A 121,896-nucleotide genomic window follows, 5' to 3' on the forward strand; every position below is an offset into this window, starting at 1 on the left:
AACTGTGGAGTTAAATCTAATGACGGGTTGGGTGAGGTGGGTGGGGAGGGACACGAGGCAGGTATATCACCACTTTTTTCTTTTTTTCTCTTTTTGCCTCTTTTTATTTTTCTTATTTTTTCTATTCCTTGCTTCTTTCTTTTATTTACTCACTCTTTGTCTACACCACTTTGGTAGTCTAGGGGTTCTATCTTTGCACATTTCACTTTTTCTCTTTTTTGCTTTTTCTCCTTTCTTTCCTTCCAACTATAGCTAAAAGTTAAAATTGAAGCTGTACAATAACTGTATTCTTTCATATGCCGTTGGTTATATATTCGTACATTTGCTTCTAATAAATAAAAGTTTTAAAAAAAGAAAATATGTTGTGGGAACCTGAGGGGCAACCTTTTTACACAAAGGGTGGTAGGAGCATGGAACAAGCTATTGGAGGCGTTAGTTTTTTTTTTGTTTCTTTTTTCTTTTTTTAAAATATTTTTCATAGTCTCCCTTCCATTGACTCCATCTACACATCACGCTGTCTCAGCAAGGCCAGCAGCATAATCAAGGACCAGTCTAACACGGGTCACTCTCTTTCTCCCCTCTCCCATCAGGCAAGAGGTACAGAAGTTTGAAAACACATACCTCCAGATTTAGGAACTGTTTCTTTCCAGCTGTTATCAGGCAACTGAATGGTCCTCTCATCAGCTTGAATGCAGTTTCACCTTCCATCTACCTCAATGGACACCTTTGAACTCTCTTTAATTGTACTTTATCGTACTTCAATGTTGTATCTTGAACTCAATGTTGTACCCATTGTTCTTTATCTGCCTACTGTGGACGGTTTGATTGTATTCATGTATAGTCTTTTATCTGACTGGAGAGCAGGCAAACAAAACCACCTTTGGGACACATGACAATAATAAACTAAAGAATTAGGCCATTCAGCCCATCAAGTCTACTCTGCCATTCAATCCTGACTGACCTCCTAACCTCATTCTCATGCCTTCTCCCCATAACCCTGCTGCCATTGAACTATTTCATTCAAAATTAATTTTCCATTCACAATGCCTCATTTGTATGCAAATATAAGAACTTGCAAATATGAGGGCTTGACATTATGGTCTGTGATATTGATTTGTGCCATTGATCACACAAAGACTCAACTATTTAGACTCAACTACAGGTGCACAACCTTTTATCCGAAGATCCAAATAATGAAAACCTCCGAATAGCGGACATTTTTTCGGTCCTTGAAGAAAGGTCCTTGAAAACGTTCACCGAGGGCGGCCCGCAGAGGTGACAGCGGAACCTCCAGTCGGTCCTCGAAGAAAGGGGAACTAAATCCCCATTCATAAAAGAGAAGGTGAGGGTATATTGCGCGGGAGGGTTAATAATTGACAATATGCTGCTGCCTGCCCGCTGAGTTAAAAAGTTCCCACGGTAGACTCACGATACACAGTGTATCGTGAGTCTTGCGTGGGAACTTTTTAACTCAGCGGGCAGGCAGCAGCAGATTGTCGCTCCCTTCAGTTTCACCCCACCTACACCCCTCTGCTTCCCGGCCATGTGTGTGACCCCTTCCCTCCCCTCTCCAGCTCCCCGCTCATTGCACCGGCGCGGGGGCTTTGCACTGTCTTCACGTCGGCGATACCAGCAGGTCAGTGCCAGTCACCGGAGACGTCAGGACCAACGGGACACCGACCCCCAAGCCCACTGCAAGCACAGAGATCCCAGAGACCCACAGCCAGCAGCAGCCCAGCCCCGTTCCAACTCCAGAGGAAAACTGCAAACTGGCCGGAGACGTCAGAACCACCAGAAGCCGTTCCCCGAGCTGCGCCCCCTCATCGGGACACCGACCCCCAGGCCCACTGCAAGCACGGAGATCCCAGAGACCCACAGCCAACAGCAGCCCAGCCCCGCTCCAACTACAGAGGAACCTGGGTTGCGGATGACGGGGCGCAGCTCGAGGCGTCGTAGGGGCCCATCGGGGAGCGGGTTCCTGTTGGTCCTGACGTCTCCGGCCACCTGCCATCCTCCGGGAACTGTACCGCCCTTGCAGGAGAGTGGGGTTGTTTGTAGTTGCAGAGGGAGGGGGCAAGGGCGGTACAGTTCCCAGTCTCAGCTCCAGTCCAGGGGGGTGGCCGGAGACGTCAGGACCAACGGGACACCGACCCCCAGGCCCACTGCAAGTACGGAGATACCAGAGACCCACAGCCAGCAGCAACTCCAGCCCAGCCCCGCTCCAACTCCAGAGGAACACGTAGGGGCAGAAGCTGATGGTGAGCAAGGTACGTCTTGTTCTTGGGGTGCCGGATGAGGGGGCGCAGCTCGGGCTGTGGGCAAACTGCCACTTGTTGCCGTAGCGGCCCATCGGGGAGCAGATTCCTCTGGAGTTGGAGGGGGAGGGGGGTATTGTGCTGTTTGATCGCCCCCTGCTATCCCAGGGACAGGGAGACACAGCGGCTTTTTAGACTGGTGGGCAATCACTTCCAAAGTTCTGCCCACACAGTCAGTACACCTCTCCTACACTGCATTTCATACAAACATTTATTCTGCAAGAAAAAACTACATTGAAGACTCAAACACGCGACCGAGTAACTGCCAGGATCGAGGCGCAAACTCGCGACCGAGCTCGGGGATTCAAGAATCCCCGAGCTAGGCCGCCTAAGGGCATGTAGCTAGGGTGACATGAGTGCGAGAGGTGATTCAATGCTGCGGGCACATTTACAAATTCAGGAATTCATTCAACACACTGCATTTCATAAAGACATTTATTCTGCAAGAAAAAACGACATTGAAGACTCAAACTCGCGACCGAGTAACTGCCGGGATCAAGGCGCAAACTCGCGACCTTGCGGATATGAGCCGAGCACTCTACCACTGAGCTAGCCATTAAAATCTACGCTAAAAAATTTCCATTCCGAAGGCCGACAAATTCTGAATTACGAAAAGTGTCTGGTCCCAAGGCTTTAGGATAAAAGGTTGTGCACCTATATTTAGATAATTAACCTACAACATTCAAGTTGATCCAATCGGTATCTGGATCTGAGACAAAATATGCGACTGAGTCACATCTTATAAAGATTAAGTAACTTTGAATCCACCCACTGCATATCTTTCAACATGACTAGGCTGCACCCCACCTTTCTCTTTGTATTGTGCTTACCCAATGGAAAAGTAAACACAAGGATGCAGATGCTGGAATCTTGAGCAAAATACTAAGTGCTGGATTATCTCAGTGGGCCAGGGAGTATCTGTGGAGGAAATAGATAGACACCATTTCATCGTAATAGAAGGGAGAAATCTGGACAAGAGAGTGGGGCAGGCCAAAGCCTGACAAATGTTAGGTGTATACAGGTGGGGGATTGGCTGTCTGATGGATACAGTATGTGGCAAAGACTAGAGGTGAGACAAAAGGGTGTCAGATAAGGAGAGAAGAGGAGGTAAGATAAAGGGGCAGCTATGGATGGAAGGGAACAGATGGAAAGGTGTTAAGAAGTACAAGATAGTGGGAATAATGGCTGTATATCTGCCCAGGCAATAAAACCAGGCAGTAGCTATTCCTTGTTGTAGATGATGGTTCTCGCCTTCTTACTTTTTGGCACTTCTTCCAAACAGTCCAGTGAGTTCATGTGCCATTTGCATAAAATATAATAAGAGCCGGCAGCCACTCTTATCCAGAGGTCCCTACTTCTTGCATTCAGAAGTACATAAGGTCCACCCTGTGCTACTGTACAGGATTTACACCATAGGAAATTTTTCCTCTGCATAATTGCTATTATAAACACAGGAACTAAAACAGTTCTGATATGAGAACATTGACCTGGACCATAGACTCCGTTTCTCTCTCTACATACGGTCGCCTAAATTGCTTCTTATCTCCAGCATTTGTGTGGTTTATTTGAGATCAGTTTCCTGCACTGATTTGCCTGACTCGCCATCAGCTGTGCACACCTGATTTTGGTGCCCTGGCATGCACTCTAATTTTTCCCACTATCTCATCCTTCTTTCATCCATCCCACCTCTCTCCCCCATATCTCATTTCAATGATTGGGCCCTATGCTTGCAATGATTGATTCAGCTCTGTGCCTGGGTATTCTCAGACAGGGAGGCCAAAGCACGGCATGCAGTAGGGGTGGAGAGGTCAGAAGGTCTGCAACAAGGCGGTTTGGTATGTAAAGAGGTCAAGCCTGTGGTTGGAAGGGCGATGCGGCAAGGATGAATATCTGGATTGTTAAGGATGGGAAGGAAGGTGAGATGTTCATACTCAGTATGGCGGATTAAGAAGGCTGAGAATGGGGTAAGTTGATGAGAAGCTTGGCTAGGAGACCACGAGTCGGGTTTGCAGATCAGTAGATAGGAGAGGTGAGCGTTGTGAGCTTGCCGCCTCAGAAATCTCTCCCAGGTATGGTGAGGAATCCTAAGGAAGATTAGGGGAAGGTCATTACTTAATGAGACCTTCCTGACGAGCAGGGTCCATGGTTCCCTTTAAATGACAATGAAATGGGCTTCACTAATTATTCTTTCCATTAAAAATATTGAAGAGTTAGAAAGAATTTCACAGATATTGTGGAACTTGTCATAAATCCATAACTTCCCACCAAATTTATATTTAATTGAAATTGATGTGAGGAGCACTAGGCTAGAGGGCAAGGACTATGCGTCAATACAAACTCTCCAGACAACTTTCCAAAACCTTCACTGCTAATTGAAAGTTTTTCACCATTGGCTTAAAAGAGGTGCAACTCAGCATAAAACACAAATATTCATCAAAATGTGACAAGAATCAACACACAAACATTTCAGAATGCATCGTATTGCAAAACCATGTTGAAGTAGCGCTTAGGTCAAACATGTGTCAAGCAGCAGACTATGAACTACATACTGCCCAGACCTGCCAAAATCAAATCTTGAATAACAATAGAAAGGGAAATGGCACATGTTAACAATTCCCTGTTATATTGAGGGACATGCCTAGGGATCACAAGAGCTATGAGGACAGGGCAAGAGTGATAACTTGTGATGAAGGATCAGTCATGACCACAGTAGGTCAGGCTACAGAAATGTGTCTCGGACATGGTAGTGAGCAACACACCACCATGTCAGTGCTCTATCCATTCCTGTTCCCATCTACACCTCGGACTTCTGTTATAACTTGAACTCCTGACACCTGCAGGTTTTCGGATGACTGGAATTGTGGGCTGCATCAGTGAGGGGAGGGAAGCTGAATGCAGAAGTGTAGTCAATTACTTTGTTGAGTGGGATGGGCTGATTCACCTGCAGCTCAACACTGACAAGACTCAGGAGTTAGTAGTGGACTTTAGGAGGAGAGGAACACACCTGTCCCCTATCTCTATCAATGGTGTGGATGTGCAGTTTACCAAGGAGTACAAATACTCTGGAGTGTACCTGGTCAGTAAACTGGACTGGTCTAGAAATGCTGAGGCCCTGTACAAGAAGGGACAGAGCAGGCTGTACTTTTTGAGAAGCCTCCACTTCTTCAACATCTGCAGTAAGATGCTGCAGATGTTCTACCAATCGGTGGTGGTCAGTCCCATCTTCTTCACTGTCGTGTGCTGGGGCAGCAAGGCAAAGGCCGTTGTTGCCAACAGGATTAATAAGCTCACCAGGAAGTGCTGGCTACATCCTGGGGGCGGAGTTGGATTCATGGGAGGTGGTCTTAGAGCGGAGGATGCTCCTTAAACTGCAGAGCATCTTGGATAATACAGCTCACCTCCTCCATGACACACAGGTTGACCTGAGGAGTACCTTCAATAGACTGGCCCCACCAAGATGCAGTACAGAACACACCTTTTTCCCTGTAGCTATCAAACTATACAACTCCTCCCCTTCTGTCGTGGGGTAGACTGAGACTCTGGTTTCTGGAACCTAGTTCACCATCAATTCGTGAAACCAGGGAGAATTATGTAACCAGGTAGGTCACCATGACCCCAGTTTCTGAGAATCAGATTCTTTCCATTATCCCTGAAGAAAGAAGGACCTCGACCTGAAATGCCATCTGTTCATTTGTCTCCACAGTTGCTGCTTGTTCAGCTTAGTTCCTCCAACAGGTTGTTTCTGTATTGCTCAAGTTTTCAAGGTTCCAGCATCTTGAGTCTCTTGTGTCTCTACTACAGTAGTAACATTGCTCCACCATTGACAAAGTCACTTCACTAGACATTGCAAATTAGATTTGAAAAGCAACCATAATTTCCTTGTTTAACAGCTTTTCATACATTCGACAGCAAATGCAACAATTCCCATACTGTAGTTGCACACGACTTTGCGTTTTCTCAATTTGCAGGGATATTACATTGAAGCAATGAAAAGATTAGAAATGTGAGCATGTATAATTTCCAAGTAGGCATCCTCTACAACCATAACTGATATGTTTCTATATCACCCTGCAGGCCAGCAAAAGAGAGATACGTCATGCAAACAGGACACTGTAGGCACATGGATATATGTGTTGTATGTTTCTTTCAGGGTAAAATGGCAATAGGCTACAACTAACATTAGGCCGCTGAATAATTTCATTAGGGCCCTGAAGCCACAATGGACCCAGTGTGACAAATTAATTCACAATGAGTAAGTATCTCTCTCATTTGTTTAAGTGGGGCCCTTGAATCTGATGAGCTGAGGCTCAGAAATGGAACCAGGTTGAATTTTAACCTAGGTCTTTCATGTGTTCAATAGCACTTGGATTGGAAAATCATTAAAAGGATTTTAAGAGAATTGCCCTGTCAGTTTGCTAAATGTTGTAATATTTGAAGAACAACTCACTGTATTACTTTGATCTTTAGGGTATTATAATCTTTTCCAACAATAAATTGTGCGGTTGGCAATAAAAGTTAGTCACAAGTCACATCCTATATCAACACAGAATAGATCAGCTATCAGAAAAAGGTTCCTTTCATTTGGAAAGAGGTTGGAATCCAAAGTGGATTGATTAGTCTAGAGTCAAGAGTGTTTAATTATCCTTTGTACCGAATGGAACAATTACATTTTACTTGCAGCAGCATAATAGGTCAGTAAACACAGTACTCAATAGAACTTTGATAGTTCTATTGATAAAACAAACAAAAAAAGTTCAATAAATTTAAAAAAAAGGTCCCAATATTAGTGCAAAACAAAACAAAAGCCCGAAGTCGCTAGTGCGACAAAGACAGTTCGAAGTCCGAAATTTAGTTGGTGTTTGTAATGTTCAATAGCCTGATGGTTGTCTGCCCACAAATAGAAAATTGGTTGGCAGACAGGAAGCAAAGAGTAGGAGTGAATGGGTCCTTTTCAGAATGGCAGGCAGTGGCGAGTGGAGTGCCGCAAGGCTCGGTGTTGGGGCCGTAACTGTTTACCATATATATTAATGATTTAGAAGAGGGAATTTGGAGCAACACTAGCAAGTTTGCGGATGACAAAAAGCTGGGTGGCAGTGTGAACTGTGAAGAAGATGTTAGGAGGTTGCAGGGTGACCTGGACAGGTTGAGTGAGTGGGCAGATGCATGGCAGATGCAGTATAATATAGATAAATGTGAGGTTATCCACTTTGGTGGCAAAAACAAGGGGGCAGCTTATTATCTCAATGGGGTTAGGTTAGGTAAGTGGGAGGTACAGCGAGACCTGGGTGTCCTTGTACACCAGTCACTGAAAGTTGGCTTACAGGTACAGCAGTCAGTGAAGAAAGCTAATGGAATGTTGGCCTTCATAACAAGAGGATTTCAGTATAGGAGTAGAGAGGTTCTTCTGCAGTTGTATAGGGCTCTGGTAAGACCACATCTGGAGTATTGCGTACAGTTTTGGTCTCCTAATTTGAGGAAGGACATCCTGTGATTGAGGCAGTAGGTTCACGAGATTGATCCCTGGGATGGCGGGACTGTCATATGAGGAAAGATTCAAAAGACTGGGCTTGTATTCACTGGAGTTTAGAAGGATGAGGGGGAATCTTATAGAAACATATAAAATTATAAAAGGACTGGTCAAGCTAGATGCAGGAAAAATGCTCCCAATGTTGGGCGAGTCCAGAACCAGGGGCCACAGTCTTAGAATAAAGGGGAGGCCATTTAAGACTGAGGTGAGAAAAATAGTTCAATAAATTAAAAAAAAGTCCCAATATTAGTGCAAAACAAAACAAAAGCCCGAAGTCGCTAGTGCGACAAAGACAGTTCATAGTCCGAAATTTAGTTGCTGTTTGTAATGTTCAATAGCCTGATGGTTGTCTGCCCACAAATAGAAAATTGGTTGGCAGACAGGAAGCAAACCCAGAAAGTTGTGAATTTGTGGAATTCCCTGCCACAGAGGGCAGTGGAGTCCAAATCACTGGATGGATTTAAGAGAGAGTTAGATAGAGCTCTAGGGGCTAATGGAATCAAGGGATATGGGGATAAGGCAGGCACGGGTTATTGATTGGGCACCATGATCGCAATGAATGGTGGCACTGGCTCGAAGGGCCGAATGGCCACCTCCTGCACCTATTTTCTATGTTTCTATGTTTCTATGGTTATAGAGTCATAGAGTGATACAGTGTGGAAACAGGCACTTCAGCCCAACTTGCCCATAACGGTCATCATGTCCCAGCCATACTAATCCCACCTGCCTGCATTTGTTCCATATCCCTCCATAAACCTATCCTATACATGTACCTGCCTAACTGTTTCTTAAAATGTTTTTTAAACTGTTTCTTGATGGTTGTTGGAAAAAAGCTGTTCCTGAACCTGGAAATCACAGCTTTCAAATTCCTGTACATTCTTCCCAATGGGGGAGTGAGATGAGAGTATGACCAGAGTGGGGTGGATCCTTTGATGATGCTAGCTGCATTTTTGGGGCAGCCTTTTATCGATCCATTTGTTGGTGGGGAGGTTAGTACCGGGCAATGTCCATCACGTTTTGTAATCTCCTTTGTTCCTGGGTGTTCAAGTTACCAAACAGGCCATGATGCAACCAGTCAATATGTTCTTGACCATACCTAGAAGTTCAAGGGAGTATTCATCGACCACCGAATCTCCACAATCTTCTAAGGCAGTAGAGGCGTTGATGGGCTTTCGTTATGTGCTGGACCCAGGACAGCTCTTCAGAGATATGTATGTCCAGGAACCTAAAGTTGTTGACTCTTCCCACCACTACCCTGACAATGAAGACAGGTTTGTGGATCCTCGGCCTTCCTCTTCTAAAGTCGACATTCAGCTCTTTGGTCTTACCGATGTTGAATGCATGGTTGGTGTTTTGGCACCAATCAATCAGAGGATTGGCCTTTCTTCTATACTCGGACTCATCAGTACACATAATCCGTCCAATAACAGCGGAGTCATTGGCAAATTTAAAGATGGAGTTGAATTTGTTTCCGGCTACACAGCCACGTGTATAGAGTGAGTAGAACAGGAACAGTGCGAATTGCCTTGAGGTGCCTCTGTGCTGATGGTTATTGAGGAGGAAGTGCTGTTGCCAAATCATACCGATTGTGGTCTGTTGATGAGGAAGACGAGGATCAAGTTGTATGGAGATGCGCAGAGACCCAGTTCCCTGAGCAGGGTAACACATTTGGAGGGGATGATGATGTTGACTGTCGAGCTATGGTCGATATACAACAGCCTGACATATATATTTTTGCCGTCCATGTGATCCAGTACAGAATGGCCTGCAAGATCACATCCCCCCCTTTGATCTATTGTGGCATCTAACAAATTGCAGTGGGACCAGGTTCTTGCTAAGGGAGTTGATATGTACTATAACCCTCTCAAAACACTTCAACATCTTGGATGTTAGTGCAATGGCCAGTAGTCATTGAGGCACATCACCTTACTCTTCTTGGGCACTGGTATTATTGATACCCTTTTAATGCAGGTGGGAAACTTAGACCAGTAATGAGAGGTTGAAGACGTCTCCAAAATCTCCAGCCGGTTGGTCTGCGCAGATTTTGAGAGTGGGACCAGATACCATCAGGTCCAGACGCATTCCTTGGGTTCACCCTCATGTCGGATAGTTGTGTTAGGTGATCATCCAAATATTGGAAAGGGGAAGATAAAAAGTATGGCTGGACAGTAGCCTTGAAGCCAACTCAAAGTGTAAAATTATTAGATTGATAATGGAATCATTGTAAGCAACCACTTAAAAACAAATTGAAGAAATACATGAAACACTGATCTAAGTAGCTGATTTTTTGACATTTTTTCCATTGTCATACATTCGTATATCTGTAAAAGATATGGTATTTTAATTCAACTACTGTGCATCACTGTGATTGAAGGGAAGCCTCACCTATTTATATGGTGTTTTCAGACATAAATTCATTGTTGACTCAAAATCACATAGCAACCATTGCAAAATACATCAGCAAGTATTGCATTGTTATATTTTATACTATTCCATATCCTTGAAATATTTCCAATTGAGTTCTGTTGCCAATATTTATCATGGCCTTGTGTTTATTATGTGTTAGTTATAGAAACTTGCTCATGCATACAGGTGAAGAAAGCATTCCTGATATAATGCAAAGACAAGAAAATATGCTTTAGAGCTGGTAGATATTGACTCAGCGTAAAGGTATTCATTGATCTGACCAGGTTTAGAAAGTTTGGCAGCTGTGCTAAAATACGCCTTGTTTGTTTCTTTATATAATGCACAATCACATATTGTTTAACTTGCTGACCAATTAAAAATTAAAGAGAAATAATCTTGAACAGAAAAAAAAAAAAATCATCATTAACGTTTCATGTTGAAGACCCTCCATGAGAACTGGAAACATGAGAAAACAAGTTAGTTTGAACGTTTTTGACGCAGTGAGTGAGAGGTAGATATTACAAAGGAGGGGTGGGAGATTGCAACCTTCACGTGGTCCACCCTGTTTCGACTAATGCAATCAACCTGACGTGCTCAAACAAATAGATCAAATAGAACAAGTTGAACTACAAGTTTCGGCTGTGCACACCATATGCAAGAAGAAGATGACAAAGGAAATATCTCTGCTAGCGTGAGGTCAGGGTTGCCCAGATGATCCCAATACTTGCGGAGTTGTGTGGTTAATACATCAAAAGGAAAATTACAGAGAAAGCAAACAATCAAAAGACATGTTAAAGCTATGAAATGCAGCTTGCTCAAACCTGAATTCATATAGAGGATTCAGGAGTTGCCCGCTTTGATACAAACAGGAAAAGAGAATTATCTGTAATTGTTGTATTCAGTAGAGAGTCCTGAAGCCTGAAGTGTGGCGATGGAACGCAAGTGAATAGGAGCTGGAGTAGGTCACCCGGTACCTCGAGCCTTCATCGTCAGTCAATAAGATCATGGCTTATCTGCCTTCAACTTCATGGCTTATCAACTTCACTTTTTGCCAGTTCCCCCTTTCCCTCCATTCCCTCCAAACTCAACAGTTTATCCCCCTTCTCTTCCCAGGATACAGAAATCACCAAGATGAGGTGTTGTTTCTCAAGTTTTTTTTTGATCTTTGTTGGATCAATATAGCAGGCCACACTCAGGCCAGTGTCGGCCTGGGATGGTGCATTAAACTCACAGACAACTGGAGAGGGTTCCTCTCACGGCCCTAACTTGGAGGAGAGTACACAGTGAAGACTGAAAGCGTTGATTGTAATGAATTGCTGCACCCGATAGAAATGTCTGGTCCCTGGAGGGTGGAAGGGGTGAAGTAAAGGCATAAATGTTGATCTCCTGTGGTTGCCGAGCAAATTGCTGTCCTATTACATTTGCTCTGATGCTAAAAAAATTCTGAACTCTGAGATTTCTTATTTTCTCCTTAACAGTGACATTCCACTTAACTGTGTTTACAAAGAGTCCTGGACTGTTTCCCATCTATTTCCCACACTCAGCTGCAATCCATTATCCTTGCAGCCACTACATGGTTAAGGTTACTTTGGTTCTCATCTTCACCCCTACTCACCAGCCAACAAATTAATTCAATCATCTTTCACAAGTTCTGCATCCTTCAATGAGATGCCACCACTCGACATGTTTGTCACATAAGATCATAATATTAGGAGCAGAATTAGGCGATTTGGCCCATCAAGTCTACTCTGCCATTCCACCACGGCTGACCTATCTCGCCCTCTTATCCCCATTCTCCTGCCTTCTCCCCATAACCTCTGAAATCCGTACTAATCAAGAATCTATCTATCTCTGCCTTCAATATATCCACTGACTTCGCCTCCACAGCCTTCAGTGGCAAAGTATTCTACAGATTCACCACCCTCTGACTAAAGAAATTCCTCCTCATCTCCTTCCTAAAAGAACGTCCTTTAATTCTGAGGCTATGACCTCTAGTTCTAGACTTTCCCACTGGTGGAAACATCCTCTCCACATCCACTATCCATTCACTATTCTGTACGTTTCAATGAGGTCCCCCCTCATTTTTCTAAACTCCAGCGAAGAGAAAGTGAAAGGGGAGGGAGAGAGGAAGGGGGGAGAGAGAGAAGGGGGGAGAGAGAGAAGGGGCAGTGGAGGAAAGGCACGGGGGTGGAAGGGGGGAGGGGGAGATATCTCCCACCCCTATCCCATTGTGATATCATATGTAAATGAGATCCATTGTGATTGTACATCTGTGAGATGGCATTGTGACATGCAGTAGTTTGATTTTAGTGGGACCACATGAAGGTTCCAATCTCCCACCCCTGTCCCATTGTGATGTCATATATGTAAATGAGATCTATTGTGATTGGACATCTGTGAGGTGGCATTGTGACATGCAGCAGTTGATGTTTTGTGAACAATTTTAATCAAAATCTGGGGAAATAATTGACCAAATCTAGAGAATTTAATAACCAATTGTCTGTCATTTTATTTATTCATGTGTGTATATATTTATATTATAATATATGGACACAATGATCTGTTTTGTAGTAAATGCCTACTATGTTCTGTGTGCTGAAGCAAAGCAAGAATTTCATTGTCCTATCAGGGACATATGACAATGAACTTGAATTTGACATCAGCAGCTGGGCAGTGGTCAGATTTTTAAAAAAGGCCAGATAGGTCATCAATTGTAATCAAAATGTCAGGAAAATAATGTGCCCACAGAGGAGTGGATTTGCGCGCACACGCACACGCACGCACACGCACACGCACACGCACACGCACACACACACACACACACACACACACACACACACACACACACACACACACACACACACACACACACACACACAGTTTTAATAGATACTAGACCAAGTGAAGACCCATTGGGTCTGTTTCCCCAACGCGCGTCTGCGGGGGGGGGGGCTGCGGCATCACACTCACACTAACCACCTTCAAAGGGGAAGAGTGGGGAAAGAGGGGGAGAGGGGTGGGGGGGGTGGTGAAAGAGGGACAGGGGTAGGGGGGGAGATGGAGGGGGGTGGGGGAGAGAGGGAAGTGGGGTGGGAGAGAGGGATGGGGAGGAGAGGGAGGAGTGAGGAGAGGGAGAGGGGTGAGGAGGGAGATGAAGAGGGAGGAGAGAGGGGTAGGGAGGGGAGGAGAGAGGGGAAGGGGAGAGAGTTGTGGTGGAGGGAGGAGGGAGGGGTGGAGGGAGATGGGATGGGGGGAGAGGGGGAAGAGTGTGGAGAGGAGGGAAGAGTGGGGAGGGAGAAAGGGGGTGGGGAAGATAGGGTGGGGGTGAGAGGAGGAGGGAAGGAGAGGGAGAGGGTGAGGAGAGGGAGATGGAGAGGGGGAGGAGAGAGGGGTGGGGGACGGGAGGAGAGGGGGATGGGGAGGGTGACAGAGGTGTGGGGGAGGGGGGAGGGAGATGGGGTAGGGGAGGGAGGGGAGGAGGGAGATGTGGTAGGGGAGGGAGGCGGAAGAGTGTGGAGGGAGGGGAGAGGGGTGGGGGGAGAGAGGGGAAAGAGTGGGGAGAGTGGGAGGGGGAGGGGGGGGAGAGAAGTGGGGGGGGAGGGGGAGAGGGGTAGGGGGAGTGGTGGAAGAGGGTCAGAGGGGTAGGGGGGAGGGGTGGGGGGAGAGAGGGGAGGGAAGGGGAAGGGAGGGGGTGAGGGAGGGGTGGGGAGGGAGAGGGGTGGGGTAAGGGGGAGAGAAGTGGAAGAGTAGGGAAGGGAAGTAGCGGAAGAGGGACAGAGGGGTAGGGGGAACGGGGCGGGGGGAAAGAGGGAAGGGAGTGGGGTAGAGAGGGAAGGGGGGTGGGGGTGGGAGGGGTGGGGGAGGGGAGGAGAGAGGGGAGGGGAGAGAGGTGTGGGGGAGAGGGGAGGGAGGAGAGGAGGGAGATGGGGTAGGGGTAGAGGGGGAAGAGTGTGGATGGAGGGGCAAGAGTGGGGAGGGGGAAGGGGGTGGGGGAGAGAGGGAAGTGGGTGGGGGACTGAAGGGGGTGGGGGAGGGGTGGGGGAGAGAGGGAAGCGGTGGGGGAGGGAAGGGGGGGAGAGGGATGGGGGAGGGGGAGAGAGGTGGGGGGAGGAGGGGGAGGGAAAGAGTGTGGGGGGAGGGGGGAGGAGGGAGGGGAAGGAGGAGGGAGAGGGGGAAGAGTGTTGAGGGAGGGGGAGAGTGGTAGGGGGCGGGAGGAGAGTGGGATGGGAGGGGGAGAGGGGTAGGGGGAGAGAGGGGAATAGTGGTGAGGGAGGGGGGAGGGAGAAGAGTGTGGAGGGAGGGGGAGAGGGGTGGGGGGAGAGGGGAAATAGTGGGGAGGGAGAGTGGAAGGGGGAGGGGTAGGGACAGTCCATCTGTTCCCCATTCCCTATCACCCCCAATCCTCTTTCTCTATTCCCATACACGTGATGACACGCTTCGACACAGGCTGTGGGGGTGGGGGGGTGGGGCTGGGACTGGGGCTGGTGCAAAGGCATATGTAAATGGATCCATTCCGATTGGACATCTGTGAGCATTGAGCATTGTGACATCACACGATGGAACGTTCACCAACATTCTATGCGTGAGAAGCTGTTTTCTTTTGAAATTTGGGGGGGGGGAAGGATTTTATTAAAAATGTGTACATAAACACGACAAAATTTAATCAGGAGTGGATACTTAGAATGAAAAGTGAAATCTCTACCGAAATGGAAAAAATCTCGGCGATTCTGCGTCTGGTGTTGGCGTAGCAACGAATCAAAGGCTGGCAGCCACAAGTCAGGCAGACACACACACACACTTTTATATTATAGATAGTTATATGATATGATATGAAATGATATGATGATATGTTTTACTGGAATATTTATTCAATGTTTTAATCCTTTGAACAATGACTTTATGATAATTGATAGTGAGGATTATTGTCATCCGTGCTGGATAGTTACGGGAATAAGTGTATGATTTAATGAAAATAACTTGAATTTCATGACTATATTCTTTTAATACAATATTTTGAATGAGTCATGGATCAGGTAGATAGAAAGAAAGAAGCATTGTTTAATTGTAAGCGATGCCACAGAAGGGAAGAAATCCAGTTCCCTTGGTCATAGGTGCCAACACCGTGATTTAAAACAAACAGGAGACAAGACATTTGAAGGTTGACAAAAATGCTGGATGAGGCAATCAGCGGGTGAGGCAGCATCTATGGAGCGAAGGAATAGGTGACGTTTCGGGTCGAGACCCTTCTTCAGACTGATGTGGGGGTGGGGTGGGGTGGGAAGAAAAAAGGAAGATGCGGAGACAGTGGGCTGTGGGAGAGCTCGGAAGGGGAGGGGAAGGAGGAGGAAAGCAAGGACTTCCTGAAATTGGAGAAGTTAATGTTCATACCCCTGGGGTGTAAACTACCCAAGCAAAATATGAGGTGCTGCTCCTCCAATTTGTGGTGGGACTCACTCAGGAATTCAGGGTCGATTGAGAGATGGCCCAGGTTAGAGTTCTTGCTGATAGGACCCTGACATTAGTAACTGGGAGGACCTTTGCAAAATTGTCCACTCGCCATTATCTCTCTATCACCCCCTGTCCAAGCTGAAAAACAAAACTATCTATTAAAGCATAAGCTTACTAAAATAAATGTCATAATTTGTAACCTGAGCATTGTATTATCTCTTTGCCAACTGTGGTTACACTAATTAAGTTTTCATTTGCAGATCTTAGGTTGACCTGCCCTTACTTTAATCACTAACCTGTACATAAATCTATGCCCTGTACACTTCTATTGATAGAAGAAACAACCTGTGGGTATCAAAATGCATGTTACCATGTTTTGTGATTTGTGATCGACAAAACATTCTTGTGGCTTAAATTCTTCTGTAATCCTGAGACACAGTTACACCATACGGAAGTAACCCAGAAACGCACCGGGGGATATTCAATTCCATGCAGATAAACAATGCACAAAACCTCCATTATAATTCACCATTTGTAGCATCATTAGGCATAATGTTACTTGATCATTATCCCCACCCTTACCTCATATGGTCCATGTTTGCATAGAAACATGGAAACATAGAAAATTAAGCCATTCGGTTCTTCAAGCCAGCACCGCCATTCAATATGATCATGGCTGATTATCTAAATCAGTACCCCATTCCTGCTTTTTCCCACATGTCCCTTGATTCCATTAGCCTAAGAGCTAAATCTAACCCTTGAAAACATCCAACGAATTGGCCTCCACTGCCTTCTGTGGCAGAGAATTCCACTGATTCACAAATCTCTGGGTGAAGACATTTTTCCTCATCTCAGTCCTAAATGGCCTACCCCTTATTCTGAAACTGTTACTCCTGGTTCTGGATTCCCCCAACATCGGGAACATTTTTCCTGTATCTAGCCTGTCCAATCTTTTAAGAATTATAGGCAATAGACAATAGACAATTATATATGTTTCTATGAGATATCCTCTCATCCTTCTAAATTCCAGTGAATACAAGCCTAGTCAAACCATTCTTTCATCATTTGTCAGGCCCGCCATCCCGGGAATTAACCTGGTGACCCTACGCTGCACTAATGGCAATAATGTCATTCCTCAAATTAGGAGACCAAAATTTCACACAATACTCCAGGTGCGGTCTCATCATGTAAAACTGCAGAGACCTCCTTGCTCCTAAACTCAAATCCTCTCGCAATGAAGGCCAACATGCCATTAGCTTTCTTCACTGCCTGCTGCACCTGCAAAACAATTTGCAGCTGCTATTACTGAGGGTGCTTGGGAAGTTGAAAGGTCTGATGGTGGATAAGTAACTTGGACCAGATGGACTACAGCCCAGGGTTTTGAAATAGGTAGCTTTAGAAAAGGCCTTTCAGAAGGCCTTTGATTAGGTGAAGCTGCAAAACAAGATAGGAGCACAAGGTATAAGATTGGCTGAATGGCAGAAGGCAAATGTGGGCCTTTTGTGGTTGGCTGCCGGTGGTGTTCCACAGGGGCCAGTGATGGGTCTGGTTCTTTTCATGTTATTTGTTAATCATCTAGATCAGGGGTCGGCAACCTACGGCCCCCGGGCCGAATGCGGCCCATAGCCAGATATCATCCGGCCCGAAGGTGGATTTATTTTCCCGTAATCATCCGGTCCGCCGAGCACCCCGAGCAGTGGCCAAGCATGGCCCAGCTCTGGTTATATCGCATCCTGCGCAAAGCCACCGGCACGGCCGTGCACCTTCTGCGAACATGTTTAAGAAAGAACTGCAGATGCTAGAAAAATTGAAGGTAGACAAAAATGCTGGAGAAACTCAGCGGGTGAGAACTGCAAGGATTGCATGGGGCTGTCACACCCATTGAGTTTCTCCAGCATTTTCGTCCAAAGATCATAGAACTCTATGTCGATCTTTGTTTTTGTCCACCTTCTGTGAACACGTGATTTGATGCCTGCCATCCGGGGCAGGATGGGGGGGGGGAGGGCATCCATGTGTACACGTGATAGATGTGGCCCGCCATCCGCTCACAGACGCGTGTCCCGGCCCCTATGCAGAACAAGGTTGCCGACCCCTGAGCTAGATGATGCAATTGATGGTTTTGTAGTCAGGTTTGCAGATGATATGAAGATAGGTGGAGGGAGTGGTTGTGTTGAGGAAGCAGGAAGATTGTAGGAGGACATGTGGAGAAAAGGAACAGATGATGTTTCAGTGTCGAGACCCTCCTTCAGTTCAGTTCAGTTTATTGTCATGTGTATCAAGGTACAGTGAAAAGCTTTTGTTGCGTGCTTTCTTCAGACTGAGAGTCAGTTTGACCCCCCGACACTCAGTCTGAAGAAGGGTCTTAACCTGAAACATCACCTATTCCTTTTATCTAGAGATGTTTCCTGATCCGTTGTGTTACTCTATTTTAGAAGAATGGTTCCTGTGGATGATTGATTTAACTTGTGAAGATTATTTGATGGCTCTGCACTTGCTAGACTTTAGAAGGATGAGGGTGGACCTCATTGAAATCTACTGGATAATGAAAGGCCTAGATAAATTGGATTTGAAAAGAATATTTAAATTAATGGGAGATTCCAGAACCAAATGGCACAACCTCAGAATATAATGAATATAGCTTCAGAATAGAGGTAAGGAAGAATTTATTTAGCTAGATGGGTGGCGAATCTGTGGAATTCATTGCCACAAATGGCTGTGGAGGCCAAGACATTGAATATTTTTAAATCAGAGATTGCTCGGTATTTCATTAGTAAGGGTGTCAAAGGTTACAGGGAGAAGGCAGGAGAATGGGTTTGAGTGTGAAAAGTAGTTCAGCCATGATTGAATGGCAGGGTAGACTGTGTACTTGTCACATGTGCTGAGATACAGCGAAAACCTTTAGTTTGCGTGCTATCCAGCCAAATAAATGACTATACATATTTACAATCAAGCTGTCGACAGTGCACAGATGATGGCTAAAGGTACAACATTTAGTACCGGATAGAGTCCGATTAAAGATAGTTCAAAGATCCCCTATGAGGTAAATGGTCAGGACTGCTCTCAAGCTGAAGGTGAGCGATCTATTCAGTTGCCAGATAACAGCTGGAAAGAAACTGTCCCTGAGTCTGGAGGTATGTGTATTCAAACTTTTGTAACTCTTGCCTGATGGGAGAGGGAAGAAGTGGGAGTGTCTGGTCCTTGATTATGCTGGTGGCCGAGGTAGTGTGAAATATAGATGCAGTTTAGAGGAAGAGAGGCTAGTTTGGGGGAAAGGGAGAATTGGGTATGCATCCGGTTGGGCACAGGAAAATGAAGGCAAAAAAAGTGGGGGGGGCGGGAGGGGGGTGTTGTTTGCAGGTTAGTTGCCTAAAATTGGGGAATTCAATATACATTGCAGAGCAGAGGTCTTACCTTTGTCCCCCTCCGTCCCCATCTCAATGAGTTCCACGCCCACCATGACTTGGAGCGCTTCTACCGTCGCCTCCGCCTCACAGCGCACTTCCATGGGAAGGAGTCCTCGCCCCCCAATGTTGACCCTTTTTCCCGTCTCCAACGCACCCCCTCCTCGTGGAACCCCTCTCGTAAAGTCCCGGCTCTGGAACTCTTTATCCAGAACTGCCGCCGCGACGTCAACCGCCTCAACTTCTCCACTCCCCTGTCTCACTCCAATCTCTCCCCCCCTGAACGCACTGCCGTTGAATCACTCCGCAAAAACCCAGATTGGGTTATCAAACCAGCCGACAAGGGAGGTGCCGTGGTAGTCTGGCGCGTCGATCTCTACAAAGCTGAGGCCACGCGCCAACTCTCGGACACCTCCTCCTACTTACCCTTGGACCATGACCCCACTGACGAGCACCAGGCCACCATATCTAGCACCATCACCGACTTCATCAATTCCCACGCCCTGCCCGACCAAGCTTCCAACCTCATCGTTCCCCAGCCCCGCACGGCCCGTTTTTACCTTCTCCCCAAAATCCACAAACCCGGCTCTCCCGGCAGACCCATTGTCTCTGCTTGTTCGTGCCCCACCGAACTCATCTCCACATACCTTGACTCCATACTATCCCCCTTGGTCAAATCCCTTCCCACCTATGTTCTAGACACCTCAGACACTCTCCGCCGCCTCCGCGCATTCCACTCTCTAGGCCCTCACCCCCTCATCTTCACCATGGATGTCCAGTCACTCTCCACCTCCATCCCCCACCAGGATGGCCTCAAAGCCCTCCGGTTCTTCCTCGACCAGAGGAGCAACCTATACCCAGCCACTGACACCCTCCTCCGCCTAGCGGAGTTGGTCCTCACCCTCAACAACTTTACGTTTGACTCCTCCCATTTCCTCCAAACACAAGGCGTAGCTATGGGCACACGCATGGGCCCCAGCTACGCCTGCCTCTTTGTCAGGTACGTTGAACAATCCTTGTTCAATACGTACCAGGGCCCCATCCCCGACCTCTACCTCCGTTACATTGACGACTGCTTTGGGGCCACCTCCTGCACCCACACACAACTGACTGACTTCATCCACTTCACCACCAACTTCCATCCGGCACTCCAATACACCTGGATCATTTCCGACACTTCCCTACCATTCCTTGACCTCACCATCTACATCGCAGGGGACAGACTTCTGACCGACATACACTACAAACCAACTGACTCACATGGCTATCTGGACTACACGTCTTCCCACCCTGCCCCCTGTAAAGACTCCATCCCCTACTCCCAATTCCTCCGCCTACGCCGCATCTGCTCCCAGGATTAGACGTTCCACACCAGGGCATCGGAAATGTCCTTGTTCTTCAGGGAACGGGGATTCCCCTCCGCCACCATAGATGAGGCTCACACCAGGGTCTCATCCATACCCCGCAACACTGCTCTCTCTCCCCATCCCCGCACTCGCAACAAGGGCAGAGTCCCCCTAGTCCTCACCTTTCACCCCACCAGCCGGCAAATACAACAAATAATCCTCCGCCATTTCCGCCACCTCCAACGTGACCCCACCACTCGCCACATCTTCCCATCTCACCCTATGTCTGCCTTCCGCAAAGACCGCTCCCTCCGCAACTCCCTTGTCAATTCTTCCCTTCCCTCCCGTACCACCCCCTCCCCGGGCACTTTCCGTTGCAACCGCAAGAAATGCAACACCTGTCCCTTCACCTCCCCCCTCGACTCCATTCAAGGATCCAAGCAGTCGTTCCAGGTGCGACAAAGGTTCACCTGTATCTCCTCCAACCTCATCTACTGCATCCGCTGCTCTAGATGTCAGCTGATTTACATCGGGGAGACTAAGCGGAGGTTGGGCGATCGTTTCGCCGAACACCTCCGCTCAGTCCGCAATAACCTACCTGAACTCCCGGTGGCTCAGCACTTCAACTCCCCCTCCCATTCCCAATCCGACCTCTCTGTCCTGGGTCTCCTCCATTGCCAGAGTGAGCAACACCGGAAATTGGAGGAACAGCACCTCATATTCCGCCTGGGTTGCTTGCGTACGGATGGCATGAACGTTGAATTCTCCTAGTTTTGCTAGCCCTTGCTGTCTCCTCCCCTTCCTTAACCCTTGAGCTGTCTCCTCCCATCCCCCCGCCCTCGGGCTCCTCCTCCTCCCTTTTTCCTTCCTTCTCCCCCCCCCCACCCCCCCATCAGTCTGAAGAAGGGTTTCGGCCCGAAACGTCGCCTATTTCCTTCGCTCCATAGATGCTGCTGCACCCGCTGAGTTTCTCCAGCATTTTTGTGTACCTTCAATATACATACCATTGGGTTATAAGAAACCCAACCCAACTTTCTACCTTTTTCCTTTCCCTTTGACCTCTTCCACCTATATGCCTTCCTCTGGTTTCATAATACACACATCTTGTTTCCTTGTCTCACACTTTATTTTTTTTCATCTCTGGCCTTTGTCCAAACCCTTCCTCAACCCCTGTCCACCTTTCATTTGCCAGGCTTTGTCCCGCTCCTCCTCTTTCCTCCAGTTTTCTCTCCCTCCTACTGCAATCAGTCTGAGGAGGGGTCCTGATCTGAAACATCACCTATCCACATTCTCCAGAGATCCTGCTAACTTACTCCGGTACTTTGTGCCTTTTATATATCAAGGAGCTGAAACATTAACATTTTTAAAGGAGTGAATTCTTGTGTCTTTAATTCAAAATCCAGAAGCTCTTACCCCAGTAACACAGTTGAAGTGGAGAGAGCTGCAGGACGGTAAAAGACAGCACCTGGAAGCTGTCCTCCAAGTGATGTAGCATCCTTACTTGGAAATATATCACCATTCTTTCACCGTCACTGGATCAAAGAAGCCCACATCCTTTGAATGATTGAAAAAGACCTGTTGTAATCTTCTCTGCTTCTTTAACCTTGTGAGAATTTTGTATTTTTCTGATTCTAGCCTCCTTAATTGTCCCAGCACTGGGTTTTCAGAGAATACACTGAATACACTGTTTTCACAGATCAAATACTTAAACCATGAAATTCACTCCCTCAGTCTCTCCGCCCCTCTTCAGGATGATCTTAAAATTTAGCTATTGCACAAACCTTTTGGTCATCTCCACTAATAAGGGGGGACCTCATTGAAACTTACAGAAACATGAAAGCCATAGATAGAGTGGATGTGAAAAGGATGTTTCCGCTGGTGGGTAAGTCTAGAACCAGTGGATATTTTTATGGCAGAGAGACAAATTCTTGATTAGAACGGGTATCAAGGGTTATGGGGAGAAGGCAGGAAAATAGGATTAGGAGGCAGAAATTATCCATGATTGAATGGCGGAGTAGACTCGATTGGCCAAATGGCCTAATTCTACTCCTATAACTTCTGAACGTGAATATCTCCTTGTTCTCAAATTTTATTAACTAACACTCCTGCAGTGTGTCTTGGAAAATATCTCTACATAAAGCACAAGTTTTTGTTTTTTGTTGTTGTAGGCAGATTATTATCTCAATGGGGTTAGGTTAGGTAAGGGGGGGGGGGGGTACAGCGAGACCTGGATGTCCTTGTACACCGGTCACTGAAAGTTGGCGTGCAGGTACAATAGGCAGTGATGAAAGCTAATGGAATGTTGGTCTTCATAACAAGAGGATTTCAGTATAGGAGTAGAGAGGTTTTTCTGCAGTTGTACAGGGCTCTGGTAAGACCACAGCTGGGTTATTGCATTCAGTTTTGGTCTCCTAATTTGAGGAAGGATATCCTTGTGATTGAGGCAGTGCAGCGTAGGTTCACAAGATTGATCCCTGGGATGGCGGGAATGTCATATGAGGAAAGATTGAAAAGACTAGGCTTGTATTCACTGGAGTTTATAAGGATAAGGGGGAATCTTCTAGAAACATATAAAATTATAAAAGGACTGGACAAACTAGATGCAGGAAAAATTTTCCCAATGTTGGGCGAGTCCAGAACCAGGGGCCACAGCCTTAGAATAAATGGGAAGCCATTTAAGACTGAGGGGAAAAAAAACTTTTTCACCCAGAGTTGTGAATTTGTAGAATTCCCTGCCACAGAGGGCAATGGAGGCCAAATCACTGGATGGATTTAAGAGAGAGTTAGATAGAGCTCTAGGGGCGAGTGGAATCAAGGGATATGGGAAGAAGGCAGGCACGGGTTATTGATTGGGGACGATCAGTCATGAAAGCAATGAATGGGGGTGCTGGCTCGAAGGGCCGATTGGCCTCCTCCTGCACCTATTTTCTATGTTCTATGTCTATGTCTATGTAAGGCGCGTCTTAGGCCATTGCACTGATTTGACACCAGAGCACATTGCAGCTCTTAATCTCACTCAGATAAATACAAATTCAACAACTGAAACACACCTATCCTCCCACACCTGAATAGTTCTGGTTGAAAAGATCATGGTGCCTTCAGATTAGTTCATGGGTAATTTATTCTAAAATATGCAGTAATTATGACAAAATTGGCTGTGACCTTCAAACCTGTTTAGTTTCACTCGCCTAGTGGGAGTGCTATGACTGGAGGTGGTAAACTACTTTTAATGGCTGCAAGCTTTCTGCTCAAAGCAGATGCTCCCAGGCATTTGTAGCCTTGCTGCTGGTGATGCTTTCTCATGATGACATTAAGTATGATCAGGAGGATGAGGGCAACAGTGACAGCAACTTATTAGAAGAAAGCAGAAACATTTCGGAGTACAATTTGGTGAGCTGAAGCCTAGCCTACCTTCTCCCTCGATCCCAGCTCCCTTATTTTCTTATTCCCACCTCTCAATATGTGTACATTTTAGCTCTAACTGTGATTTCTAAGTCAGGTGCAGTGTCAGTCCCTATAACTGCGAAATCTAGTGGCACTAGATCACCTTCACTTCCTATCACACATTTTTTCGGTGTCAAGACACGTTCCAGTTGTTGAATACGTGATATGCAAAATGAACGAAGATTGCACAAAATCCATGCTTGCAGCTTGCAGATCAGGAGAGATTGAAGAGCAGTGGATGTGAGGAAGGATGGCATCAGGGATCAATGAACATAAACCCCGAGATCTCACCGTACATCAAAGAATCTTCCCATTAATTGGATATACTACTTACATGTGACCTCCCAAGTGCAACACTTCACATTTGCTCAGATTAAACTCTATATGACATTTCTACTTCGGTTTCTGCAGCTGATCTATATCCTGCAGTATACTACAGCATAGCTGGTGTCAGTTGCAAACTCACTCACCAACATTAACTTACAAAAAACGTCCAAGTCATTTATATATCTATAAATGAATGCTGTCCATTTTTAGATCAAAAAGAATGCCTAAATACACATTCCCATTGTGTTCCTTTCTGACCAGTCCACCCAGGTTCTCTCTCACAGGCATTCAACCTACAAAAGTTTCAAGCCAGGAAAGAAACAAGATTTAAACAGAAAACACAGAATAAACAGAAACACATAAAGCGTCAACAATCTTGAACAGCCAGAGAAGTTTTCTTTGTTCAAAGGAAGCAGTGTCTTTTCTTGCACTTACACTTGCATTACCATTGCACTTTTCTTGTGCCTATTCAAGGTTTTCAGAATTTCATGTTTCCCCCTCTATATCAATGATAATTTCTAGAAATAGTTGGGTGTCCAAATGTATTTATTTTTTGATTGCTGTAATTGTCCATCCAATTTACTGATGCTCATATCAGTTTTCTGATTTAATAACCTACAATTTCCACTTGAGACTTTAGAAGTCAATGTGTTTGTTCGTGGATGTGAGAGTGGGTGTGCGTTGTCTCTTTCCTTCCTCTTCTTTCACTCCCATCTTTTTTAGATGTTTTTCTATAATCCATGTTATGATCTAATTAAACACCAGAAAGTGGTCCCTGGAAGCAGTTGTGTACTATACACAATGGCCATCCCGAGCTTCCAGTTGCTTATCATTTCAACTTCACCTTCCAGTCCCACACTAGCTTGCCTGTCCTCTGCCTTCTCCAGGGTGAGGCCAAGTACAAGGTAGAAATGCAACATCTCACATTCTGTATTGGCAACCTACAGCCCAAAGGCATGAACATTGAATTTTCCAATTTCAGATAACCCATTCCTTTGTGTTCCTTTCACACCAGTCCACCCAGGTTCTCTTTTCCTTTGTTCACCTTTTGAATGCCCCCCCCCCCCTATGTTACGCAGACTCATTCCTCTCCCTCACCGGATTTAATCTTCCCATCACCAACATAACTACCTATCTGGGTTTTCTTTTCCCTTTGTTCACTTTTCTTATCCCTCACCCACCTGCTCCATCTGCATTTCGCACTCCCTCATATGGTTCCACATATTGCCTACACACCTCCCTCTCACTTCTATAAACTAATTTCTCTCTACACTCAGTCCTGATCCAGGGTCTCCACCTGAAATGTACAGCATCCCTTTGCCTCCACGAATGCTGCTCGACCCACTGAGTTCTTCCAGCAGTCTATATTTTCCAGCACCTTTCCAGTCCTTTCTTGATTTTCGTGTTTCCATTCATCACGAACACTTTAAAGCATCACAAAACATTTTTTAAAGATAACTTGGCTACACCCTCTTCATTATGTGGACATTTTTTCCATTGCAACATGCCTAGTAAAATGAAAGGTGAATACATATTGCCTTGTGATAGAGGAAATTCTGGAAACTGTGAGAAATTGGGCAAGTACGTAAAATATTTAACTCAAGAGTTTACAAACTGGAGTAGCACGGAGGAGGCCAAAATAGCTCAAGTTAGGCGAGGCAATAACTAGATTTATGAAGTATTTTGTTTTCAAGGCGTGGAACTAAACACAGCGGGTTTTAAACGAGTCAGGCTGAGGGCAATATAACTAATCATGAGATAAGATAACTCACTTTTTGACACCCATTTGCAAGACAAATGGGTCAATGGTTTTCTAATGAAGAGAGAACAGAAAGGTTAATCACTGCTGAATTACTTCAAAAATATAAAATCCGCAGTAACTATGGTGTTGCCAGATATTAAAAGGCTGTGGGTGCTGTGAGGCACTTTGGGTTCTCTCAGAGTGCTTCCATGATACTGTTAAGGCCTTGAATAAACCGACTTGTTTGAGAAATTCACTGCTGCTCTACAAGATTTTCTTTGTGGGCGCACCCGATCTAAGCTGTAATAAAGAGGCTGAGTGGGCCCCAAGTGAAAGGGTACAGGTCAAACACATAATACCCTCCAACAAATGGCACAGCGAGCAGGGCGGCTGTCAATTTTGTGGCTCCTTATCGGGTGATTATGTTTAATTTTACCACCTATAGTTGGAGTAGATCCCATACTGTTGTCAGACAACTGAAAATTGTGGTACTTTTGGAGAACAATTTGGAGGAAAAAGAAAAAGAAAAAGAAAAAGAAATCATGGATGATTTTGCTGGGCAAGATGGGTAGAGTATTAAAACATGGTGATGTAAGACGTTCGATACTGTCAAGATGAAAAGTATAAGTTGAAAAGCGATGAAAAGTTATAAGATGAAAAGTATTGATCCAATTAAATATATAAGACATTAGGTGCTATTATAAGATGGAAACATGTTAAAATTTATGCAGAAGAGGAGGCAGAAAAACAGAGTGACTCTCACACAAATAATATGATGGATTAGTCATCCAATATGATGGATTTATCACTCAAGGCCTTTTGGGGCGTTTGAATTGAACTGTGTGAGTGGTATCAATTTTCTGTCAACTCCTACATAGCAGTTTTGGAATACTGAGAGAGGCAAAGGGTAAACATATGAATTAAGACTATTTAAAAGCCTAAACTGATGGTATTGAATCTGACTCGGAACCGTCTTTATCACAATGATATATATATATATATATATAAGACTACAAGTACTGGTCCAGTGAAATAAGACACAAAGGCAGCTTGTGCTGGGGAGAAACCTGAAGGTGGTTTAAAATAATATAAAGTATCAGTAGGGTATTCGACGTATTGATGATGGCTACTGATAAGAAAACTCAATTGATCCATAGTACAAAAAATTGTGGATCATAATAAAAAATTAACTCAAAGAATTAAGAGAAAAATACCAGAGTTACCCCTTGCTGACTACAAATCATGGTGGTGGAGATAAGGAAAGGGTAAAAATTAAACTGGGGTAAATTTACTCGCAGCCATGGTTGAGAACCAACAAGATAGGGTAAAATAGTAAGATTAAACGAGAACTTACCAGTTTGAAGTTTGATCTGTATTTTATGAGGAGTTACGATGAGGGATTACGTGAAGAACCCGCTCAGTGCGCAGGCGCGGCATACTTCCAAGCAGCGGTGTGGAATCACAGATAGACACAGTTATTTGAAGTAAACATAGTAAAGATAAGGAGACATCAATTTATTAGTTTGATCCATATAATGAGGGTGGGAGCGGAGGGCACGTAATCCCTCATCGTAACTCCTCATAAAATACAGATCAAACTTCAAACTGGTAAGTTCTCGTTTAATCTTACTATTTTACTTCGGAGTCACGTGAGTGACTACGTGAAGATTTCAAAGCTCTGTGATTTCAAACCGTGTAACAGTTTCATTTCACTCACTGCCGAAGTTCTTGAGGGAGGAAGTGTTATCGTAATCAACCAATGAGTCTATTTGTAGAAAAACACAATGGTATTTTTTAAACAATAACAACAAAGAATTAAGTTGCTCCCCTGGGCTTAAATTAAATATTTGCAGTTCGTAAATCTTTACTGCAAATAAACCAGGTTTTGCCAACGGCTTATTATAAAATTTCTGAACGGTCTTTCCCCCCCCCACCATCCTGCTGTAGCCAGGATGTGGTCTATAGGCATGTCCATTCTTTAGCCGTCGACATGGATGCTGTCCTGGTGGAATAAAATTTGTACATGTTAGTGTTTATCCCAGCAGTTTCTAGCACCTGCTTGAGCCATCTCGCAATGGTTTGGCTCGTCACCCGACCATAAGGTTTTTGTGACTGACCCACAAGGCTTTTCATCTCCCTCGAATATTTTGGTTGTGTCTATGTAGGATAGTAGGTGGGTCATGGCACATAACCGTGGTTCTGGTGGGTAAGCCACGACTGGATTAGGTGTTCCTGGACTGCTCTGTTTGATCAGTCGCTGGATAACGACAGATCTGGTCTGGAGCTGTGATCATGTTGTCCAGTCGCAATAGGTGTAGTGACTGGACCCTCTGAGCGGATACAAGTGCCATCAACATGAGCGTCTTTAGTGTAGCTTGCTCGAGGCCGGGGGATCTGGCTGGTGGCCATTCCCTGAGATATGTCAGGACCACACTGATATCCCAAATATGGGTATACCTGGGCTTAGGGCTTGATATTGTAAATGCCCTTCATCAGTTTTACCACCAGTGGATGGAATCCCATCGTCTGTTGTCCTGGCGCTGGTTTGAGATAAGCAGAAAGAGCACTCTGCGCTGTGTTGATGGCACTGTAGCTGATCCCTACATCGTGGTGTAGATAGGCCAGGAACTCCAGTATGTTGGTGGCTGTAGCTGTTGCGTATGTTGTCCCTGTTTCCTGGCAGTACTTCTCCCTTTTTTGATGCTGGTTAAGTACTGCCTCTTGGTGGATGTTCGAAGGGATGCCGACATGGTGATGGTTTGTTTGGACAATCCCAGTTCCAGGTAAGGTCTGTTCAAACTTGCAACCCAGGCGTTTAATTTTCTCATGGCATGGGTGTTTAGCTTACCTGGTAGGTAAGTAGCTGATAGCCAAATATGTCTTTCGACACACCATTGCCAAATCATGTTGACCAATTTGTCGCATGATAATGATTTTATGCCACCCATATGGTTAATATAAGCCATCACCGTAGTATTTATCAATTTGTAACCGAACATGCAAGTGCTGCATATTAGATACATATGCTTTTAAACCATAAAAGGCGCCCAACATCTCTAGATAGTTAATGCCCAGTGTAAGTAGTAATGATGACTCTAGGTTAGTCCATCTACCACCTGTGCTGGATATGGAGTTAGTCGCTCCCCAGCCTTGAGCACTGGCATCTGTTTGAGTAACTAAAGTAGGGTTAGTGATAAAGATAGGGCTGAAACTATGCCAAACGTTTTCTGCCCACCACTGTAGCTCTGATATTGCTTCAGTGGGTAAGTTCATGACACGATCATAGTGACCTGTATGTCGTTTTATTGACTGTACCTTTGCTCACTGTAAATATTTTGATAGTGCAAAGGTCCGAATTGTGTAGCCGGAAATGTTGCTACCATTTCCCCAATTACTCTTGCTACTTGTCGAATAGTTGATCGCTCGTTGACCATTAAATTGTTGCATGATTGTGCTAATTCAACCATTTTTGCCTTTGGCAAGGTAACAGTCATCTGGACTGAGTTAATTGTGAAACCCAGGTAGTCCATGATAGTGGATGGCTTCAACTTAGATTTATCTGGATGTAGGACGAACCCCAGAGTTTCGAGGAGCTGTTTTGTAGCTGATACTGCTGCCATAGCCAATTCCATCATGTTCCCTACTATCAGAATATCATCCAGATATGCCATGACAATATGTTTTTGTTTTCTTAGTATTGCCATGGCTGGGTTCAATATTTTGGTGAATAATCTTGGGGCTGAAGTTAGCCCATAGGGCAATGCTTTGTACCATCCAGATAAATTTTAGGTATCGGCGATGATCCTTGTATGTGGGTACTAGATAGTAAGCATCTTTAAGATAAATGCTTGCCATGAAGTGTCCTTTGGAATTCAGTTGTTTGGCAGTAACATATGTCTCCATTTTGAAATGTATATACTTAACAAATTTGTTTAGTGATGTTAAGTCAATGATGATGCGACAGCCACCATCTTTTTTGGTTTCAGTGAATATATTCGATACAAATTCCAAAGGTTCCTGTTTGGTCTTTTCGATGACCCCTTTGTGATAAGTCTCACCAGTTCAGCTTGTCCCTCACGTTTCTCTTTGACGGAGGGAGAAATACCCTTTGGGGCCATTGTTGAACTGGCGGCGATTTTTCTGACATGAATTGTATTTTATATCCACTACGCTTCAAACCGGTGCAATCTACCTCCTGTTAGTATTAAGCTTCCACCTCCCAAAAGTTGATAGGAACCAGACCCACCTACCTCCATGGCTACGGGTATTTCCTCTGATTCCCTTTGGTCGGACGAGGCTTGCGAGGTGTCTGATGTGGCGTGTTTGTTGGGGGTTGGCGCATTTTCCATGGGGTCCGCTCTGGGCCCTGGTCTAAAAAAGACTTACGGTGAAAGTAAGCGGACCCCGAGCTTTCACCAGTGTTGAATGTCGGATGTTTACTGGTGGATGCGGCGGGGTGCTGCCACTTGGTGGTGTGTGTTTTCAGTTTGCTCGTTTTATACCCTGCCTTCATGAGGCCTTGAGTTCTTGAGGCCTCAGTCATGTCCTTCATGCGTTTAGGTAGGTCTTTCCCGAAGAGCAGCCTGTCTGGCTCATCGGCTGGTGTTTTACACAGCCCGGCAAATCGAGGATTGATGGCAGGTTTGATGATTTCTTTCCGCAGATTATTAATTTCAAACTGCGTGTTACACAACAACGCGAGTGTATCCTGTTGATTGGTGGTCATCTCGGTGTTGTTTATAGAACGAGCAAACGAAGTGATGCCTGCTGTCAATAGTCGGAGTATCCGCTGCAGCTTTAGCTCGTGGTGCCGGATGGTTGCCCCAATGTGTCCCCAGATTTGGCTGTTCACCGCTGGTACTTTTAGAGATTCACAGTTCTCCGGCGCCGTATAGGTATCTAAAGCTTCATTAATCACCTGCTCCTGCAGAGCTCTGTTGGAAAGGTGATTGATACTTGCCAGCTAGTTTGGCCTCTAGCGGTTCCCCTGCACGGGGTTTTGACACGTAGCGGCCCACTACACCAAGCAGCTGTTCCTGCTCCTGCACCCCCTGCATACTCCCTAAATCTTCAGCCATAACCCCTTGTTCTGGACCAGCCCAGTCCTGGTCCCCAAAGCTATCCTCTGGAAAGGAGGATGCAATGGACAGTGCAGGAGGCACTGTAGAGGGAGTGCCTGACCTCCCTCTGCAAGAGCTCCCCTCCCAGGGTGCACCTTGCTGGAGCACCTGCTCCAAGAGCCGCTCCATGCGGCTCAGGCGGCTGTCCCTCCCCCTCCTGGGTGGAGAGACGTCCCCGTCCGACGAGTCGGATGCCACCGGCCGGTTGCTCTTCCGTTTGGTTTTGCCTCCAGCCCGCTGTTCAGGCGTTAGCGGAGCTGGACTCGGCTCGGTGTCGGGGATAGCGGAGCGCCCGGCTAGCGCTCCTACCGCCTGTTGCTGCCCCCCCTTCTCCTCTTGCGGAGTTGGACGGGGGGCAGATTTCTTCGAAAGTCTTGTCTTGAGTGTGGACATTCTGCAAGAGTAGACAGCCGGCTCTTCTTCGGTAGTTACCGAAGGAAAGCCGACTTCTGTTCACTCACCTGACGGTCCGTCTTTGAAATTGCAGCGGAGCGTTTGACTTCCGCTGCTGCCGCTGTTGCACTGCTGGCGTAATGCCGCGCCTGCGCACTGAGCGCGTTCTTCACGTAGTCACTCACGTGACTCCGAAGTAAAATTAGCAGCAGTGGAGCGCACATAGGATGAGTAACATGAGAAACCATGAGGGAGAATGGTGGTGGCTGCCAGTGGGTGGAGATGACATTGACTGGGGAAGTTTAGACAATGAGCCATGTAGATATGGGTATGATGAGAACTATGAGCTAACCCAAATCTATAAAAAGGACTTGAAGAAGTTATCTGCGGTCCCAATAGCTCCCATTTGTACAGTGGCTGAACAGTATGGGCGGGACAGTGACACAGCTAGTAGAACTGCTGCCTCACAGTGGCAGGAACCCAGGTTCAATCCTGACCTTGGATGCTGTCTGTGTAGAGTTTGCACGTTCTCCATAGGTTTCCTCCCACGTCCCAAAGATGTGCGTTTTTGTCGGATAATTGGTCTCAGTAAAATTGTGGGGTCAAGGAAAGAGCGTTCACGTCGCGGCCCTGTTTCAACTAATCTTTCCACCACCACGCACAAGACGCACAAGAAGTGCAAGACAGACACCATTGTGCAGATGCCGAGAAGTGTGTTCAGCTCTGGCTGAACAACTTCTAATCTTGTGTGTGGACTCGATAAGAAGAAGAAGAAGTAAAATTGTGCCTAGTCTGCAGGGAATTGAGAAAGTGGGATAAGATTAGATTAGATTAGATTAGATTAGATTCCTTTATTTGTCATTCAAACCTTTCGGTCTGAACGAAATTTCGTTGCCTGCAGTCATACATATAATAATAAATAACAAAACACACAATAAACACAAATTAACATCCACCACAGTGAGTTCACCAGGCACCTCCTCACAGTGATGGAGGCAAAAGTCTTAAAGTCACTGTCTCTTCCCTCATTATTCTCCCTCTACGCTGAGGCGATATGTTGTTACCTCACCGGGCGATGGTAGTCAGTCCCGCGGCTCAACCGAGCTCCGCGAACGGGCCGATTCAAGCTCCGCGGCCCGGGGTGGTCGAAGCTGCCGCCCTCCAGTCCAGTGGACGCAGCTGTTGCCGCGGGAGCTCTGTAAAAACAGGTCACCAGCCTGTGACCTGCGAGCTCCCGACGATCGTCCACTGGCCCGCGGCCGAGCCCCGGATTCAGGTCGCCGCCGCCGGAACGCCGCCTCAGCCACCGGAGCACTGCCTCAGCCCCGAGTCGTGCCGCCGCCATGGGACCACCGCCTCAGCCACGAGTCGTGCCGCAGCCACCGGAGCACCGTCTCAACCTCGAGTCAGGTCGCCGCCACCGGAACGCCAGAACGCCGCCACAGCTCCGAATTCGGCCAGCCTCGCGTTGGTGAGTCCTGGCTGGCTCTGCTTCCGGAGCCTTGAGGTCGGTCGCAGTTGGAGGCCTCCAGCTCAGCCATTAGGCCTCAGCGCAGATGGAGGCAGAGAAGGGGGATACGACAAAAAGAGTCGCATTCCCCCGAAGGAAGAGACAAGAAAACATGTTTCACCCCCCCACACATAACACAACCTAATAAACTAAAATTTAACTAAAACAAGACAAAAAAGAACAACAAAAAAAGTAAAAACAGACGGACTGCAGGCGAGCCGCAGCTGTTCAACAGCGCCGCCACTTCCGGAGTTAATATCGAATTAACGTGAATAGGTGGTCAGTGGTCGGTGTGGACACGGTGGGCCAACGAGTCAGTTTTCATGCTGTACCTCTAAACTAAATTAAAAGTAGTCAGGGCGACAGGAGATCACCGACGCAGACAGACTATGAGGAACCTTTTACAGTCTCAGAGAGATGATTTAAATGAAGTGCCTATCTTAAAGAGGAATGATGGGAATCAGGTATTTTGGGATAAGTTAGCAGAGGTAAAGGAGGCTCGGGGATCAGCAATAGTCTGGAGCAATGAGGAAACAACTCTACAGTGAAGAAGGGTTTCGGCCCGAAACGTTGCCTACTTCCTTCGCTCCATAGATGCTGCTGCACCGGCTGAGTTTCTCCAGCATTTTTGTGTACCTTCTAAATTGATGATGTTTTGTCATCGATACATTTCAGTGAATAAAGCCTGATATGTGTGTGGAACAGCAAGCTGTTCACCTTTCTTCAGACTCAACATTAATTGCATTTCTACAAACAAAACACTTAAGTGCTCTGGGTATAAGCAATCATGTAGCGCCCTCTGGCGAAAAAGGGCAGAAATAGCAAAACAACTGAAAAATAGTTGTCCGCTGCCCTGTAAATCACATTAGGACTTAGCTTACAGAGAAAACAAAACATGTTGTAAATATTCAGTCAGTCAGGTAGCATCTGTGGAGGAAGAAGTGGGGTAAATGTTTTATGTTCATCAGGATCATGCAATAGGAACATACTGGACAATATGGCTTGAACGTTACTGGCTGCTCCTTGGCCAGTGACAGGAACTTCAGACTACATCACCAGAACAGAATATCAGGTGTCATGATGAGCTATCTCCTTACCCTTGTCTTCAATCATAGTGGCTAGAGGAGAATATTCCTTGAACGATATAATAATCTGCCACTACATCTAGTCGAAAGTTACCTTACAGAAAGGAGGTAGAAGAATTAGTCCCAAAGAAGAGGGTCAGAAGATTGGGCTGGATCTCTGGAGAGAGATTACTACCAGAAGAATTAGTTCCAAAGAGGAACTGAAGACAGGTTCCGAGGAAGAGGAATTGAAGAAAATAGATCTCAGCCAGGGATTGGCTTTGAGATTTATTGACAGCCATACGACTTATCTAAGGGAGGAAAACTTCACCACAAAATTGTGAGTAGAACAGCTATTGTATTACGCTGTGAATTTGAAAGCTGGAGCGCTTTAATTCAGAACAGCTTCTTAATAAGAGGCTGTGAAAGTAAAGATCGACGTTGTGTTTTCTAAAGCTACAGGCTCTAAAAGTCTGGAAAAAGTATTAGAAGCATGTTCTGCTAAGTTTGGAAGGCAGCCAAGGGCGAGAAGGTGACTGAAGATCCAGGTGCATGGCCTTGGTTTGTTTTGAAGTTGAGAGAAGACACATTCTTTCTGAAATGAAGTCACTTCTATACTTCAAAAATATTTGGATGTTTTCTGAAAGTCAAGTTTGTTTTAGTTTCTTATCTGGTGTTTTGGAACATTCAGCATCGATGTTTATCAATAGTGACTGAAGAAAACTGAAGTGGTCCCGTTTGTCCAATTGGCAGATTTGGCAATCTGCCAAGACCTGTTTAAATCCATGGAGCAAGATGGAGCAGGTGAGTCAGAGGAGCCACAAGGTGGCGGAAAGAGGCCAAGGTATGCCAGAAGAAGGACAAGCAGCTTACCTGGAAGCCAAGGACAAGCAGCTTACCTGGAAAGATACCAGAATGAGGGGGAAACTCGATATGGGATCAAGTTAACAAGTCAATTTCTTTTTAATAGAAATTTATTCTACACCACTGACTCTGATAAATATTTATGCACCAAATTTTCATAACCCCCAATTTTTAAAGAAAATTACGTATATAATAGATGAGTATAATTACCAAAATGTAATATTAGGGGGGGATTTTAATTGTGTTATAGATACATATTTAGATAAATCAATAAAAGTAAGGAAGAGTAAGGTTAAATCTAAAACTAGTGAATTTTTAAACATATATATAAAAAACACTAATATAACAGACGTATGGAGAATAGTCAACCCTACGGGACGGGAATACTCATTTTACTCAGCGGTACATAAAACTTATTCAAGAATTGATTATTTCTTAGTGGACACAAAATTAATTCCTTATACGATTAACCCTAAATATCACAATAGTATTATTTCTGATCACTCACCATTGACCTTTACTTTAAAACTAGAGGGAACGCCAGGTATAAAATCGTTTTGGCGTTTTAATACACAGTTAATTAATAATCCACAAGGTTATGAGTATTTAAAACACAAATGAAATTCTTTTTTGATACAAATGAGACACCAGGCATTTCACCATCTTTATTATGGGAATTTTTTAAGGCATTTATACGTGGAGTTATAATCTCATATCAAAGTTACCAAAATAAAAAGAACTCCATAGATCAAGAGACTTTAGAAAAGGAAATTAAAATATTAGAATTAGATATCGCAAAAGACCCAACTATAGATAAACATAATAAGATCACATTATTGAAATTTAAACTTAATTGAATATTATCGGCAAGAGTAATAAGATTATTTCAGATCACAAAACAGGCACATAAACTTGAAGAAACAGGAGAAGGAAAAGACGATTACTAAAATCAAATCAGAGAATGGGGAACTATTAACGTTACCCCAGGATATTAATAAAAGGTTTGCCCAATTTTATCAAAACATATATACGTCTAAAATTAAAATAGAAGACAATAAAATTGCAGTTTTTTTAGATAATTGTAATCTACCAAAATTGGATATTTTGGAACAAGAGGAATTAGGAGCACAGATCACAAGGGAAGAAATAAGTGAAACAATAAAAGAGCTGAAAAATAGGAAAACACCAGGACCAGATGGTTTTAATAATGAATTCTATAAAGGTTTTCAGGAGTTAATGGTACCACGGTTACTTAAATCATATATGTATGCCTTTACCGAAAATAAATTACCAGAAACATTAGCCGAATCCACAATTACGTTAATACCTAAAAAAGATAAGGACTTAGAAGAACCGGGCTCATATAGAGCCATATCACTCCTAAATACAGATCAGAAAATTTTAGCAAGAACTTTAGCAAGAAGATTGAGTAAATATATTAATAAATTGATAAATCCGGACCAAACGGGGTTTATACCTAAAAGACAATCATCTAACAATTTGAGACGCCTTTTTAATATAATGTATTCATACAAAACGGAAAAGGAAGACTTATCAGTTATATCTCTGGATGCAGAGAAAGCATTTGATCAGGTAGAATGGCAGTATTTATACAAAGTACTCCAAAAATTTAATATGGGAGAGAATTTTATCAGATGGGTTAAATTACTATATGATAAACCAATGGCAAGAATACTAACAAATAATATATTATCTTCAAAATTTCAATTATCGAGGGGCAATAGGCAGGGTTGTGTTTTATCACCCCTGCTATTTGCACTTATGATAGAGCCGCTTGCTGAAAAGATAAGAAGGCATCCGGATATTCAGGGATATAATACTAATGACTCCAGTAATAAAATTTCACTATATGCAGATGATATACTTTTATATATTACAAACTCCCAAACAAGCATCCCGAATCAATTAAATCTAATAGAGGAATTTGGCTCTTTCTCCAGTTATAGAATAAATTGGAATATAAGTTAAATTATGTCATTAAAACCCCAGAAAGCAAATCACCTATTAAAATTTCCATTTAAAATTGCAACGGAAAAAATTAAGTATCTGGGTATTCAAGTTACTAGAAGATATAAATCATTACTTAATGCTAATTTTATACCATTATTAAATAAATTTGATTCCCTGATTAAATTTTGGAGAACGCTCCCACTATCACTAATTGGCAGAATAAACGCTATAAAAATGATAGCGCTACCACAAATAATATATTTATTCCAATCTATACCGATATATATACCAAAACAATTTTTTTTTTAAATTAGACTCGAATATTTTTAATTTTATTTGGGATTATAAAGTACATAAAATTAAAATAAATCACTTGTGCAAACCCAAAGAGGTGGGGGGGTTTGCATTACCTAATTTTCTATACTATTATTGGGCAGTACATATTAAGAATATAATTTATTGGTTGGACAGTTCTGCTCAACAGTTGGAATGGATAAGAATGGAGAAAGAGGATTGCGCCCCCTACGATCTAGGAGCGATCATCTTTTCCCCAATAAAGCTGAATAATATGTTAAATAAGAAGAATCCAATTATACAAAATACAATACAAATCTGGAAACAAATAAAATTAACTTTAAAATTAAGAAATTTATCAGTGCTAACACCAATAGTGAATAACCCAGTATTTAAACCATCTGGTATGGATAAAACATATAAACAATGGGAAAAAGTGGGAATTAAAAAGGTAGGTGATTTGTATGAATTGGGAAATGTATTTTCATTTCAACAACTAAAATTAAAATCTAAATTGAATAACAATCAATATTTTAAATACCTACAGGTATGTGACTTTATGAAGAAATATATACCAAGATTCCAAAGTATAATTTTAGACCCACTGGATGAAGTAATGAATATCAAGGCGGAGTCAAAAAAATTAATATTATACTTGTATAACAGTATTTTAAACATAGAATTACAATCAACAGAGGCAATGAGAGAAGACTGGGAAAAAGAATTAATGATAAAAATCTCAAAAGAAACATGGGAAAAATATTTGATACATATACATAAATGTTCGATCAACGCTAGACATAATTTAATTCAATTTAAAATATTACATAGTTTATATTATTCCAAAACTAGGTTGAATAAATTTTATCCAAATATTTCTCCCATTTGTGATAAATGTCTTTCTCAAAATGCCAATATTACGCACTCATTTGTCTCTTGTACAAAACTTTATAAATTTTGGTGTGACATATTTGATATATTCTCAAAGCTATTTAAGACAAAAATGGAACCTAATACTGAAATGATTATATTTGGTGTAAGTGGAGATGGGAACAAATTAAATACACACCAAAACTAATTTTTTCAATTATGGGTTAATAACAGCAAAAAAACGTATACTTAAATTTTGGAAAAATGCTAATATACCAACATTTAAAAGGTGGATCAGTAATATGCTGGACACAGCACATTTGGAAGAAATGAGACTCCTCCTAATAGACAAACAAGACCAATTCTTGAGGAGTTGGTCCGCATTTATTGATTTCTTGGATTCATGTGGTGACATAGTATCATGAAAACTAAGTTTCGGGTATGGGTGAAAGATGATTTAGAATATTTAAAAAATCATCTCATTGTGACGATTGAATAATCTCCCTCCTGCTTTCCTTCTTCACTTATTCCTTCTCTTTCACTTTTTCTTTATCTGTTTTTCACTCACGCTCACTAGTCTATTCTTCACTTTTCACAACCTCTTTTTCTTCTCTCTTTTCTCACTTCTCTCTTAAAAAAAAAAAAGGGAAGTTGTACAGAGAATGTAATATGTTAACATAATTTTTGTACCAATGCATTGTACTCACTTCTAATAAAATAAATAAAATAAAAAGTTAACAAGTCAATTAAAAGCTACAGAGAACTCATTTATCGAGAAGAAGCAGGTAAGGCCCGAGTTGCCTACCTGAAAGAAACCCAGAAGGAGAGAAACAACTTATGGAAACAGTTTACCAAATCAATTGAAAACCAGAAGAAACTAATGGAATAAGATGAGAACATGAAGAAAGTACAATCTAATCTGTTTTAATTAATCAACCTCTACCATGAGGCCGGGAAAAGCCACGCGTCATTGGTGGGTTTCAAGAGAAAACGGAGTCTTTAGATGGATTCATCGAAGTGGTGGAGGAGTGGTTATCTGAAATTGTACCACAACGTATGCACTCTACAGTTGAAAGAGCTATGCAACAAGGTGCTGAAATGGAAGAGGAGATGACACCACAAGAAAGTATCCCGAATGTATCTACACGAAGATTAGGACATAAATCTGGTTCTATAGCCAATTCAGCATCAAGGGCCTCTGCTCGAATGGAAGTTGAAGCTGATCTAATCGCTCTCTCAATAGAAGCGGATGCCTTAGAGACGAAACATGGGAAGAACTCTTGTTTGAGAGGAAGAACTGCTCAAATGGTGATCAATTTCACAACCGAGGATCACCAGATTTCATGGCTTTGAACACCCATTGGAACAGTGGCGGGCAGATAAAACTTCATCTCAGCAGCTGGGTGCTAGACCGAAGCACAGTACTCTGTCGAGGCTCGGGACAAACCAACAACTCAGTACGCTTTTCCAAGGCCTGATACAAAGGCTCGAGCAAGCCAGTATAATTATCAGAGGCCTGTCTATCATTTGTTTGTGCCAAGCCAAGGATCTCAAGATGGATTCCTTGAATTGGCGAAGAATCAAGCTGAATTCAGCAGGCTCATAACTAAAATAAATCTCTCTTTCACCCTAACATCAAAATAAATTCCTAGATATGATGGTGATCCTTTGCGGTTTGAAGCTTTCATAATGGCATTTTACAAAGTAGTAGAAATGAAAATTATTGATAAAAAAGAGCACTTACGATTTCTGCTGTATTAGACAAGCAGAAATGCTAAAGTACTTGTAGAAAGTTGAATAAATAGGCCTGAAAGCCAAGGCTATCAAGAGGCAAGAAAGTTACTTAAAGAACATTATGGTAACGAACAGAGGATTGCTAACGCATACATGGAGAAGGCGTATGCTTGGAAAGATATCAAGTCAGAAGATGTGTAGGCATTAAATGAGTTTGCGATATTTCTTAGAGGTTGTTGTAACTCGATGAAAAATTTCAACCACATGGAGGTGATGAATCTTGTTAGTAATACTAGAACCATCATTCTAAAACTGCCCGTTCGACTTCGAGAAAAGTGGAGAGATAAAGCAGGTCGAATAATGGAAACGATGAATCGAGTAGTCATGTTACCAGACCTGGTGGATTTCTTGCAAAGGGAAGTATGGTTCATGTTTGATCCACACCACGGGAGTATTCAAGATCATAAACCAATTGCAACTGTCAAAGCTTCTACCTTTACTAAAACTAAAGGAAGATCAGGACCTAAGGGACGCAGTTTTGCTACCGCTATAATACCTGTGGAAAGGACAGGTGGAATGAAAGGAGATGTATCTACCAACAAGCAAAAAGGATTTTGTTTGTTATGTGATGCAGTTGGTCACACCATAAGGTGGTGTCGAAGATTCAAGAAGAAGGAATAGAACAGAAGGAGAAGCCAGCTACTAGTGATGCTGTCACCTCACCTCAGGTAACTGCTCATATTGGGGCCAGGGTAGAAACCTGTATCTTCTCTATCTTACCAGTACAGGTAAGGAATAGCAAGATGAATATAGTGTTGCAAACATATGCATTTTTGGATCATGGAAGTTCAGCTCCCTTTTGCACAGAAAGCTTGATGAGAAGGCTGAACATTACAGGAGAAGAGGTTAAGATTCTATTGCGTACCCTGAATGAAGAGGAGAGCGTTAGTCATTACATTACAAGTATGAAAATATCTAGTCTGGATGAAGATAATTTTATACCAATATCTAAAGTGTTTAAACATGAGACCATGCCTGTTGGTCATCAAAATATACCCAAGACTTGAGACAATGGTCTTACTTGAAGGATGTCAAAATATCTAAAATAAATCCTGGTATTGACATACTTATCGGAATGATTGCTTTGAAGGCATTGGAACCGATACAGATTGTGAGGAGCCAAAGTGATGGACCGTTTGCTGTGAAAACCCGACTAGGATGGGTTATCTATGGTTCCTTGAGAAGGAACAACAAAAGCGCGAACCAGTAGAACTACCCAGCCGTTGCTGTTAATCAAGTATTGACTGGTAAATTAGAAATCCTATTGATCAAGCAATACAATCATGACTTCAATGATCTTTAAATGTACTTAAACAAGAAGAAGTTTGGATGAATATCTCACTGTTTTTACTACGACAATAAAGAAACTATTAATTAAGAGGCTGTGTTTTGAAGATTTATCTTTGGACGGCTTTGAATGTCTCGTGGAGAGCTTGCATGCGTAACAAAGCTATCTCCTTACCCCTGTCTTCAATCATAGTGCGTAGAGAAAAGAATTCCTTGAACGATATAATAATCTACACAGTGTCCGCCACTTTCTGCAGTCTCCTTTGTTGTTGTGTGTTTGAGTTACTGAAACAGGCCGTGATGCAACAAATCAGTCCATGGCTGCAATGAAGATCCAGTTTTATTGACATCATCCTGACAGAAATGTAGATAGCTCAACTGCTCTTCTGTGTTGAGTCTATATTGGAATGACACCCTGAAAACCCTGGTGGATATAATCTCCACCTACATACTCCATCTTGTTCCACATTTGATTATGGGGGAGTCTGTTATCCATTAAAATGCATCTGGTGGTGGTGAGTGGTGCGCTCTTTCCTACTGCTGAATGTCTTGTCCTTCATGTGTGGTTAATGTGTGGCGCAAGCTGCAACATTCAGTCCAAACTGGCAGCACTAACGTCGCACGAGGTTACATGTAAATTGAAGCCCAAGCATTATAATTGGGTGTTATAAATGGATGCACTAATGCCCTTCTCAATGTAGTGACTGTCACAGTTTGCACTACAAAGTACATAGTGCAGCGGCATTCTCTGGCCAAGTCTTGATGCCCAATCCATTAAATCAACAGCTCTGATCATGCTTTACTTGTATTAAAATCATTGAGTGGACTGTAATCCAACCTTAGAATTGTGTTTGTGCTTGTTACCATGAGATTATGTTGTTAAAGTACATTATGATGTGAGCTATGGAATGTTCTGAAATACTTTGGATAAAATCTTTTGTTCATGTGCAGTTGACAGTCTTTTTCAATAGTCAATAGACAATAGGTGCAGGAGTAGGCCATTCAGCACTTTGAGCCAGCACCGCCATTCAATGTGATCATGGCTGATCATCCCCAATCAGTATCCTGTTCCTGCCTTCTCCCCATATTCCCTGACTCCACTATCTTTAAGAGCCCTACCTAGCTCTCTCTTGAAAGTATCCAGAGATACTTTGGCTGTAACAAATGTTAGACAAGTGTTCAATTTAGGCTGTAACAAGTGTTGGATTTCTAAACAGGCATACATGAATGTGTAAGCCCTGAACCTGTTGCCAACGGTCAGTGGAGATGTTGACCAGTACAATTTTACACTGAGACAAAGGTGAAGGGGTGGTGACTGGCCATCTGTCACTCTATCAGCCCATCAGGCAGAGAAGTCTCCTTCAATGATCTCAATGTGCTGGAACAAATGCAAAGAATTCAGATGTTAATATTTATCTGTATATACTTATTAAAGTTCTAGACTTGTATGTATATATACATGTGTGTGTGTGTGTGTGCGTGTGTGCGTGTATGCCTATGTGTCTTTCTACCTTCGTCAAAACACCACGCGCTAGCGCAGAAATTTCCACAGATTATTAATCACATTAACTCAGTCGACAAAATAAACTGCTTCACTTCAAATTTCAAGCTAAATTTCAAGAGTATTCATCATTAAAATTTTAAAAATATGGCCTTTCATACAACTCATAGATTCTTCAAGCAGCTTCGAATGACATCACAATGCCCCCGCAAGGGGAGGGGTTGCCGCCCTCTCCACCTCCACAACGGCTTTAACTTCATAAATCACTGATTCTTCGCAAGGTGGGGGGAGGGGGGGCTGGAATGTTCTGGAAGGCTGCCCCCTCCCCCCCCCTTTGCCTGGCCCCCCTGGCCCAGTCGCACTGAAGTCCCACAGCTTGCTGCCTCGCTCGGGTCCTCGGGTACACGCCCGCCCACGGCCTCCCATCCCCCCACAGTTCCTTCCTCACCGCCCCTCCCTCCCTGCCACACACTTCCCATCGCAGACCAAATATGATTTGAAAGTAACACAGCCAACTCTCAACACCGTGGTAAAGGAATTCAATCTCACTTACAGACCAGCTTCTAAAGTTATTCAAGGTCATTCTCCAACTTCACATTCCTGGCAACAGCTCAGAAACCATAAAGACTTCAATGTACATAGTTCTGAAATTTGCTCTGAGCAAGGGAAGGACCAAAATTGCAAAGACATAAAGTTATCCCCCCCCCCCCCCACCCCACCCGCCCAACACCCACCTCCCCCCCCCACACCCTACCCCCCCCGTCCACACACCCCCCTCCACCCCACACCTCCCTCACACGCCCACACACCCGCCTGCCCCCCCACACACCCCTGAGTTGCGTTGTGGGAACGGGTTGTGTTGGGGGAACGGGAGAGTGCTGGAATATTGCGATGGGGGAGCAGACCCTGCACTTGGTCTAGTATATTTTTAAGACTTGAAACATTTTAATGATATTAATTGTTTTTATAAAACCTCTAAAAAAAGACAAAATGCTGGAATTACTCAGTGGGTCAGGTAGAATCTAACATTGATAGGTGTTATTTGGCATTGGGATCCTTCTTCAGATTTATTGTACTGGGGATGGGGGGGGGGGGTGGGGGGAACAGCTGGAAGAGAGGTGGGGGCGGGGCAAAGCCTGGCAGGTGATTCGATTCTGAAGAACTCGCAGGCTTTATTCCACCCCCACCTCTTCCAGCTTTCCCCTCCCTGTAGTGGCAAATTATTATATCGTTCAAGGAATTTTCTCCTCTAGCCACTATGTTGAAGATAAAGGGGTAAGGAGATAATCTTGTTTACACATGGGAGCTCTCCACGAAACATTCAAAGCCGTCCAAAGATAAATCTTCAAAACACAGTCTCTTGATTAATAGTTTCTACATTGTCGTAGTAAAAATAGTAAGATATTCATCCAAACTTCTTCTTGTTTAAATATATTTTAATCTTACTCGTAATCAACTCGAGCATGGTCAAACTCAGGCATGATAGAGCACCGGCATGATAGAAAGCTCCGACATGGTCGAAAGCTATGCCTTCCCCCAGGCTTCTTCGACAAAATTAAAAACTACTAGCCTCTGCGCAAGAATCCCAGCAGCAAACACGCCTTCGACTACGTAATGAATCCCACCCACATAATTACAGGCAGACAATTTCTAAAGTCAAATGGCCATAATTTATAACAAACTGAGTAAAGTCAAATGGCCACTACATGCAGGCGTCTAATTGTTCTGAGTATATAACAAGGCAATTACTAATAGACATCAAAAAAGTAGCTATGAAGGCTTAAAATATGTGACAAACAAAAAATAGCATGCATTACATATCCGCATTCAGACTTCTTCAGCAATTCTTGCATCTTCACGTTTGCCTTCTAGAAGCAAGCATAATTTGGTTAATGGTTTTATTAAAACATTGTTCTTAGTCTGAAGCACCAAAACCTTAACGTCAAGCATGTTACCCAGTATATACCTGTAGCCCAAAGTTTTGACAGCATGAAACTTCTTCCTCCATGTCCGATCAACTCATGGATATGTTGTAACAATAATGTTGAAGTGTGCAAATCCTTCGAGAAAATAATAGGATTTTTAACAATAACGTTTACTGTAAGGTTTTGTTTAATTTCTGGATCATTAGATTCTGTTTGCTACAAATGTCAAGAAACGTTTGTTCTCATTGTTCAAGTATTTAAGCACCGTAGTACTATAGGTCCAGAAGATAGATTCTTCCAGTTGAAGCTGTAGTTCTTTAACAGCTAAGACTGCGGCAGTAAGTTCCATTCTTGGAATTGTCATTTGTCTCAATGGTGCACTCTGGCCTTTCCCATTAAGAATGCAACATGTACTTCTTTGTTATAATTTTCCAGTCTCAGATATGAAATAGTACCCTAGCCATTTTCACTGGCATCTGAGAAATAATGCAGCTGTGCACCTCTGATCTTACCAAAGCTTGTAGGCTTCATCCACCGGTCCACTTTGAATTCTGAGATCTTGTTCAGATCTGCTAACCATTCTGTCCATCGGTGAGAAGAGGTTTGTGTTATACTCTCATCCCATCCAAGTTTTTCCTTACAAAAACCCTGCAAAATCAACTTGTCTGGCAGTGTAAATGGTGCAAGAAATCCCAAAGGGTCGTAAACGGAATGAATCACGGATAGAATACCCTTTCTAGTACATGGTCGCTCTTGAATCGAGATTCTGAACTTGAACACATCTGTTTCAATGCACAAGTGCAGTCCCAATGCTCTTTCCATTGGCAAATTGTCTTTGTCCAAATCCAACTCCCTGGTCTCCTTAGCTCTATCATCTGGTGGAATGCTTTCCAATACAACATGACTGTTGCTGATCCACTTGGAAAGCTTTAATCCTCCCTTATTGCAGAGGGAAGTCAGATGTTTTACCATTTGAATTGCTTCCTGCTCAGTAGACATGGATTTTAAGCACTCATCCACATAGAAATTATTCTTCACAGTGGTTATCACTTCTTCTGGAAAGTGAGCTTTATTGTCCTCTGCGGTCTTATTTAATGCAAAGTTTGCAAAACTTGGTGATGACATTGCTCCAAAGAGATGTACCTTCATCCAGGTATTCAACAAGATCTTGTTGTGCATTCCTGTCAGGCCACCATAAGAATCGGAAGAAGTCAATGTGTTTTACCGATAGTTTGACGATGAAGCATCGCTCTGATATCAGCCATCAAAGCAATTGATTCTTGTCTGAATTTAATGAGAACTCCAATGAATGAGTTGGTAAGGTCTGGACCTTGCAGTAGTTGACAGTGAAGTGATGTTCCTTTGAAGACTGCAGCACAGTCAAAGACCACCCTCAAGGTCCCTTTCTTCGAGTGACACACCCCATGGTGCGGAATGTACCAAAGCTCTCCATCATTTTGATTCAGTTGGTTTGTTGGTAACATTTCCGCATAATCATTGTCAATCATATCCTTTAGGAAAGACGTATATTCTTCATGAGATTTTGTATTCTTGCCAAACTTGCGTTTCAGATTCTGGGTGCGTTGCTCTGCAATACAACGATTATTCGGCAGACTAACACTTTCTTGTTTGAAAGGTAAGTCCAGACTATAGTGTCCATCTATCATCTTTACTGAGTAGTTCATAATATCCAAGAACTTTAATTCTTCCCTGGACATTTCTTCAGATTTGTTACTGGTACTTTAATTGAAGTCATGATTGTATTGATTGATCTATAGCTTTACCTATTTACCAGAAGATATTTGATTAACAGCAGCGGCAGGGTAGTTCTTCTGGTCCCTGCTTTCATTGTTCCTTCTCAAGGAGCCATAGATAACCCATCCTAGTAGGGTTTTCACAGCAAACGGTCCATCCCCTTGGGTCCTCGCCGTCTGTACAGGTTGCAATGCCTTCAAAGCATTCGTTCTGATAAGTAGGTCAATACCAGAATTTATTTTAGGTATCTTGACATCCTTCAAGTAAGGCCATTGTCTTAAGTCCTCATGTCTGGGTATATTTTGATGACAAACAGGCATCGTCTCATGTGTAAACACTTCAGATATTGATATAAAACTGTCTTCATCCAGACTAGATATTTCCATACTTATAATGTAATGACTAATGCACTCCTTCTCTTCATTCAGGGTACGCAATAGAATTTTAACCTCTCCTCCTGTGATGTCCAGCCTTCTCATCAAGCTTTCTGTACAAAAGGTAGCCGAACTTCCATGATCCAAAATGCATATGTTTGCAACACTGTATTCGTCTTGCTATTCCTTACCTGTACTGGTAATCCAATCCAACAAATAACAACTTTATTTACTACAACAGCAGCATCTATGGAGCGAAGGAAATAGGTAATGTTTCGGGCTGAAACCCTTCTTCAGACTGATAGGGGGTGGCAGGGAGAAGGAAGGAAAAAGGAGGCGGAGGAGCCCGAGGGCTGGGGGATGGGAGAAGACAGCCCGGGGGCTGAGGAAGGGGAGGAGACAGCAAGGGCTAACAAAATTGGGAGAATTCGATGTTCATGCCCGCAAGGGATGCAGACTCCCCAAGCGAAATATGAGGTGCTGTTCCTCCAATTTCCGGTGTTGCTCACTCTGGCAATGGAGGAGACCCAGGACAGAGAGGTCGGATTGGGAATGGGAGGGGGAGTTGAAGTGCTGAGCCACCGGGAGGTCAGGTAGGTTCTTGCGGACCGAGCGGAGGTGTTCGGCGAAGCGATCGCCCAACCTCCGCTTAGTCTCACCGATGTAGATCAGCTGACATCTAGAGCAGCGGATGCAGTAGATGAGGTTGGAGGAGATACAGGTGAACCTCTGTCGCACCTGGAACGACTGCTTGGGTCCTTGAATGGAGTCGAGGGGGGGAGGTAAAGGGACAGGTGTTGCATTTCTTGCGGTTGCAACGGAAAGTGCCCGGGGAGGGGGTGGTATGGGAGGGAAGGGAAGAATTGACAAGGGAGTTGCGGAGGGAGCGGTCTTTGCGGATGGCAGACATGGGGGGAGATGGGAAGATGTGGCGAGTGGTGGGGTCACGTTGGAGGTGGCGAAAATGACGGAGGATTATTTGTTGTATGTGACGGCTGGTAGGGTGAAAGGTGAGGACTAGGGGGACTCTGCCCTTGTTGCGAGTGCGGGGATGGGGAGAGAGAGCAGTGTTGCGGGGTATGGAAGAGACCCTGGTGCGAGCCTCGTCTATGGTGGAGGAGGGGAACCCCTGAAGAATGAGGACATTTCAGATGCCCTGGTGTGGAACGCCTCATCCTGGGAGCAGATGCGACGTAGGCGGAGGAATTGGGAGTAGGGGATGGAGTCCTTTCAGGAAGCAGGGTGGGAAGAAGTGTAGTCCAGATAGCCATGTGAGCCAGTGGGTTTATAGTGCATGTCGGTCAGAAATCTATCACCTGCGATGGAGATAGTGAGGTCAAGGAATGGTAGGGAAGTGTCGGAAATAGTCCAGATGTATTTGAGTGCCAGATGGAAGTTGGTGGTGAAGTGGATGAAGTCAGTCAGTTGTGTGTGGGTGCAGGAGGTGGCCCCAAAGCAGTCGTCGATGTAACGGTGGTAGAGGTCGGGGATGGGGCCCTGGTACGTATTGAACAAGGATTGTTCGACATACCCGACAAAGAGTCAGGCGTAGCTGGGGCCCATACGTGTGCCCATAGCTACGCCTTGTGTTTGGAGGAAATGGGAGGAGTCAAACCTGAAGTTATTGAGGGGATATAATTTATAACATACTGAGTTAAGCTAAATGGCTACTACACACAGGTCAGTTCGTTTTTCAGCAGCCAATGTAGTTCATTCTCCACTAAATCCTAAATCGATCTTCCAAGAATATGTTGAAAGCAGTTCTCTTATCGTTGAAGCTGGTCTTCCTGCCGATTAGTCCTGAGTCCTAGCTAATTAGATTTGTGAGGAGTCCACTTGAATAAGCATTGGACCAAGTCATAGAGTCACACAGCACAGAAATAGACCTTTTTTCCAACGAGGCCCATAGAAACTATCGAGGACTAATCCCATTTATAAGCATTTAGTTCAGTGCCTTCTATCTTGGCAGTTAATCATCTAATTACTGCTTCAATGTTGCCTTCCCACTCAACTGCTTCTTGATTCCAACCACCTCTGGGTAAAAATACATATGTCCCTTTTAAACCTCTTACACCTTAAGATTAAGCCCTGATTATTAAGTTCTAGTTTTAGATGACTCCACTTTGAGGCAAAATTTCATACTACAGGTACTTACCCTTTTTATAAGGTCAACATCTGACATTCAGCAGGTGTCAACATCATCGTATGACAAACAAACTATTCTAATCCAACACCAATTGATAGACTACCGGAAGAACCTAAAATCTTGGAAAGGGAACTGCACATAAAGACAAGATAGCCAAGTGCAGTGTGTTACTATGCATGGACATCCAGGATATGACTAGATGGAAACAAGTTTACATTTATGCAGAAAAGGAGGCAGAAAAACAGAGTGTCTTTTACAAGTATAATATAATGGATTAGTCACCCAAACATTTTTCGCTCATGATCTTTTGGGGCAAGTTTGAATTGAACTGTGTCAGTGTTATCCATTCTCTGTCAACTCCTACATGGGAGTTTGGGGATACTGAGAGAAGCAAAGGGTAAACATATGAATTAAGACTATTCAAAAGCCAAAACTGAAGGTATTGAATCTGACTCCAGCATTGATACCAGTCTTCAGCAGCCAATGTCCTATGCTCTGGGATTCCCTCATGAACCTCTCCTTCTGTTTATTAGTCCCCCTGCCTTGCTTTATGACAACTCTTAAAACCTATCACTTTCAACAAGTTTTAGCTCATCTGCTTTAATATTGCATTATCAAGGCTCTTATCAAATTCTGTTTGCTGACCCTCCCACAAAATGCAACACAAAATTATTGTTTTTGATACAGAAACCAAAAGAAATTCATGGTGAATTCATTGCTTTAGTTTTATGAATAAATAGCTGATCTAAAATGTATAATTAAAAGTTCCTATGCGTTGCTGGCAACTACCACCACAAGAGACAGCATGCAGCAGAATTCTTCACGTCCACATTCTGATATCAAATACCTTTACCTCCCCACCCAGTTGCCCGAGGGCAGCATTTTATGTTTTAATTGAATGCATCTCAGGTGTGCTTTTACTTGTTGTACATCATTCTCCTGGTTAAGCCATATGCTTTACAAGAGCTCAGAAAAAGCAAGGTAGGCAAAAAAAATATGTATTTTTTAGCCTCTTTAAATTAAATGGATGTTTCTGAACATTTTTGTGAATATTTTGTTTCGTGCTCTTTCTCAAACTGTACTTGCATATTTCTATTTATTTCATACAAGGTACATTTAATAACTCAAATCAAAATAATCACTTAAATTTGCTAGCATTTCTCTATATAATGGAATAATGGCAAATCAAATATTTTTGTGCTATAAATTCGTAGTTGTTATGAAACTTTGTAAAATTGCATAGGTGGTCTGAATTGCTGCCATAATCACTGTTTGGATGTTGAACAGCTGGCTGGCTACTTACTCATGGAGCTCAAGTTACATAAAAATCCTGTTGCTCTTCGTAGATAGCAGCAACGCAGAGCAAAAGATGCATTTGTTCGAAAAATAAGATTCAAAATTAAAACGCAAGAACAGCATGCTGAAATATTTATTCCTTTATTGAAATTGACTCCACCAAACATTCACTACGAAAACGTTGCAATAGCAGTTTTAGCTTTAAAATGTCCGTGCTTCTTCGTGCAAACTGTATAGATTAGTATTTACAGTATAAAACATATCCAACCCTTAATTTTGAGTTTAGATTGCAATATAAATTAAAGATATATTTTCTCCTATATAGAGAGAAGGCTGATTAGCTATGTCATGTTGGTAAAAAAATATACGTATTTAGCATTATTTAGGGGAGTTCCTACACCCCGGAATGAATTTTACAATACTTGCAAAATTTGACAGACTGATTTTCACCATGTTCCTCCTGCAAAAATCACAAAACTGGGAAGTTAAAACTGCTTATCGACTAATCTAGTTCAATTCCCTCAGATTGCATTTTTGATCTTACTTTGGCCAATATATTGAGTAATGCAAGTAATCAATCCCACCCTTATCTTAATAATTGTACGAGATGTTGACCTTGCTGAAATCACAGTAATTTGCGCTTGAGAAGATCATAGTTAGCATTTGTCTTCTCCCTGCTAGTCTTTCTGATGTAAGTGTTTTAAACAATATGAATTTGAGGATTGGACACAAACAAATCAATCCTTTAATAATTGTGGTGGAAAACAGGGAATTCCAACATTGCAATACAGTAGAGAAAAGTAATAATTGAGTGATTCTTCTATATTTGAATTTAGTATATTTAAACTCAATATTTACAAATAAGCAAAGCATAAGGGGACTTTCTTGGCAAAAATAGAGAGGGGGTTTATTGTGCCAAAAATGAAATCTTTCCACATTTTCAAATGACAATCTACATTCAATCCATCAAGCATGTGCCAGTTATTGTGGTAATCCCATTACTTATTGTCCCCACTCTCCTACAAGATTCCACCACTCAGTTATGTACCAGGGGCAATTTACAGTGGTCAATTGTACAACCAGCCCACACATATTTGGGATGTGGGACGAAACCGGAGATCCCGGAGAAAACCCACACAGGCCATGGGGAGAACGTACAAACTCCGTACAGACAGCGCCCGTAGTCAGAATCAAACTTGGGTCTCTGGCGCTGTAAGACAGCAACTCTATCACCGCGCCACTGTGCCGTCCAGAGTTGTTGGCTCTGTTAGGCAGTGTCACCACAACTCAACATTGTACATCCTCCTTTGCATTTAACCATCTTCAAAGCTCTTTCTGGCAAAGGAAATCTTTTGACAGTGATGCGGCAATAATATATAATAAGATGCTGCAGGGAATTCACCAGCTAACAGCAACAATGCATACAAACAGCATAATGATAATCATCAGAAAACCCTTTTTTTTTTAATTAGTTGCTGGATAAACATTGGCTTGAATACCAAAATAATGTTTCTGCTCTCCATTGGAAATTGCCAAAAACGGCAACTCTGAAGGTGCTCAATAAAAGGCTGGAATGTCAGGATAGATTTTACACTGAAATCTCTGGACTGAGATGATTTAAAGGCAGGAATGCCACCTTCAGAGAAGACAGGATGTGAAGCAAGGAAAGGAGGGAGAAAGGATAGGGAAGAGAAATAAAGAGGAGGTGATATTGTCATAACTTCCAAATAATATGCTGAGATTTATTTGGGTTTTATTTCAAAAAGCTGGTTTACTGCATTTGCTTTCATCTAATTCCCTCAACTGGCAGCAAGTATTTGCCCAGAATTTCATCTGTAAATAGTTGACTGCCAGTACTTCCCACTTGCCCACCCACTGAAGCAGACCTTACCTAGGAAACTCTAGGCAATTCTCATTCCACTAATTAACAACATGAGAAGTCCAGCTTTAGAGTGCAGTGACATTGACAGCAGCGAACAGTGCACCACACTGTCAGGATAGGCTTTTATCAAAGCTTGCAGGTAATTTCAGTTCCCATTACAGTTATGGAGGTAACCACTGTGTTTTCTGCACCAAACCATCAGTTCAATTCCACCACATTTAGGATTCTCCATCACGCACAACTAAACTGTGTATTTCGTACATGCCTGAACACAGGTATAATTTGCATATTCAAGTATTTCTCGCCTATGAAATATGGCATGACTCTTTTTGAAAAATGCTGTTCAGTTTCATAACTTTCTTTCAGAAGTAATAGCAGTGTTGCTGATTACATTCTACAGGATGAGGCTGGAGGCTGTGGCTCTGCTTGGTGAGTACAGTTGAAAAGACTAAAGGGCCTGTCCCACTTACGTGTCCTTGGCACGCAAATTACGCGACCTCGTCGTCGTGTTGAGGTGCACGGGCATCGTATGGCCGTGCGGGGCCGGTCCCAATGAGAAGCATGGAGGGGTATGTAGTTGTGCGCGACATCGCGCGGGGCTCCGAAATTTTTGTAGCGAACGAAAACTTTGCGCGCCAACTTCCTGTCGCGGAACTGACGGCCATAGTGGGACAGGCCCAAGACCCTGGCGCGACGCAACGTCCCACCTTCAACAGCAGCAGAAGCAGGCAAACGATCGCTGAACTCGGCCTGGGGCTCACGGCCGTTGCGGTCCGGAGCTGTCCCCACTTCTACTCCCAGAACGGGGCCAAGAAAATTGAAGATAGACACAAAATGCAGGAGTAACTCAGCGGGACCAGCAGCATCTCTGGAGAGAAGCAATGGGTGACGTTTTGGGTCAAGATCCTTCTTTCAAACTGAAGAAGGGTCTCGACACGAAACATCATCCATTCTTTCTTTCCGGAGACACTGCCGGTCCCGCTGAGTTACTCCTGCATTTTGTGTCCATCTTCAAATAACATCACGCGCTCCAGACGGCTATGCGGTCGAATGAAGTCGCGCGTGACCTTCGCGGGACCGTCGTGGCTCAACGTGACCCCAAAGTCGCGTAATTAGCGTGACAAGGACACGTAAGTGGGACAGGGGCTTAAGTGATTTTAAGTCTGAAGTCTGAAGAAGGGTATCGGCCCAAAATGTCGCCTATTCCTTCGCTCCATAGATGCTACCTCACCCGCTGAGTTTCTCCAGCTTTTTTGTCTGCCTTCGATTTTTCCAGTATCTGCAGTTCTTTATTAAACAAGTGATTTTCAATAATCAGTTTGTGATCTACAGTGAATCTGCATCTCAGAAATGTATGTTTTGCATCTCCTTTAATCCAGACTAAATTATGATAGCACACTTGAAATTGCCCGCCAGAAGACCCGCCCCCCCCCCCCCCCCCGCCCCACCCCACCCCCCCCCCCCCCCCAAAAAAAAAACACTTTGGCCACGTGAGGCGGCCGATCTCAACTTCATCGGGATTTCCGCGGTTGATCGGCGGGTCGAATATGCCCCCTACAGCCAGGGATATGGAACTTCGACCAGGCCTGAGCCGGGAGATCTGTTCACATAACCGAGTTCCAAAGCCGACTTTGCAGGTCCCCTGGTGGCCTTGGTGGACTGTTCCAGTATTGATCGACTCCACGAGGAAAACAGATAATCCAGAACGGCTGAGACCAAGTGTGCCAGAAAATCGGTGGTGCCAAACACCCTCTCATGTATTTAAAAATAACGTTTACAGACATTGAACCACATTCCTTCATAGCTCAAATATTGTTTTATTCATCTAAAACTCAACCTGAAGGACACATTAGACAAAATATTCCTCTCCTTGACGATGCAGTTTGGATGGCCTCCCTCATGTGACCATTGAGATGGAGCAGCGATCAGGCCAAGAAACTGAGAGCTACCTCAATGGACAAAGCAGTCAGGTTACACATTGGTGATTAATTTTGAGGTTGAGGGAGATCCAAGCCTGAGGAAAAGCAGTTTGCAACTTGGCTCCTTACGTATCAAGGTTTCAGGAATCAGTAAAACCTGGTTATTCTCTAAATACACAGGAACTGTTTCAAGGCTTCTAAGGTTGAAAATCTCACTGTAAACAAATCTGCATGTTACACTATTGTTGACATCATTTAAAGTTCGACACTAAAAAACTAAGTATGAGGAAGAACAAAAATCCTGCCCTAAAGTCCAAAGTGAATGCTTCTTAGTAGCTACTGAGCCATTCCGAATTCTGCACGTTGCTCCTCTGGATTAAGCCAACATTCAGCTGCAGGATCCTTTGTTTTATTGCTCGAAATAAAGTTTAGGCCCCCTCTATCCAATGGTGTCAAAGTAGGGGAAAAAAAACACTTGGGGCCATATAATGTTTTTACTACTTTTATATTGCTCCAAATAGCTTTTTAGCCAATTATGTGTTTTGTGGTGCAAACACTGTTGTAACATCATAAAAAAATTACAGACTTTAAAGTTTACATTTCTGTTGTAGGATTCAGAATGTCACCATGTAGTTTCCACAGCAGGCAGAAACAGATCACAAGCCAACTGTTGGTAATGTGTTAATTCCTGTTCCAGACTCACACGTCTAACTGGCGAGAGTCATTGTTTCATGCTAGTAAAATTATTCTAATATGATCAGTTAACTTAACATGGCACTACAGAACTCCAAACAAAGCTGATTATTTTCTGAGACAGTAATGCAGTTAAGAGAATTAAGTTAAGAGAATTTTCACAATCCTACATTAATCGTTTGGTGACTGGAAAATAGCTGTGTTCTTAACAAGCTGGGCCATGTTTTATTGTGTAGGCTGCTTGCCTAACTCTTTGCTTTGTGAAACTTGTCATTCAGATTTAATTAGTGGGTAATCCACTCTGCCCTGAATGATGTCTTAGTGTATGTAGCATTAGAAACTTTCGGCAGAAACTTTAGACATGTAATTTAACCCAAACTGTTGGTTTGGGTCAAGTTACATCAAAATATATTTAAAAATCCAATCCAGTGCCAATGTGCCTACTTACAATTTTAAACAGAACATCAAGGAGTAAGAGCAACCAATTCCTGCTCATTGTTGGTGGGATGATCATTTAGTTTTATGAGTCCACATCCTTGAGGATTGAGGATTCACAACTTTCAAAAATTGCAGGTCTGCCAAGAAGGGTGCCGACCTGAAACGTCACCTATCCATGTGCTCTGGAAATGCTGCCTGAACCACTGAGTTGCTCCTGCATTTTCTGCCATTTTAAGCAGGATTGCCAATAATGTAAGTGAGTTGCAGTAAAGACAGAGAGGGGGAAGGCTACAGAGGGGGTTGAAAACATAGATACAAATCTAAAAAGTGACTGCTAACATTGGAGGAGAACTTCTCCAGGGAAATGTAAAATCAGACTGTGGCACGAGGAATAACTTGATGTATCCATTTATTTGGACATTGATTTACAACGTGATTAGGAATCAGGCAAACAGCAAGTTTAATTTATTTTATCCATATCTCTGTTACAGTGTTGATAAGCTTTGCTTACTCTCAAGACGATTGCAATGTTGGCTCATGTTATCCACCTCTTGGAGACTTGCTTATGGGTCGCAACAGTCGGCTCTCTGCCTCCTCCACCTGTGGCCAGAATGGACCTGAAACATATTGCATCCTAAGTCACTTACAGGTTAGTTCTTGCTTAAGAGAGAAAAAAAATCCATTGTTATTCCACCTTACTCTACAATATTAATGTCGAGACTATGTGACATATCAACATTTTGGCAATGGTTGGTTAGATTTGGTCTTGGCATCATGTTTGGCACAGACATTGTGGGCTGAACGGCCCTGTATTGTTCAAAGTTCTATAATTCCATGTCCAGATATGCTGCCTGAACCTTTTAAGCAGGATTGGCGACTTTTTAGGCGAGTGCAGGAGACTCTGCGCTCGCCTCATGATCGTCACATGGTCGCCACATGGTCACTTGTGGTCTCTGTTGAGTCTCCTTCATGGTCGCAAGGAGTTCCCGCATTCTGGGAACAAGTCGCAGCCTCAGTATCGTCGCACCAAATTTTTCATCATGTTTAAAAAAATTTCAGCGACCAAACATCAGTCGCCATGGAGAAAATCGATACTCTTGTAGTCGTAGGTGCAGTGGTAGTGGGGTCGCCATGTCGTTGTAGGTAGTCGAGGTAGCCGTAGGTAGTTTTTGTTAATCTTTGCTGATCGGGCATTTTCATTGGCTCATTGGGGGGGAAAAAACGTAAACACGAGTTTTCAGAACCAAGGAAAACCGACCGGTAATGTTAAACGCCCGCTAAACTTAACAGCTGGGTATCTCTGGCTTATTAAAAGTTGTCTGGTTTCTTAAAAGTGTCTCCACTCCTTCTCCCACTCCCAACTTCTCTCCCCTTATACCCCCTCCCCCCCCCCCCCTGCTCTTTTAAAGGACTGACCGTACACTGTACTTTCCTGTTCATCGCGGTGTGTGTCTGTATCACCTTGGCTTTGCACCGTGTGAATTTCCAACAGCGCTACCCCACTTTCCCTGGCCCCCACCTTTGTGATGTGTTTGTGTGTGTGTGTATGACGGTCGCCGTTCCAGTTCGGGGTTTTTCAGGCGAGTGCTTGAAGGTCGCAGGCAGTCCGCTGAGAAGTTGCCTCAGTGGGACAGGCCCTTAAGTCAGCTGCAGTAAAGGCAGAGAGGGGGAATGCTGAATATCTTTGAATCTGGTAAAATATTGTAAATAATATGAATAATATATTTCACTCAACACAGGCACTTTTTGGATGTATAAATTGATTCAGTTGTATAGGATGAAGTGCAGAAGCAACATTTTGCATGAGACCTGAACATCTCACAATTGTCTGGAGAGGATGGGGATAAGGCTGGTTTTGGAAAAAGAGTGCTGAAAATCAAAAGCTAAAACAGAGATAGCTATGAGCTTCCCAGTTCAGGAAGCATCTATAACCCCCACCCCCACCCCCACCCCCACCCAAAACAATCAGATTGAAGTAGGATCTTGACCAAAACGTCATATATCCATTCCCTCCACAGGTACTGCTGTTTCTTCAGCACTTTATGTTTTGCTCAGGGTTCCAGAATCTGCAGTTCCTTGTATCTTCGTTATGATTGATTATTCATTGATGCAGATGATAATGGCCCAGCTCAAATTACTTGAGTATCATTTTCAGTGTTAGTTGGATGTACAAAGAGGAGGACATTCTAATGTGCCTCTGTACACTTTAATACGTTCAGCAGCAGTGGCTAAAGCTTCAGAAACATCCTACTGCTGTACAATCTTGGGGAATGAACAGAAACAGGTAGTCGGCATGGCCCTGAGCTGTGCACAACAGTGCTCTGCGGTCTATTGAAGAACCACATGGACTGACGCTTGGATGAGAATTTGTACTCTTTTCTTGTCAGGCCGCTATTGAACTTGGGCTCTTGTCATTGTTTCAAGAGTCAGGTGACCTCCAGGGTTGTTAGAATATCGACTGATACTTTAGTGGTACCTGAAGTCAGATTTTGGAAAGCAGAGTTCAGAAACTCATAAAACAGAAAGGAAATCCCCATTCTATTTATAAATAATGACATCAAAAAGCCCCCAACTCAAGGCATCGAGCCAGCTCCACTGAACATTTCCTATGACTGATGTTTCCAGGTTCTCAGGCAATTTATTTGCTTGATCTCTGTGCGTGCTTAAAAAAATATAGCACATTAAATGGAGTAATTGCCAGAACATGGCCACTTGTTTTACTTAGATCCACCTTCCATGTTTCTTTCAACGCTTACTTACATCAAATTAAATAGAATGTTAAATATCATGCAACGCAGTATCGATGAAATGTTACCTGCTGCTTATAATCATGGTGCAGCATGATCTACTGAATATAATCAAAGAGACCAAGCAGACAGGTCAAAACATGCTACATTTTTTCAGTTCCAAAATTGAAGAATATTCTGCCAACATAATTTGGTAATAATCGTGCAGGAACAGGTTGTTGAGCATTAAAGTTACAAATATTAGAATAAAGGTACCGAAGAAGAGCCTTTTTTTGTGGTTTAAAAATATTTCCAACTTTTCTGCCCATGCAAGATATTGTATGGCAGGAAGAGCAATTGACGGAGGTCTTTCGGATGTAAAACAAATATTCTATAAGCTATCATTAATAAGGCAATGTTCAATAACAAATTCCTAACTGCATGCTCAATTTAGATTTTTGTGCCTTTTTTGTTATCCCTGCACGTTAGTTCATGTCTTTATTAAGAAGTATGTTATAGTAATGGAGGCTCCTGAACAGACAGACTCCTAACAAGCCAAGATATGCAGCATACTGGCACAAGTCCACATTGAGATAAAAGGAACTCATATTTTCAAACTATAACTACTTCCTGCAAATTTGAATGGAATTTTATTTTACTCAGTAAGGGATATTTGAACATTTGACGACTTAAACTGTGATTTTGCATATCTTTCATTCATTTTTTTAATCTCTCTACATCATCGTCTATATCTCAAGTTTCCCTTATCCCTAACTAGTCTGAAGAAGAGTCTTGATCCGAAACGTCACCCATTCCTTCTCTCCAGAGATGCTGCCTGTCCTGCTGAGTTACCCCAGCTTTTTGTGTCTATCTTCAATTAAAAGGTTATGTCGATCATGAATCATTTAGTGATTATATTCAGTAGCTGCATTCCATAGCTTCAGCATTAGTGAAAATTAATACTGATTGTGTCACTAATTGTCACATCAGTGATCAGATGAATTTAATGCCCTGAGCATGTTGTAGAATCAAAAGTCTTTTGTACTTTAAGATGCATTGTAGAATCAGAATGCACCACAGTCGTTGCAGCACTGTGATGACATCAGTGGCGGACTGGCCAGGGTGTCAGCTTGCCCGATGGCAAGTGGGCCCCTGATGAAGTGATAGCAAGTGATGGCAAGTGGGCCCCTGATGAAGTGATAGCATTGTAATTGTGGGTGGGCCCCCTTTGTCTCCTGGCAACCAATATTTTTAGACCCAGTCCGCCACTGGATGCCGTGTTCAGTTTAGTTTAGTTTATTGTCACGTGTATTGTCACTGTGTACAGTGCAAAGCTTTTTGTTGTGTGCTGCGTATAAATACATGATCAGGGAATAGCGTATTGTACAAGGTTAAGTCAGCAAAGTCCGATCAAGGATAGTCCGAAGGACATCAAAGAGGTAGATAGTAGTTCTGCACTGCTCTCTGGTTGTGTTAGGATGATCCAGTTGTAACAGATAACAGCTGGGAAGAAACTGTCAATGCAGATTAGAGTTTCTTTCTGGAAGAGAAGGGCCTGTCCCACTTGGCGATTTTTTTCGGCAACTGCCGGCGTCATATCAGTGTCGCCAAAAGATTTTGAACATTTCAAAGTCCAGCGGCGACAAAAAATTTTTTGCGACACTTGAAAAAACACCGCGCATCATTACGTCATCACGCCGCGTAACGCCACGTCACCGCCACATCACGCCGCACATTTTTCGGTGACCTTATACGTCAGTCGCCGAAAAGATCGCCCTGGCCTAGAAGATGTAATAAACCATATTAATTTATTGCTGTTCCACTGAGCTATGTAAATTAACTGTCAGATCCAGCCAATCATGAACATTTTTGCAGGAAGTAACGGCTGAAAAGAAATAAAATAAAGCTGGTCACTTTATTTTCATAGGTTTGCTGTTACAGTATGTGAACAAACTCAAAATAATGATTATAATGGAAAATGGTTTGTTTTTAAATAACAGATCTGAAATCATATTTCTCAGATGCAATAATACACGCATCAACCTCTTGATGATTTATGAAGGTCACAAACCAACTAATCCAAACACATAATGTTTGGTTAGATTATTGGTGACAGGATTCTTCAATGTAAAGTCAATGGGGTCAGTTTTGTGTCACTCCCATGCTGCTCATATGTCTCTCAAAGACAGAATTAACTTCTTGGCCCAATTTGGATGATTGGAGAAAACAGCATGAAGGGTTCCAACCTGAAACATCTTCTATCCATGTCTTCCAGAGATGCTGAGTGACCTGACAAGTTACATCAGCATTTTGTGGGTTTTTTGCTAAAGATAAATTGTGTCTAATTGAACTGATTTTTTCTTCTTGTTACAGGGGGGATTGATGAAGGAAAGGCATTCGATAAGGTGCCATATAAAGGCTTGTCGTCAAGTTTGAAGCTGGAATTTGTGGCAGGACAGGGAGCAAGAGGGCACAATTTCCAAATTTCCATATGACATAGACTTTGATGCACAATAAACTATGTGGAGGATAGTATTGAACTTCAAAAGAGTCTGGTGAAGGGTTTTTGACCAAAAGATTAATTCTAGTACTTTATACACAGATGCTGTCGGAGCTTTGAGTGATTGCAGAATTTCTTGTTATTATTTCAGGTTACTGGCAACTGTAGTTTCTGGATTACTAAAGTGTTACAAGTGTACTAATGGGTGGTATGGTATCAGATCAAATTTGCCTCTGAGAAATGTGAAGTGTTGCAGTGTGGTGAGAAGATGAGGAAATCCAGCATGAAGTAGAGGCCATGATTCCAACAAAAGTCAACAAAGAAAACAACTTTATTATCTTAACAAGGTCCACCCGTTCTGATTCGAGGACATTTGTTGAGGTGGTTTACACCTGTTCTGGGAACACTGCCTTACAAATACAATGCTGCTAAGAGTCAGAAAGAAGTCTTCGTCAGTAATCTGAACCTGAACCTGTGGTGGTTATCAATTCCATAGCCACTGCCTGGATTTTTACAGATCAAGATAGTTCAGCAGATCAGATAGCAAAGCTTTAATTAAAATTGTTTATCAATGTGCACAAAATGAGACCATGCACTGGTTTAAGAGAGACTGAATAATCTCCTTTTTTCCCCCAAAATTAGGATGATAAAAAGTGTTTTACATGCGATTCAAGATTACCTTTCAATCCTGTCAGCTCCACCTTCAGCCATCGCATTGAAAATGTGATCACAGCTTTTGAACCTGATCGGAAAAAGAAATGGTGGCAGTCAAAAAATGGTATGTTTGCAGAAAGAGAAAGTACAGAGACTAAGGTTCAATGCAAAGTTCATCATTTGGCCTTCAACAATATTAAAAAAAATACTACTTTATTATTATTTTTTAAAAAGCACCACATTTTACATTTAAAACTTCAAATCAACACAACATCTAACTTTTGATCTTTATTTTCTGAGCAGTAAGGCAGGCATCTGCATTAAGCAACAATCACCAAGTCTGAAATGCTACCTGACATTGTCAAGTTGTTTATGAAGTCACCCTAGATGCAGATAGATATAACTATTGATAGCTGAAACTTGACATTCACACCAAATAAGCTTGTGGGCATTTAATTCTTGTTGGGGACGTATTCAGCAATATTTATTGGAAATAAACATTAAACCTGAAAAGTAATTAGGTGGATCTTAACTTTGTCAAATAATGTAAAGCAGAGAATAATGGGACACCAGCATGTTTTACTTAATTAAATGTAAATAAGCAAATGAAAGAAAAGATAAGAAAAATAAACTTCACAATAAAGTAATTATCTCAACAGAAACCCATGAACACGAGAACAGGAAAGAAAATGTAAAAAAAAATTGAACATATATGATTTTTTAAATCTACTTAGATTCTTTCAATTGAATGCTGGAGGATGACAGCCAGTTATTAGGCTATTAATTCATAGTGAATGAGCTCAAATCCTGAAATAATGGTGTTTGGAATCACTTTTATAAGCTTGGTTTTAAAATCTTAATCAAGCATAAATGATCTGATGGAAAGAGGTGCATAAGCTTTGTCTAGTTGCTCTTGTATGTGAGCAGTCACAAACCAATGTGTTTTACACTTTACACGTTACACTTAATTACCTGAAGTGTCTGAGCAAAGCAGGTCCATTAAATCGATACAAAATGACATTGAACTTACTGTAGCTGGAACGAGAAGGTCCCAGGTCAAAGAGATGTTGGGAAAAATCTTCAGGAAGTGTAAGGGCGAAATAATCAAAAATATGCTGAAATGAATTTGGTGAGAGGAATTGGGAAAGAATTAGGGAATATGGGAGCTATCACCGAGAGAGAAAGGAAGAACCTCTGAAAATGGTCAATTAAACAGGTTAATACTTGAAATAACAGAAAGAAGAACATAATTCAAAGCAAGATAATCATATGTTGGCTGTTACAGCTGCTTCCAGCTATTATTCTTGTCTGTACAGATTAACAATTTACAGCCTGTCATGTTTCTGAATTCCAATGATTTTCTCTGCTGTTGTAGGTGTTCACCATGTTAGTATCCAGCTGGACCTGGAGACACTTTTTCAATTCAGTCATCTGATTCTTTCCTTCAAGGTAACACTTGAAAACGTTGTTTATTCCTACTCAACTATTAAGCTATTGGAAAAGGCAGCTTTTCCTTATGTTGATAAACCTGTATTCATATGTAATCAGGCAGGATGCTTCTCCACGCTGCTTTATCTATTTATCTTTAATACATCCATTTATTAATTATTTATTTGTCAACTGTGCCAGAATGACATAAAATACCCTCTTCGTATCTGTAATATATATGGATTATGTAACATTGTGCATATTCCTCTCTAAAGATTGTGTCATGTGACAATTGCTCACATAGAGAATCTTCCAGAAAGTTTATCTCTCTCGAATCTGCTGTTTGCTTCTGAGTTTCACTGTAAGCTCTTTCATTTGACAAAGCAGATTGTTAGTGCAACATACTGGTTACAGTATTTATGAGTATCTGGAAAGTGATATTGATAAAATATCTAAACAATATACCAACACAAAGCGGTGGCTATTTCCCACATCTCTGATAATGATGGGCCAATTTAAATTACATTTTGTGGCCAATTTTGATTATTTCTGAGGTACACATAAATGCTGGGGAAACTCAGCGGGTGCAGCAGCATCTATGGAGCGAAGGAGATAGGCAACGTTTCGGGCCAAAACCCATTTCTGAAGTGGAACTTCCTACTCAAATGCACAGTTGAAGTGCCTCACTAGATGCAGCTCACCACTGCCTTTTAAAGATTATTGGGGATGGGTGATAACCGTTAGGCTGATCAATATTGCCCATATCCCATATGATAATAACAAATCATCAATTCCTTCTAATTCCTCCTCAATGCACCTACATATCTACATTAAGTAAATGTGTAATCTGCTGTCTGTATGTTATCTAGTTTTGTATATCATTTTTATTGCTGACTCAGAAATTCAAAATCCCAATATCTTTCTTTTAATGCCCTTATTCTTATTTTGGAGTCCCAGTGACCTCACTCACACTATAACTACAAACACTTTCAGCCCTACAATCCTAGATTTCTGCCCTACTTGTGTTCTGTTGCTTTAAATTGCTTGATTATTGACACCCTTGCTTTCTGCTGCTTTCACCTTCATCACTCAAATGTGCTCCTTAGGTCTGTGCACCTGACTCTCTTTCTTAAGATAATAATAATAATAATAAATTTTATTTGTGGGCGCCTTTCAAAAGTCTCAAGGACACCTTACAGAATTTAACAAGAGTAAAAAAACATATAATCGGAGTAAAATAAATAATAAAGACATCACCAATACACAAATTAAAGACAGAATTCGATCCAAAGACAAAAAAATCAAAAACACAATGTGAAGAGAGAGCAGCGGCAGCTAAACCGCGCCAGCGTCCACTCTCCCTTCCGACAGCCATCTTGGACACAAACTAAAATAATCACATACACACAAAAATCATCCCCCCACAATGGTTACCACTGTGGGGGAAGGCACAATGTCCAGTCCCCATCCCCAGTTCTCCCAAAGTCAGGCCTATTGAGGCCTCCGCTATTGCCTCTACGGAGGCCCGATGTTCCTGGCTGTTCTCGCCGGGTGCTGTTGCCCCGGCGTCGGGAGAGTCCTCTCAGCGGCTGGGCCACCCGGAACGACCTATGAGATGTACTACTTTGACCAAGTCCATGGTCACCGCTCCTGAAATCACTATTTTGACACATAATCTTTGTTTGCTGGTGCTTCTCTCAAGTGTTGTTCATTGGTAATGTTATAAAACAAGTTGTCGTTGACCTTGAAACAATGTTCTAACCTAGCCCTAACCCCGGTGTGTGGCAAAACTCTTTATTTTGAGTGTGTGGTCATGGAATTACAACATGTGTGCCCCAACATCAGTGGCCATCTTTTCTCACACTTCATTCAAGTCTCAGAACCCATTCCAAGCACCAAGCTAATTAACTCACAGGAACAAAACTTAGTTGTCCATATTCTGATATTCAATGCAGGGCAATAAGATTACTGGCTGGTAATTCTTCCATATGAAACATGATTTTGGAGGGAAAGACTTGGCTTTCTATTCTCCCTTCGCATTCCCCTATAGCAACACAAATGCCAAAATTACCTTCATGAGTCTGAGTCCCGCACTAAGTCTCAATGCACTAACTTCAATGACCCACCACTTGGTGGCCTACTGCACAGAACACCCAACATCCCTCCCACTGCCAGACCAGGAGAGATCCCAGAGGAAGATCAGTCATGGACAACATTCCCAAAGTGATTCCCTTGCAAAAACATTCGACAATTTGAAATCCCACTGTATTCATTTCAACTTCCGCAGAGATCGTGTGAAAAATGTTGATGGGGATAGTAAGTCAATTGACAGACCTGTTGCTCTATTTCAATGAAACATTCTGACCATCTACTCTTTCATCACTCAGACTTTTCGTCCGGCAGCGATGCTCGTGGAGAAATCATCAGATTACGGTCAAACATGGAAAGCCCTACGATACTTTGCATATGACTGTGTGCGCTCCTTCCCAAACATCAATACTGCCCCTGCGCAGAAAGTGGGTGACATAATATGTGATTCAAAATACTCTGACCTTGAACCCTCTACAGATGGAGAGGTAAGCTGTCAAAATTAATTTCCTCACCAAGTTTTCATCCGTTTGTATCGTCTTCTTAATTATCCAAATGGGTTATTATTAAGGGCCTGTCCCACTTTCATGACCTAATTCACGACCTCTGCCGAGTTTGCCTTTGACTCATACTCGCAGCATGGTCGTCACAAAATCGTAGGAGGTCGTAGGTAGGTCGTGATGCTAGTCGTAGGTACTCGTGGCATCAAGTAGGTTGGGGCGTTTTTCTAGCCTGATGAAAAATGGCCACGAGTAAAAAAGGTCGTGAATTAGGTCGTGAAAGTGGGACAGGCCCTTTACAGATTCATGGACAGATACAATTTTAGTACATGGATAACTTAGCTATTCCTGTCCAGTTTGCAATTATCTTTACCAGTCGCTTGTAATTTCTGGCACTTGGAATGATTTCCAAACAAAACATTCCCCATTCATGTAATACAGCCAATTCAGAATTTACTGCCCTGTTCATAAATCTTTCATACAGATATTTTAATGATTAACCTTTTATAATTGCAATGCTTTTGTACAAATTAATGCCACTGTACAAATCAGTGGAACTAAGTCTTAGTTTAAAAGAATGTTGCATTTCCAGATTGTTCTGAAAGCATTGGATCCACATTTCGAAATCCATAATCCATACAGTCCCGAGATACAAGGTAAGCGATTCTCAAGTGTTTTAACAAAACGGATATTTGCAGTGCTTGCAACATCAAAGAATGAACCTGAACTATTCTTTCTTCATGGGGGCCATCTGACTGATATATTTATTAAGATTAATTCAAGTGCCTTGAGCCGAAACAAGATGTATAAATTGTCTCCATAGACTGTTGCCCAAGACCAATAATGACAGAGTCATCGTGTCATACAGCATGAAAATAGGCCCTTCATCCCAATGCTGACCAACGTGCCCCATCTACACTAGTCCCACATGCTCGTGTTTAGCCCATATCCTTCTAAATCGTTCCTACCCATGCACCTGTCCAAATGTCTTTTAATTGTAGTTATAGTACCTGCTTCAACTCCCTCCTCTGGCAGCTCATTCCATTTACTCACCAACCTATGTGTTAAAACTTGCCACTCATGTTTCCATTAAATCCTTCCCCTCTCACGTTAAACCTATGTCCTCTGGTTGTTGATTCCAGTACTCTGGGTAAAAGACTGTGCATTTGCCCTATCCATTCCCCTCATGATCTTACACACCTTTATAAGATCACCCCTCAGCCTCCTTCGATCCAAGGAACAAAGTCCTAGCCTCCACAAACTTTCCCCATAGTTCAGGGCCTCAAGTCCTGGCAACATATGCATACATTTTCTCTGCAATCTTTGTAGTTCAGCAATATCCTTCCGATAGCAAGTTGAACAAAACTGAACGCCACTCAAAGTGTGGTCTCACCAATGTCTTGTACAACTGTAACATAACCTTCCAACTTCTATACTCAATATCTTGACTGATGAAGGCCAATTTACTAAAAGCCTTCTTGATCACCCTATGTACCCATGATAACATTTTCAGTGCACTATGTATGTGTACTATGTATGCAGAACTTTATCAAATGCCTTGCTGAAGACTTGTTTCTACTCTGGTTCTGTGGTTCCCAGGTGGCTGATGAGACCAATATGGTTTCTGAAGACTGGCAACAGGTGTGGCAGGGGGTGGATTTTGGGTGGGCAGCTTGGTCATTCAGAAAGTGGTGTGTCCTTGCTGCCGTTTTGGTTGGGCTACTGCGTGTATCTGACAAGAGAAGTCAACATTACAATAGCTAACCTGAATGCTCCTTCTCCGCAATGTGCGATCATGAGCCAGGGACTCCTATGAGTAAGATTCCCTGCTTCACATCCCTAATGGTGAGTGCTCTCATGCGGCATCTGCCCAATTCCATTGGCGGTGAACAGTAGTGTATCGGTGGGTTAGATAGATGATAGATAATCTTTATTGTCATTGTACAAGACAACGAAATTCTGTTGGAGCAGTCCTCCAGCTGCACAGGAATATAAGTATAAAAATACAATTTAAAAAAAGAACTATTAAAAAATTTAACTATAACCATAAACATACAGGAGTATTGGCGGGTGTGTGAGAGAGAGGGGGGGGATCAATGTGGGAGGGGGATAGAGTTCAGTAGTGTCACAGCTCTATGGTAGAAGCTGTTTTTCAGTCTTGTCGTGCGGGCGCTCAGTGTCCTGTATCGTCTTCCTGAGGGCAGGAGGGTGAAGAGACAGTGTCCAGGGTGTGTGCTGTCTCTAATGATGCCCTTGACCCTCCGGATGCAGCGGGTCCGGTAGATGTCCTCCAGACTGGGGAGCTGGGTGCCAGTGATCCTCTCAGCAGTCTTGATGACGCGTTGGAGAGCTTTCCTGTTCTCTGCGGTACAGCCAGAGTACCATACTGTGATGCAGTATGTAAGAACTGACTCAATGGCTGACCTGTAGAAGCTCACCAGCAGCTGTTGTGGGAGACGTGCCCTCTTCAAGCACCTCAGGAAGTGAAGCCTTTGAAGTCCTTTCTTGGCCGTCGCCGTGGTGTTGACGGTCCAGGTCAGGTCGTGGCTGATGTTGACCCCGAGGTACCTGATGTTCTGCACAGCCTCCACTGTCTCGCCGTTAATGGTGATGGGCTGATGGACGAAGGTCTTCGGTCTCCTCCTGAAGTCCAGGATCATCTCCTTTGTTTTTTTTGCGTTGAGGATCAGGTTGTTCTCACGGCTCCAGCTCACCAGGTTCTCTACCTCTGTCCTGTAGGCGGCCTCGTCGTTACTCGTGATCCTGCCTACCACGATGGTGTCATCTGCAAACTTAAATATGGTGTTGGCCTCGTGGGTGGGTTTGCAGTCGAGAGTGTAGAGGGAGAAAAGGAAGGGGCTCAACACACAGCCCTGTGGTGCACCGATGTTCAAGGTGATGCTGGAGGAGACCTGCCTCCCCATGCGCACAGTCTGTGGTCGGCCGGTGAGAAAGTCCAGGACCCAGCTGCTCAGGTGTGTGTTGAGGCCCAGGTGGTCCAGCTTAGTGACTAGTTTATGGGGGTGGATGGTGTTAAAGGCGGAGCTATAATCTATGAATAGCATCCGCACATAACTGTCCCGCTGGTCAAGGTGTGTCAGGGTGGAGTGGAGGGCCAGTGACACTGCGTCCTCCGTCGACCTGTTTGCCCTATAGGCAAATTGGTGGTGGTCTAAGGAGGGGGGGATGCTGTTCTTCAAGTGTCCCAGTACCAGACGTTCGAAGCACTTCATCACCACCGGTGTCAGCGCCACTGGCCGATAGTCATTGAGGGACCTGATGGCTGATTGTTTTGGCACAGGGATGATTGTGGCTGTCTTGAGGCATGTGGGGACGGAGGCCTGCAGCAGGGATATGTTAAACAGGTCCGTGAGCACCGCAGTCAGCTCCCCTGCGCAGTGCTTCAGAACCCGCCCTGGTACTCCGTCAGGTCCGGTGGCCTTGTTGGGGTTGATGTGCTGCAGGGTCCGTCTCACGTCGTGGGGGCTCAGAGTCAGCACCGGTGGTGAGGGTCCCTGCTGTGCCCGTGTGTTGTCACTGCTGTCGGCGCAATCAAACCTGGCAAAGAAACAGTTCAGGTCGTCAGGGAGGGATGAGCTTTGTGCGTGTGTGGAGCTGTTGTAGCCGGTGATGGTTCTGATGCCCTGCCACACGCGTCGAGAGTCTGAGCTGTTAAAATGCTCCTCGATACGATTCGTGTAGCGGTGCTTTGCTTCCCTGATGCCCTTCCTCTGAATACATAGTTAACAATGGGGTGCTAATCAAGCAGTTGCTAGCCCTCACACCCTTAATGTTTCCATCACACTTTGCCATAAGCTAAATTTCTGTCTCGTGTCTTCCTCAGCTCAAATATCATTTACCAATCTGCGGATAAATTTCACCCAACTGCACACTCTGGGTGATACACGATTGCGGCGAAGGCAAGCTAGACCGGATGAAAAGTATTATTATGCTCTGTATGAGATGGTTGTTCGAGGAAGCTGCTTCTGCTATGGACATGCCAGCCACTGTATTCCAGTTGATAATATAAGGGGTGATGTTTTCAACCAACAAGGAATGGTGAGAATCTCACTAACGTTTGTGGTCTCACTACAACTTCAAACGTCGCTTCTAATGTTTCAAAATTCATAGATTCATGACCTGTGTGGGTTTTCTCGAAGATCTTCAGTTACCTCCCTCATTCCAAAGATGTACAGGTTTGTAGGTTAATTAATTAGATTAGATTAGATTAGATTTTATTTGTTGTCATTTGAACCCAGAAGTTCTAACGAAATTTAGTTTCTGCAGTCATACAAACAAGACACAACACAATTTACACAAACATCCATCACAGCGAATCTCCTCCTCACTGTGATGGAAGGCAAAGTCTTATCTCTCCCCTGCACTCCCCATTCCCCTCCCGATGTCAAAGTCAAAGCCCCCGGCGGGCGGTGGTAAATAAGTCCCGAGGCCATTAAAGCCGCGTTGGGCGATGCAAGGCAGCGCTCCGGGTCTTGATGTTGGAGCCCCCGGTGCATGCTAGCAAGTCCCGCAGCCGTTAAAGCCGCGCTGGGCGATGTAAGGCCCCGCTCCAGGTCATCCTCAACCCCGCAACTCGGGCGGGAGAAGTTGCCGTTGCGGAAGCTCCGACAAGCGGTCTCCCACCAGGGACCCACGGGCTCCCGATGTCACCGTCCACCGGGCCGGCGGCTGGAGCCTCCGAATCTCTGGGGTCGGGCCGCAGCAGCGCGCCACCACAGCTCCTCCCGCTCCGAACTTGGCCAGTCCGCGATGGTGAGTAGGTCCGCAGGCTCCGCGACTGGAGCCCCAAGACGTTCCGGTTGGAGGCTGCTCCACGGTGCTAGGCCCCAACGACAACGGAGACCCGACAGAGAAAAGGCAGAGTCCACCGTAAAGGGAAAATATTTTAAAAGTCCCCCCCCCCCCCCCACACATACCCAGTTAAAAAAACCACTGTAAACTACACTCAAACGAGACAAGAAAATAAAAAAAGACAGACGGACTGCAGAGGCCGCTGCGACGTGGCTCGCGCCGCCCAGACACCTACTTGTTGTACTTGGCTTGCTGTAAATGTAATTTTAGCCCTAGTGTGTGTAGGATAATGCTAATGTGCGGGGATCGCTGGTCGGTGCGGACTCGGTGGGCCGAAGGGCCTGTTTCAGTACTGTATCTCTAAACTAAACTAAACTAAACCTCTGTGGATCCTTTGGCAAGGGTAAGATCTTTATTGTAATTCCCAATGGCGTATTCCATCTCCAACAGCAATTGTTGACGACACCTGTCTCTCCTGGAACTAGTAAAGTGGTACACTCTGCAAGGTTTGCAGAAGAGATATTAGGGCCCAAATAGAACAGGACAAGAACAGCCCTATCGGCCATCTCTGCAATGTTTTGTAGGGGCATTCTACATACAATAACTATAGGACTTTACATGGAAGCATAAGAGGAGGCTGCTCACATCATCATGCTCAGTGCAGCACTTTAAAGGAGTTAGGCACTCCCTGCCTTATGTAATAGCTGGCTGATGTAAACTCTCACTTACATAAGCAATTCTTTAAGGTCACTGCTTTATTTACATTACGTATCTCAGTAGTCTTGGTAGCTATTATTTCCGCAAGCAAGTCAGCTGTTCTCGTGGATGCTCCCATGTGGTCTCTGCGTCACACAGTAAATTTATGCATGCGCAGTAGCACTTCTTTTTCCAATCTATGTAACATATGATGGGCAAGTGTCGGTTGGACATAACCCTTACGTAAGTAGGGGACCGTCAGTATTCAAGTAGCCCCATTCCCATTCTTTTTCCCTGTTGCTCTGCTACTACTTTTCTTTTTAAGTGTATTTATTTTCCTTTAAAAAGATACCATCCTTTTCATTACCACCTCGCTCTGGTGGAGTATATTCAGATTGCAACAAAAGTATAAAAAGGGAAATGTATCTTCGCACCCTCACCACCCATTTCTTCTCATACTATAGGCTTGAATCTCTGTTCTTTGCCAAACCTGCTGCCACTTAAAGTAATTACTGGCCATTTGCTTGAGCAACAATTTTGAACGCTTCTATTAAATTTCCTCTTGACTGATTTACTTCAAGTAAAACTATTCCTTTGCTTAAGTAAACAGTCTCTTTGCTTAAACCACGGAACATTGTCATAAATCATCTTTGTCTTGTTATAATTGGCATCCTCTGTTCAGTGTGGATCTGTAATTTGACACATTTATCGGTCTATGATCAAACCAATAAGTTACAAACAAAATATATCAAATAACACATCACAAAATTACTGGAATGCCTCGCATAAACCTTCTTTCTTAGTTGAGTGGAGTAATACCCTATTATATGGTAAAACAAAGGAAATCATTTTGTAATTGAGATTAGTAAATGACATGCAAAATTGCAAACCAATCATGTATCATGTGCATCATATTTAATTTTGTCATATTTTTCTATGACATTCGGCCCATTGCGTCCATGTTGGAGCAATTCCATTAGTCCCTTTCCTCTACTTATTTCCATGTAACCTGTGGTCTCTCACATGCCCATCAACCCACTGTAATCTCCTACCACCCACTTGCATTAGAGGTATTTTACAGCAGCCATTGAACCCTGCCAACCAGCACGTGTTTGGGATGTGCAAAAATCCAGTGAAAAACCTACACGGTCACAGTGAGAATGAGCAATCTACACATACACAGCACAGGCAATCAGGATCAACTCAAGTCACTGGACCCATGTGACAGAAGAACTACCTGCTGCACCATTGTGCTGCTTCTAATATTAGTCTGTGGACAATAATTGTTTCTTTATTGCTGCCACTCCCTTTAAGACTAATTTCATACAACACTGCTTCTGTGATGGAATAGCATTTTTGGATAGAAGGTTCCAGAGAAAGCTTGGCAAAAACAATGCAACTGAATAGATGCCTTCTTGCTTTGAAAATAGTTCCATGAAGAAAATATATTTGTTGCTCATTTAATTTACCAACCTTTATTTTTACCTTTGAGTGCAAAGGATATACTGAGAAAAATCAGGTGATCTACTAGATGATCTAAAGTGTATCTAGTCTATCTAAAGTCTTCTACTAGTCTACCTCTAGACTGTATAAGATATAAAATATGATAGAAGGGTTTGAAGAAGGGTCTCGATCAGAAACGTCACCTATTTCTTTACTCCCGAGATGCTTCCTGACCCGCTGAGTTATTCCAGCATTCTGTGTCTATCTTTAGAATATGATATATCCTTTATGTTTCATAAGGAGAAGCTTAGTGAGGAACGAGGGGCTTGGGGAGAGGTAAAATTGGGGCAAGAATGATCAAACACAAGGCGGCAGAAGATTGTTACTGAGGACAGATGACGGAGGCCAGAATCACACTGAAGGACATAGAATGGGATGCAAGGTTGAAGCAGGCCAAGAGAGCAGAAGAGTTTTAGGGGTGGATTTTGAATTTGACATGTGGCTGTATTCACTATTTTTTTCTTTCTGGGGACTTCTGTTTCAACAAAGTCTCAGCCACACACGATGTAGCAATGTTTACCCAGGTCACAAATATTGAAGTTTGTTTCTATTACAGGTTCAGGGAAAATGCGTCTGTCAGCACAATACAGAAGGTATCAACTGCGAGAGGTGTAAGGACTTGTTCAACGATTCACCATGGCAACCAGCTAGAGGAACAGAGGCAAATGAATGTAAAAGTAAGGACTGTACGATCTGTTTTTTTCAATTTGTTTAACTTGTCACTTAAATCCTAAAGATTCAGCTGTTAAACTGTACTGGATTGTTTTTAAATTACAAGTATTTTTACATTTATAATGGTGCTGACATGTTCTGTTAGATAAATGCAAAGACCAAGGATTGCTGTTTTAATCTGAACATTCAATGAGTGAAAATTTAAAAGCAACTCATTGTCTATTTGTTCAAGTTTCTGCCCAATTTAGTTTGCATTTTGCCAAAGGAGATTATTTCAAGAATTTGGTTTAAGGTGAGGGGGAAAAGATTTAATAGGAACCTGGGGGGGGAGGGGGGTAACATTTTCACACAAAGGGTAGTGGGTGTATGGAACAAGCTGCCGGAGGATGTAGTTGAGGCAGGTACTATCGCAAAGTTTAAGAAATATTTAACCAGGCACACAGATAGGACAGGTTTAGAAGGATATGGGCCAAACGCAGGCAGGTGGGACTTGTGTAGATGGGACATGTTGGTCAGTGTGGGCAAATACGGCCGCAGGGTCTGTTTACACGTTGAATGACTCTAGGACTCTAATGCAACCTGACAATTTTTAAGGAGTAATGCCCCAGAGTGTCCAGCTTTAATGAATAGCCAAACTGTCAGAATTCAGGCAATTACACCGTGAAGCTGCCAGTGACTTTGTGTCATGTGCAGTGAACTGTAGCAACCGAGAAGTTGCTGGCTGTCACATCCTGCATCATGGAGAATTCGGTACAACGTTCAGTGTAAAAAGCTCTGGAAAAGTTTTCTTAACTGAAATATAACTGTGGATTTAGTGGCATAATGAGACTAAATTACTGCAGAAATCTGAAAAAGTAAAGTTTATCTTTTATGAAGTTAGGTTTCTCAATTCTATGATTTAAAACATCTGTTGATTTTTTAATTAAAATTTGTGCTTTTTTTTTGTTTAGGAAAGTTTATCTCTAACTTAATTCCAAGAACATGACCCAGTATTTATTCTTTCAATTAAATTATAGAAAGGTTATGATGCATCCTGCCTATTGCTTACTGGTTTGCTGGCTTCAGTGTGATTGTTCATACGACCATTAGACATCAGAGCAGAATTAGGCCATTCGACCCATCCACTCTGCACTGCCATTCAATCATGGCTGATCTATCTTTCCCTTTCAACCCCATTCTCCTACCTTCTCCCTGTAAACATTGACACCCTTGTCTCTATGCAGTGTTCTTCTCAGTTTGTCCTCACAGCAGCTGTGTGACTGACATTTGCACCATTTTGTGTTGCATTAAGAATGCCGAAGACAAGCACTCACTGGCTGCTCAGCCTGTTGAATGAAGTACATGACATTGATAAAGCTGCCTTTTGTTATTAACAGAACTAAATTCATTCAAGATAGCTTCACAAAATCACGATCATTGTGGGGCCCTCTTCTTTGATGTCAGCAGCAGGCACTGCTGGCATTTTGCTATATCCTACAAAATCTGGATCTATTTTAATCAAAAAAAAGTATTGTATTAAAAATATTATTTATTATACTTGTGTAAACTTTTCAAAGGCACAACAATGCACTCAATTATGTGGAAACTCCCAAGATGTTTATCTTCAGGTGCACAAATGAGATTTGCTACTACTATACATTTAATTGTTTTTACATAGAAAGGTTATTCATGCAATTATTTGAATGTAACTTCATCACCAAATGCATCGTTCTACTTCATTGTTCTCATTTCACTTGTCCAAATCATTTCATTTTTGCCATTCCTTTTTCAGGATGTAACTGCAATGGACATTCGGAAAGATGTCATTTTGACATAGCTGTATACTTGGCCAGTGGAAGTGTAAGTGGTGGGGTCTGTGAGGATTGTCAACACAATACAATGGGTCAAAACTGTGACCAGTGCAGGCCCTTCTTCCATCAGGACCCTGGAAGAACAATTTCTGACCCATATACGTGTGTCCGTAGGTTTGCTTTATTTCTATTACATTTCAAATAAACTCTCACTGTATGTGATGCTATGTAAAAGGAGATGAATTAAGCAAAAGCATTAGAGCTTATGTGTGTGATAGTGTGAAAGCACTCTACGGGGAAGAAAATTGAGGGACATTATTTCCCCCACAAAAAACATTGCCAAGGGTGTTAATTAGATTATCAAGACACTTTAGAGATAACCAGTATAACTGCAGCAATAATAATCTTAAAGATACTCAAAATAGCCTTAAAGGTACTAAATGCTGCCTGCTGCTGTCTGAATGAGGGCAAAGCGATTTTGTATGTGCCTACAAATACATCAGTCTGGTGCATATTCTTTGCTCCATAGCCTGCAACTGTGATCCTGAAGGCTCGGTGAACAATGGGATGTGTGAAGGTCACACAGATCTGCATCTTCGTACAGTTGCTGGCCATTGCATTTGTAAAAGAAATGTAGAAGGAAGAAGATGTGATCATTGTCGTTCTGGGTATTTTGGCCTGAATGCTGCCAATGTTGAAGGATGTGAGGGTAAGTGTGAGCTGAAGAACTATTTCAATCTTCCACGTTTGAGTAATTAAATACTCTTAATGTTTCCTTTGCATAATGTCAGCCAGGGTTCAGGTAACATTCTCCGATCTATAACAGGAAATTGTGAATTTGGTCCCGATCTCAATATTGGCACATAACCAATGACTAGTTCCAAGGCAGCTGTGATCCATTCAAACCTGCCCATGAGTTCAAATAACACTTACTTTTGAAATGATTTGATGTCACCTGTGACTGCAATGTAAACATCCTGCTCATTGTAGAAGGCCCAGTGCTCGATCAACGCTTGTTTCCTAAACATGCTGTTAAACCTCAATTGGCACGGGTGAATGACTTTGGGAGGCACAATGGCACAATGGTAAAGTTGTTGCCTCACAGTGCCAGAGACCTGGGTTCAATCCGCGTTAGAGGTGCTAACTGTACAGAGTTTGTACATTCTCCCTGTGACCACGTGGGTTTTTACCAGGTGCTCCGGTTTCCTTCCACACTCCAAAGATGTACAGGTTTGTAGGTTAATTGGCCTCGATAAATTGTAAAATTGTGTAGGATAGTGTTAGTGTACGGGGTGATCGCTGGTCGACGTGGACTCGGTGGGCTATAGGGCTTGTTTCCTCAATATTTCTAATTCACAGACTCTTTTTCCTAGGGTAGAGGGTTAATAGGAACCTGAGGGGCAACTTTTGTTACATAGGTTGATATATGCCAAAGAAAGTAGTTGAGTCAGGTGCAATTGTAATATTTAAAAAGGCATCAGGTCAGGTATATGGATAGGAAAGGGTTAGGGGTTTATGAACCAAACTGGAGCAAATAGGACAATCTTAGCTGAGGCATCTTGGTTTGCATAGATGACGAGTCGAGGGGCCTGTTTCTGTGCTTTAGGACCCTGTGGCTTTATATGTTTGTGTCCTTGTGAGCATTTCAGCTGGAGATTCTTCTAAATGTTATCAGGCATTAACTGTGCCCAGAGACAAAAGCTCAAGGAACAAAAGCAATTAGACCTGGGCCTGGTCTTAGTAACAGCGAACGCTCCACAACGCTGCCACCTGACTGAAGAACTAGGTTGTGGACCGGCAGTGGCCCACAGGTGGGTGCCAGCGGGTGGTGGAGGGGAGCTGGGATGTCAATGGCAAACAAATTGCCATGGGATTTTCCTGCTCCTCCAGTTTCAGCATTAAAAATAAATCTCCAATCCAGCACTACCTAAAGGAAACCAGAGCAAGGTGCACATCTACCAATAGGACTGCCCAATTTCCCAAAGTTTTGTAGCTTTGTGTACTTCATTTAAAAATTAAAGTGAGCTGCCACACAGGAAAATAGTGCCCTTGGGACACAAGACATTGGCCATCAGAATTGATGTTTGCTGGAACTGTTTAACAGATATAAATTGTCAGTCTATTTCTAGAGCAGACTCTAATGTGATGGCCATTTTAAGATTTTCTACTCTTCGTGAGCATTTTGTTGAAAAGTTCGCTGTCAGCACCACCTCGTGGCAACTTTGGGAATCTTCATTCTATCATGTGCTGATATTATTTACATTGGGATATCCAGTCAAACTATAAATGTGACTATCTTGAGACAACTACAGTTCCGTAGAAAGAAATTGAATAAAATCTTCTTGACCCCTAGCATTTCTTCTCTTTAACAATCTGTACAGTCCGCTAATCTTAGATTAAAAATTGAATATATGCAGTCCTTCTAACTGTCCACATAAACAGACAAGCACACACGTGCACACACACACACGCGTACACACACACACGCGTACACACACACACGTACACACACACACGCGTACACACACACACGCGTACACACACACGCGTACACACACACACACACGCGTACACACACAAATCTCTGCCCAAAGTCAGGCCAGTTTGTTGCAAATTTAGAAAGTAGAAGTAGAATAATCAAAATGGAAACAAATGTTCAACAGATGCGTTAGAGGTGGAAGACAGTTTGCTTAACAATTTATGTGTTGACCAAGTGTGTGTGGCAGTAGGGGAGTGTTTCTAAGTAAGGGAGTAATGATAGCCAGGAGCTTTACTTGCACTAGCACCATGCTTAGAGCCACTCCACTGAGTGCTCATTCAGTACATGGCTCTTGATCCTTGAGTATGAACATTCACAGCTAAGTATATCTATTGTATTATTAAAAAGATATCTGCTTGGGTAGTGTGGCACTGTGCCAGGAATCTGTTCCCTAGCTCCAACAGCACAAAATAGCCCATGGCATGGTGTGCACAGAATGCCTGTGAGGGTGGTCTTAGGTGGGATGAGAAAACACTCGCCCCCAGCCCACCCAAAACCATCCCTTGAAGCTAATCTCTAAACACCAACCCATGGGTGACCCACTGGGAGTGTGAGTGGTGAGCAGGGATTCATGTCATCTTCCTTGCAGAGCAATGCTTGGCACCAACCAGGGAGGGCATAAGCTCTTGCCAGTGCTGCTAGTAAAACATCTCTCTCTACATAGTGCCACAATTACCACTTTAACACTGAATCTATTGGTGCCCTTGACCCTGGCACATGCCCTCAGCGCTAAGCGAGGTACCAGTGTGGTAATCTGCAAATAATGTTTCTTAAAGCATCCTGCAGCTAGTGACTGGGTGAAAGGCTCAGCCAAGATGACCCAGAAATTGTGAATGGGAAAGAGGTTCACCCTCTTTCTTGCACGAAACAACCTCGTCAACAGGGGTGTAGAGTCGACCATGTTGCTGGATATGGTGAGGCTCTATGACATGGACAGGCTTTATGATGTCCTCAGGCCATACCTGTCTCCTATCTGGTGAAGGGTGAGTGCAGCCTTGTTGCCATGCACATTCTATTCAGTTGGACAATGTCACACCATCTATCTCTAATAATAAAACTAGAGTAAAGCACTTCTGATCATAAGACATTCATCCTTTGGCCCAGCGAGAAAAAGAGACTTTGGCTCTTGTTGAATGATACTCCAAGCAGATTGACTGTCATTCGGTAAAACATCTCATTGCCAGAACTTTTAAAAAAGTGCCAAGACCTGGCTTGGTTTCTGGTGAGGCGGGGAACTTTTTGTCGAATCCTACAATCACAGCCAGAGTCCTAATCCAAATGGACATTGCCCACGAGGTGGCTGTGCTGCATATGAGACCATTACCTGGATCACTCTCACGTGTGTGTTTACCAATGAGGTCAGGAAGGGCATAGGGTGAACCTCCATCCTAAGCAGCTGCATAACCTGGAACTGTATGCTCCAAGAGCCGTTCCCAGGATCAGACACTAAGACACATTGGCTGCTGCTGAAAGATTAAACTCAGGGAAATATTCATTTTGATCTGCATAAAACTTGGGGTGGTCTTCCCGTGCAAGGGGTTGTCTGCAACCCAACACATTCGATGGGTCAAGGGCAACGTGAAGCTTGGTGGAGTCGCTGTGAGGTGTCAATGGAGAGAGCCCATTATTTAAAGGCATCTCTTCATTGGATACTGATGAATTGGTTCTCCAATGCATTTGCCTATGGGATGTTTTGTAATGAATAATTGGTGCCTTTCTAACGTAATGTAAATATTGGAAGCAAATGTAATTATATGCTTGGTGCAGTGAATGATGACAGATGAAAATTATATAGCATCTAAACGAACCTTTGAGGTGCAAATTGGTGGAGTTTGTGTGCTACACATGCTCTGACAGGGGTAATGTGACAAAATATGTGGTTCTTAGGGAGGCCACTGTGGCTGTTTAAAGCACAACCAAGGAATTGTTCTGCGATTTGTTGAGTGGAGAAATGGAAAGAAAAGGAGCAGGAGGGCTCTCCCAATTGCCTCTCCCAGGAATACCTCCCTCTTCCAGACTTGAATGCATGGCCACACTGTGCACTTTTCCATCCTCTCTCTAATGAGCTGGGAAGTTACAGCAGGCACTCTATGTATGGTGCCATGGTATCAAAGCACGAGTCTCGAGATGGCACTGAACCTGCAGCAGTCGCAAAGAACAGCTGGTTAAAATTTTATTAATGAGCTTCAAAGCAACGGATGACCAAGGATCACTTGAGATAATATTGAGTGGAGAACTAATGGCAGAGCCAGTAAATTCTTTGAGGTTTTTGTTTAGATCGTTGATGCGAATGGATAATTGGAGTTTAACAGGAAAGGGGTTTTGACTGTTTTCAGATTGTGGGTGTGATCCCAGAGGCAGTGTGTTAACACACTCGGCCTGTGACCCAGTCACTGGAGAGTGCCAGTGTCAACGAACCGTCACTGGAAGGAATTGTGATCAGTGTCTGGTACGTTACAATACAATCTTTAGTCTTACCAAATGTCTCCAAACATTCATTGTTATACCATGAGTGAAACCTTCGGAAGCAATCTTCTGGTGCATTGCAATATAATTCATTACATCACCAAATGCCTCCTTGTTGTTTAAGTACAAGCAAAGCTCTGCGACGCAATCCTCATATGATGCACTCCCACACTACAGCAGATTGGGTAATGATATTGGTACAAATCCCAATACAGAATTCACAAATCACCACCAACAAATCTGAGATACGGAATAAAAATTTGCTCTCAAGGCATATATGTGAGAGAAAAATAACAAAACACTAGATGTGTCAGAAACAACAAATTTTCTCAATTTTTGTCAAAGGTTCATGTTGCACAAAATCACGTAATGGACACCTTTCTAGGAACACAATACCTCCATGGAGGAGATCCAGGTTCACAATAAAGGATGACTGAGATATCAGGCTTACAATAAGTACTTATATTATCATGTGAAAGTTTGTTCAAAGCAACTTCTAATGTATTTTTGTATTTTGTCATAGCCGAACTACTGGGGACTTGGCAATAGTCTCTATGGTTGCTCCCCCTGTGACTGTGACATTGGAGGGGCCTATGATAATGTGTAAGTATAATTCTTGGCAATGTTTCTGGTCCTTACAGACTAGCCCAGCTGAAGTAAAGTTTGATCAGAGATTGAACCTCTGATCACAATTGTACATTAATTTGAGCATGCTAAAGGTAAATCGCATCCTTTTAACTGTTCGATGAAGTACAGAGAGGAACAATGAGAGAAATTGAGTGATGTGGTACATGTAGACATCCAAACTCATTTGATAAGATGCCAGTGAAGAGGCTTGTGATCATGATGGAAGCACATAAAATTGTAAGGGGCACAGCAGCATGGATAGAAAATTGGCTTTTGGAGAGTTGTAGTGATAGAAAGACAGTGTACAAAATAGTTCCCTCATGGCCAATACCACTGCTTTTCGTAATGTGTATTCAGGTCTTGGACTAGGATCTACTGGCCAACATGCTGTTGGTATAAAATCCGGAAGCATAGTCAGCTCTAAGAAGGAAACTGATAATTTTCAAGGAGATGCAGTGGGTGGCTGGTGGGTGGCTGGTGAAACTTAATGCAGAAAAATGATTGATGTTACATTTTAAGAGGAAGAATTTGAAGAGGCAATATACACCAGGGGACAGCATTTTAAAAGGGATAGAAGAACAAAAAGATATGCAAAATATGTACATATTTTGTTGGATGTGGTAGAGCAGTTTGAAAAGGTAGTTTACAAAAAGCATAGAGGTACATAGTACAAGAATATGGGAATTGTGATAAACCTTTATAGAAGGCAGTGGAGGCCGATTCACTAGATGCATTCAAAAGAGAGTTAGATAGAGCTCTTAGGGCTAGCGGAATCAAGGGGTATGGGGATAAGGCAGGAATGGGGTACTGATTGTGGATGATCAGCCATGATCACATTGAATGGCGGTGCTGGCTCGAAGGGCCGAATGGCCTACTCCTGCACCTATTGTCTATGTATCTATGTATCCATGTAATTACATTCAGTTCTGGATGCTATGCTGAAAGGAAAATATGGAGGTTTCAGAGATGTTTACTGAAATTATTGCAAAGATAGGAACTTTAGTTATTCAGAGGCTAAAAATGATTGGACTAAAAAAAGTGGAAGATGAGGCAGAACCTGAAGCTAGTCCTTAAATTTATGAAACGTTAAGAAAAAGAGTGAATAGAAATACACATTTGCCATTGTCAGAGAGCTCATGAAGCTGGAGAGCATAGAATGAAGGAGATCTGGGATACATGCTGAGTTAGCAGTGGAGGCAGATTCAATTGTCTGGTGCTCAATTGGGAGCTGAGCAATTATTTGAGAATTTGTGGTGCAATGGGGAGAGGACAGGGGAAACCAGTTAGATTGCTTTACATTGACTGGGTGGGCTACATCCACAACTCTCTGTAATTGCTCACAGACTTAGGCAGAGTTATTGCCAAAAGAAGCTATGATGCATCCTGATAGGATGCTTTCAATAGTGAAGGTTGGTAAGGGTCATTTAAGACATTCCAAACTCTCTTAGTTGTGCTTTCTTGGCCTAGCTTTGGTGTAGTTGGTCCAGGACAATTATTTGGTGATATTTATGTCCAGGAGCTTGAAGCTCCATTTCAACACCATTGATGCTGACTGGACGGTGTACACTACCCTGTTTCCTAGAGTCAATAGACAATAGGTGCAGGAGTAGGTCATTCGGCCCTTTGAGCCAGCACCGCCATTCAATGTGATCATGGCTGATCATCCATAATCAGTACCCCAGTCAATCATCCTCAATCAGTACCAGTCAATGGCTCACTCCTTCCTCTCTCTGACTTTGAGGGACTGGTGGTTGTCTTGACTCCATGTGACTAAGCTCTCTATCTCCTTCTTGTACTCCCATCTCGTCATTGTTCAAGATCTGGCCCACTGTCATCTGAAAACTTGTAACTGGTGTTAGAGCAAATTGTGGCTGTATAGTTGTGTATGTACAGGAAATATAGTGGAGAATGCATCCTTGCACGGCACTGGTGTTGAGAATTTTTGTGGTTGATGTTTTGATGTTTATCTTCATTGATTGTAATCCCAGGGGTCAGGATTACAAAATTGCATTTGCAGAGAGGGGTGTTGACTCCTAGTCCAGGAGTACTGAGATGTGTTCATTTGACTAGAATAGATATTTTCAGGAATTGGATTTAATGTCTGAAATGGTAAAAATAAAGACATTTGTAGCAAACTTCATAATACAGATTTTTGCACGAATAATTGAAGCAGCTGAAAAGGATGTAGCATTGCTCTGTGGAGTCTGGTCTTTCCACTGCTGTGAGCTGAAACATATTGTTTGTGTTTTGCAGTTGTTCCCAGCAAGATGGACAATGTCGGTGTCTACCCAACATCATCAGCCTCCAGTGTAATGAACCAGCACCTGGTTACTTTTTCCCTCCGCTGGATTACTACTTGTACGAAGCTGAGTTTGCACAACCATTAGGCAACAGCGCTTCCTTCGTGGTTTGTACCTCTGAAACATCTTAGTCTGTTTTTTTTCGGATAATATCTGTATCAAGCAGCTGCAAAGAAACTTAATCTTAGATCTGCGCCATCTTGACTCCTTGTACTGTCACCTAACTATTTTAGGGGCCATAAAATAATGGCACATGCTTTATTCTAACACTGTCCATTAAGATAACAAAACTATCCTGAGGGAAAATAGATCTTCCCTGCCTGAAATATAGGTCCTCAAACATTGGCCATCCCTCTGCCTCCACATATGCTGCTTAGCCCCCCGAGTTCCTCCAGCAGTTTTTTTTTTTGCTCCAGATTATAGCACCTACAGTCTCTTGTGCCTCTATTGAAGGTTTTGATGGGTAATGAAATTATACATTTCATTTTAAAAGGTGTCATTTTTTGGTATATATAAAAAAAGCTAATCAAATTCCATTTGTCTGTGCTGCATTTTATCTCTTTGCCCCCAGGTTTTCCCTTAGCTGTTTGCTTCTCATGCCATCTGCTATGTTATTAATGCAGGGCATTCTATACTTCCAGAATTAGAATGAAATTACACTTGCATAGGTTCATCAGATGTGAATTGCAACATTTTGACATAATAATTGGAATAATTATATAATATGGATTTGAGAGTTACTCCATTTGTGCAAAGAATCGTGAAGGTTAAAAGTACTAAATGCACATGTTGTGGAGGTCAAATTCCATTCACAATCATTTGACCTCATGTTTTGATAGTTATCTCTGGTTTAGTTTATAGGTACAACGTGGGCCCTTCAGCCCACCGAATCCGTGCCGATCACTTGATTAGTGATCTCCATCCACTACCCCTCTCCTACACACCAGTGACAATTTACAATTTTTACCAAACCCAGTTAACCTGCACGTCTTTGGACTGTGGAAGGAAACCGGAGCACCCGGGGGAAACCCAAGCGGTCATGAGGAGAACGTACAAACTCCATACAGACAGCACCCATAGTCGTGATCGAACATGGGTCTCTGGTGCTGTAAGGCAGCAACTCTACCGCTGTGCCACCGTGCCGCCCCAGTAGTGGGAGCAATAAAACATTTCTCTGAGTGAATTAATCTACTGGTCAAAACGCTTTAGTTCCCCAGATGATGAAATTAGTTTCTTTTCTCAGGTGAGGCCAACATCTATGCCGTCATGTGATGAGTATTTACGGCAGCAAGGCTACAACTATCGGGTGGATGAAGGCAGACTGATACTTCAAAGGATTGCTAAACGTCATTTGAGGCATCAGAGGAAGAGGGTAGGCTGAGTTTCAATAGCTATCCTGTTGTAAAAATCTCACAGATGATAATACAATCATGTAAATACCCTCAGCAGTGTTTTTTATGGAAAAACATAGGAATCAGATTGCCTGTCTGGTTTCCGCTTGTCTGAGTAGCCGACTAGTCACAGTTATGTAGTTTAAATTACGTCATAAGCCACAAGAGACAAATTCAAGGATTTATCAAAATTCAAATTGAGTTGGCAGAGGTATTCACAGGCAACTTTAACCTCTTACAATTCAATTCTGAGGAGTCCACCTGCTTCCAGAAGTTCACCATCATCCGGTGTCAAAGAGAAATATGGTACCGAGACTTCATGACTATTGTCCAGGGGGTATCTCATCCACCATCATGAAGTGCTTCAAGACAATTGTGATGGTCCACATTAATTCCATCCTCCCAGATAGCTTTTATCCACGGCACATTGCAACAGGTCCACAGCAGATGCTGTCTCCATGGCCCTAAGCTCATCCCTGGAACATCTAGAGATGGATACCTATCTCAGACTCCTATTTATTGGCTGTAACTCCGCCTTCTACAGCATAATCCCAACAAAAACTAATCTACAAACTGCTGGACCTAGGAATCAGCACCCCCTCTCTCACTGGATCCTCGACTTATTGACCCACATTCAGTGAGGAACGGTGGAACACCTCCTCCACAATAATTCCCAACACCTGCGCCCCACAAAGATGCGTTTATAGGCCCCGACTATACTCACTGAACACTCACGACTGTGCAACCTAACCCCATCTATGAGTTTGCAGATAACAATGCTGTGGTGGGATGGATCACAAACGTGGAAGAGAGGGAGTACAGAAAGGAGATTGTCAACTTAGTAGCATGGTGTCAGAACAACCACCTTTTCCTCAATGTCAGCAAGATGAAGGAGGTAGTTATCGATCTCAGGAAGCGTAGTGTGGTGATGAAGTGGAATTAGTTGAGAACTTCAAGTTCCTTGGAGTTAAAACGACCAATGATCTTTCATGGACCAATTACATTAAAGTGACAGTCAAGGCACCAATGTCTGGGCCTCCTCAATAGACAATAGACAATAGACAATAGGTGCAGGAGTTGGCCATTCGGCCCTTCGAGTCAGCACTGCCATTCAATGTGATCATGGCTGATCATCCCCAATCAGTACCCCGTTCCTGCCTTCTCCCCATATCCCCTGACTCCGCTATTTTTAAAAGCCCTATCTAGCTCTCTCTTGAAAGCATCCAGAGAACCCGCCTTCACCACCCTCTGAGGCAGAGAATTCCACAGACTCAAGAAACTGTCATGAGATAATTTGTGGTCTAAGAACAAGGTGCCTCCTCATTACCCCAATGGATATTTCTGCCCTAGAGTTCTCTATCTTGTCACCATTCTCTCTTTCAAAATCCTCTTCAAATTCCTCCTCTGTGACCACATATTTCATTTCACATCCAATGTTTTACAATCTTCTCCCCTGATTCCATGTATAGGCATTTTCTTTGTATCATCCTGTCTGCGAGGAGTGCACTATAGATGCAAGGGCCTATCAGACCTGACTGACCACTTGAAGATCATCAGTGTCTGGTCAAACTATTTGCAGTTCTCTTTAATTTATGCTTAAGGTAAAGGCTTTGTGGAGAATGTTTGAAGGTACACTTTGTTTTTAAATCCTGAGAGATGCTCTCTCAGAATATTATAGGGAATAATTAATCTATTTTGGCAATGTTTCTGTTTCCTTTAGCAAACAGTGAATCCAGATTTCCAGGTGCAGATTATTCCTAGGGAAGCTACACCTGATCGGCCTGCTACCTGGACTGGCCTGGGATTTGCCCGTGTACCCCATGGAACAGGACTGCGGTTTAGAGTGGATAATATTCCATACCCAGTGGATTTCACAGCTGCCATTCGCTATGAGACAGAGGTAATTTACGCACAGAACAATGTATTTCAGCTTACACATTCCCAGTAGTATCCAACATAATTCGTTGCTGATCAGATCCACATCTACCCAAACCTTGAATCTGCTCCCAATTTTCTCCTACATTTGGGAAAACAAATGCCAAATTCCTACCTCATAAAAACATAGAAAATAGGTGCAGGAGGAGGACATTCGGCCCTTCGAGCCAGCAACGCCATTCATTGTGATCATGGCTGATCGTCCCCTATCAATAACCCGTGCCTGCCTTCTCCCCATATCCCTTGACTCCACTAGCCCCTAGAGCTCTATCTAACTCTCTCTTAAATCCATCCAGTGACTTGACCTCCACTGCCCTCTGTGGCAGGGAATTCCATAAATTCACAACTCTCTGGGTGAAAAAGTTTTTTCTCACCTCAGTCTTAAATGACTGCCCCTTTTTTTCTAAGACTGTGACCCCTGGTTCTGGACTCGCCCAACATTGGGAACATTTTTCCTGTTGTTCATATTCCTTCTGCCCCTTCTCAAGAATCATAGATATTTACACAAAACACTAGTATGCTTTCCTCTTCCCTGCCTATTTCTAAATGATGTCTGTTTATAGTACTCAGATAGATCATCCCTGCACATTCACACTATCCGACACGCACAAGGGACAATTTACAATTTTACCAAAGCCAATTAACCTATAAACCTCTATGTCTTTGGAGTGTGGGAGGAAACCTAAGATCTCTGAGAAAATGCACGCGGTCACGGGGAGAACGTACAAGCTTTGAAAAACTCAGGGTTTCCTGACTATTCTTCCTTTTAAATTTCATTGAACAAAAATATATCTGTAATATAATTGTGTATGTTTCTTCTCGACTAACACAGACGTCTGAGGATTGGACAGCTCATGTTCGGGTTCAGCCAAAGAACCAGCGTGAGAGCCAGTGCAGAAATAACGTGCCCTCAGCTTATACTCTCACCTTGCCAGCCACAGCCAGGTGAGAACATGCTGCACATCAAACTGCTGGGTGATTTTAGAAATTATATTGTATTCTTTATAAATATCAACTGATCATCAATACCCTTCCCTTATCAAACACCTGCAGTCTGGTTTCCTGGTGAAATGCTGCCGATAGCTAAAATCTAGAGAGTGAGTCCTATTGCTTTAGCACAGAGAAAAGATTTATATCCTTAAAAACACTTTGATATTACACCAAACAGTTTGTTTCTTGACTTCATGTAATGGGGTAGGGCTGATTTTAATGGGTGAGCAAGCTGGCTAGTGTTGGATGGAGGAATTTTAGGGTACGGAAGGAGGACTGTTGTGAAAACAGGGCACGGAAGGAAGGATCTCGACCTGAAATGTTACCTGTCCCATTTCTACAAAGATGCTGCCTGACCTATTGAGTTACTCCAGCATTTTGTGTCTATCCTCTGGCTGGTGATGGATGTTTTTGTGGCTGAAAGTTGTTTGGAAGTTTCACAAGATGCTATTGGTTTTGCATATGGGGAAGTCCAAGCTCTTCTGCTGGGGCCTGAAATCTTCCAGGGCAGAGGAGAAATTGCTAAAACTGACCCTTGTAGTCTCCACTGGCCCCAGTTCTGATTACATTAGGCAGCAAAGCTGCAATGGCTTCCACAGGGTCACTGTGCTAGTTAAAATGAAAGCCAGCGGAGCCAAATGTGTACAACAGAGCAGCCTGCTGAGTTTGGGCACGTGTTGTCATCTTGTGCACAATGAAGGTTAAAGTTTAAGGCTATGTTACTCAGGTAAGTAAGGGCAGGACAGTGCATGGTTTGACTATTATGCAAACAAGCCTCCCTTCTATTGACTCCATCTACACTTCATGCTGCCTCAGCAAGTCCACCCACATAACCAACAGTCAGTCCCACTCCCTCTTCCCTCCTCTGCCATCATGCAAGAGGTACAGAAGTTTGAAAATGTATACCTATAGATTCAGGGACAGTTTCTTCCCATCTATAATTGGGTAACTGAACACCCTCTCACCAGCTAGAAAGCAGTTCTGACCTCCCATCTACCTCATTGGAGACTTTCGAATTATCTTCATTTGGATTTTATTGGACTTTATCCTGCACTAAACATTATACCCTTTATTCGGTACCTCTACACTTTGGACGGCTATTTTTGTAATCATGTACAGTCTTTTCGCTGACTAGATAACACACACACAAAAGCTTTTCTCTATAGCTCAGTATACATGACACTAATACATTAAACTAGAGTTACTTAAGCTGTGTGGTTAATATGTTAAATAAAGAGCACTTTTACAAAGGACACTGTAAGTGAATGGTTGCTTTGTGTTTCTCTATAAATAGAATGGCAATTCTTCAAGCCCCCATCTGTCTGGAGCCACATGTACAGTATATGGTGGACATTTATTTCAACCATTCTCCTGCTCAGGACAATCAGCCCATCAATCACATCTTGATCGATTCTGTAAGTTCAGAGCGAGATCTTCTTTTCACTCATTTATAAAGTGTTCAACAAATGGCAACATCACAGTACCAGGTGTTTCCAATTTCTGATGGTGCTGAAAACATTGTCGAAAGTATAGATTGTCGATAGAAGTATAGATATGTGTGCTTGTTGTTCAGCACCTTCTAAGCAGAAACTTTTGACAACTAAATATTGAAAAGGTCAAAGCCTTTGTCTTCAGCACCCTTCAGATCATCTGTCTATTGCCCAAGGCATTCTCCCTGTCTCTGTAAGCTGATGAGACAGAACCAGGCTGGTTGTGATCTTCAAACATCCCAGGATGAATTTCAAGTACAACTATTCATCATGTTACAACTGCCATTTCATATGTTGCCCACATCTGCATTACTCATTTGTTGCTGTAAGGCTCCTCCATCCACTTTCTATCTCTGGGCCTGACTGATCCACCACTTTATGTTTCTAACTCAGATTTTCGGCATCTTCAGATCTTTCAATGTTTACCTCTTCTTTGGCAGTATCTCAGGTTTGGGCAGTAGGGGGGTGGGAGAAGAGGTACTTGCTTTCACTCCAGTTCTTAGAAGGGAAAGGTATTGGTGCAGATGTGGAAGACACACACATGCAAACATTCACTGTCTCTCTATCCAGCCTGTACGTAATCACTCTCACACAGACACAGGATCTCTCTCTGTCCGTCTCTCTCTTCCCCTCTCTCTCCCCCTCCCTCTCCCTCTCTCCCCCTCCCCCTCTCCCTCTCTCCCTTCCACCTACTCCTCCCTCCCACACAAACACTCCCTAAGTGCATATAAATGCACACTGGCAAAGCACATAATCTTGGCCATTCCCCTTCCCACCATTCCCCTCCATCGTTTCCTCTACTTGATCCCTTCAATTTCTCAAAGTCCAAGTCCAATGATTAAATCCTTCTCTTTGTTCCCTTCCTCTAATCGTCTCCCTAATTTCCACTCTCCCTTGATCCACTTTCCAACCCCTTCATTCACCTTTTCCCATCATCGCTTTCTTCCTTTCCCTCTTTATTCCTTTGCTCTCCCTCCATTCTCCAACTGCCAATTGCTGGCTTTCTCCAAGGGTGAGATAACCCCTGGAGTGCTCCCAGAACCCAGAAAAAACATCTGCCTGAAGTCGCCTAAAGGGCCTGTCCAACTATACGAGTTTACCCAAAAGCTCTCCCGAGTTAAAAAAAAAAATAAAACTCGTGGTAAGTATGACGTAGAATGTACGTAGCGAGTACGTCGGAGCTCGGGACGTCTCTTAGCGACTCGTAATGCTAACGGCAGGTACTCAGGAAACGCGGTAAGCTCGTGAAGTTTTTTCAACGTCGAAAAATGTCCACGTGATCCCCGAGTACCTACAAGCGGCTATTATCGTAATTCTCCTAGTTCGAATCAGGGGAAACACGGGAGAACTCATGAATTACCTCGTACAGTGGGACAGGCCCTTTAGTCACTTAAGGTGCCTGGAGCAGGACAGGTTCCAGTGTTCTGCTGCAGGCAGGTTGATCGGTCCCTGTGTGCGATTTCCCAGCCGATGGAGGCAGGTAGTTCGCACAGGATGGAGCCTCTCACACCGCTCCCATCATCGCTCAGCTAACACCATGACCACAAGCTCTGCCTACTGCACTTCCCCTCAACTCCCAAGTTACCTGCCCAGCATTTGGAATCAGTGGCAAGCACTGTGGGCCAGCTAAGAACGTATTATAAAAATCTACACTCTTGATTTGGGTTCCCAGCCCCAAACAGCACAACACATCATTCAACAAAAATGATGAATGAAAATATTTTTCTCCCTTCCATTCTTAGTTGGGTTTGATTCCAAAGATTGACTCCCTGGAGAATTTTTGCACCAAAACAGACCTGGATGAGTACAGTCGATACCAATGTGTTGAGATTGCTTCTCAAATCGGAGCCGAGGCACTGCCAGAAGTGTGTGAGAAGCTGATAACCAGCATGTCTGCTCGGATCCATGGTGGAGCTGTTGGTGAGTACAACATGTTCACATACAAAAATAATCCTTAACAAACAAAATCTTTGAATTGTTTAATGGCATTCACAATAAGTGGTTGTACCAGTCAATACTAAGTGATCTATGCATGGAAATGATCAGATTCAGTTCCAGCACTCCAGACGTTGATCAGACCCAACACCAACCAGGTCTCGTGTTGAGGTTACCTCATTGTCATTGGCAAACTAAATCCTGTGCCAACACAGAGAATTGCACCTTTCAGTGAAGATGAAACTTTCAAATTTCAGTCTTTCAAAGTTCCATTCAAAACTCTTTTGTTCTATTTTCCATAACCTCAGCACACAAGGCTGCCTTTTTCACAGCTCAAAAGCACCTCAGTCGGTTGAACCCTATTATTTTTTGTCTCAGTTCTCCCCAATCTATAATCTGATGGGTTGTAATCTGCAGCCTGTCTGCAAATTCTGGAGAAATCTTTCTGCAGGTGTTCCCTGCCATTCCTTCATCACCTTAAATCCTTTTGTCCTACACTTCCCTTTTCTAGTCGTAAATAACTTTTCTACCAAACAATTTACATATATGAATAACTGGGTGAAAAGAGTGACATTCCCCAGTTTATTGATGAAATGTTGAATTGGACGTTAAATTACAATTGAGAATGTACAGCTCCCAATGGATTTGCCACCGAGGGTGAAGATTACCAGTGCATGGAACTTCCATTAAATTAGAATGCAGGTGCTACTGGAAATGGTTACACATGGTTCCATGGATCCAGCTGGAAGGCATGCTATTGTGAATAATGATCAATCCCACAGTAACACCAACTCAAACTGATCCAAAATCATCCCTCAAGAATGGGCTCAAGGTTCAAATACAAGAGGTCTTGTTCCACTCTCAGAAAGACTGTGGAAATAAACTCAACTAGCTAATTTGACAAAAGAAAATCTGGTGTGATGCAAATCAGAACTAAATTCAGTAAATTTCCTGAATTCCAGGGTAGTTTATAAATGGTTCTGTGCTTCAAAAAGAAAAAAGAAAAACAGGAGAAAGAGTTACTTAAGGCATGAAAACCATGAAGCACTAGTTTTTGATCTGTACCTTCTGAATAAAGCTAAAATGCACTTGACTCTTGCACTCTGATCGTTTCTTGAACGAAACTGATATTCTTTCCATTACCCTACAGCCTGCCGCTGTAACCCTGAGGGGTCAGTCGGTCCCACGTGCAGTACATTTGGTGGGCAGTGCCAGTGTAAGCACGGTGTCATCGGGCGATGCTGTGACTCCTGCGCACCAGGGTTTTATGGATTTGGGGCCAATGGCTGTTCAGGTAAGGCCTTCACAATCATGGGAGGTTAATACAAGGCGAGTATAATCAGAACTTCAAAACCATTTGGCATAAATCTATTGAAACATACCCAATTAATAGGTGTTTGAGGCAGGATATCGTTTGTCCTGTTTTAGCTTGTTTCTATATTGCATTCAGGAGTGGTTAAAACTTAAACTGCTGAGCTGCTTTCAACTTGCAAACATTTCCTGTATTGTCAAAGATCAGCTCCAAGTTATCTAATATTTGTACATCGACGATTCTCTATTTTTTACTTCTGCGCAATTTATATATGATATGGAGGAGTGCAACAAACACTGTGGCTAGTTGTTATAAGATGCTTTACCACAGGTAATTTGGTATATTCCATTTGGATGCAACCTATTGCTCTCCTTTTCTCGTACCATTTACAGATGATTTGCTGCACTTGATTTTCTGATAATCCTCTCATTCTTTTACTTTTCTTATCTTTGTCCCTTTTACAAAAATGTATTTTGAAAATCAAAGATGGCAGCCAAGGATCATTTAAAACTGGCCAACCTTGTTATATAACTTGACATTAAGGCATCTGAATAAAATAAATCCTGCATTTTCTTGTACTAATTTGTCCAATATTTGCGGTGCAATGAGACTGAGATTCCTGTTGAATTCAGTGTGCTGGTTGGGCCATTTGTTTCTCCGTTCTTACTTCACCTGATATTCCTTATGCAAGTACTGACAGGCTTGAGTACTCACAGGGAGAATGGTGAGGATATTGATCCATGCCTGCTCCTTACGGCAGTAACATCTGTCATGTATCATCTTATTTCTAAAGTGGCGTGTTTCAGTAACTTCAGTACAACCGGTATACAATGATTCAATGACCAAAAGTTCTAGTCACATTAATGCCACATTAAAGAAAATTATGTATCAGTTTGCAAAATTTAATGGATTAAGGTTAGCAGGACAAACTGTTGTGAGTGCTTTTATATGAGGTGTGAGCTCCTTGATTAGTTTAGATTGATTTAGAGATGCTGGGCGGAAACAGGCCCTTCGTTACACCGAGTCCACACCGACCAGCAATCCCCGTACACTAGCACTATCCTACACACTCAGGACAATCTACAATTTTTACCTAGCCAATTAACCTACAAACCTGTATGTATTTGGAATGTGTGAGGAAACTGAAGCATCTGGAGAAAACCCACGCGGCCATGGGGAGAACGTACAAACTCCATACAGATGCTGCTTTTCCTTTCATGGATTGGAAGTTACTACTACTTTTTTTTTGTTTCCTTTTTCAGCCTGTGACTGTGACAGGCAAGGATCTGTTGATTCTGTCTGTGATCAGATAACTGGACAATGTGGTTGCCACAGGAATATTGTTGATCGTACTTGTGACCGTTGCCCACCTGGTCATCATGTGTTTCCCAGTTGCCTGCCATGTCAGTGCAATGGCTATTCTGAGTACTGTGATTCTTGGACAGGCGTCTGCCAGAACTGTAGAGCATTTACCAGTGGAAACAATTGCGAACGGTAGGGATGTCAAGCATTTGAAACTTAACTTTGTTAATATTTTGCATTTAATCATTAATGATTTTCTAAATGTTTGTGCTAACAGTAATTGTAGTAAATCTCATCTATGACTATATATGAAAGCTTTTGTAAGGGAATTGTTTTAATTTAGCAATGAATATACTCAACTTTAGAAATATCATTCCAATGATGCATAGAATTGACATAAACATAGATGGTAAATGGTGTTTGCTATCAACATCATCAAGGACACTGATTTTCAGACTGTTATACATTATATCTACAAATTATGTAATTATTGTTTATTTTTCTGTCAAAGAAAGAGTTGTACTCTTAGCTGGACCAAAGCAAAGGGCCTGTTTTCACACTGTATCACTATGACATTTTTAATGTTCCAACTGTAATCTTTAGGATTTATGATGGAAATATTATATTTATATTTATATTTTATAGATGTGCAGATGGTTTCTATGGAAACCCAACTTTAAATGAACCCTGTCAGCCCTGTATGTGCCCCGATATTCCAAACAGTGGACTCTATTTTGCCCATTCTTGTTATGAAGACACTCAAAATAAAGAACAGATCTGTAACTGCCTGGAGGGCTACACAGGTGAGTTGACTTCTGCTTTCAAAGCCAATTTTCAGATACACTTTCCTCTATTTATGCTGAGCCATTCTGGGTTCCACATCTTATTAATCTCCAGTGAGCAGGTGGTATTATTTGCAGGTAACCCGTGAAATATGAGGCTAGCTGCTTGTCAGAGTAAAACTGGATCCCCTGTTTACAGGGACTTTTCAGTGTTGATCAGGTATTAAGAGTTCAAGAGAAGAGGTTCAAGAGAGAGCTAGATAGGGCTCTTAAAAATAGCAGAGTCAGGGGATATGGGGAGAAGGCAGGAACGGGGTACTGATTGGGGATGATCAGCCATGATCACATTGAATGGCGGTGCCGGCTCGAAGGGCCAAATGGCCAACTCCTGCACCTATTGTCTATTGTCTATTGTCTATTACTGATTCATGCCAGATGTCCTGTCTGATTTTGATCTCTCCACATTGAGGCTAATAATATCAATCCTACAAATACTTAGTGTGAGAGCTGCTAATTGAAATTGTGGATTCTGGGCTGATTGGATCAGTATATATGGACTGGGTAGTTTCCAATTTAAGAATAGTAACCATTCTCCAAAATAGTTACCTCACAGCACTTCAATATTGCTTATATTGTCATACTCACCTGTTACTTATGCTATGAGTCCTGATAGTTTCCAATTGCTTTATTAAAAGATGACTTCTTGAATCCACATGTATTCTGCCTGCTGGGTGTTGGCTTCCTCCAGTTTGCATGTGTTCTCACTATGGATGGAGGAGGCCAAGGACATAAAGGTTGGTGTGGGAATGGGAAGGGGAGTTAAAATGGTTAGCAAACAGGAGATCCAGTAGGCCTTGGCAGACCAAGCGCAGGTGACCGCCGAGTCTTCGTCTGGTATCGTTAATGTACAGAAGGCCACATCGGGAACACCGGATGGACTAGATGAGGTTAGAGGAGGTACATGTGAACCTTTGTCACACCTGGCAGGACTGCTGTGTTGATCTAGGTATAGAAACATGAATATAGTTCAAATAAGGTCGATGAGAGCTCAGGGCTGCACTCTAGTTGGTGAGTGGACAGTTCAGTTGCCTGATAACGGATGGGAAGAAATTGTTCCTGAATGTGGAAGTATGTGATTGCAGACTTCTGTACCTCTTGCCTGATGGGAGAGGGGAGAACGAGGGTGACCAGGATGAAATTGGTCACTCTTAGGCAGCATGAAGTGTTGATGGAGTCAATGGAAGGGAGGTTGGTTTGTGTGATGGTCTGGACAACATGCACAACTCTTTAATTTCCTATTTGAGATTGATAGCAAACATTATTTTTTTCATAAACAATAAATGGGTGGCATTTCCATTTGTTAAAGCAAGATGTTTAGTCTGTGAGTTGTGTGACATACAAATCTCATTGATGGCATTTATATCACCATGTTTGATTCCTTATATTCAAATATCCCAATGCAGCTGTGTTCATATTCATGTTTATATTCCATTCAGGACTCCATTGTGAGAGATGTTCCCCTGGTTTCTATGGCTCTCTTTCTGGGATTGGTGATCGCTGTCTGCCTTGTAGATGTAATGATAACATAGATGAGAGAGATCCAGACGCTTGTGACCATCGGACGGGCGAGTGCTTGAAATGCCTGTATAATACCTTTGGTGAAAATTGCCAGATTTGCAGGCCAGGGTATTATGGATTGGCAGTGAACAAGGAATGCAAAGGTAAGACTTGGAGCATGTAAGTCACTATATCTAGATTATCCCTGATATAGTCCAATACATTCCAAAGTAAACTCCAGAGTAGAATTTAATTAGCGTCGTAGTAACTTGTCCATGAGAGAGTCCAGTTAACTGGTTGCTGTGTGATCAACAACAAACACTGCATACTTGCTCGGTGAGAGTTTAAATTCTAACATGCAGACGTGTATCACTTCCAGGCTAGAAGCAGGACTGATTTTTCAGTCTTTTTCAATGTTAAGGTGATAAAGTTATGAATCCGTCACAAGTACTGTTCAAATTACTTCTTCAGTCTTGTATCATTATCCAGCTACTACGCCTATTGCAGTATTTTCCTGGTAACTCATCACAGGAGAATTCATCATACATACTGTACAAATCTAAGGGGATTTTCATGATCACTAGAGTCATAAACTGCGCGGGAGTCAAACACCAAATAATGGGGAAATAGGAGGCGTGAAAAGACCAGGACCAATCGGGGCTGGCCACAAATTACCTCAGACAGGCAGTGTCTGGTAAGCCCATTGTTGGCTTGCGAAGGTGTGATCTCAAAGGGAAAACAATAGGAAAACTGTGGATAGACACAAAATGCTGGAGTAACTCAGCAGGGCAGGCAGCATCTCTGGAGAGAAGGAATGGGTGACATTTTGGGTCGAGTCCCTTCTTCAGACTCAGAGTCAGGGGAGAGGGAGTGTAGAGAAGGAGTCTGGAGAAGGAGAGAGAACTGGTGGAACTGGCAACACAAATTACCTATCCATGTGTCATGTAGCCTCATCCTACTGGGCTAGAATGAAATGTTAAGCTTAGTTCAAATTATTGCCCTGTGAAATGATGACATGTTCAATGAGGAGATCTAATGATTTATTCTGTTGCTCACTATTTAATACTTTGAATGGCCTGCAGGAATTGACAGGCACATCGCTGAATGTTGTCTTGCACTTACCGTGTCCAGTAGATAAGACTAACATTTTGGTTACATTATTGATAGTGGTTGGTGAGTCTATAAATCTCTGCTTACACGACAGACACAGAGCTGTGAGGGTGTGAGGTATGAGCGGTGCCTCAGGGGTCGGTGCTGGGATCTCCGCCGTGTCTCACCTATCACACCATCTGCACGGGAATGTTTAGTTTAGACTCTAAACTAAACTCCTTTTTCCCCCAAATCATCTGCAGGCCGGATTGGGCCCCATTCGCAGGCCGGTAGTTTGACACCCCTGCTTTAAACCAATGCCCTCTAGTTCTTGAATCCCAAATCCAGGGAAAAAGACTATGCATTCATCTTATATATTCACCTCGTGGTTTTTACTCACCTCTAAAACAATTTTTGCTTTAATTTGAATTTCCAGCAGCTGAGTTTCAAATGGAATCATTAACACTGCGGAATTTGTCATTTTAAATAGTGTGCGATGGGCTTAAGTCAATCAAATTGTTTGTTATTTACGGGAAACCTGCTGACAGAAAGCTATTCTCATTGCTGAGTGTGGAGGAGTGTGGAAGCCTTGGGCGAATTGAATTTTTCGTGACTTTCTTAATTTTTAAAAAACATTTGAGCGTAAGAATACTGTGATCAGCGTGAGAGCGTGAGAATCGAGTGAGACACTTGCTTCTCACGCTCAATGTGTGAGAGTTGGCAGCCCTGCCTTTTTGTGTTTCACTCTCAAACTTTCCTAATTTCACACTGTTTTAATCAGATTCTCTCTCTTTTAACCGTGCTAATTAGCCCGATAAACACACAACCTTGGCTACGGTTTATTCCCACGGCATCTCTGGCCTCATCGTCTCAAAAATGGTCCTCCTGTCTTATCCACTTCTCCGCACCCGCTCTTCAATTGGTTTTCTTCTACCAGTTCTTACAAAGGGTTTTCTCTATTTCTGTTTCCACATTTGCTGTCTGACCTGTTGAATATTTCTAGAATTTTCTGCTTTTATATCTGCTCAGAAAACTGGAAAGAAAGCTATATCAGTTCAAATTATCACAAAGTGCATTGTCCATTTTCAACACCAGACAGTGTGGTAGATAGGTTAGGCAATCAGCAGAAACCATTTAAGAAATAAAGTTTTCTTCCAGCAACTTTTTTGACATTGATACTAACAAGATTGAAATTATATTATCCCTTAAGCTCACTACATAATGACACTGACAAAGGACAAATAAAATTCAGATGTGAAGCCTATTCTCTGAAGCATATAAAGACGTTGCAGATATGTTCTTTCTGTATGTGCAAGTAATTCCTCAAAAGATTAATTTAGCATGTTGTGTAAACTACCTTTCAGAGTGTTCTTGCAATGGCATTGGAGTTGATGCGAGGCAGTGTCTTTCCAATGGTTTATGTATATGTGATCAGGACACCGGCCACTGTCCGTGCCTGCCTCATATGATCGGGAGAAATTGCGAAAAATGTGCTCCAGGTTTCTGGAATCTGCCCAGCAGAAGAGGGTGTGAACCATGTCATTGTGACCCACAGAATTCTGACAGCACTCAGTGTGATGAGGTAAGATGGGGAGTAGCATCTGAATCAAAGATAGAACTCCAGTTCATGTGCAAAATCTATAAATGCTGAATAAATCACAGACATAGTAATACAGGAAGGAAGTAGATTGGGTATGACTGTCCGATCCAGCAGCGAGAGAAATTACCATTTGTAAATGCTGGAATAATTTATCCTGCTCAGTAGCACATCAGTTGCAATACTTATTTATCTGGTAGTGAAAAATTATTGGGTTTTTCCTTTGATACTAAAATAGCTCTTAATATTGTACATTTGCAGTTTACTGGGCAATGCCAGTGCAAGGATGGCTATGGGGAAAAGACATGTTCTGAATGCCAGGATAATTATTATGGTGATCCAAAGGTGCAGTGTAACCGTGAGTATCTAATTATAGCGCAATACATAGTCACAAACGCTCAGCAATGCAGTACAATACATTTCTGAAACAATATGCACAAAATGAAATGTTGAAATTATTTTGTTACCATCAACAAAAATTGAGCTAACAAGATGCATTTCTGCAGACGTTAGATCAGAGCAAGTGTATGCGCTAATCCCAAAGCAGGTCAGGTTAGAGTCAGGGTAACTAACATTTCAGAGTGAATGCCAGTGTGACCAAACCTGTCACACCTGTAGACTAAATTCTCCATATTCCCATGGCTGCACCAACAAGAGAAAGAGTTACATTACAAAAACTTTGAAAAAATAAATAGTGATCATTACAACATAAACATCTAATATTTATTTCTGTCCCCTCCACCACTTTTTTTAGTCATGTTTGATAATCCACAGAGAAGCAGGTGATGAATGAGGCACTTTATGAAGTTGAATTGAAGGAGAGTATACTATTAATGGAAAGACCCTTAGCTGCATTGATGTACAGAGGGATCTTTGGATCAAAGTCCTCAAGATCGCAGCCGAAGAACTGGCTCCAGTTTTGCAGTTCATTTTCCAACAATCGCTTGACTCAGGTGATGTTCCGCTGGATTGGAGGAAGGCTAACATCACTCCTCTCTTTAAGAAGGGTTCAACCACCAACCCAGCGAATTATCATCATTAACAAGTACTTGCTGTAAATTGCTGGAGCATTTAATTGATAGTAATCTGATGCGACACGTGAGCAAACATAACGTTCTTGCTGACAACCAACATGCATTTAGGAGGCATAGATCATGCGAGTCTCAGCTTATCCTGATGACAAATGACCTGGCCAAGCACCTTGATAGTAACGTCATCATGGATTTAGTTGTGCTGGACTTTTCTAAAGCATTTGATGTCATCCCACACCAGAGACTGCTTCGGAAGCTTGACATCTATGGTATTCGCTCCAACACGAAACAATGGATTTCCAGTTTCCTGACAAAACGTCTTCTGCGTGTGTGTGTGTGAACAGAAAGAGCTCCAATTGGCATCCAGTGTTGAGTGGTACACCTCAGGGCACAGTGCTTGGCCCACACCTATTTTTGCTTTACATAAATGACATCCATGAAAAAGTCGCAAGTACGACCAGACTTTTCGCTGATGATTGTTTGCTGTACCGTCCAATTAAGTCAGCTGATGATGAAGATGCTCTCCAAAAGGATCTCGATACTATGGTTGAGTGGTCACAACAATGGGGCATGCAGTTCAACCCTTCCAAATGTGAAACTATGCGTGTCACCAGAAAGAGGAATCCAGGCGAAACATCTTACAATATACTTGGTGCCACCCTTGAAGAATCCAAACAAACCAAGTATCTTGGCATCAAATTGCAGAATGATCTGCGTTGGAATGGTCAGACTTATCATGCAACGGTGAAAGCAACAGGTGTCCTAAACTTTCTGAGGCACAACTTTCATCATTGTTCAACTTCTGTCAAGGAGAAGCTATACTTCACCCTCGTTAGACCTCATTTGGACTACGCAGTTGCAGCATGGGACCCATACACAAATAAAAAAATTTCTTCCATCGAACGTGTCCAAAGACAGGCAGCTCGATTTGTTACTAACACCTATGATAGAGATGCGAGTGTCACCATACTTCTGAATTCTCTGGGGTGGAACCCTCTCCAAGACAGACGTGAAGCTCACCGTTTGACCTGTTTTTACAAAATGTTAAATGGTCAGCTCGACATAGACTACAAGACCTACACCAAACCCAAACCAATTAGGAGCAGACGAGGGCATTCGATCCAATTTGTGATCCCAGCTACAAAGACAGATGTATACAGCAATTCGTTCTTCCCCCACACAATTAAAGCATGGAATAATCTTCACCCAACTATAGTTACCCAACCAGATGCAACTAAATTTAAAGTAGCTCTTTCTTCCCAATAACCCTTTCTGGCTTAAGCCCTCCCTTCACCACCTCCAGTTTAAATTCTATTTGGAATATTTTGGAGGACCAAGAAACCAAGAACCAAGAACCATAGCTCACTGAAAGTAGCAACACATGTACCTGGAGAGCTGAAGAAGGCATGTGGTATGAGAATCAGGAAGTCATGTTGCAGCTTTGAAGGACTTTGGTTAGTCCCCATTTGGAGGACTGTGTGCAGTCCTGGTCACCCCTTTACATGAAGATTGTAGTGGCTTTGGAGTGTTTGTAAAACTGATTGGCCAGAATGCTGCCTGAATTAGAGGGTATTAACTACAAGAAGAGATTGAACAACCTTGCACTGTTTTCTCTTGAATTTCAGAGGTTGAGAGAAGACCAGATAGAAGTATATAAAATAATGATAGGGCATAGATAGGGTGACAATTAGAACCTATTTCCCAGGATGGACATGTTAAAGACTAGAGGGCTTAGCATTAAGGTGAGAGCAGCAAAGTTTAAAGGAAACGTGTGGGTTCAACTAAATGAGGTCTAACGAGGGTGAAGTATAGCTTCTCCTTGACAGAAGTTGAACAATGATGAAAGTTGCGCCCGCCGGGGGCTCCAACTTCGAGACTTTTAGACCGGGAGCTGGGCCGTAAATCGCCCGGCACGTACTCTTTGGCGGCGCGACTCACCCGTTGCAGCGGCCCCAACAGCCTGTCTGTCTTTTTTTATTTTTTGTCTAGTTAAATGTAGTGTTGGTGTTTTTTAACACTGGTTTTAAATGTGTATATGTGGGGGGCGGGGTGCAGGGGGAAACTGTTTAAAATCTCTTCCCTGTCCGGGAGACCCGACCTTTTCCCTGTCGGGTCTCCGTTATCGTTGGGGCCTAGCACCGTGGAGCGGCCTCCAACCTGAACGACCCGGGGGCTAGGGAGACTGCGGAGCTGCGGACTACTCACCATCGTGGGGCTGGCCGGCCTCGGAACGTGGGGAGCGGTGGTGACTCGATGCTGCGACTCGACTCCTGGGGCTCGGAGGCTCCAGCAACACAGCCGCAGGTACGGTGGACTGGGACATCGGGAGCTCGCAGGTCCGGGGGGAGAGACCGCTTCCCGGAGCTCCCGCAACGCGACTTCTCCAGCCCGTGTCGCGGGGTTGGAACGAGCTGGAGCGGGGCCGTACATCGCCCGGCACGGTTTCATGGCCGGGGGACATTCCAGCGCCCGCCGGGGCTCCAACTTCGAGACTTTTAGACCGGGAGCGGGGCCGTAAATCGCCCGGCACGGCCTAAAATGGCCGTGGGACTTATCATCGCCCGCCTGGGGCTTGGACATCAGGAGAGACATGGAGAACAGGGGAGAGAAAAGACTTTGCCTTCCATCACAGTGGGTCCACTGTGATGGATGTTTGTGTGAATTAAATTGTGTGTATGTCTAGGAATTGTCTTTGTTTGTATGGCTGTGGAAACAGAATTTCGTTTGAGCCTCACTGAGGCTCAAATGACAATAAAAGGTATTGTATTGTATTGTATTGGGGCAAGTTTTTTTTTACACAGCGAGTGATGGGTGCCTGGAAGACAGCTGGGGTGGTGGTGATGGCAGATATGATAGAGGCATTTAAAAGGCTTTTAGACAGGCACGTGGATATACAGGGAATGGAGGGATATGGATCACGTACAGGCAGAGGAGATTAGTTTAACTTGGAAGCATTTTCAGCACAGACATTGTGGGTTGAAGGGCTTGTTTCTGTGCTCTACTGTTCCAGGTGTGAATGTAGATTGCCCATCTACAGGCAGAGAAAGATTTAATCAGAGTGATTCAAATACAAAGCCTTCTCAATGTGTAAACGTTTTACAGCATCAAAATCCCCACACATCCCAATGAAAATAACCCACACAGTTGCACTATCCACTGGGGGTTCACATAGAAAGAGCTGCAGTAGGTTAGGTGTCAGAAACTTGAAGTGAAAGTTGAGCATGACTGGGGAGTACTGTACTGTCTCGACACAACATGACAAACATTCACATGCCATGTCACAGGGATTGCAATACACCAATTTATCTGTGACTAGTTCAAATACAATCGAAAGTCAGCAAGCACTGGGCATGAATTGTTTTGGGCATGGTTATTTTGCATGTTATTCATTCCAGCAGCTCACTTTGTAAGTAGCGTTCCTCTCCTGTTGTAACATACTGGTCACAACTCAGGCATGTGATCACCGCATAGCATATTTATGTTTAAAGAAACTGCCTTTTTCGAAGTTGATGGTTTTCTTCAAACATCTCAGTGGCATACTATGCCATGGTTTAGTAGGCTATGGACCATGTGCTGGTATATGGGATTGCTGTGGATAGGTGCTTCGTAATTGGCATGGGTGTGGATTGGCCTGTTTCTGTACTGTATGGCTCCATGTCAACAGTTAAAGTAGCAACATTTGTTCCTGATTTGGTCCAGTAAACCATTCCCACTTCAAGGTTGCTGCTCTCCTGATGTATTCCCCATGGCAGTAGTCACTAGTCTGCCCCTTCTACTTACAGCTTTCAACTGCATTTCCTTATGGATGGGAAAAGTAATTTTTTTTTCTACTTTCTTTTTTTCAATATCATGTTATTATCCGAATGAACATGTTGGTGAAATCATGGTGAAGTAATATTAGAAAAGGAAAATTGTGAGATGTTCCACAGAGAATACAGTTTATCATGCTGATTATGCATATTGTGGCTATTTACAAGTAAATTTAAGCTCATGTTTGTTTGTTATTTAATTTTCCAAGCTAAATGCTATCGTGTTTCCCTCAATTAAAATGTTGGGTTTTAACTGTCACAGAAAATTTCCAATCTGTTCCACAGTTCTGTTACACAATATTTTTCAACAGTCTTTCATATGAAAAGGTTGTTAAATTGACCATTGTTTCAATATTCCCTGGCAGCATGTAACTGCAATTTTGGAGGAACCGAAAGGCCAGCCTGTAACAAGACAACAGGGGACTGTAACTGTCGTGAAGGGGTGTCGGGACAACACTGCAACAAATGTGCCTGGGGTCACTGCAGGGAGTTTCCAAAATGCATGGAGTGTCACCCTTGCTTTAAATTGCTAGATGAAGAGATTTGTGCATTAATCCCAGCAATGGAACGACTGTCCAATAAGACCTCCACAGTCAGTGGAAAGCTGGGGCCTCTCTACGATGAACAGTTTAAAGAACTCGAAAAAAAAATTACTGAGATCGCCAAACTTCTGAATGGTTCTGTTGCTTCCCCTGAGGCATTCCAAGAAACAAAGAATTACTTTGAAAAGATCAGGTAACATTTCATTTCAGTTGACTATATAATGAACGCTTTCTTCCATACACCATCCAGTGGCCTCTGCAGTCCGTCTGTCTTTTTTTTCTTTTTGTCCTGTTAAGTGGATGTCTTGGTTTTAGTTTTTATATTATTTTATCTGTGTATATGTGGGGTGCGGGGGGGTGGGGGAAACTTTTTAATCTCTTCCCTGTACGGGGAACCAACTCTTTCCTTGTCGAGTCTCTGTTGTCGTTGGGCCTAACATTGTGGAGCCGGCGGCCTCCGACCAGAATCGACCTGGGGCTCCAGTCGCGGAGCCTGCGGACTCACCATCACGGAGCTGGCCGACTTCGGAGCGCTGTGGTGGCGTGCGGCTGCGACCAGACTTCGGAGCTCGGAGGCTTCGGCTGCAGGCTCTGTGGACGGTAACATCGGGAGCTCGTGGGTCCCTGGTGGGAGACCGATTTTCGGAGCTCCTGCAACGGCTAACTTCACCAGCCTGAATCGAGGGGTTTAAATCGACCTGGAGTGGGGCCTCAAAATCTAATATCAGGAGCCTCGATCAGCTAGTATTTTCCTTCCATCACAGAGAGGAGGTGTTTGGGGATTCACTGTGATGGATGTTTGCGTGGAATTGTGTCATTGTGTTTTTTGGGTTTTTTTGTGTTATGACTGCAGAAACGTAATTTCGTTTGAACTTATGTTCAAATTACAATAAACGATTCTGATTCTGATGTAATTACTCCCCAAAATGTAGCGGTAAATAAAATGCATTATGGGTTTACTTTTAATGAATGATGGGGAATGGATATGTTTTGTATTTGGATAGTTCCAATCTTGTCACTGCTTTGCTTGGAATACACCACATAATGTGATCTCTAGCAAATATCATACTATGACACGGTCAGTTTGCAACATCATAGTGTTTATATGTAGGAAGGAACTGCAGTTGCTGGTTCACATCGAAGATAGGCACAAATGCTGAAGTAACTCAGCGGGACAGACAGCATCTCTGGAGGGAAGGAATGGGTGACGTTTCGGGTCGAGACCCTTCTTCAGACTGAAAAAGTGTCTTGACCCAAAACGTCTCCAGAGATGCTGCCTATCCCGCTGAGTTACTCCAGCATTTTGTGTCATACACATACTAAATATTTCTGATTTCCCAGTCGGAATATTGCTTATTATCAGACCGTAATACATTGTTGGAAATCTGAAACAAAGACAGAAAGTATTGGCACCATCCAACATATCTTGCAGCATGTGTGTAATGGCAAAGGAAAGACCTGAAATGTTAACTCTGCTTCTCTTTCTACAGATGCTGCTTGATCTAAATGCTTCTGGCATTTTCTGATAATGCAGTAAAGATCTGTAAAATCAAACCTTAGCCTCCAGCATTTAGCTTATGAAATATATATGTGGATCAATCCAGATAACAGAGATTGGCAATTGCATCTTCGCATAAATAAACCATTTAAATATGAACCAAGATATGTTTTAAATGTTAAAGTATATCTTGGTTATTCTGGCATTCTTTATAGTGAATTCCTCTTGTTTTATTTCAAAATTGACATTTATGTTATTGCCACATTCCAGTAATCCACAATGTTTCTCACTGCATCAGGTAGTGCAGTGGAAGATCCACACATTAAGCTGAGAATCCAGTCATTGTGAGACCTCACACTCAATAAGGCCTAGATCACAGATGAGCCCAAACAGGGTAAATGTGCCAAAATTGTCCAAGAGCCCCAGTCATTAGTTTCTTCTTTATTGGCTTGGGTGGATATCACTAGCTAGAGAAAGCAGCCATAGCGGCCTGTTATATGGAAGAAAGGGTCCCATGGGGATGTCTACTTGATCTAATTAAATTGCTGGACCTCACACCCAGGACCGCCAACTTAGACAGGATCAACACCAATGGAGAATGAAGGCAACAAAAGTCAAAGGGCCATAAGTCTTTCGGCTAACTGCATCTTTTTCCAAATGGCAAACTTTCCTTCCAATATGGATCAATGAAAGATATTTTGAGAAAAATATAACCATAAAACAACTGTAAATGTACAGTGTGCTAACCTATATAATCCCTATCCTGTTTATATATTAATATAGTTACATTGTTTCAGGCCAACATCTGCGAAACACCATGGAAAATAACACTTTTTATTTTAATTGCTCTATATTCCTCAACCAAAGAACAAATTCCTGTGCATTTTCCATAAATTAGTCTAAATATCAGCTAATTAATTTTAATGCAGTTACATTAAATCTATCTATCGCTCTACAACAAAGTTTGTGCAGTGTTTGCTAACTTTATGTTAGATTCCAACATCAGCTGTAATTTGTCTTTGAAACAGAAGGAATCTTGGCACATTTTAAACTTGGGTTTTAAGATACAAATGTTTTAATTTAGTAAAAGTTATATCACAATTAAAGAACAAAATGATTATTTATGCGTAATGGAGTTATTTCCACAGTACATCTGAGCAATTAATTTGCCCAGATGACAGATCGTAGCCTGCATTCTCTGTTATAACATTATATGAAAGCCTGCTATGAACCAGCTGTAAACAGCTGTGAACCAAAACTTAACAATGAATCAGGGCATAACTGCATCATAATGAATGTGTATCAATTGCTTAAGCTAGTAGGTAATTCACACAATGGAACCATCTTCTAAATGGCTATGACCCTGACAAATCCATCTCAGTTAAGGAACTTCCTGGTCAGAAAAATTAATTATCTTTCCAAATCTGGCAAAGACTGTGGAACTCCTTGTACTTCTCAGAATGCCATTAAGTTTCAAGACTCCTACACAAACATGCATGACCCAAGCTTACTGCCTATGCTCCACTGGCCTTGTCACAGTTGTATTCCAAACATTAACTCCATATATAAACTGAAATTAAATTCCTAATGACACTAAAGAAATCTTGATAATTGCAACATGCAGAGAAATTGCCCTAATAAAGAAGAATCCTTAAAAACAAAAACCTGCAGTCTGAAGTCAACATCACCCATTCCTTCTATCCGGAGATGTTGCCTGTCCTGCTGAGTTACTCCAGCATTTTGTGAATATCTTTAATGGAAAACAATTGATCTCCTGACTGTCAAATGCATTTTATTAAAATATTTCTGATCATGACAACTATTTCTATTTCTAAATCTCTGGAGAGCACACATGGAAAGGGTGTGGTGGTTGGGGCCCGCCTTAACAAGATTATAAAGTAATTGCTAGCAGGTGTTCTGCATCTGACCCTAATGCATGGCAAGCTCCCAACTGCATAATAGAGCCACTCAGCGAGTCAGGCAGCATCTCTGGAGAAGAGGAATAGGTGCAGGAACCCTTCTTCAGACACGATCTGAAACGTCACCTATTCCTTTTATCCAGTGATGTTGCCTGTCCTGCTGAGTTACTCCAGCTTTTTGTGTCTATCTTCAGTGTAAACCAGCATCTACAGTTCCTTCCTATACATAATAGTACCACCATCTAATCACTTGACAGTCCACACAGAACACACATAGAGTGAATTAAATACCTGTATCTCCATAACTTCACTATTGCACAGGAAAAACAAAATGCAGATTGATCCAAATGTGAATGTCTCCAAAGACCCGAAGGAGCTCAACAGAGTAATTGATGATCTTAACAAGGAACTTGACAAGCTCATAGAGGATTTGAATCATTTAAAAAAGAAGCCCACAGTAAAAATCAACTTGAACGGTAAGTGGAAAAATCATAACCCCAACATTCCTCTCGTGTATGTGTAAATAAAAAAGACTGAAATCAGTCGATCAAAATTATGTTTTTAAAAGTATTTTTTAAAACATGATTCATTAAAGAAATCCTTTGTTCCATAATTGGATATTTAAACATCCTTTAACTCTTTGACAATTTGGAGCAAAACCAAATCTTCCAACAGCAAGGTTATAAACCTAAACATCCTTCAGAGGTAAAAAAAGCATTAGTGATCCCAGTTCTGTGCATGACTCCTAGCAGCAATATGCAATAGTCCACAAGGCTCAAGGCACTGTTTGCGACTGAATGAATGTTGGTGTGTGCGTGTAGACATCTGTATGTAATGGACTACAGGGATGAGGATGGGATGAGAGCAAACATCAGTCAGACCTACAGTTGTGGGAAGTCGGAAGATAGGGACATTCTGGGTAGGGTATGGAAAGGTCAAGCTCTGAGGATGGGTGATTCAAGGGATGGTGCATCTGGGGTAGGGCCATTTTATTGCAAGCAATGATCATGTCGGGGAGTTTTGTATCTGTGGGCTTGATTAACATCGGTAGGGTTTAGAGGTCGATGTTTCAGCTATGGGGTACAAGCACTGAGAGGAATTCTGAGAACATAATCTGTATGAGAAAAATATATTGAGCCTAGATCTGGATCTGTTCTGTGCTCTTTGGATTGCCTGCTTCTCATGTTTGCACTTGTTGTATCAGCTATTTGTATCATGTAATAGTATTTTCTTTGACGAGCTAGAGTGTTAAAGCCTGGGACTTTGTCCACTGTATCTGTTTACACCCCATGATGACATTGGCTGGTGTAATGAGAAATAATGCAAAAGAATTGACAGAATGGCATTAAATTTGTTTAGTAAATCAACACATGAAGGGAATTGGCTGTTCCCTTCATATTTTTCATCTTGGATTTCCTTGTTAATTTATAGTGTGATGTAGTAATTTTTTCAAAGTATCTCTGCATTTTTATAGTTTGGATTTGGATATGCTAGTTTGAGAAAACAAACACTAGATAGGTTCTCAAGCACAATAAATATTACCCTAACATAAATACCTCAAATTAAGTACCTCTGGGATCTGGTTTGGTTGAATTTATGTTCGTAACACAAGTTTGAGAATAGGATGTGTTGACCTTTGGCTTTACCTTCCATGTAAATGAGCCATGCATCAGTTTTCCTCATTCAAAGTTATCTTGTGTTCTTAAATAATGGAAAACCTCTTGTCAGTGGTGGGTTTAGGGAATAAAGCTATTAGGTGCAAATGACTAGTACAAAGATTTATGTGCTTATTGAATTTCTACTGCAAGTGAGTTATTATATTATAGTGGGCTTATAAATGAGCTGATTATATCAGTTAATTGAGGTTAGGAGGTACAAAGATTGATACAAAGAGGAATTAGTATCAGATTCATGAGCGTGGGGTGGGAAATGTTGATCCTTAGGGGAGTAAACATCAGAGTTTTGGAATGTTTTTTTTAATATTTTTAATAGTTTATAAAGATATTTTAATTCAATCATCAAAGAGTTTCTGACCTTTTTTTTCTGTTATGATTTACAATACTAATCAAAGATCATTTTCAATTCCAGGGATAATATTATTTTATTATTGTTCACAGGAAGCTTTGACGATATTGAAATGTTCTACCAGATTTCAAAAGCCTCTCAAGAAAAAGCGAATGTTTCAGAATTACTAAATATTTCAGAATCTATAAGAGAAAAAGCATCTGCCTTGTTAGACAATGCAACGTTTACTGATAAAGATAAACTTAATGAACTGAAGCAAAATACTGAACTATTGGATTTGAGAGTGGCAAATAATCTGGTAAGTTTTGTATCTATTTTGGTTTGGTTTACAATATTTTGTAATAATTGGATCCAACTGGAAGACAACAAACTCATAAAAATAGAAGAACATGAAGAATAGAGACAGTGGACTACACAAATTCTTCAAACTTTGTCCACTGTTTTGTGAGATAATAGTGTTCCATTCCTTATCCACTTCACTGGATAAGAAGGCAACTTTTTTCAAACTCTTTTCTTTACATTCCTCTATTTAAGAAGAGCCGGAAATAAAAACCTGGGGAACTATAGACCAGTAAGCCTAACATGTATGGTGGGAAAATTACTGAAGAGAATTCTGAATGATAAGATATGCATGCATTAGAAATGAACAGATTAGGGATAGTCAGCATGGTTTAGTTAGTGCGTGGGAGATTGTGTCTCACAAATTTAAATATTTTGAAGAAGTTTGACATAGGTAGCGTCATACACATAGTCTATGCGGACTTCACCAAGGCCTTTGATAGGTTCCACATGGTAGGTTAAATCTCATGGAATCCAGGGAGAGCTAACTGACTGGATATAGAATTTGCTTCATGGTAGGAAGTAGCGGATGGTGGTGGAAGATATTTTTCAAACTGGAGATCTGTGAAGAGTGGTGCATCGCAGGTATTGATGTTAGATCCATTTATCGTTGGTATCTATATCAACGATTTGGATAAAACATACAAGACATGATAAGTTTTCAGATTACACTATAGTAAGTGATATCATAGACAGTGACAAAGGTCTGGCATCGCCAGGAAATAGGGTGGTGAAGAAGGTTTATTGCTGCGGAAATTGAGTGCAGAAGTTGGGAGATTATGTTACATTTATACAAGAGATTGGTGAGGCCACACTTGAAGTATTGTGTTCAGTTTTGGTCACCCTGCCATAGGAAAGATGCCATTAATCTTGAAAGAATGCTGAGAAGATTTCCGAGGATATGTCAGGATTTAAGAGCCTGAAGGGGTTGGGCAGACTGGCACTTTATTCCTTGGAGCACAGGAGACTGAGTAGTGATCTTACAGAGGTATTTAAAATCACAAGGGAAATTTCTGGCTAACAGAGTTTAATTTTGATAAGTGTAGGTGTTGCATTTTGATAAGTCAAAGCAGGACTTCAGTGTTCGGTAAGGCCCTGGGCAGTGTGGTAGAGCAGAAGGATTTAGAAGTAAAATCATGAAGGGAATTGATGGGGTGGATGCACAAGGTCCTTTTCCCAGGGCATAGGTTTAAGAGAAAGGGGAGAGGTTTAATAGGAAAATGAGGGGTCATCTTTTTCACACAGATATTGTGGATATGTGGAAGGAGTTGCCAGAGGTTGAGGTAGGTACAATAACAACGTTTAAAAGACATTTGGACAAATGGGAAAGGTTAAAGGGATATGAGGCAAACACAGGTAAATGGGACTTGCTTAAATGAGGCATCTTGGTCGGAATGGACGAGTTGGATTGAAGGGCCTGTTTCTATGACTCTCTCAGAACTATTTTGTAAAGTTCTGAAATGTAGATCAATGTCTCTTCAAACAGGTGCATTTGAAATGCCAGACAATGTTCCATTCACTGATTTTAAACGAGCCTCAATCACAAAGGAATCCATTCAAAAGTGGCCAAAATATTAAGTTTATGCAACATAAGAACCCTCCTGGTATATACATTTAATACCTAACTCTTAAATGACTCAAATACAGTCAGACTGATCAAGAATGTACTGTTAAATTATATATAAAACTTAGAGATGTAATTTGTCACAATGCTGAGTGGTCACCTCTGCTTACAAATCTGAACTGGACCAGACATGTCAGCCATGTTATTACAAGAACATGATAAGATCCAAATATTCAGGCATGTGTGACTCACCTCCTGACCTTCTGAGCCTCTCCACCAAGTTCAGATCATGAGCCTGTTTGACTGCTAACAGCTGTCTGGAGAGGTGCAGAGGGATAACACTGAATAATGTTGGCATAATTCAAATTGATAACATCATTGTCAAAATTACAACACACCCAAAACTTCAAAAGTACCCCATTGGCAATAAGACATTCTGCAGCTGTAAATCTTAGTATAAAATACTTGCCCTCTCTTTATTTCTTTCCTTCACTACTCTGATGGGAAAGTATTTCAAACCAAAGTTAGACCCAAAAAGCTGGAGTAACTCAGCGTAACAGGCAGCATCTCTGGAGAGAAGAAATGGGTGACGTTTCGGTTCGAGAACCTCTTCAGAAGAAGGGTCTCGACTCAAAACGTCACCAATTCTTCTCTCCAGAGATGCTGCCTGTCCCGCTGAGTTATGCCCCTGTCCCACTTAGGAAACCTGAACGGAAACCTCTGGAGACTTTGCGCCCCACCCAAGGTTTCCGTGCGGTTCCCGGAGGTTCCCGGAGGTTTTTGTCAGTCTCCCTACCTGCTTCCACTACCTGCAACCTCCGGCAACCACCTGCAACCTCCGGGAACCGCACGGAAACCTTGGGTGGGGCGCAAAGTCTCCAGAGGTTTCCGTTCAGGTTTCCTAAGTGGGACAGGGGCATAACTCCAGCTTTTAGTGTCTATCTTCAGTTAATAATAATAATCAATCTTATTCCAAGGTCCAGCTACTGCCCTGAATCCTGCCATCTGATTTAATTCATTCAACACTGATTTATGCATGTCAACCACTGTTGTATCTGTTCAAAGTTTATCTTGTATTCCCCAGAACTTTAAAAGGGGTAGGAGATTGCAACCTTTGCATGGTCCGCCCTGTTTCGACGAATGCAATCAACCTGGTGTGCACAATCAAATAATATCAAATAGAACAAGTTGTCCTACAAGTTGTCCAACTTTAGGCTGTGCACGCCATACGCAAGAAGAAGAAGCGCTTTAAAATAGCTGGGAACACTATTTATTGCCAAACTCCTCAAGTTATTTAGCCCTTTGGTCTTTAAAATCTCATGGTAGAGATAGTAGTGTGAATTTGAAAATATGTAATTCCTTTCAACATTGAACCATTTTCCAATTTGCACTAGTTGACAATGCAACAAAAAGACGACTTAACTTCCCTGATATGAATAAGCAAAAGACACACAAATCTAACGGTGCTTGTTAATGTTCCATACTCCAAAATGTGTCGGGTCAAATGAGCTAGATCAAGACTACACAATACCAAGATAACATTTCAATTACTGTATAAATTAAAGGGGAAAAAATGGATAAACATTTCTAAGATCCAAAATTAATAAAGAAATTGTTCCATAATATTTGCACATGAATAGATACATTTTTGTAATAATGTTGAATAGGTAGAGATTTCACCAATATCTAAATAACATAACAGCTCAGAATTTAAACTGTAATGGTGACAAAGCTAAGAGCATTCACCTCTTAGTAAAAATGATAACAATTTATTATCTACCTCCATCATGAAAGCATGGAAATCCAGATGCCAGTAATATTGTTCTCATCCAGTCAATATATAATCAGAAGTTTAACATGAACTTCAACTTTTATTCACAATTATTGCCTGAAAACCTATTTTAAAAAACTGGCCTTTTAAAATGCAGTGTATCATCGTTTTGAATTGTGTGCTGTCATAATATGTCGTATAGATCTCCAGTCCTGAAAGTTTTATAATATGTAGAATGCCATACCTACCAATCAATATTAAAAATTCCCTGTAATTTATTTTTTCGACTTCAAAAAATGTTACTCGTGAAATTTCAGTCTCTGTCTTAATCGTATGCTACTTTGAAAATTTAATTATCAGCGGTGTTCCTTACTTCTTGTTTGCTGCCTGTAAGAATATTTCAATCTGATCGACAACTTGGGAAGCATCTCAACTTCGCTTTCCTAGTGCCACTGATTCCCTTGATTTAGCACCCAACTATAAGCTGCAGGAAATTAACTAATTTGGAGCCTCTTAACTTTCTTGTCAACAAATCCATGTTTTAGCTTGGTGGTAAGCATGGGCATTTATTGTTATTTGCAACATCTGTATCCTTATTTGGCTAAAACATTACGAGACTTCCTCCAATATAATCTGAATGGTCCTCTGCTCTGCCCACACCGAACCTATTATTTGCTTCAATCAACCAAATTTCATTACTTTTTGTTTGTCATGTTAAATGTATTTTTTTTAATGAACCTCTGTAGATTTGTGGAGCACAGGGAAATCTATCCTGTGACAATGATCCATGCGGAGGAGCTTTATGTCATGATGATGCTGGGAATAAAAAATGTGGCGGCCCAAACTGTAACAGCACATTGTTTATGGCAAGTGATGCAAAAAAACGTGCTGTGGAAACAACCGATCAGATGGCCCAGCTCCTTAACAAACTGCATTATACAATTAGCAAGGTATCCATGTTTTAATATTTCAGTTGTACAAGTCTTTTTCCAAATAGATTGTTGGAAATTCATTTTAATTTCTTGCACTAATAAATCAGGTTTCCTCTTTCCTTCCCCCTAGATTGATTCTATCAGAAACATCACACTAGAAACTAAGGAAAAGGCAACCAAGTTGGCAGATCAGTTAGCTAAGACCAAGGACGAACTTGAAAAGGAGAAAGAAGAAACTAAAGACATCATCAGAATGGTGAAAGAGTTTCTCACAGGTACATACTCCCATTCCTATTTAAATCTGCTTTCACCTGGATCCAGGGAAGACGCCTTTGGTATCACAGGGCAACAGAAAATGATCAAGCAATTGGAGAAGGAGAGATAATTGGAAGGTTGTAAAGAAAGTATTCTTTGGAAAGAAAGGATAAATAAGCTGAATTTAACAGGTAAAGAAAAATGAATCCAGAGGATTTCAGATAATTTAAGATGTTCAAATGTTATAAACCAAATTATGATTGGGTCATTCATAAAAAGTACCCAGTTTGGACTGACACGATGACAGTTATGCTGGAGTTTATGTAAGCTTATTTGAGCAGGGCCTAGGGGAAGTATTCTCATGTACCTCTGATATTATACATGTTTGAGAAAAGTTGTGGCCTGATAGCATATTTTGTCTTGGTTTACCACTTTGAAGGATGTTTGAAAAGTATTAAACTCTGCTCCCAAATGTTAACAACATTGCAAAATGTTTGGAAAATTTCATAACACTTTATTTTAGGCAGGCCTGCTCTGTAATTATTTATTCATTTAACATAACTTATATACTATTCATTCAGTAAATCCTGTGACATTGTAGATTTATTCCATAAAGATAAAGATTTTTGAGAAATATGCCATTAGATTTTTTTTGCAAAGGTAACAATATTTTAATGCATTTTTTCTCTAATTCAAGCTGATGGTGTATCTTCTGAGGATCTGGAAAAAATTGCGAACTATGTTCTTTCTATCAAGATACCTATAACTCCCGAGGAATTGAAGAACAAAAGCAAGCAAATTCAGGACATTCTTTCTGAAATGAAAGGCATTGATAAAGATGTGGAAAGGCTAAATGACCGCTCTCAAGAAGCCAAGATACTATTGAACCGTGCAATAAAAGCCGAGTATGTTGCATTTTCAATTCCATACGGTGCCATATGAAAGGTTGGAAAGAAAACATACAGCTGCCCTAACTGGGATGGCACTCTGATTTTGACAACTGATACAAAAACATACGCTTAAGTAGCAAGATAAAAACTTGTGGTATTAGAGGAAGTGCATTATCATCATGGATTGAACAGTGTAAATCACGTAGAAGACAGAGTGGGAATAATATGTTCTTGACCCTCAACTATTTATTATTCATATTAATGGCTTGGAGGAGCAAACCAAGCTTATCTAGGTTTGCTGATGACACAAAAATAGGTGGCAGGGCATGCTGCAATGAGAATATTTGCAATGAGGATGTAAACAGGTTGTGTGAGTGGCCAAAAACTTTAATTTAGTTTGACTTCTAGAAATTTGTGGACTTTTTCACAAATATTTTTTTGAAGTGTTTACAACCAAAGGTGATGGAGTTCCAAAAAAGGCACAGGTTGCACACAGGTGAATCGGGTGGAGAAGGGGTCAGGTGGGGGAGGGGAGGGGATGGTGAAAATATGCGGGGGAAGGGATGGAATTAATGAGGGATGGGTTTAAATGTTAGCTGATGGTCAGCACAAACTTGGTTGGCTGAAGGGCCTATTTCCATGCTGTATGTTGCTCAAACTCGATATTAATCTTCTGCTGTACATAGTAGTAAATTTTATGTGTATATTCTTAGGAAAGCAGCTCAAGAGATTCCAAGCCCTGCAGAACTGCTGAAAGAACTGGATAAAATAAAAGAAGTACAACTCAAAGTTGTGGACACCGTGAGAAAGATCACCAGTGATCTAAACAATTCCAAGACAAAACTTTCACAGGTAAATTGGAAGAATGCCAATTCTGAGTAAGATTAATTTACAATATTATAGCTCAGATATTCACAGGGAGATGTTTGTTTTCTTTATATTAGTTTCAGGAAAGTTTAATATGTGTATGACCAAATGTGCAACTTTAAACTATACAATGGACTTTCTTTCTGTTGTCACATCAAGAGATTTAATTTGGTTTGAGATGATAGAGATGTTAGAGTACCATTAGCTTAATATTTTTGTATTCAGTTCAATTGATCAAAGAACTGAATGCCAAGAGTGGTACTTTCCCTATACCTCCCTCAGCTTCTCAAAACAAAATTAGGTGTCAGCTTCGACTTCTATTTTGTTGTTTAATAAAATTCATTTTTTGCTTGGAATTCATAACCACACAATAGATTATTGTGGAATTTAATGGATGTATTTCCAGAAAAATAGATGGCAATGCATGTTTGTAAGTGTACATTAGGTAAAAGGATGTTGATAGATCACCTCACGATTCCCCAAGGCATCATTTTTTGTTGCTTGTAGCAACTCTGTATCGACCTCAGGGAAACCCTAGCTGGTTTGCTAAATGTAGGTGCATTGAAACAACTTATTTTCAATTGCATTTAGAAATGTTGTTATTCATTAAATCTACCAATCCCTCAAAACAGATCAATCTGAAATTTCATGTTTTCAATATAACCATCAATTCCTAAATGATGGGTCTTCTTGCACATAGATATTTCACTGGGAGCCGTGTCATCCTCTGGTAGGCAAGGATAGCTTTGATAGCTTATGGCCATAACCTCCCTTATTTCTTCTTTGAGTCAAAATTATTAACCAAGTGTAGTTGGTGACAAACTTGGGATCAACTTATATTCCAGTTTGAATTCTATTAGTATTCCTCGTCTGTAGTTATCCTATCCAAATGCTCGACTCCACTTTCCATTTCTATATTATTATTTGAAAGTAGAACTGAAATACTCCTTTAATATTTGCCATTCCTTTATCCCGTATTTGGATATTTGTCATTTGTATGTACTTCTGTATTTTTTAACTGTCCTCTTACTTTAAAAAAAAAAAAAGTTATAATTTAATGTTAGTTTATGTGCCAGTATTATGTCATGACCCACCCTCAGCATATTGAATGGTATTGTTTCCATTCTAAATCCTCTATCCACAGTGGTACTTGTTATGCTTGAAGTGAGGGGTTTATCAGTCCCAATATTGTATAACTTCTCCATTATCGAAACCCATGCTAGTTAATAAAAGATTGCTCATTTTCAATTTTTCTGAAATCAAAATGTTTTGTCTTTTGTATTTTATCCACTTCTTAATAGTTTGATGACAAAATAAAATCAATTACTGACAACCTCATGCATGTCATGAACAATATAAGAACGTTTCAAAATGAAATTGAAGAATTGAAGAACAAGACCCAAAGCAACAAGATATCAACTGAAAATGCAATGGAAAAAGCAAATGAAGCCAGGATTCATGCTGATGAAGCTGAACAAGTAAATGTTTTAATCTTACTTTTCTGAAGTTCTATTACTGTGCTACTTATCAAGTTCTTCATTCTCCGAGGAGTAATCTAGTTGACCATTATTAATGCATTTAATGGCATGAACAAATGAGCAAGAATGGAAACAAGGAATATTTTAACATTAGGTGAATTAGGGAGGGAAGAGGCTTGCAAATCCCAACATGGAGCGCTGTTGAGCTGAATGAGATGTTTTTGTGCAGTAAGTTCCTGGACCCTTCCCTGGCTGGCTCAAGTAGAGGAGCACCTCAAGAATCAGTACTTGAGCTCTAGCTTATCACGATCTATATCATGACATGGATGATTTGACCAGCAGTCATATTTGCTGATGATAGTAAAGTAGGCAGGATTGTGGATGTGAAAAGGCTTCCAAGAGATATAGACAAGTGGTGTGAGGTGGAGAGAAAAAGGCAGATGGAAAATAATGGGTAAAATGTGAGGTCTTTCACTTCGATGCACAAGACACAAGGTAGAGTATTGATTTTAAATGGTGTAAGATTAGGCGGAGTTAATGTTCAAAGGAACCTAGGTGTGCTTGTACACAAATAATGAAAATCAATGTGTATGTTACCCTTTATCACAGATGATTTGAGTGCAGAGGTTCAAAAACTCAACTTCAATTGTATGGCACCTTGATGAGCCTGCCCCTGTGGAGTATTGTGTAACTGTTTGGTCTTGCCAATAAGGCATAAGGGATACAGTTGCCATTGTGGGAGTACAATGATGAGTCACAGGACTGGATCCAGAGATGGTGGGTTTGCTGTATAAGGAGAGACGAATAGACTAGGATTTAATAAGAATGAGAAAAGATCTAATTTAAGTTTACAAAATTCCTGCAGATTTTGACAGGCGTGATGTAGGGAGAATGTTTTCCCCAGATTAGAAGTCTGGTACCAGGGCCACAGTCGCAGAATAGGGTTAGGCTATTCCGGTCTGAAATGAAAGGTTTAGTACCTTAGAAGTAAGTGAATCTTTTTAATTTTCTGCAGTTACATAGTTCATTCAAAACGTAAGATCAATAGATTTCTGGATAATATGGGAAAGAAGCGATATAGGGACAGCGCAGGAAAATGGTGGCAAGGGTAGGTTAGCCTTGATGTAGAAATAAGGATCTACAGATGCTGGTTTACAAAAAAGATACAAAATGCTGGAGTAATTCAGCAGGTCTGACAGTATCTCTGGAGAACATGGATAGATGACATTTCATGCCGGACCCCATTTCAAACTGAAAAAGGATTCTGACTGCGAGATGTCATCTATCCATGTTCTCCAGAGATACTGCCTGACCAACTGACTCCAGCAATGTGTGTCCTTTTTAGATTAGCCTTGATCTTGATGAATAACGGAGCGAGCTCAAATGGCCTACTGATGCCCCTATTTATTTTCTTCTGAAATGATACAATGCATGGAGTGAGCAAGAACTAACTTTATGAGCAGATGTGCTCCTCGCTTGCACCACCAATGGTATCCTAAGAATGTCCCCAACAATTTATATAGCCCTGGGAAGGCAGAGAGATACAGCAGCTCATTTCTTTTGTTTCTGGGCTATTTTCAAGCTGAAACTGTGAAATAGATCTCTGGCTCAGCCTGATGTAAAGGCCTGCATTTTCCTCAATGGTGTCATGCAACATAGGCAAAGAAAGTGAGCTGTGAAGGTGTTAATAATGACCCTTCGGTCCATCCAGTCTCTCCCTCATACTTTGTCTCCAGATAGTTCCTGGGAAGTAGAGGGTGACCAGAAGAATATAGAAATATATTCAGGGGTGGGGGAATTCTAGAAATGCCAGAGACATGGAGGTGATGTCATAGTTAAAGCGGCAAGAATTCATTATCATTATTTTTCTACTACTTCTCAGCTGGCATCGGTACTAGATTAGGTGGAAAACCAAAATGTCACCAAAGGAAAGGGCGCTACCTAGTTTGGGAACAGAAGGAAACTGGAAAGTGTGACTCTTGGGAAAGACCGAGAAGCATTCAGAAGGGTGATTGGGGAGAGGTCATTTCACCAACACTTGCTACCAAGGTGATGTCACAAGCAACAGCAAGAAAAAAAATGTTTTTTCAGAGGGTGGCTGAAATTGGCCTGAGTGGTTGATAGAGGTCCCCTCACAACATTTGGTACTTGCATTTAAGTACTTAGATGAATATTTGAAACACAACGGCATAAAGGACTATAGGTCAAGTGCTGGAAAATGGTATATGGATCTATCAGGGGCCCAATAGCTAGCATGGATGCAGTAGTCTGAAGGGTGTGTGCGTCCATGCTATATGACCATAGAGCCATCCCGCATTGAAACAGGACTCTTGGCCCTACCTGTCCTCACTGATCAAGATGCCCTACCCACACTAGTCTCAACAGTGCTTAGCCCATATCCCTGTAAACCTTCCCTATCCATGTACCTATCCAATGTGGAATTCATTTTGGACTGTTTCAGCAGTGAGAAATCTATATTTATATGAAATATTCTACTATTACAATGATTCTGATTCATTCCCCCACAATTATAGTTCTTTCATCTGGGTTTCGCAATCTGATTTTTTAAAGTTGTTTTCATGTTTTGACATTGAAGGAATTTAAAACAATGAATGAGATGTACGTAAAATTAAGCAAACTGAAAATACAAGAGATTCCAGTCGATGGAAAACAAAAAGCAGAACAATTACAACAAGAGGCAAATAATCTGGTAAAAGACTTGGAAGACAAAATGAGGAGGATTACAGGTAAGTGGGCACCGTGAATGCAATAATACTTCAAGTATGCTTGGATGATTTGTTTGGAGTCATGTCTCTGCAGGGAATTGTATAACATGCGCTTTGTCAAGATTTCATATAATGTTGGTATTGCTTCTAAAATTAGTACTTTTTACTTTGGGCAAACTTCTGCAAGTGCAACCAGAGATGGCAATTTATTTATGTTTATATTGTGAATATTGCTTGGATCCCCATAATTTTAGTGGAAGAGGTGGTTTCTTAAGAGAGTTCCAACAAGTTAGGGAGCTTAGACTGATGTAAGGAAAAAAGCAGTAATGGCAGGGGGTATCCGGGGAGATAAATCCCTAATGCCCCAAAGAAGGGCATGGACTGGATGGGATTTATTAAATGTGTCCAAGAAAGCTTCCATAAATAAGATATAGAGGGCCCTATCAGAGAGGTCATAATGGATCTCCTTTTAGGGAACAGGGGTGGGACAAATAACTGTCAGAGTGGGAGGACTTTAGTACCAGTGACCATAATTCTATTACTTTTAATACAATTATGGTGAAGAACAGAACTGGCTCACATGGGGCAAGGTCAATTTTTAAGGCATTAGAGAGGCATAAGCGGTGGCACAGTGGTAGAGTTGCTGCCTTACAGCACCAGAGACCTGGGTTCAATCCGCACTACACATCACGTAAACCAACGTCCCTTCCATTGATAGACACAAAAAGCTGGAGTAACTCAGCGGGTCAGACTGAAGAAGGTTCTCGAGCCGAAACGTCGCCTATTCCTTTTCTCCAGAGATGCTGTCTGACCCGCTGAATTACTCCTGCTTTTTGTGTCTATCTTCAGTTTAAACCAGCATCTGCAGTTCTTTCCTTCACACTCTCTTCCATTGACTCCACCTACACTTCATGCTGCCTCGGCAAGGCCATCAGCATAATTAATGCCCAGTCTCACCCTGGTCACTCCCTTTTTTACCCTTCTCCCATCAGGCAGGTAGATAGGTTTGAAAACACATACCTCCAGGTTCAGGGACAGTTTATTCCCAGCTGTTATCGGGCTACTGAACTGTCCTCTCACCAGCTAAAGTGCGGTCTAAAGCTCTGATCTCCCATCTATCTAATTGGAGACCGTTGAAATGTCTTTAATCAGACTTTATCTTGCACTAAATGTTTTACCCTTTACATATGGGGGACAAATGTTTTACCCTTTATCTGTACACAGTGGACGGCTGATTATAATTATGTATATGCTTTTCTGTACATGGACGGCACGCGACAAAACCTTTTCAACCTTCCGCGGTGCACATGATACTAAACTAAACTAAAAGGTAGTTTAATCTGTCAAAATGTCCAAAGTTGAAATACAGGTTTGTTTTCTTATGCGAAGATCCAGACACTGTCTGAAATTTATATGGGCACTCTATCAATATTGTGTGGTCTGTGTCAGTGTGATACCAGGAAGCATGTCCATGATGTCAGTCGCTGATGAAGAGAAAAAATATCGTACAATAATCTGACAGCAAGAATAATAATTCATAATACATTTTGTTTTTCTTCTGCATTTATAGAACTGGAAAAGAAGATAAAAGATGGAAATAGGAAACTAAAGGAAAAATCTGATTATTTGTTGGAATTAGAAATGAACGTGACAAGCATTAAAGGATTTATTGACGATAAAATCTACCTTTACAATAATTGTCTCCCATAATAAACTAGTAATGCAGCTTTTCATTGTCACTTACCCTTTGTAACTATTAAAATTAAAATTTTACAAAATATTGTATTAAAATTTGAATGCTAACAATGTGATATTTCATAAGAATTGTCATATTCTCTGCAGTTGAATTACAAACACTACATAAACACATTATATACAAACCATTGATATATTTGTTCTTGATTATTCATCCAAAATTTATTCTAGGTTGAAATGTAACTAATTTAAAATCAAATAAATGATTGGGAACCTGCAATTTTTAGTTATAGATCTTTTCCAACATAAACAAAATAGCAAGTCACATTAACCTTGATACAATGGATATCCGTTTGACCAGGAAGATCCCTAACATTAATCACCAACCTATTATAATACTATATACTCTTGTTCAAATATCCCTGTCATGTACTGTGCTCTTTCTCTTTGCAAAAAATTGCTGATAGCTTTGCATCTCTTCCTTTTATCTGTTATATCTTACTTTCTCATATTTGCATTTTTTCCTAATGATGATCTTCCTCTCACCAGCACAATGTATGAGTTAAAAGCCGAAACAGTGTGACCACCCCTTTGTTATGTGAGTGGCAACTGATTGTCACACTCTATCAGATAGTCACCAAAACATTAAAATATTTTCCAATGCATAGTTATCGCACATAGTCTGCTTTGTCTAAAGCTGTATTTATTGAACTTACTAATATTTTTTGTTAGTGTTCACAAAAACATTTTTACTTAACCAAATCTGAAACTAAATATTATTTCTTGCAACCATCTCTTTTCAAGGCTGCAAACCTAAACACTG

General features: G+C 42.3%; 1 protein-coding gene and 1 long non-coding RNA gene across 3 annotated transcripts; one reads left to right on the forward strand and one right to left on the reverse strand.

The window, feature by feature from the left end:
- Window positions 1-49,701: 49,701 nt before the first annotated feature.
- On the forward strand, window positions 49,702-121,353 carry LOC116985147 (laminin subunit beta-4-like). Of its 2 annotated transcripts, none has more exons than XM_033039667.1 (35): window positions 49,702-49,804; window positions 52,368-52,430; window positions 55,543-55,700; window positions 60,920-61,055; window positions 62,307-62,380; window positions 64,747-64,935; window positions 65,540-65,603; window positions 68,792-69,006; window positions 72,515-72,635; window positions 74,402-74,590; window positions 74,950-75,129; window positions 79,296-79,408; window positions 79,949-80,028; window positions 82,306-82,459; window positions 83,596-83,724; window positions 85,464-85,643; window positions 86,511-86,623; window positions 87,963-88,083; window positions 89,901-90,078; window positions 91,244-91,387; window positions 92,668-92,899; window positions 93,353-93,510; window positions 94,986-95,210; window positions 97,500-97,717; window positions 97,994-98,090; window positions 102,938-103,307; window positions 106,853-107,007; window positions 108,649-108,854; window positions 112,977-113,180; window positions 113,293-113,437; window positions 114,115-114,322; window positions 115,021-115,159; window positions 116,476-116,652; window positions 119,249-119,399; window positions 120,949-121,353. In XM_033039667.1, exons 2-35 carry the CDS (start codon window positions 52,403-52,405, stop codon window positions 121,086-121,088), a joined length of 5,391 nt encoding a protein of 1,796 aa, XP_032895558.1. In that variant the 5' UTR covers window positions 49,702-49,804; window positions 52,368-52,402; the 3' UTR covers window positions 121,089-121,353. The 2 variants fall into 2 exon arrangements, with proteins under 2 accessions (XP_032895558.1, XP_032895559.1); XM_033039668.1 differs by having other exon boundaries at window positions 49,727-49,804; window positions 52,371-52,430.
- LOC116985151 lies at window positions 55,586-62,122 on the reverse strand. Its single transcript, XR_004415214.1, has 3 exons — window positions 61,962-62,122; window positions 60,957-61,019; window positions 55,586-55,668 (listed from the first exon to the last, which is right to left on the reverse strand). It is a non-coding gene; the product is annotated as an uncharacterized LOC116985151 (long non-coding RNA).
- Window positions 121,354-121,896: the final 543 nt, after the last annotated feature.

This window comes from Amblyraja radiata, chromosome 21, assembly GCF_010909765.2.
Source record: "Amblyraja radiata isolate CabotCenter1 chromosome 21, sAmbRad1.1.pri, whole genome shotgun sequence".
Taxonomy (NCBI): Eukaryota; Metazoa; Chordata; class Chondrichthyes; order Rajiformes; family Rajidae; genus Amblyraja; species Amblyraja radiata.

Bases quoted from the DNA above. Each gene is read 5' to 3' on its own strand.
- LOC116985147 (XM_033039667.1), top strand. From the start codon at position 52,403: ATGAGGCTGGAGGCTGTGGCTCTGCTTG. The intron at 72,636-74,401 runs GTAAGGACTGTA...TTCCTTTTTCAG, and splicing joins AGAGGCAAATGAATGTAAAA to GATGTAACTGCAATGGACAT. The intron at 91,388-92,667 runs GTAAGGCCTTCA...TTCCTTTTTCAG, and splicing joins TGGGGCCAATGGCTGTTCAG to CCTGTGACTGTGACAGGCAA.